Source organism: Anguilla rostrata, chromosome 4 (assembly GCF_018555375.3).
Source record: "Anguilla rostrata isolate EN2019 chromosome 4, ASM1855537v3, whole genome shotgun sequence".
NCBI classification, from domain to species: Eukaryota; Metazoa; Chordata; class Actinopteri; order Anguilliformes; family Anguillidae; genus Anguilla; species Anguilla rostrata.
This window is the reverse complement of record NC_057936.1, coordinates 51,109,670-51,226,378: the sequence shown is the minus strand read 5'-3', so window position 1 is coordinate 51,226,378 and position 116,709 is coordinate 51,109,670. Positions and strand designations below refer to the sequence as shown.

At 40.8% G+C, this 116,709-nt stretch overlaps 1 protein-coding gene across 1 annotated transcript; it reads right to left on the bottom strand.

Moving 5' to 3' along the window:
• Nucleotides 1–3,856: 3,856 nt before the first annotated feature.
• kcnb2b (potassium voltage-gated channel subfamily B member 2b) lies at nucleotides 3,857–85,008 on the bottom strand. The gene is made up of 3 exons (XM_064333084.1): nucleotides 84,498–85,008; nucleotides 82,167–82,875; nucleotides 3,857–10,714 (listed from the first exon to the last, which is right to left on the bottom strand). Exons 2-3 carry the CDS (start codon nucleotides 82,746–82,748, stop codon nucleotides 8,756–8,758), a joined length of 2,541 nt encoding a protein of 846 aa, XP_064189154.1. The 5' UTR covers nucleotides 82,749–82,875; nucleotides 84,498–85,008; the 3' UTR covers nucleotides 3,857–8,755.
• Between the last annotated feature and the right edge of the window lie 31,701 nt (nucleotides 85,009–116,709).

Here is a 116,709-nt window from a genome sequence, read left to right as displayed (position 1 = left end):
TGATAACTCTTTTTAAATTGCTTTAAAGTCTTCCAGCTTGATGATTCCAACAAAGCATGCCGTGTCCAAATATCGTGAGTTAAGGATTAGGCACACAAGCCTGTTATTCCATGAATTAGTAAATTCACCTCTTGAATCACACTGGAACAAACCTGCCTGGCAATGACCTTGTTAGTTCTGTGGACTGTAGAGACACCTGTCTCTTCCATGTTCCTGATATTAACCAGAGGAAACCTATGCATACGCATGACTGTTCCCAGGTTGTTGAGGAAGGCTCCATCATTTTCTTTTTTGAAGCTTGCTGCATAAGCAAAGCTTGTGATCTCTGGCTTCCTGATGGAAAGGGAAGGGTGCCTCTTTAAAAATGCAGTAAGCAAGTCACAACTGGCTTGTTTCAGCTCTGACCAGATTTCAGACATCTTGATGTTATGTGCCACTGCAAGCTGAAAGGCTAGTTTTTAATCTTCCTGGGTGACAGGCCGTAATAATTGTTGGATGACTTGAACAGATACTCGACCATTTTCCAGATCTAATGGAAATACTTGTTCCTGGTGTAACCGACTGCTATGCCTAGCTCCTTCTTGCCTCAGTCTCATCCTGGCTGATCTTGTTGCAGTATCACGTTAGTGTGAAGAAGGGTATGTCGAACTCCTTTGCTGTACTCCTTACACTTTTGTTTTGAATCTTCACTGGTCTGACTGCATCTAACATAATGTGTGCTGATGTTTTGTCTTCCTCTGTCTTCCTTGCAAGTGTTCTGACCATTTTGATCCCTACAAGACTTTTTTCATTTTTAAAAATGTTTCCAAATGCAAAATTCATATTCATCCTTATTTTAAAAAATGTACAGCATAATATATATCCATATAAATGATATAACATTGTAGCAATACGCTCCTGAGGCTGCCAAACTGGTTAATCTTTGGTGCAGTGGTCAGCACATCCGCCTCTCCCCCCTGGAGACCTGACTTAGATCCTTGCCATGACATTGGTGTCGTAAGTGGAGGAATGGGCTTAATGGACAGGGCTGTGCCCCTCGGGTGCAGCGGTCTATAAATGCCATGTGAGTGTGAGTTAACTCCTCTGAGGTTGGCGGGGGAGTAGGGTAGCTAACCGTGAATTCATCTTTAGTGCAGTGGTTAGCGCAGCTGCCTTTCCCCATGTTCGATCCTCGCCAGATTAATGCCGTCCCAGCATATACCATACCATAATTATTGTGTTTTAACATGAGTGTAATGCATTAGTTAACACATTTGTAACTACATGGCTGTACTGGGTTGGTTATCTCATGCCAATCGACCCCAAAATCAGTGTGCCAACCAACCCCACCCACATTAGGACGCACCTGTGTACTAAAACGATGTTAGCCAGCTAGCATCACTTATCACGGGACTTTCAAATCTTATATTGAAACATAGCTGATTCATATCTGTCAACTGAAATTAATATATTTTCTATATCTCTAATGCAGTTCTGTAATAAATTTAGTGGGGAGATCTTTTTTGTCACAGAAAAAGTGAAAAGTTGTCCTCATTCGATGAGAGAAAACATTTTAATGTTATATTTTTGTGACAGGGCCCTGACCAGGCTTCATTTTTTAAGTTCACTTCCTGGTCTTTTTAAGAGGTGTTGCTCTCTAATGCCAGTGAGGTTTGGCCCAGTATAGATCTTTCAGCCACCAGTTTCAGTGTAAGTCAATGGTAACAATGCAGTCAATAATTTTTTCCCACAAGAACGTGTAGTCACAATAGGTGTTTTTTTTCGTTGTCTAATGTCTCCCCATGTGCCAATTTGTTACGTTATTGTGTCATTTGAAAAATATGTGAATATTTTGTCGACAAATCAACAGCTTGCGACAAAAACAGTTTGTGGGGCTGTTTGCATCACTGTCTAGTCGTGATGTGTCACTCAGGAGGGCAGTATCTCAAGCACTTTGTGATGGCCCGGCCCCCGCTCGGACTTCATGACCATATAAGGGTCTTCCCTTTTTCCCTACTGCGCAGTCTCTGGCTCCAATTTGTACAACATTGCAGCACAAAATCACCAAATTCACAATAGCATGATAAGTCAATGGGTGAAGTCACAGTTTTGTCTTTGGAGCCAACCAACCTGTCTGTCAGTCAACCCCACTCTCCCATGCACCATGTTTTCTTTTGGGATTCATAAAAGTACAAATAAATTCATTTACCCATGAAAATCCCCCAAAGTTCATATCCTCGTTATCACAAGTGTTTGTTACTATGACTGTAGGATATTTGTTAATAATAATCCTAATGGTGATTTTTATTTTCATCATTAAATGGTAGAATTTTGTTGAAGGAGTAAGAGGTTCAGATGGAGTACACATTCATAATGGAGAAAACTAGGAAGTTCAATTGTATAATGTTTGGGATTATATTGCTTGTGGTATAACAGAGAACCTAGGGAAAGGATCAGAACAGATCAGATTTGGGTGTTCAGTATATACATCCTGAACACTGTAATTTAGACTTTGGTGGTGCATGAATCAACCCCTTTACCTGCTCATATTGATGCAAGTTATAAATAGAAGCAAGAAATAAATTTTTATGTCTGCTTTTTCTTGGTGTGACAGATAAAGGTGTAGTGTACACTTAATTACAAAAGGAAAAATCACTTGACACAAAGACGTATTCATTACAGGCATTTAGCAGACGCTTATCCAGAGTGACTTACACAACTTTTTTACACAGCATTTGCATTGTTTCCATTTATACAGCTGGATATATACTGAAGCAATGGAGGGTAAGTACCTTGCTCAAGGGTACAACAGCAGTGTACTGGGGAATCAAACCTGTGACCTTCAGGGTACAAGACCAACTCCTTACCCATTATGCTACACTGCTGCCCGTACTTTATTGAAATGGTATAGCCCATGTGATGTTATTCATATCAAAATAAAAACATCATGGGGTACTTGAGTGGCTCAGCTGGTAAAGGGCACTCACCACGGGTGCAGAGTCCTCACTTGCCGGGCCAGGTGAGGGCCATACACCACACTAATGTAGAACAAAGGCTATCGCCAATAGTCGCTTATGGGTGAGTGCAAACACATCTGGGTGCAGTGGGTGTGAGACACAGAACTGGGCATTCAAACATCGGGAAAAACAAAAAGTGCTTAGAAAATAAAGCATAACAATACACAAAAGACGAGCCGTTAGTACTCTTCTTTCATATAATATTCACACCTCTGCAACTTTTGCTAGCAAAGCCATCAATTTCTATTCTGTCATTCCAGTTTTTACTCCATTACCTCTCCCCCTTTATTTGACTTCTCAGACAATTAACTGTCTTCCATTTTTCATTTCTCAGTGTCCACCCCCCACTTGTGTTTGGTAAGTGTTATGAAGTGTTTGGTCTTGTTTCTGATAAGATATCAGTTTGTCACATATTCACAATTCAGGTAAACATTTTTACCTCACTTTTCATTAGCCTTGTACCACATTTTATTCAGCCAAAAATGTATTATTCAATGAGATGACAAGTGGGAATATTTCCCCACATTTAGTTTGTAAATTCCGAAAGAACACAGAATATGATGAGTACTGTCTGTTCATGTGGGCTGTGGGCTACAGTATTTTCGAATTTTCATGACCAATTATAGCCTTTGATAATTATAACAACATTGTTATGATAAATACACCAATTCTTTAATATTGTTCCAATACCAACTTTTACTAAAAATAAACACACTAGCTTCAAACTAAGTATCAAAGGAAAACATTTTCATGCTATTCTGGTAAAATTGCCCCTGTTCACACTATTTAAATAAAATAAACTTTAGTATAATAAAAATGAAGGAGGTATAATTGTACACAGCTTGTGTGCACTGTCAGGATTAAGCAGTCAGGAATGTATGCATTTATTATACTGAATGAATATTTTGCTGTTGGTCATGCCTTAGAATACAACAGATTAACAAAGGTGTTTACACAGCAAATGAAACATGGATGCTCATCAAGAAAATATTTCTCTAAATATCCAGAGTATTGTGCTGGATTCACCAACATATGCTGTGAAGGTTTAATTTATAAAACAGTGGCGATTTTAAAGTAAACATCTATAAAAGATTGATGAAAATCTGCCTTGTTCAACATAATCAGCATTCCCATCTGGACAAAAGAAAACTAACCTGATTCATGGGAAAATTCATATATAATGTAAATTGTGAGAAAACTGACCATCAATTCATATACAGTGCAGTCCAACTTTGCCACAGGGAAATATTTCAAAGTTTTATTTCCATATCTGAATACTTTTTGCATGTCAACAACGGCATAAGGTCTACTGACAAGGAACTACCTGCTTTCTCTAAAATTCAAACAGTGGTGTTGACAGTGTCAGCTGAAATGTGAGCTCTAAAATTAGAATTTTAAACAAACACATAGAGCGCATGGAAACGCATGCATTACTCCACTCTCAAGGCATGCCAAAGTGTCCCCTTTCAACAGGTCCTGAAAAGGGACAAAGTAGGAATGGGAATGGGAGAGCTGTGGAGAAGACACAACACACGGTTCAGATATATACACATTTATTTGCTATCCTGCATATATGCTAATAGACTTAATGGAGAACAATGCCGCTTATCTTTACAGAAATGTTGACATACATGTACCATAACAAAGTCTTCTGTGGTCACATAATCGCACAGACTACTACATGCATAAAAAGATGCTGATTTGTACATAAACAGTCTGCAGCTCAGAAGTTTTTATGGATACCCAGTTATATGATAAAAATCATTCAGACTGAAAAACAAAAGCAAAATGAGACAAAAAAAGGCAGGACGGGGAACACATAGCATATTGTCCGCAAGTATTCACTGGAGGGCTGAGTGTACGCTGACTGACTCTTGGATGACACAAACATGGTGAAGTGAGAATGTTTTAAAAAAAATCAAACAAGCATAACTTAATAATGATTTAGGGCGTAACAAATGCCTTCCAATAACCCTGTGAGATAAGAGCTTGCTGCACAGTCCCGTTGCAGTGAACTCACAGAGATCATTTCAACAACCATTTAACAAAAAAAAACAACCATAAGAAACAATACCATTCATAAGTGCACTCTGTATCCCAGTGATGTAGAGGTAAGCAGAAACTGAATAAAACAGCAGATATTAAACATTTAGAGCACATAAGAGACAATTCCATGTAAAAGAACAGATTTAAAAAACCCTCCACCACTGTCATTTGAAAATCTCATTCTCTGATGCTAACAAATGTCAAAAAGCCAACCCTTTGAACCTAAACTAGTGATAACCTTTTCATCTTCTTGTGTAATGCTCAGCAGAGTGAAACATTGACTTTTCAGGGAATTTTCATTGTCTGACAGGAAAATTGGTGCTCAAAACAAAAGAAAAAAAATGCAATGAGTTGGACGTATATGGTTCGGATGTTGACTGGGGTTGAACTTTTAATGAAAAAACAATACACCTGGCAGGGCTTTTTATCATTCATGGGGGGTGGTAAGCTTATCAGCATATCATGTGATTTATTACCAGTTAAGGTTTTTGTGCCTTCAGACCACAAATTGACAGCCATAGTCGTATGTGGCGTAGAGAGAGAGAAAGGATGTGAAAGCCATCAAGTCCATTTACAGAGCAGCCCTCCACAAATCAAAATCACACATTCCACACTGCCTCACGCTCCCTAATGGCCCGGCTCACGTGGACATGCCCAGTCAAAGTGGAAAAAAGACAGCTGGCTCACCGCTCTGCCTGTAAGTCAGATTCACCCTTCGGCCATGACTGAACTTTCTCAGTTCCCACTCAAACCCAAAGGGCCCACATGCCTGTCTCCCTCGCAGAAAAAAAATAACTTATTTGCCTGTCAGGGTAAAGGAGGGGTGCAATATCCAGGAGTTACACTGTACCTCCACCACCCAGATATCGCCATGGTGCTAGTGTATCGCTGACAGAGAAAAAAAACATGAGCTTGTCGACATTGCCTGTAAACCAAAAAGGAAATTATATCATTTGAACTTCTGTGAGTTATACAAAACCTGAGAACTCAACAATATTACTTGTATCTATTACCTAAAGTCCTGATTTCGTCCTATAAAAAATTAAAATTTTCTGTACAGTGCTATATGAACAAAGCCAAATGACTCCGCCTCCTCATAAATACCTATTTATGAAAAGGCACGCATAATTTCAGCCACCATATGGCAGGAAATTGTGGTCGTGCTTGATTTTGGTTTAGAAAAAATAGAATCATTCTTAGTATTAGTTAATTCACAAAAAGTAAAATACTTAATATTTATGTGTGGCATTATATTAAGTGATGAAGTATTTGATTTTTGAGGATTATAAAAGCTCCTCACAGTCTTATTAGATTCCTAAACAAAAACCAGACTTGAGGTCTTCTGATATCTGATATCTGATATCTGAGCGACGTAATGGTTGCCACACAGTATTTAACAGTAAAATGATTTAATAAATATATTCATTGTGGGTAGGAGGGGGTAACACTGTTAGTTCATATAATATTAAAGATAAATATTCAGAAAAATACATGTGTTGTTCATACCTATACACTTACAAATCCATTGGACTGTAATTAAAGTGCCACGGTTTTTGGCCTGCATAGATTGCAGCATACTGTATTGCACTTTCCACTTCAGTACAACTGGGAGAAAGAATAGAAAAAGAATCCTCTTCATATCAGTCTTAGTCAGGATTTTGCGGCTTTCTTGAACACAACACAGTGTTTTAACACTCTGCCAAGTGTCGTGCCAAAGCAAGATGTATTTTCCAGCAGTTTTGGAAGAAAAGGCAACATAAAACAAGATATTTTCAAAAGAGCTACAAAGTAAAACTTTGGGTTTAAGTTCAAAAATTGGTTTAGTCCACAGAATAACCCTATAATTTACATTCCAAGACAAAAAATCAATACAAAAAACAAACAAACAAACAAACAAAAACAAAGAAAACCCAGCAGGATAGGACAAAATTGAATTGCAGCTACATCACAAACAGCTAATTTGATGTTTATATCTAAGAGCAGCAGGTATGTTGCCATTGCGATCTGAGAATAAAATAAAAGCTAGACACTCATGCCATTTATACAATGATATCAATGTGCTTAAACAGTTATGCTTTTCAGATGAATGCATGTAGATAAGAGCATGATGATGTGCTTCTTTTGGTCCTCTGCCATTACAAAGTATGTAATCATTCTATGTGATACAGTATAACATTGAGTAGTCAACAGGATGAATCATGTGTAAGATTTAATGACCAGACTCATTTGACTAACCAGTAGATTCATCTGTACTGGAATTTCACAGCTCTACTTGCAAGCTTCTATATTTCTAGTTTACATATTCGTGTCTGTGATTAATATAACTGTAAGAAATAATACACATCTGATATCTGTGCGTTTATAGAAATTAATACATTTCTCATGACATTTTTTTTAGAAAATGGAAGCATGTTTTCAAAGGCTTCTGACCTTGACCACAACAGCATTCCACACCTTTTGCACCTGTAGGGTTAACATGTTTTATCCATATTAATATTATTGCATGCTATTTTACAGGTGGTATACCATGATACATTCTGCCCTATTCAACCTTGTTTGTAATTTTCCATCCAGTAAGGTCTGGCTGAGCAGAATGAAATTCCAATATATCTCAGGCCTCGGCTTATCCTCAAAGCGAAAAGGGAGTATGTAGCTGGACATTGGGAAACTAAGTTTTACTTTTCTACCTAATGAGGTGGGTGTCCTTGGTACTGAAACACACACACTTGCACAGCCTCTCTGGGAAGATATAAAGGATGGCTGTAAATAATGCTTCTTTAGTTCAGCGTTGACTCAGACAGCAGGCATACTCTTTCTGCAGTAGTAAAGACCCTTATAATTGGATCTAGCGTGTGGTTTCCTGAACGGATTGCCTCTATTACAAAACACGGGTGGATTTTTCATTGTACCCCCAACACAACTATATTTAAATCGTTTTATGTAATAAAACTGTATATATGTGATATGTGATCTTAATTTATGCTGTTTGGTAACGGTATACTAGAATTTGGGTAGTGGAGTAAGAGTGTCAATATTCTTCATGAAAACATACATTTCTGGTCATTAAGTCTGTTTTATGACGAACCACTTCGAAAGCCTAACCAGTTATAATGCAAACCAAAGATAATATGTTACAGTTCATACATAAATATTAAAATCAACAAAATCATTATATCATATTCAAGGGACAAATTGCATTTCCACAGAGAGTAATGATATGTTTTCATAGGTTGCTACCTTGCAACACTGCAGTTTCTTGCAAAAACCTCTCCCCTAATTCAGTCTTATTCCTTTTGTCATTCTGTGTTGTCATTACCTTTGCTGTAATCATATTTACAGTGAAACGCTTTCAGCCGACTAAGCACCTTAGAATTACATTTTTAAATGCATGCTTTTTAAAAGAGTTGTCCCTCGTTGTGCATTTCTTACAGTAGCTAAAAAAGGTAGAACTGTACAGTTTTGTTAAAAATGTCTTCATTGTGTGATATATATTTATATATGTATATATGTGCTCTTAGCTGAGCTGTCTCTGAACCTGTTTTCATGTCACCCATCTGCATAGTCAGCAGTCTTGCTTTTTTCTCAATAAACAGTGATGAAATCAAAAGGGACTTATCATGCCATGCAAAAATATCTCTCTACATCAGTGCACCATTTTTCCAAGATGCCAAGGCTTTCAGCAGGTCCACAATTTACACCATCGTACTCCAGAGTCACATGCTGGTTTCACATGTGGGGGACAAGCTGCCATCCCCTGGTCTTATATGGATCTCTGGTGTAAACATGTGGTTTTCCACTTTGTGTCCACTTTGGTTACTGTCGGACTTCCCTTCCCCCTGGGTGCAGTTCTGTGAGGAGGGCTTTGGGGAAGACGGGCCAACAGCAGCCCCGGCCTCTTCCATGTGGTTCTTCTCCTTGTGATTTTCATTGGACGTGTTCTGCTCCTCTTGCTCCTCCTCTTCCTCTGCTTGGGCCAGACCCTCTGGAATCCGGGATCTTTCTTCACTTTCTGAAGTGTCGCCATCGGGAGAATGAGGTGGCATTTCCTGAAGATCCTGCTCCTCTTGGGGGCAATCTACTGCTAACAGAATGGTGCCAATGTGCTCAGGGGATGAGGGTGTGGCGTCCGTTGTCAGTGGGCTGGAGGTGCTGGGTGGCGTGGGGGGAGCCTCTTTGAGAGGATCACTGAAGTTGACTTTAAGACTCTTCATCCTCTCAGGGTTGTTGGCTTGCAGAGAGCTCCTGATACTTTCCACAGCCAAGTCAAAATTTTGGGCACCCTCCATTGGTGAGCATGCACCACTTTCCGGACTGTAGGGGACAAACTGGAACAGGCCACCTTGGCCATCCTCATCCGAAGGGCCGGGCTGGCAGAGATCCAGAGAGCAAGGAACCTGCAGATGTCTTACTTTTGCCTCTGCCACTGGTGTCCGCCCGGCCTCGTTGAATTCATTTGCGCAGCTCGAAGAGCTGTCGGTGCTCGATGTGCTTTTAATGTCTGTGACGGCTCTCTCCTTCAGCAGAGGTTCTGAAGAGAGTGGGACCTGCTTCATTTCCAGTTCCACTTCCTGCACTGGTTCGGGCTGCATCCCCACCGATGTGGTGACATTTGTGAAGGACTGAGACTTAGTCATCTGGTTGTACATTTCCTCCAGCTTCCGGGCGTTCAGGTGCTGCGGGCTGGCGCTGCGATTGCCGATGTGTTCTTGAGATCCCAGCTGAACAACTTCTTCATATTTTTTATCAAAGGACCTCAAGCTGGCATCAGACAGAGTGCGTGTAGGCACACCCCACCGGGAGGGCGAAAGGTGGTTATCTAGGGAACGCTTATCTTCACCTTTGTCCACTACGACGTCCATTAGTTCCATGCTCCGAGCAAAGGCGTCTTTCAGATTCATGGACACGATACTCCCGTTCCTCTTTGCACGCTCCAAGGCCTCTCGCCTCTTGATAGCTTTCTCTTGCCGCTTCTGCTCCTTGTAGAACTCGGAGAAGTTGTTCACAATGATGGGGATAGGCAAGGCTATGACCAACACTCCTGCGATGCAGCAAAGTCCCCCAACTATCTTGCCCAGCAGCGTTTGCGGATAAATATCACCATAACCTACTGTTGTCATAGTAATGGTGGCCCACCAGAAAGAAGCGGGAATGCTAGTAAATTTTGTGGCATCTTCATCTTTTTCTGCAAAAAATACCAAGCTTGAAAATATCATGATCCCCATGGCTAGGAACAATATCAGCAGACCTAGTTCATTGTAGCTCCGTCTAAGTGTAAACCCTAGGGACTGCAGTCCAGTGGAATGTCTGGCCAGTTTGAGAATCCTCAATATTCTCATGATTCGGAATATTTGTACCACTCGCCTCACGTTCTGAAACTGCAGAACACTTTTGTTTGACTCAGTCAGAAATATGGTGACATAGTACGGCAATATAGCCAGCAAGTCAATGACATTCAGAGGACCTTTGAAGAACTTCCATTTGTTGGGCGAGGACAGGAAGCGCAGGAGGTACTCCATTGTGAACCAGGCGATGCACACGGCTTCAACGTGCGCTAGCTGGGGATTGTCATTGGCCTGGCCAAACTCATCTATCACTTGTAGTTCAGGCAAAGTATTCAGTGACAATGCAATCGTAGAGAGGACAATGAACAGGATGGATATGATGGCCAACACCTGCAAGAGAAAATGAAAATCATGTCAGCTTCATGTTTTCTTTTTTGTTTCACTCATTGTGTGCTAACAAAATACTGAGATATTCAGGCTGACTACAGTGTACTTTGCAGTTCTAAATTTTTTCCAATGCCAAACTCATGCTATTGTGCTAACATCAAAGATATGGCACTTTCCTGAATTCTTCATTACTGTTAAAAACAGGTTTCTTGTTTATCTGAGTCCTAGTGCACTACTTTACATGCAAATTACAAATCTAAACACAAATGAGTATGCTTGGCTATTGAGTTTATTTTATCGCCTTACAAAAGCAGTAAGTACTCCTTATCTTTTTTTCAATCTTTGAATAGACTTTGTAATACTACATATAATAAATTTACAAGGGAGACCTAGCCAAGAAAACAGCTCAATAAATTACATTATACAATATACATTAAGGGACATCAACAATAGACTGTATGACAAAGCATACCAATGGTAATTCCAATAGCAGTGTATGTAAAATATCTGGGAGTTCATATGCAACCAGTTTTAGCTACAACAAACAAAATGCTGAAAAGCATTTTTTTTCGGAACAGTGTTGCAACACTTTAAATGTCAGATAAACTTTCTAACAATATTTTGATGACGACTGACTAATTCCTGTGACTGTTTACATTACTAACATTTTCATCCAGGGTATGGCAGCCTTTGATACCAGTTTGGGCAATGAGAGATTTGAGATAGCGGAATGTAGATTCACTTTGATGGAACCATGAACAGCAGCTGGCCCAATGATATAAAGTAAGATAAATAAATAAATAAATAAAACCTTGGCCAAGAATGGCATGTACAATTCCTCGCATGGGCTCTGGATGTGAATACAGAAGCACTCGGCCCGCATTACAAGCAAAGGGACAGAATGAAGCGACAGGGAGGGCAGGGGATTAATGGACGACAGCAAATGAACGAGCGAGCGAAACTGGGGGTGGGGGGGGGGGGTTAGTGCCCTTTCAGCACCTATTGACTGGATGCCACTGGTGCTTATCGTCTCTGCGCACTGTGCGGGTCAAAGACAAGATCGGCTGCATCTGTTTACCCGCATCTGAGAGGGGCTTGATTCAGCGGAGCACACACAAGCACCGCCTTCATCACACATAGAAAGCTCTGTCTTGGAGCAGGTAGTAAATTTTGCAAAATAAAAGAATGCACAGTACTTTGACATTGGCTTTTTTTAACCCCCTCCACAGGAAATGGCCATGGTTGTTCACCACTGTGTTAACCACTAAAAAAAGCACTATTCTATTATACCAGGGTCCTTGTGACATGGTCGTTGCATCTGCCCCAGTGCATTATTGCCTCTCCATTATCTGTGCCTTCTGTTGGAGTGTAATCCCTCATAACAATGATTATCACAACTCCTTATTTTCAAGTATGAAAGAAGGTAAGACAGACTGACGGAGGCAAAAGTGAATTACTGACGTTAGACACAGATGAGATATTTACAGAGTACATATAAATGTGCAATTTGGATTAAGGGTGCTTCAAGTACAGGATTACAGGCTTGGTTTATATTCATTTCTACGGGGAATTTATTTGTACTTTTCTGTAAATATAACACACACAGCAAGTGATGCAACATAAATATAGGTGACCTCAGTTGGATTTCAAATATGTGATGAAATTCTAAACAAGCAAAGCCGTGCACGTCATTCATTGTGTAATAATTGTTAATGCTGTTAATCATCACATGGCTGTCACAGACAAAATTATGCTTATCTGAATATCGGCACATTGCACTCACAGCTGGGTCGACACCAAAAAGACCTGTACTGTGAACGATACATATTCAGCAGCTGCCACTTCACTGTAAATTTTACGGCTCAGCTATGAATGATTTTCTAAAATAATTTCAACACCACACACGTGGGCATAAACTGTAATAACATAATTTGCTTGTACTGATGAACAACAAGACAAGCCGCTTCCTGCAACCCACAGCGGAGTCAATGGACATGATCACACGTGCAGCCAGTAACTGATGTAGCCTACTGTAATCGCTGGCTCTAAAGAGTCTTGGCTAGAGAGACATCTCTCTTACATTCACGCTGTTCCCTAAATGACGGGGAACAGAAATCCAATTAATCTGCCGGCGTCAGAAAGTCAGTGTCCGCGTGTGGCCTGGCCCACAATCTTTATGTTGACTAAGCAGGAAAACAATAAAGCAGATTCTTAGGTGAATATTGGCACCAGCAAACTAGGCCTGCAGTGAGAGGACTAGCATTCCGGCTCCCTCAAACCCTCCCCACCAAAACTTTGACCTGGGCTGAAATTTATGCGGTGAAAGCTGCGATCCTCGTTTCACCTCGCCGCGGTAAAGACCGAGCAATTTCAGAGAGCCCGCGGCATGCAGCCGAACCTGAATGCAGAGGGAGAAATGAGCTACAAAACACCTGCTGCTGGTCGGATCCCTCCTCATAGTTACTGCTTCCACGATGCAGAGGTTTCACTGCACAGAAGAACGCAGCACTGCTGCTATATCTGCCATGTTAACAAACCAGTTGGCACAAAAGCTGATGGCTAGAAGTATTTATTTCATGAGAAATTTGGAGACCTGGACTCATTGTAGAAAACAGCATAATGGACGTCAATAAGGTACCATTTTGCATCCTATTATAAACTTATATAATGCAGGTTATAAAAAATAACACATACATAGTGTATAGACCATAGGTATTTTGTGTTAATGCACTGCCAAATGGTGAAGATGTAAGATACTTCATCAGCATATCAAGATACTCCAAAAACATAACTAAAAAAAAGAAAAACACACGCCAAATACTAAACTTTAACAGTACTTAATCTTTTCCGAGTGCAACAGAACGCCCAAGCTCCCCTTAAGAGAGAGTGAGCCGCGAGGTTAGCATAGTAATGTACACTGCTTAGTGCAAACCCATTAGCAGCATTAGCAGGCACTTGCGATGATCTGAGAACACTGTACTGTCACCTATGACCCTCAGTCTCATCCTCCAGCAAACAGGGAACAAAAGTCAAAGGCAGACTATTATGTTATTTCCACTTCTAAATCAGGTTCTCTTTTATATATAATTTTTACAAAGAGGACAATTTCTTCAACACACACATGCACAAATGCAAGGACACACACACACAATACTAACAAGTGATTTCTTTTGTCTTTGACATTCACCTTGTTTCCACGAACCATTTAGACGTGGCTTGCATTAACCTTCCTTAATTAACTGGGATTTGGTAAGAGGATCAATTACAGCGAATGGCTCTCCTTGCACATGATCTGCATCCATGACAGCCACGGATACTGTGAGCTTCCAGTCCACTGTTCCTAATCTCCCAAGAAAGAACTGACCCAACTGACCTGGGATCAGCCTGCCAGGACCTCTGTTCGGATGACTCAATTATGCTAATGGCTCAGAAAAGTGTCTCTTCTGTCACTTCACCGCCCGTCACAGTCTGCATGTCAAAGCCCTTCTCACGATGGCGTCTGCAACACTGGCGCACGACTAGCATGTTTCTAGCCACCAGTGTGAACAGAAACAAAAGAAAATATGGGTTGGTAAATATTACAAACTACCAAGGGAAAAAAAAATTCTGAACTGCGAGAGGGGTAGAAATACCTGCTCACCTGTACAAATGAACAGGTCTCTAAAGTCATCACATTTCCTGTCTTACGCAAATATTTCTTGAGTCACCCACCATCAAATTGACCGTATTAACCTTCTGAGTAGGCCTGGCAGCACTCTGTTCTAATGGCCCAGGGATTTTTTTTTCTTGGCCTGTTTTCATAAAGTCAGAGTCATCGGAGCTGGGTGAGGGAAGACTGGTTCAGGCAGGAAGATAATGACTTGTTAACAGTTGTTCTGATGAGCTGCTACATGCTCTTAAAGTTAAAAGACAGTGCCCATCCTGGCCCTGGTGAAAATGGTGATGTATAGCTTCAGTATGCCTCTTTGTATAGCCTATATATGTGTTATAATTTCTTAAATGAACGCTGTGGTATTATGGAATACATAAAATATATAAGGCATCAGAAGATTTATAATGGGACAGAGGGAGAAGAAATTACAAATGAAAATATTGCCTCAATTCTCTTTTTAAGCGCTGATTCTTTGTTTGCACATTGTAATCACTAAATCTCTTCCGTTCACTGATGAGCAGACAATAAGATGAAACTACAATCTCAATAAGTGGAAAAAATACAGAACAAGAACATCATCAGATAATTTCCAGACAAAAATGGTTATGTGGTGACAAAGTGAAAAACTGCCATTCTCGTGATTACAGTGCTCCGTCCCCAGGGCCAGCCTTAATAGTTTGTCCGATCAACCTTGTAATTGTTTGAGCCTGACTGTATTTTTGACTGCAGCACCTCGGCCACACGGTTTGAATGCAGCTTCTGAGACTTGGCTTGGTTGCCAGTGGGATGCTCACCAGAGTCTTAACAGCTTGTCAGCAGAGACAAGCCCGGAGGCACCGCGGGTTACTCCCCCAATGCACCGGCGTGGCCCCATCCGGAGAAAAATGACTTGTACCACAGCAGCGCCTGTCTATCAGCCTGGGGAGGCTATTGATTGTGTACACATCACATTATGGACACTGCCAGGAGTAAGCACTGCCAAGCACATATTGATCAACCACTTTGTACATTTATGGGCTTGATGCACCTTGAGTTATCCACTTCGCTGCCCCTCCCCACGTCATCAGATCGTGGCTGGATAAATTGAACTATTTCTCAGGTATGGTAATTTTCTGCTGTGGAATCAATTCCCATGATTACAGCTATGCTAATGGGAATTGATCACCTGCTATAGCCTCCGTCTATCCAGCCGAAACAGTCTGTATGTGATGATGCTACCTACATAGGTTTTTGGAAATAATGCTGTGCTAATTTGTATCCTTGGGTTTCCAGATATTTAGCTCCTGTGCAGCTTCCTGTTGTCATAGCGTGACGCTATCGAATCTTATCTTTCTGCACCCGAATATTAAGCACACTGAAATGCACATTCTTAATTCCACATTTATCTCAGCAGCACGTTTTAAGTTTGACTAAAAATGTAGAGTGGTATAAATTAGGGCTTTAAGTCTGCCACTGCAAATTTTATTATTCATGAGCAAATGGCCTCAGAAACACCAGTATGATTCAAGCTAAATTGTTCTGGCAGACAGGAGGGTCAGGATCATACACTTGCATAATGCTGGGGTGGCCACCACTGTCCGCAATTACACTTTCACTATTCTCTTCCATTACTGGAATATTGACCACAAAGTTGTCCTAACATGGCTTTACCGAAACATGTCTATACCATTCATTAACTCTTCCAGCAGAGTCTAGGATGGGATGACTTTTCAAATGAACACAGCTGGCAAAGACTACTGGTCAATTAAACCAAAATGTTTTATCCACATAGCATACATTCTCAGAGTTCCAAAAAGACTAGTTCAATGGCAGATGTGATTACTTCATATGTACATTGTTTTGTATCAATAGGTAATATAAGTAAAATAAAGAAAGATACTATCAAAATGTTAGATATCATGCTAATTACCTTTTCCCTTTTTGTTATACTTAAAAGTATCAAAGGGAGCACTATAAAGTTTTAGCATTTTAGTAATCTTTGCCCAATGATATTTAAAGAGATGGTCAATTATTCTAACAAAGTCAACAAGCTGTTCATTTTACTTTGGCAACACACAATTTAATCAATAATTACTGTGGATCCGTCGCATTAATCTTGGACTTGGCGGGTTTGCATTGTTACCATACGGGGTGGGAAGAGTGACACTTGCAGTGGAATTTGTGACAGCTCTATCAGTCATACTGGCTGTAACATAATGGATGCTAAAGACTTGTGGTCACATCTTTCCTCCTGCAACATAACACTTTTGGATACAGTACTGAAATATTACATTCACCATCTTCTTCTTAAACAGAAATCGCATTGCTAATTGAGAAATAGCACACGTGTGTAGATTCCAACCCAAGTCATGCAGCAATGGCGAAGAGCCTCGAGGTCCTCACTACAATTTAGAGGAATCTAGCTCCATTGCAATCACAAAGCTTAGCGTACAGCATCATTCTCAATAAAAAGAACATTTCTTATGCATACAACAGACTTTGAATACTTGTTCATTAGTTTATGTTGCAGATATGAACAAGTCCTAGAGAGATGTTCAAGTAAGCTATACACGTGCCACTGTGGGTCTATTGACTGTAGTATGAAATTGGGAGAAGGGTGGAGTTTCCTCTTATTCCCAGCATGTTCCCCTCAGCTGCATGTGAGGAGACTACCCACACACACACACACACATGCGCACACACACACATACACACACACACACACACACAGCATTCCTCCTGGACTGTTCAGCTCCCTCTGTACTATTAAAACCAAAACAGCTGTGTCAGCTACTAAAACTTCTCTTCACCTGCTGGCCTATAAAAATCAAAAATACAATAAAGCTTTTTTTTTTGTCTGAAAGGTACACAATTTCTTTAGGTACACAATTACTTGTATGCATAAGTTAACATTAACTTTAACCTTCACAAAGGATAGTTAAAGCTGGGTGATTAGCTAGATAGATGGTACATAACTGATCTTGCCCTTGATCGAGTGTCATATTTAAAGTGTCTCTGAGAAGGAAAACGTAAATGTAAAAAAAACGCTACCACCTAGTCATAGGCTTCAGGAGACTCCAAGAAGCAAAATGTAGATAAGGTAGCAAAATCACACAAGTTTTTCAGCAAAACTACATACATGTACATGTCACATTTTGCTGATATGTTAGGGAAACATTGAAAAGAAAAAAAAAGAAAACACCACAAAAAACCTGGTCTTTTCCATGTCAAGCATAGTACCTACATTACAAGAAAGTGTGTACATTTCACATCCCAATGATGATGTGGTGTTCTGCTGAGCAGAAATTGAGGAGTTCAATTCAAGGTCAAGAGCTGTTAGAGAAATCATCCCGTTGGTAGGATTGATAGGAATTGGTATTACATATTTCTACCAGAAGCTAACTTACTGGACTCTCTTCTGTGCAACGCCAATTCAAGCTCAGCAAGGAAGTTGAAGGGTGATTTTGGAAATGAGCTACACAGAGAATATCACAGGAAATAAATGATTGGCTGGTGTTTTCAATAGGCTGTGAAATTGCACTGCACTATGCACTATGCACTATGTTGCACTGCACGTGATAAAACAGCAGTCTTTACATGTTGCATAATTTGTGCTGGATCCTGCCGGGAAACAATTCAGAACCTCTCAGTTTTGGACTGTTTGTGTGGATCCGGCACCTCTCGACGAGGGAAAAAACGCAATAACAAATGTCAATGATGGCAGAATTTACTGGTCTGCAATTGCTTCCCGCAGGTTCATAATCTCCACCCCCAACCCACCGGTTCATGATGACAGTCTTCAATTTCACCCCCCACGATCACAATATCAACCCCACACTCCCCAGGTCTGCTGTCATAATCTCACCCCCCCGCCACCCACCCCTCCGCCCCGACCATGACCACTATCTCACCTTCAAAATCAAGCACCTCCTCATTTACAAATTAAACACTGGCCTTCACTCTAATTACTAGTGGAACTGCATTAGCATCACATAGAATAAAAATGAACACTAAAGCACAGTTGGATTATTACAGACAAGACCATAAAGTAAAGCGCTTGGAAAGGGGGAGGGGAGCGCCCAGTCCGTGTCATTTTCGTCATCCTCAGTCTGAGGTTTAAATCAATCTCCACCTTGAGACGAGAGGCACGGTTAGCAACATCGTGTCCAGCTGCGTGAGCTCATGGGATATGAAAGGAATCTTAATGAATAACCAATTCACTCCCACTCGCCAGCGTGGCTTCCGCTATAATTTGCACGCATAATTATTCCATCTTATTCCAGCGCCAAGTATCTCAGCTTGTCTCGGTGCTCCATCATTGAAAAGAAAACAGGATTGTGGGGAGGCAGAACGGAACACCATGGGGCCGGTGTACTGACGCAGCGGTGTCTGTGAGTCTGTGAGCGGCCGATGTTTACAGGTCCCTGGGTCCTGGCGAAATCGCAGCCTGAGGTAGGAAACGGAGAACCTCTCGATCACTGACATCTCCTGCTGCCCACTCCGGGTGCTTCCATTTTAAAAGACACGAAAACCTCACAAGTGAAGCGCGATCTGTGCATCGCCCCATCTTCTTTCAGGGCCTATTCGGCCTATTTCAAGCTTGGATTACATTTGAAGAATACCGATTTTTTTTTTGAAGGGAGTGGGGTGAGGAAAGAGAGGCTCTATGAAATATTCACCAAGCGCAGAGTGTGAACGCATTTGCCCAAACACACTCTCACAAACCGGGCGAATGAGCGGTATGCTCTGCCCAGTTCTGCGTTTCAAAGTATTCTGGCCCAGGCAGTACACTCCAGACACCGGAGGGAAAAAAAAAAACTACGAATACTGTTGCTTATTATTTTAAGTATGCCAATGCTAGTCAGCTACATTTTGTAGTAAATCAAAGTAAAATGATATAAAATGTAGCACCTCAGATTCTATGTGATCCAGTGTAGATAACATCAGTGTAGAGCAACACATTTCTGAATGGGCACAATTTCCCGAAGCCAAGCAAATCGACGTCATTCAAGGGCCTTGTGTTGATTATGACCAGCGTGTTAGTCACTGGATCGCCCGGAGCTGCATGCGGCTCTCTGACACAGCTGTGGCTGTAGAGAACGCGACAAAGAAACCTTGAAAAGAAACACCTTCCTGGTATTTTTACCGTGATTTCTGCGTAAGATCCGCACAGCTGGGTGAGTCACACAAAACAAACGGGAGCTGCACAATCTTCAATGTCACGCATGAGCAATTCATTTCGCTCTGTAACTTTAACCTTGATGAAAATTAAATAGCTCCCTCCTTCCAATCAAGAATATTGATGTGGGTTTATTTTTAGGCTCAGCCAGGAGCCCTGACTGTGCGAAGACCAAATTAGAAATCGCGTTGCCTGCGCTATACACTGTAACATATCCTCATATCTGGACAGTAGAGTTCTCTTCAGAGGGAAAATAAACCACGCAAAAGAACAGTCTGTATATTACAAAACAAAAATAACACTTTCTGTTTAACTCTATTAACGCTATTAAATATAAAATATGTGACAGTGCAGACTGGTGAATAGATTCAGCAATTTTTTTCAAGTAGGGAGGCCCTATGATTTGATTTCTTTGTGCATAGTCCAGGCAGAGTCAAATCGGTTGGGCTGCCATTCTCAGCATTAGCCGTGGATGCGCAGTTATGATATGGAAATATCTGGAAATGAAACGATTAGGAGGGAGATCCGATTATGGCCGTTCCACTCCTGCCCCTATGTTTCCAGTACTTCAGACACAGAGGCTGCCCGTCAGCCCCGTCCAATCACTGCTCCCGAAGCCACTTTCTGACGTTTATGACACAGATGTTGCCATGAAGAAAAGGAGCAGGTTTTATCGTGTCCTTCTGATGTGTCCTTTAGCATGCATTAGGGGTCGGGGGAGGCTGCGGGGTGGGGGCGGATCTCCACGGGAACAAAGCAGACTGCTAAAATATGCTGGCCATCAGGAACAAGTGCCTTCCATTTCTCCCAATGTCCGGAAGGGTGTAGGTGTGTCATTTTCTCTGCTTTTGTGCCACCAAGTACCTCAGCGTCAGAGTGCCTCATACATAGAGCTTTGACTGGAATTAGTCTATGCATGGTGACTGCTCATCTTTGACTGTCCACAGACAGCACTCAGCTGATCCCGCATGGCTCACAGTGAACTGTTATTTTGTTAAGGAAACAGTACATTTGTCCAGCCTCATTTGCTCTTTGCTAATATGTTGACGTACAACACTTAGCCTGTGTGCATTACTGAGCTGATTAAAGCTGCAATGCTGCTAAATCTTGAAAAGAGATAGCAGGGCATAACCTGCGCTAATTATAATGCAGGCAGGACTAGTGTAAGTGGAGCCCTTCATTCCCATCAATGCCTTCTTATGTTGATTTCCAACTGCAGTTCCTGTGGTGCAGTTTCCAACACACAAGAAGCTCAATTCATCTGCCTGTGATGAGGCTGCGCTTCCTGACACACACACACACACAAACAGAAGACTAGGTGTTAATATTCATAAGGTATCTAGCATATAACCCTGCAGCCATGCTCTCCTCTGCATGCATTTACACACACACAAGCACACACACACACAAAAACAAAAACAAAAACACACACAAGCACAAGCACACACACGCACATGCACACACACACACACACGCACAAGCACACGCACACACACATACACAGACAACAAAAGGATTCCTCTCCATCGTGACCTGCTAAATTAGATTGTAGAGCGATTGTAGAGAAAGTTGCTTTGAAAAAATGAAGCGATTTAGCATTTTACTTAGGCGGTAGCTAGTCTTGGTTTGAAAAGAGAAAAGCAGCTATCCTCATGATATTTATGCACGCTAAGTGACCTGTTTAATAGGCACATCCTCCAGATGAAGATGCCCTCCCTCCTCACAGCCTCCCCCATTCTCTGCCCTCCTCCTCATCTGAGCACCCTACCATCCAGCCATTTTATGTAACCATGGATGCGATTCACCCCTACCAGGCTAACCGTTTCACAGGGTTCAGATTTTAGCACTGTTTATTAGCGCCAGTGTTTGGCATGTCCTGCAAGTCCTCTATGATCTAGCGAGGGCCATCAGAAAAGCCTTCGTGTTTGTGACCTAAGTGCTGTCATCTCCTTGTGCGGAGGGGAGCTTGTTTTCTCTCTGTCTCGCGTAGAATAAATGGAGGCTTTTTCCGTGAGGCTTGTTGTCTGATTGCTGCATCACAGCCGTCTTTCGACAGTATGAGCCTTCGGTGCACAGAAGGCCAATGCAGAAGGCTTGCTGCTGTCAGTGCTGTAGAGGGGCTGTCCCCCACCCCCCCTTGCAGCCAGAAAATATGATGTGCAAAGCCAAGCCCCCAAGTTCCGGAACACAATATATCATCCAACACCCCCCCCGCCCCCCTCCAACCACCACCACTTTCACCAACCACCATAAAACAAGCACGGTATTTGAAGAATAACCAGCTGAAGTGTGTGCTATGGTATATGACAGCCAACAGCAAAAATTTACTGCACGATCCTGGAAAGGCAAGGATGGAAAAATGAAATACCTGATCTGGAGCACTGCAGAAACTCCACCCAGAGAGCTTACATAAGATGCTTTGTTTTATTGCCCCCCCCGATCCCAGCATCTTACACAAAATGAAAGAATATATCAAATGACACTTGTTTGCTGAATGTTTATGTGAGAACACTTTTGTTGCCTCGTGGTATTCTACAGAAGAATCTTGCATGCAAAAACGCAACATTATCTGTCATCGGTGCTGCTCTAACGTCATTGAGAGAAGAATGTTGGAAAAGTCATTGATAACACATCTCCAAACAGAGTATAAATAATGAATGAAAATGGCGTTCATATTATGTAATTTTGAAGCCTGATGTCAGCATTCTCCTGTGACCCAAGACCTTGAACGCAAGCCCTAGCTGTGTCTCCGCAGAGACCAGAGGATCTTCTCTCTGGTACCTCTGTCCTCAGGAGCAACACCATCTCAAGCTGAGGAAACAGACAGCAGCTTCTCTGAGGGAGAAGTCATCCTGGAACGTCCGTCGACTCGGGGTGGTAACGTTGGTTAATGTGGCGGGGGATGTGGGGGGGGGGTGAGAGGAGGGTGGGGCATAGAGTGTACATAAGAACTGGAAAAGGTAGGAGGGGCCAGGCGGGGAAGCCTAGGAAGTAACTGGAAACAGGAAACAGCCTCTACTGCGCATGCTTGAGAGCAAAAGTGCTTGCTGCCCATTTAATTCAATGATAAAATCCAAGCTGATTTAACAACCAAAGTCCAATTTTTGTGATCATAAATTTCATTATGTGCAGTTTCTGAAACAATGGTTGTTTTGGTCCAGAAGTCTTGGGAAAATATTAATTTAAATGTGCATATTTTATTACATAATGGATATTTTTCAATCTGCTTTTCCTATGAAACGTAACGTCCGTCAATCGATTTAAAAAATACCACCGAGGACGTTTTATTTTGCCTTCAACAGTCTGATATTCCCCATTCACTCTAATGGGAGTTCCAATGTATTGCCCTCAACACGCGCAGTACAGGCTTGCTTCCGGGACTTCACAAGCTTAGGTTAGCTGAAGGTGCGTTTGCCTGTGTAGTTAAATATACACGTATATGGGGTGGGGGTGATGAGAGGAGGAGGGTGGTGGGGAAGGTGGGGGTTGGGGGATGTCGCGAAGGGAAGACACGCTCGGCGTGTTGATTGACTCCCTTTAAAGGCGCTCATTTGAACGCTGCCGATGGGTTTTTCGGAGCGCGTGGGAGGGCGAGATGAACTTGTCTTGGATTCCGTTCCCCTGTAATTTTCTCCGCAGCACGGTGGTGGGAAGTGCCGGGAAGGGAACCACCAGGGCTTTCATTAGCTCCCTATAATACTGCATGTAGAACAGCTCTTCCTCTCAGCAAGCCTCAAGCCTGCCAAGACAACTGGTAGTGATGTGGGAGTTAAGCGACAGTGCCTCTCCTGAAAACACTCACTTTATAAATGCCGGGGGATAATAGCCTATTAAAGGATGGACTGCGTATGCATTAATGCCGGTCAGTTGACTATTTAACACATTAGCGAATGTAGGTAATTGACATTCGGGGAAAGATTTTGATAATGAAAATGCACCGCAGAGTATGGATTCACTGTTTCAGGACGGACGTCCTTGCTGCATGTTTTGAACATTGCCAAGCAACCAACTCTGCACGACTGTGATTGATTTTCCCCTCTAACACAATAGCCCAAATCCCGACCAAAATAAAACAACAACAAAAAAACAGAATTGTAACCATTTTAGGGATGCATTAACATTCCATCAAGACGTGTCTGTGCATGCTCCTCTGACATCCAGGAGAGGGAGCTCTCCCCCTCAAAGGCCCAGGAGCTTAGCCCTGCGTGAGAAAGACTGATATCCCTGTTTCTAGAGCTCATTACATACACAATATCTGCTTTCAGCATAGCATGGGCTTAATCACAGATACAGGTGAAATATAGTTACCTCGGGTTCAAGGACAGAGATCAGATTTTCTTAATCTTCCGTTTCTCTGCAAGACCAGTTAAAAGGGCACTGGGTGAATGATTGCATTTCAGACATTGAATTAGATAAGAGGCACTAATCTTTTTTTCCACAGCCACACGTGGTTCAAGCTAAACACTACTTTTACACATGTGTGAACTAAACGGGAACTGCACTTCAATAGCCAGCCTAGGAATGTATTATATTTGCTAGGCAGAAAACATGCAAGCACATCATGCTAAGAGCAGCATGCAAACAGAGAAGCCCTGCTCTGAAGATCAGTACAGTACAAGAACACAGAGTACAGACAACACTCTGGTTTAGAACCTTGAGCTAAAGACCCCTCTTGAAATCCTCTATTGCGGCTGAAGTTCCTCTTGACTCAGCTTGACATCTCTAGCCGTGAGCTATGAAGGGGAACCCCAGGGACTGCCGCATCCATGCATTGCAATGCTGTTGTGCACGTGGTCTCCATGGAAACCAGTCTGACGGATTCCCCATTCAGTGTGCTGAAGATTGACGTTGCGAGTTCAGAAATTATGGGAGGAGAAGGTGATGGTTTTGAAAAGAAAAAAAAAAAGACTTTTTGTGTGACTGCTGCTTTGAAAGAGGTGCTTGATTGAACCCCTTAATAGTAATCTGAGAAATACAAACCATTGCACTGTAAGTGTGCCAGTCTTTTGTATTTAATGTATTTTATTTAGCATTTTGCCTGAACTACTATTGACAACAATGACTAATGAAACAATCTTGAAACAGTCACTGACTTTAAAACAATCCATAAGCACTAGAGTTCTGCTCACTCACAACGGAGCAGATGATTAAATTTCATTTCGGTATTGTGTTAAGCAGGAATCAATGCCTCGCAAAAAAAAACAGCAAAGGAAATACGACAGGCAGACGTTACAGAAATAAAATGAAAAATGCATGAAGGAGGGAGCAGTCGATGGAGAGGGCAAAAGCTATTGCGCAACCATGGAAAGAAACAGACCCCTCGGTGGGAACTGTAATGGCATTGTTCCTGCAGCGTGCAAAAGTGTGTGAAAGTCAATCCTAGCGGGAGGAGCAGCAGAAGATGGCTGCCGTGGCTTACAGGAGTAGCGGTGTCCTTTTGCTTCATGGGGATTCCCCGTTAATTAACCCAAACGAATATGCCTGCACCAGAGGATTTATGAACCAGAGGACAATATAGGGAAGCTAAGGCATTGATCATGCAGTTAACATTTAAAAAGACAGGGCCAGTCTGCACTCACGTGCATAGGAGCTGTAGCATTAACCCTCATTCATTGTATTTGACGGGGGAATTATCGGCGGACACCAGAGAGCTGCATCGGCATTCCTGAAGAACCTCAGCCCCCGCATGGGGGTTTAGCACCGAAAACGTTCCGCGAAGTAGTACCAGATTATTCGATGATACTTCCTGCGGGGAAAGAATGAGTAACCGCTTATAAACTGTTTATATCCTTACTATAGATAGAAAGCAAATCCTATTAGAATTATCCTGCGCTGTCCTCAGACGGAACGCACAGGGCGAAGGATTCCTGAAGCTCCGCCGTCTGTGCCACTCGACTGGCAACGGGAGCGAAGCGCCAGGCCCTGGCACCCGTGGGCGGCGGGCACTGGGGGAGGGGGGAGCAAATCCAGCAGAGCGGTCTGCCTGAGCGGCACCACGGTGCCGCAGGCCAGCGCGGGCCTGAGCTGGGCGGCGCCGGCTGCCTGGCGGGTCTCCTGGCGCTACAGGCGCTAACAGGAGGAAGCGCCCCGTGAAGGCCGGCGGGCCGAGCAGCTGGCGGCGAGCGGCGTGGGGCAGCGGCGACCGGACGTGTGGGGGGGCTCACAGTGCGCCGTGCCCACTGTCAGCCCCGCGGGAAATCTGTACACCCCCCCCGCCCCCAGACAGATCAGGACTTCATTAATTCTCCAGCAATAATGAGCTGCCACTGAACAAAGAGAGAAGAAAAAACTTACTGCCCCACTGCTTCAAAAAGTACTGCCTTTTGCTCCAAATCAACTTTTGAACATGACTACAGAGGGCTTTTCATTTTGTGTAGTAATCAGGTTTTTCACCCCAAAGGAGAATATAGCAGCCCCCAGAAGCTGTTGACTGTTTTTAACAATACACACAATTCAAATGCATGTCAGCCTCTGAAATGTTCAGATGTTCAGATTTTCGATTGGCAGGGATTTAGTGAAAATGGAGTAAGTAATGCAGTATCGCTACTGTGGAGCTAACATCCTCAGGCAAAGCAAAACACGGGCAGAGTGTAACACAAACTGCCTTGATTTATTAGTGTTATTATACAGGCACGCCGGAACTTAATAGTCCTACCCTCCTTTTGCTGTGTTGCATTTTTCAGATGCTCATAAAAATAAAATGCAAAAAGTAAAGAATAAAAAAAATGAATTTATGTTTTACAAGGAACAGAAAGGAGCGCGCAGGAGTCCCTTCTGGAAGCGCGAACATTAACAGGAAGGAAGGCTGCAGAGAGGGTGTTTCCCCGAATGTGATTAGTGGACTAGCATCTCACTTTCACTGAGCGGAGAGAGAGAGAGAGAGAGAGAGAGGCGGCTGTTATAGGGACGGATTGCCAGGTTCCGTCCCCAGCGCCCGTCCTGGAAAACACAATCAGGCTCGCAAGGCAGCGTTGGGTTTCACCTTTAAGTGCACATTCCTCCGCAAACTATTTTCAGTCGAATTCCCACGGCGCCCCCTTTCATGTTTCCCGGTTATAAAATAGCCCGCACCGCGACTTCTGGGACAGCAGCCTCCGGTACGGCGCTAGTTACACGATACGGCGCTGTCATACCCCGGACTTCTCCGGCCGGCTCCGCGAACATTAACCCGTTAGCCACGGGCTCAAACGGGCTCCTTCTGTTCGCATTCCCTTCCCCAATCGCAGAGGCCGATATTGAAACTGCGGTGGCGTCAAGCGGTGGCAGGCGTCAGCTGCACGCGAGCACAGTCTCCTCCCTACCCCGGCCTTCTCTGCCCACACGCTACAGCTCGCACATGTCGGCGGCCAGGCTAAATCGCTAGTGTCACTGCATGACGACGTGCCTGCAGTCGACCATGCTAAACGAGAAAACAACACAGCCACACTGGCCTGTTATATGCCGAACACGACTGGCATCCTAAAAATAGACCAGCTCAAACTAAATGCTTCTAACTGAACTGGTAAAAAAAAATGGTAATGGTAAATAAATAACTTGTTAGGTAATCCTTATTTTCCAAAATGCTTAATATGAAACGTAACTGAGCTTTTCAATGAATTGAAATTTCAGGTACATTCAGTGTAAGCAGTTTATTAAATCAACTGTCGCATGCTTTTTCTTTTTTTCTTGGGAAAATGGCTGGTGCTTAAGCCCACAATCATTTATCATAATGCTTTTTTGCTAGGACTAAATGCAGGAAGGCTATCTACATAATGTTAATGCACAATTTAATGACTGAATACTATTGACAAATACTGGCTCAGTATTAATCACATAGCTTTTAGATCTGGGCCCATTAGATTGAATTTCTAATGAGCAGGATTAGCGGGCTCTTATATATACTGATGACCTTTCGGGCCTTCTTCACCATCTGCAGTTCGCATCATTATTGCAGGACATACAGCAGCAGGATCATTCTGGAAAGCTCCAAATAAATTCTGCGCATTGATTCTTTTCATTAAGTCTGACATGACCAACAAGACAGCAGCTTTCCCAAAATCACACACTCAGCGCTCCCGGTGTTAATTGAGACGTTCCTTTTGTAGTTGTTGAGAATTCCACGGACGTTTTCTCACAAACGGTTTACAGAAAGAGCGGCGGATGGCGGTCAGGCCCAAACGTCTCATGCCGACGGCGATGCGTCACTGTGTTCATCTCGATGGCGCAGCGCAGCGCACCCTTCGCGCGCTGTAAAAAGATTGGCGCTCTGCCGCGTGCCGTGAGGAGGGCCAGGATTAGCCGCGGTCGGCGCGCGGTACAGGGATTGTCCCAGGCACGCTGGAACGACAGCCCCGTCTGGAGGTGTCAGCGAGCGGGGGGCAGGGGGCAGGGGGCGTGGGGGAGGGCCCCCCGGGGGGCCTGACCTCCAAACACAGGAACAGAATGGGCGTAATGGCCACGCCCGGACCCAAAGGCGAGCCTCCTCGCCCTCCGGCTGGGGCCGCCACGTCTCATCCAATCGCTGACTGATAATTCCATCCCGGGCAGCTGGGAAGCGCCTTCCGGAATATTCACTGGGCGGCACGCTCTCAGCACCTCAGCCAGGATATGGAACCGCAACGGAGAAGTGCACTTTGTTGACAAGAGAAGTCCCACAACAGTTGTCACATGAACAGCAGAGGCTTTAACCTTGGCACACCCGTCAGATTCCGTTCCAGCGCCATTTCCATTCCATCAGACACAACGAAAACAAGAGGCGGTCTGCAGGCTCGCACTGGCCACCCTACACCCAAGACAAACACCCCCGTAGCACAGACTGATGATAGTCACACTTAATGCCACACCTAAATTTAATGTCGCAGCAGAGCAGAGCAGGTATGTCCATTTTTTGAAAAATTCTAAATACTTTTCACCCCTGCAGAGGGAGTAATCACTGTAATAAAGAAAGGGAGTAGCAACAATCTTATTTTGGCAAACATATTTAGAGCACAGTTTACCATAGCCTGCCCCACAAATGGCAAAATGGCCTCCTGGATAGCATAAGCACACACACACACACACACATGCACGCCGACATGCACGCACACACACACACCCACACACGCACTAATGCTTTGCTAAGTACTCTTCCAAGACATCATTGATTAAGTAGCAGTTGTTTTTTCTTTCTGCAGGGTAGGTGCTCCTGCAGAGAGGCCACAGGCACCTTGAGGAATAAATCATCGATTACAGGGAACAAATGACCAATTAAAGAGGAACATGTGACCAAAACTGGGAAGAGTTTATAATAGTCAGATGCTCAATCACTCTCCATTATTTATTCCAGTGGAAACTGTAAGCCCTCCTATACCATGAGCCAACATGCTGCCATGAGCTATGCTGTTAATGTATATACTGTAGGTCTTATTTTATCAAAGCGGGGAGTTGGCAAACCTATGGAACCATCATAACTATGTCCTATATAATTATCCAGAACATCAATATGACTCTAATAATGTTGTATTCAACATCAGAGTTTATCCAGCCTTGCCAAGTCTCAAGTAACTATCTGCTGTTCCATATTATTAAAGGATGCACATAATCCATATACCATCCGAGTAATTCATTTTGCATTCTGTCACTCCCCCACAAAATCTTCATTTTTCATAGGTGGGTAATTTATGCGAAAGGAAAACACGCTCACAGACATCCACTGTTTCCCAGGGGAGGGGAGTACAGTGGGGCTGTTTAGAAAGGCTGGTAGTCAGGTACTTTTTGAAGAGGATGGACAGACAACAGAGCAGATAAATACAGCTCTCTCTCTCACACACACACACACACACACACAGGCCCCTCCCCCCCCTTCATTGATCACAGGGGGGAGAAGTTCCCCCAGCTTGTAGAGTCTGCACAGCAGCCCACATCCACAGGGGCTTTGAACAGTAGAACAGTGACTACATTATCACTCTCCCTGGACACCCCAATCTCCCTCCTGCATACCAGACTACCTGCTCAAACAGGTGCTTCATATCTTCCCTGCATTCACGATCTGCACATCTGCATATTCTAGCTAGTGCCCCCCAACCTACTTGTTTGAAGTTTTTCCAGGGCTTATTCATGACCTGAATTTCGCAGACATAAGAATAAACTGACTAAGCAACAGCCGGCATTCCCAGCCCCTCCCCGCGGGACGTGGTGTGCTGCAGTTTTGTGGCCGCGTTTAAATCTCAGCTAACTTTTAAAAGAGCTCATTTCAGCCTGAGAAACATTTAAAATGGTATCAAATTACCTGAATAATTGAGGCTGAAAGTGTGTATTTAAAGAGCGGAGAGGGTTCTGTAATCCCCCAGAAGAACGAGGCTCACGCAATGACTTATAAAAACAAAGAGCTGGTGCTAAGCAGATACTGTTGACTCAAATTATACTTACATTAGAATGCACTACACATAGCAAAGAGCAGTTGCTAGAATGACACCGCACTTACATGCAAGATTAATTTCAAATGAGAAAAACACAGAAGCAGCAGTAAAATGTGTAGCATAATTGTATAATTTCTGCATATTTTGACCACTACAGTGTCATTGCTCCCTTTAGTGTGCGCCACACTTCCAATACGGAAACACAGTCCTTTCTAAGGGGCAAACACCAGGGATAACTGCCTGTTGTGGCAGTATAAATTTGCTGACGAGATGGATCTAAGTGATCCAGTACACAAGTTGCCATGAAAGGAAGATGAGGGAAGCCATTAATTTGTGCCTCCTAGCGTTCCTCTTGAAACTGTGTCCTCTTTCAGGTATTTTCGCAGAGATAACTGAACCACAAAATGCTTAAAAGGCAAAAAAGAGAACTGTGGGCTTGACCTTTCCTCTTGTGATGGTGCGTGTCGGAACAAAGGATATTTCTGTGTGCGTGGGCAGCAGGGATGTTAAACTGGCAGCGATGGTTTCACTTAAATCTCACTTGAAAAAAAAAAAGTTTAATCCCTGCCCTCTTCAAGATTTTCTACCATATACTTCTTATGAATATACTTTGGGGCTATGTTAAAGAACAGAACCAAAGATATTTGTTCACAACCAGTCAGAACTACCTCTCTTTTCAAAGGTTAAAGACAAAGAGTGGGCGACCATTCAGGGCTATGCTGGCTCTTGGCCGTTACACAGCCTGAAGAGAATGGTGGGATAATATATACCATAAAAACAATATTTTAACAACAACAACAGGCCCCCATAACCCAGGACAGCTGCAGTGACTGACACACATCAGCGAGGTCATATAATTCACAAGCAGTTCAGTGGGTGAAGAGGGAACCTCCTATTTCTTCTTTATGACTGTCATGACGACTGAGCTGGCCAAGTCTGCAACGATTACAACAAGGTTATGACAAGCAGGAAAGGATGAGAAAGAGAGAGAGAATACGTGTGCTGACTGAGGTTGATGGCATCATACAAGCAATATAACAAGAAAGAAAGGGTGGAAGGACAGACGGGGAGAGAGAGAGAGAGAGCGAGAGCAAATGCACAAGACCAAAGAGAGAGAGAGAAGAAATGAGATTGCTATCCTTATCTTCGGATCTGTACAAATGCAGTTACACAAGTAGGGATCTGGATATGGAGATATGCCCTCTGATGACACAGACAGCACAGGCCTCATTATGCGACAACCCTGAGATTATCAGCCTTTCAAGCTATGCTAAAGGAAAGCACAGTTGGTGGAAATTTTAAAGGCTTTACCTCACCTTTGTCCCTGAATGTTCACATTAATTTGAGTTCAGTCACTTGGAGGAAGTAGTTTCCTGGATATTAACTGACTTACCATGATTGAGTAGACAACCATTATAGAATATATTAGTGCTATAGAAGTGGTCCAAGTTGCTTCGTGTTCTGTATCTAGGGAAATATATATCAAACTGTCTGGCTCATGAGCCAAACTTCTTTTACAAGGGCTTGGTCATAATTAGTATATAATACATTGCTACAGTAATAGCTTTGCTCTTGGTCTTAAATGAGCAAGATAATACAGGGATATTTAGTTTATTGCTTCAATAACAAAAACAGACTAAAACACTTGGAGCATAAATATTCTAAATGGGGTATCAGCTTATTAGTTCCACACTGAAAAAATCATGATTAGGCTGTAATACACAACAACTGAGGTAAAGGTGTATTGTGCACAATTCTTATTTTATACACATATTTTTAATAAAAGATAACATAATGTAAAATTTGGTGACAATTGTAATTGTAAAAATTCAATACACTGAAATACAATCGTCGAATGTAAAGGTGAAAAAACAAAAGAATTCATGAGCACTGGTGGGAAAAGTTGGCCCCATTCCAACTTTATTATGAAATATTTACATTCTTCCATTAGAGCTCAGACCGGCTTGCGGAACGACTGGTGCCTGTGTGGGCAGCTGGAGGTCAGTATTCAGGGCCCCAGCAGAGGCATGCAGTCATTACATGGGATGTCTGCCACACAGCTGATGAGGCTGGGCATACCAGGCAGACTGTGTCCCACCCTCCCAGTGGGGTGCTATGCCCCGTTATGCATCGCCCCGTGGGGCTCCCAATCGCAGTCGACACTGACAACATCGGAATCTGAATCCAGACTGTCAGGTGCATCTCTGAAACAAGAACTAGCACTTTAGCTGATGTGTTAGGGAACCAATAATACTTCTTGATTGGCAAGAACTTTGTTCAGTTCTGTCACACAATTATAGTTCCACGGGACACATAATAGCTTACATTTTCAAGAATGGATTTCTCCCCAATAGCAGATTAGTCAGCTCCAAAATGGGCTGAGTAACTGTACGAGTAAGATTTATCAGTGAAATTAAAAGGCTTTACCCAAAAGGCTATTAAACTGTCAAACATGTATGAGAAAACAAATCCTCTGGGAACATCTAGTTGAGTTTGGATGTAATGTGGTATTGACTGTTTTATTCATCCATTCAAAGAACGGAATGTTAAGAGGAGTGAAAAGGAATTTAGCAAACCGGCGTATAATATGCTACCTGGTAATAGCATCACGCAAAATGGAGAAATTCAGCAGGTGGTGGAGAAATGAAGTCATTTCAGCATGACAGCTGTTTTCCGACTGACATGACCCACATGGAGAAGCATTATGCAAAAAGGAAATGGGTCACCATTGCAGTAGGTGGTCTGCAAGTGAGGCTTCCGCATTCATGAACACATAGACGTCTTGCATTTTTTGCACTGCATCCGCTGCGCATTCAGGGACTGCACCCTTACTGCCCTTCACCAATAGCAAACACGGAGCAATCCGATGTCCCCCTGACATGCACCCTTTAACCACACAAGGAGCAATGGGCATTGTCTGCTCTTGCCATAGCTCACATTATGCAATGCTTCTACCATGGCCAGATTGCAGCCTTTCATTTGACTTGCTACATGGTTTCCTGGGAAGAGGTAATTAGTGTCAAGAACAAATTTGTTGTTGCTAACAAGCCTGCAAACCACAGTAGTATAGATGAAAAAAAAAGAGAGAAAACTGCTCGTATTCACTTGCTGGGCAGCACCGAAAACAAGATATTCTACATCTTTTCATCATGAATCAACATACCAGATGCTGGGTCTTTGACAAGGGTATGTCCACACAGTCCATAAGACACCACAAATCCTTCCTTTCAAAATTCAAAATAGTTAAAGATAAACATTTTATCAAGGCAATAAAAAGGACTGCTGCATGGGATTTCAACAAAAGCAAACAGGCTGAGAAGAATAAACAAACAACCTACCATATAAAACCTTTTTAAAAAATACAGCCCAGTATATTAACAAAAGGCATTAGAAAAATATGACATATGATTTACTGTTAGGAAATTACGATGAAATTATTCTGGCTGCAGACCTGACCTCTGACCTTCCTGTACTGTTTAAGAGTATTAGATTAACTCATTTGAATTTTGATTAGGCTACAATATTACACAGCAGTACAGCTTTGCCATTTTTGACAGGGGCTTGCACAATCAGATTTCTCTAATCCACACTGAGATCCCTGAGAAAAATACAGAAATATTTCCTGCTGGTATGGTGCCACTGCAGCATTAATGCTCTGATTTCACCCCCCCCCCCCCCAAACACACACAGTATACATACTTATACTAAAATCTTGAGTTCACTCACTTTATTCGTTCACTCACATTGTGGTGGACAGAAGATGATAATGGACCTTGCTGAAATTCTAAAATCAAAGCCAGAGCTCTGCAAGGTTTTCCTTGCATTAAAAATAATAATTTGCAGGTTCCTCAATGCAGTCATCCCCTGTATCTATTTATATTTGGTGCTATTTGTAGTGCAAATGTGTCATTTTTAAAACACCCTTTCTTCTATTGTCTGAGTAAGAAGCTTTCATTTGGACTTTGTAAACAGAGGTGGACTGGCCTTTGTTGACGGCACCTGTTTGCGATTCAGCAACCTGCTAATTTAAATATTGCTTTAAAGAAATGCCAATAAGCAACATTTAAACTTTTGATATAATGAAAATTAATTTACATTTGAAGCCCCACTAATGCATTAGCACTGAGGCCTGTAATGGTAGACAGAAAAGTAATGACAAAAGAATACAAAATCAGAATTTCTTCAATGGACTTGTGTTAATCAAATTTCATTTTAGCACTCCATACAAGTCAGACAAAGATCTAGAGACCTTTCAGTGAACCCAGAGGGAAGTGAAATGCTCAAAGTGGTGCTGTTTCAAAAAACCAATTGAGATAAAAATGGTCACACAATCCACAAGCTTTTCTGAAATATATGTTGTTCAATGCAAGTACTGTGCAATTTAATAAGCAGCTACTGCATCTTGCTAACAGATTACATGTTGGTGCCCTTCCCTGAGATACGGGCAGCATCGTGTTAAACTTACCAGATCGCAAAGCCTGTTATCTCAGATTAAAGTAACAGAGAGAAATCTTCTTTTTTGGCCAATTACATGCAAATGGTGATTTACCAAAAATAAATCAAAATTAAGGTCAATCTCTTCAACATGAGTCACTGAATTTGGCTCGTCTTCTCGAGACCAGCCAAACAATACACACAAAATTACTGTGCGTTTGTTATGCTGCCTGGCATGATCCACAGACCCGAGTCCCTTATGCTTTCTCATTAGTTGCACTAGAAAATGATTGTAATGGTTGTTGTTTGTTCAAAACCGAAACTGAAAAGTAATGGTGGCCTTGAGTAACCCCTTGGCAATTCGTTTTGGGTTCTCAGTGAAATGTGTGTTATTAGTTTCTTAGTGTACCTCTGTGTAAACTCGCTGTCTAGATTTGCCACTGTTTGGATGACTGGTGGGTGGGGGGGTGTGGAGGGGGTGGGGGTGTGGGGGGGGCTGCTGGTGGAGAGTGTGCCAGACAGCTGTGCCGGCTCGGGTAACCTGTGATCTGTGCAACGACAAAGTCCTTGGAACATCTGGCTGCAGGGAGCTAAGCAGATTAACTGCAAGATCAGGACTCCCCTCAGTTAGCTTTACTGGCTGCTAGGCTCTGCTAGCGTCACTGTGCAGTTCCATGCCGCCGGCTGTGACGAGCAGCCCGACTGATGATGCACGAGTGTTGGCAGACGGCAATACTGTGACACCGGGACCTCGCTTGTGGAATTTTCCCCAAACAGTTTGAATTTACTGTTAGCACTCAGAGGGAAAAATGTTGGAGGAAATTATGGAAACTTTAGCTCGATAAGCCAAACAAAAAACTTCCAGCGGACAAATCACTTTCGATGAACACGGCGAATGGAATGAAAACAAAAACTGCCTAATGGCTTTCCATAGAGGCTTTACCCCAGCCATATCCCTCAGCTACTTTTACAGGTGTAACATTTATACACCATGCAATCATATAACGAGAGAGAAAAATGTAGTTAATGTGCAAGAACAATACATTGCATACATTTTTGCTTAACTGCCTTTCATTTATCCTGGAAAGACTATGCCCTTTTGTTGTTCCTTTTGAAGATACCCTGGCAGCATTAAGGGTGACAGGCTCTTGCAGAAGGCTGCAGGAGAACAGGATAAGGGAGAGATGCTGGGTGACTTGTCTGTGAGGGAAACAAGGGCTAGGGTGAAATCTGAAGGTGAGTACCTGTTTCTGTGGATTTATACTTTTGATCCATCCTGCACATTTCATGGTCACATAATTACCTTTGGACTAAGGAACTCAATACCACCTTCAATGATATATGAATCTACAAAAGTCAATGTCAATCTGATTAAACACAAACTTTTCAAAATTGCAACAAAAAAAGGTCAACCTACACATGGCTGAAACCAAAACTTATAACCAGATATAACTTATAATTTATAACCAACAACATATAACCAGATTAAGAAATGATATGCCCCTGAACCATATTTAATCTAATTTTTGCCAAGAAGTCCTTGTAAGCCAAATTTATAACTGGATATCCATCTACAATCCTGGGAGTAGTGGGTCGGCTCAGTAATTTTGCAGAGGAAAGGCTATGCACTGTTTTTGACTCGGGGGACATAGAAAATGGAATCCATTTTATGTTTTATTGCACATTATATGATGACCTGAGATCAGCACAATTTCAGAACAGGAAACCGGGTCTGGAGATCAGGAGAAAGCTGAATGGCTTTTCAGAAATTATATCTTAGGAGGAGCAAATCCTATTCACAAAGCCTGGTGTAGGAGGTAGAACATGCGCGTTTGCTGAATTGGTAACAATTATGTTTGTTTATTTATGTTTTATTTATGTGTTATGTAATTTATATTCTTTTAACTATCACTATTGCCAGTCTCTATACTGCTGAAAGATATTTATATCTCTTATTATTATTACTTCATTTATCAGACCCTTTCTTCTAATGCAAATGCAATGTCCTAATTTATGTACTGTTAACCTATATAATTATGATACCACTTAATCTACTTAATCTATGCTAATATTAAAAATATTATTTTTGTCTCATTGACGTCTGCTCACAGTCTATGTAATGAACAGTGTACACTGAATGTTTTTCTTTAATGTAGTGTCTGGTAGGTCCTTATGTGTTGAGCATCGTGAGGCGCATGACACATAAAAAATATCAAGCAATTCCAATAAAAATCCCATAGTCCAAATTTGTCCTTGAATTTGACTTGCAAATAAATGCTAATGCTCATATTTTTCTTCACAATCAAAACTTACCAAACAAGAACACTTGCATTTAAATGTAAGTCAAAGTTAAAGACATTGAAGGCTACAGGTTCACATGTAATTCATAAAAAGCACTGACACACGTATGCAATCAACAGGCATTATGAATAAATATAACCATTCATATATAGTTATATTTAGATACACTACGCCTGCACACCATCTTTTGAAGCATGAAATGAAGCTAGAGAGACTGCACCATTGAACCAACAAAAGTCCAGCATCATCTCAGCTAGAGATGTGCACGATGTTGATATGCCGATTGCCAGTGTTCGAATTACGGCGGGGACTGGGGGGGTCTGACCCCCTTAATTAAAACTTGGACCCCCCCAAAAGTGGTAAAAACAACAGGTCAGGGGAGTCGAAACATTTATATATCCTTCTTACCTGTAATCGTAAATGTTACAATATATTTCCCATCAGTGGCGTCACTGATGGGAAATATATTGTAATATTTACGACATATGAGTTTTAATCTAACGATCCACACTGATTCAAGTGGTGGCATGCTTTCATTAGCGGTATTCTACATGAAACGGTAAAAAAGATCAGTCTGTAATTGCTCTTTTCAGACAGCAACTAGTCGAAGGTCAGAAATGAGTGTCGCTCACATCCCTAATCCCCACACACCAGCCAGACCTCTCAGTTCCGCAACCTCTGGGCACCCACGCATCACCCACCCCCCCTCCCCGGGGGTGCCTGCACTTCCCGTCATGTCTCCCATCTATTCTCATCTTCCATTGGTGGACTGAGCTTCCCCCTGAGGTTAGGGCGGAAGAAACCCTAGCCATGTTCCGACACAGACTGAACTATGCCTCTATCCTCTTTCTTCCTTTTAGGACTTCCTTTGGGCATAATAATGTCAAAGGTATAAAGGTGTAGTGCTATTTACCTTTGCTTACAATACTAATTGTTGGTTTGTTCTCAAAGCTTTACACTTGCTGATTATAAGTGTGCCTTCTGTGCCTTTTTGGACACACAGCACTTCTGTATTCCTGAAACATTCCTCTCCGCTTCTGTAAGCCACAGTAAGTGATTGTAATGTAATGTAAAATAATAGCTTTTAATGAACGCATTACATCTGCTCAGGGGACATCATCAATGCAGATGTCTTACACAGCGAACCCATTACTCTACACAAAGATATAACCTATAATAATCTTTAACCAATTTACCTTGGGATTGATTTTTAATTGCAATGCATTCACACTCTTTGATATTGTATTAACGTTACTACAGTCAAACAATCACACAATCCAGAAGTCATTATTCATTTAAATTCCAGATCCACTAAGTAGACTCACAAAGGAGTGATCACAAATGAGTGATAATCAACGTAAGAGTAATTATGTTAGCAACAGTTTAAGAGACTGGAATGGAACTTGGAATTTCCTGAAATGATCACACTGGGAAAACATTCCTCAATTATTGTATGTAGTTTATTATGGAAGGTTTCTAGATTCAGTGCGTACTAAAACAAATTCAAGCTAGTGCATTTTGGTAAAAATACACATGCACTCAATCCCCCCTCCCCTTACCCCACCCCCTCACACACACATAAACACACACACACACCCCCACACACACAAAGCAATGAGATTGGGAGATCTATTGATCAGGTGTAGGCTGCTGAAAGCCCTATGGGGGAGCACAGCATCACATAAAAGAGAACATTAAAGCTTATCAGTCCCACAGAATACACAAGGTCACCTTAGCTTTATGGTGTTTTACGCTGGCCGGATACAATTAGGCCGATTGGCCGCGGGATGGGGGTTCTGGCGTGTCAGGCACACAGTCCGCAGTCTCCTGATCCAGCTCATCAACGGCCGGATTTGCAGAGACGTGAGCTCGTCCCCGAGCCCGGAGACTGCAGGGCCTCCCGAAAGTGTCACCGCGGTTACGACGCGGCATGTAAAAGGAGCGACATATGTTTCGCAACCCGAGCGCTCGACCCCTCCTCCCTCCCTGTTTACCGCGGTACGGCGTGCGCAGCGTGAGCCTGGCGCACGGCACCCCGGGGGTCTCAAACAGAGCCGCGCAGGGCTGCTTCATGTCTAATGCGGAGACATTTGCGGTTCAGCAGGCCAGAAAATGCCTCAGTGCCTCTTCTTCTGCTGCTTTAGCCGACCGCGAGCCACAGTTCAGTTAATAAGATCGATGACATGCTGTACAGTAACTGTCACTGACCAGAATGCCATTCAACCAAGAAGCCATACCCACTGACATAGAATGTTATGTGCCAGTGGACATTAATGTGAAATCAAGCTCCACCAAGGTATTTTGTGGACTGCGTTGCAGCACTACCGACATCAACGATAGCACTACAGCAGTTACCATTCCCACTCTTCTTCCAGTTTACTCTTTCCATTTCCTTATTTGTAAAAGGGACATTACCGTATCCGCTTTGATGTCTGGTCAATGGCAAGTTGTTAAAAACCAAACTATATTACCATTCCATGCTAGACGGGATCATGAAATGAGCTTCCGTGCGTAGCCTTGTATGCGCTTGTGTATGATTTCTACAGCCAATTCCATCATTGCTTTCCAAGGAAGGCTCTATTCAGTTGCTTTTTTTTTTTTTGGGAGAACTAGGGAGTGAAGGACACGAAGAGAATTAATTCACTGTTTTCAATATATAGGCTGCTTCAATATTACCTTCCTTCTTTTCTTACTGACTGCCAAATAGAACCCTCTCATCCACTCTTCTGCTTTATTTTTGCCGTTGGCAACAGAAATAAAAACAACTACTGGCACCCAGGAAGGAGAGGAAGGGGTTAAAAACGAGTGACTGACGGTGTTTTAAATTTTTTATTTCCGTATACATTTTTATCTGTCAAAGTCTATCAGCGTCTGGAAAATACATATGCATCAAACTCCCACACAGCAACCTCATACCGCATAAGTGACCTACTGGGTTATCGGACACACTCATGTAAATGTAATGTCAATTTCCGATCGAGACTGACAGCCTGGCGAGGTGCCAACTTTTATGAAAGTGTAGTACGCCAACAGCACATCCATACAACATGGGCCTCCCTCACCATACGCGACTGATATGTCTATGTTCACCACGGTTTGAAAATAAGAAAGAAACAAAATGATTCGCTGAATAGACTCCATTTTGCATATTTACATGTTGAAATTGCATCAGCTATAAGGCCTTTCATGTATCTGCCTCCCCTCTGGTCTCATTGAGGTCAGCTACGTGGGAGTTTTCATCCATCCATCCATTATCTATTATCTGACTTATTGCTTGTCAGGGGTGTGGGGGGGCTGGAGCCCATCCCAGCATGCACTGGGTGAGAGGCAAGAATACGCCCTGGACAGGTTCGTCAAATCCGGAGCACACACACCATTCACCATTTAGACTCTCTTATTAGCCTAACGTGCACGTCTTTGGACTCCGGGAGGAAATCAAGATTACCAGGAGAAAACCCACACAGACACGGACTCCACACAGAAAGCCTCAGGCCAGGATTCAAACCCGGGGACCTTCTTGCTGTGAAACGACAGTGCTATCCACTGCACCACCGAGCCGCCAATATAATGTATCAATATATAGCCTCCAGTTGCATGCAGCAAAGCAATGATTTGCTAAATCACGTTCTGCTCTTCAAAATGAGCTGTCAACATTACAGACCGTGTCCCACACAATGGCACATACCAGCCTGCTGATTCATCATTGACCCAGTCACATTTGCTGGCACGTGGTGCATTCCTTGATGTGAAATGATGTGACATGAAAGTGCAGCCAGCCTGTACACATCAAATGGTGTCTGAGCATCCATTAAAATGACATTTCTGTTGGCCTCCCCTGTGTTAATTTCTGAGAGTTATGACATTTTGGTTTGTGTGAATGAATCAAAGATTCCCATTATTTTTCACCGCCAGGGTCAGTGCATTGGAAACACATGGCGGCTTCAGTGAAGGGCTATAAAAAGAGAAGGCTGCATTATCGTTTCCAGCGATCACATGATGCGGGAGGGTCAGAGGGACACAATGAATAAAACATGCATTTCAAATACTGTTAGCTTACATAAGTATATTTCTTTGAACAGTCTGGCTCAGATAAATTCACACAGCATTAACAGCTTGCGCATAGCTCCAATTTCTGAGCGCGCAATTCAGGGAAAAATTAGACTTAATAAAAACCTCTTTTGTTGGAATGGAAGCTCACAAAACCGCGCTTCACCAACAAAACACATTTCCACGCGTAAAAAATCAATCCGATCCAGGCAAAAAGGGTTAAAAAAAACTACCCAATTAGAAAGATGAAAAAAAAAGGATAAAGCGTTAACCCAATGGACGACAACCAGCAGGAGAGCAGGAGAGTAGGGAACCTATAAGCAAGCCCGTCAATATGCCGCACAGTGGAGGCGCGCACGGGGATACGCGGCGTTGGCGCTGCGGAAAGAGAGCAGAGCCCATCCGTCATCTAATTGAGCGGCGAGCTGATAGCCTTTATCAGACCCGACCCGGGCCTCGCGCTCACAGGCTTTATAATTAGACGATCAAATGGGCAAGACGAAGGTTAAATTATTTCTGGAAAATGCCATTTTCGCTTCGCCCTCAGAGGAAGAGCGGGGCCCGGGTCCAGAAACTGAAGAGTGTCGTGATCGATACTCAGAGGATATTTATAGATCAATGACACGGGAGATATTGGATTTTCCAGCGGGTTTTATGGGGATGACTTATCTAGAAGGAAACCCACTACATTCCTCCAGGAGTGCTTTGCTGAGTAAGGGACACTCGATGCCGAGTGTAATAGCACTATCGCAAAACAACGAGTTTTTTCATCCAAACAAACAAACGGATTACTGCCTTTTAAAAAAGCTCCCTTCCCTTTTTCCACGGCAGGGGAACTGCAGATTAAGTATTTATATCTTCATGAATCGAATAAGATTGACCTTTGATGTTGTTTTAATGGCCAGTACAACATGAGAAAGTTATTCAAAATAGACCTCTGCATGTCAGCGTCGAAGGGAAGGACTCATTAATTCTGCGGTGGAGATCTCGGTTTGTCTTGAGGTCCTTGAGTTGAGAAATGAATACCTCAATACAAGTGCTGGCTTGAAATGGTGCCATCTCTCATCATTGATTATACAGCACACGCAGTACAGCCAAAGATAGTCTCCGAGCTAAGATGACAGCTTCCTCTCCCAGGCAGAACCACGAAGGCCAAGTCTTTAAGAATGATACAGAGGCAGACAAACAGTAATTTACCCCTCTCTCACACGAGGCATAATACATTACTGCTTAATTTGTGCGCAACGGAACAATAACCATGACAAATTGTTCAAAAATAACGACACGCTTGCCAGCGTCAATATGTATTTTTGGATTAAACACAGCTCAGAAGACCTCTAAGTCAAGTGTGCGAACTCCGTCCTGCCTAATTAAATACCTTGGCAACATCTGCCTTACCCGGGAGGGCTCTTAAGAACCTTGGGTGGAGGACAGCGTGCACTCCATCAGAAACCAGGAAGGGCGGACGGACCCCGAGTCTAATATAGACCGAAACCCCAGAGGCCATTGCTGCGGTGGTCACGGTAACCCTCGCCGAGAGTCACCTGGGCGCTGGGACGGACCAAAATAGACGCCCAGACCGAACTTCAGTAGCAGCAGGAAAGGGTGGGGCGAGGTGGGGGGGGAGCTAGTACATGACATACCGAGGCTGTGAGAGTAGACCCTGGCCTACTTGCCGGGGGGGAAGGCGAGGAACGCGGTGAGTGAGAAATTGAGGTGAAAGAGGAAGAGGAGGAGGAAGAGAAGACAGGCTCCCCCACCCCCCTGTTTCAGTCCTCTAAGACCCACTCAGGGCCCGAGCCTAGTGTGTGCAGCTGTGTGTGGGTGGAATCACCTAAAGCCCCTGAAAGAGCCGGAGGGCCTCCCACAATGCTCCACTACCATACGCCTGCAGTTACCGCACAGCGACCACGCTCTGCTGTTGCTATGGACCCCACTGCTACAGCAACACGGTTTCTTTTTTCTACATCATCCATCCATGTATTTTCAAAAAAATAATTTTTATTTGTTCTCCTTCTCTGAAATGGTCAGTCGTACTCTTGGCCGGTCCCTTCTCAGGCACGTCATCTTCTGGGAGGCCGCAGCCAAACACGCGTCCTCTACAGAGCGTGCCCACTCCCCTCCCCCCACCTCCCCCCTCGCCCCTCTTCACTCTGCAGTGACACAGCTGAGCTGTGAAGTCACTGGGCTGGGGGAACACACCTCATTACACAAGCCATCTGCAGGTGGCTGATGGACCAGAGGAGTCATGCTGGCCTGATGACACTGAGCCAACCCGCTGTCTGATACGCTCTCGCTCCAGGTGATGCTACAGCCAATTACAGCACCCTGTAGGGCTGCTGGCCACAGTTGGCCTGGAATGGTCAGGAAGTGACACAACACAGAAAGCCAGCCTTTAACCAATACGAACCACCCGATAGGCCTGTATGCATTTATTTTTAATCATTTATCTAGGAAGGTTCATTTAGTTCTTATTTGCATTTGGTGGCCCGGACAAGAGGGTTATACCATTACAGAAAGTAATCATGCAAAGACTCAATTACCGGATTAACAAAAGGATCAATATCACTGGCCATCGGAACCAAACACAAGCTCCACAATTGATGGAGATTTAGCAAAGGAAATTAGAATTAGAGTGTTTAACAGTGTTTGTTAAAAACTGGTGGGAGGCCGGTTCGAGCTGGGAACAATATGTATCCTCAGTATGTTGCTATACAATGCATAAAATGAGTTAATGGGTGAAGAATGACAGAAAAGATTAGTGTTTATTGACATTAATATGTAATAATATAGGTGGAACTGAAATCATGACAATTGAAAACTAGACCTACGAAATGTATGCCATTGCTGTTTTGTTAACAGAAAACTACATCTTATTTTGCTTTCACACGCTCATGTCCCTCCCCCCCCACCCCCTCCCCCTCCCCACCCCCATGCCATAACACAACAAAATATCTCCAAGGGGAATACGGGACACGCAGCAGTGTGATAGCTCTGTGGTTCATTCTGGATTCCACCCGGCTTCTCTGCCTCTGCACTGGTGATGAAGCCTCCTTATGTTCAAGTGAACAGGAAAATCACTATAATTATGGTGCTTAGTCAATAATATGCAGCAGCTCACTGAGTATGCTTATCAGTTAGGCCCAAGCCTGGTAGTTAAGGCGACGAGTCTAAGAGCAATATATCCCAGTGTCACTGCTGGGGCAGCTGAGCCTGAATACTGGGTGGGGGAAACTCCTATTCAAACGCAGCACGTGGGCCAACATTAAAACTGCCCCATCCAGCACTATTTATAACCACCATAAAGAAAAATCTGGGAGAATAAAGCAACCCGTTAAGGTGTCAATGAAATGACTCCTGTTCCAATCAAGACTTGGATCAATAAAACCACTGCCTTTGAAATTCAGTTAGTGCCATGGGCCTTAATAAACAGGAAACCAGTTAAAATACACTCTGTAAAAATGTCAGAATGCCTTATAAATGAACGCTTGTTTTCCCCCTAAAAGTCGTATTAATGAGAAATTAACCACCATGGATATTGCCTATCGAGTAAGGGATCAAAGCAAACCTCAGGTTGTTTGCCATTGAGAGGGAGTCATAAAAAGGTATAAACAATAGTTAAAATGACAAGCAACAGTTAAACAGATCACGGGAGCGAGCCTTAAATATGACTGCTAATCATTTGAGCGCATAATCCTGGCATAACATACACCGGGTGTAATAATTGTTTCAAATATAATATTACAAGTTGGCTATGTAAGTGTAATTCTAAAATCAGCTGAAGACAGATACCCCTTAATTAGAGCAGGAGTGGCGTGATTTGGATATCCTTTAAAATAAACTAAAAAAACAAACACCAGAAGCCCATTGTAATTATCTTCCTCTGGGGAACTTGAGCATAGCAGGACGTGGAGGTCAGAGGTGCCCATTTGTAGCATGGTTCCTCCTGTCGAGTTAACATACATCTTGTGAGAGAGGCACTTCCCCATCTAAAGGTGCTAAATCACAACAGAGATGTTTCACCCCGTCAGTGGTGCTGCCAGGAGGTGGAGGGTGGGGGGTGTGGGCGGTGGGGGCTTGTCAAAACCTGTGAGCAGAATGACCATGAGTCCTTTCTACTGCAGATGTCACTACTGCTGACAGATTATGTTCCAAAATTGACACTTGAAGGCTGGGGCTCTAATTCATCTATTTTCCTTTCCACAAAAACACCACCCTTTGCCCCCACCTACCTCTACCTCACACACACTTACACACACGCAAGTGAGCACACACACTTTTCTATCCTCCCTGGTTTAGAGCGATCGTCTTAAGGAGAGACTGCACCACATCTGCAGCCAATCCAAAAGAAGGCCACACAAGACCACACCCAAAGGGGGTGAAGTCACAAACAAAGCTGTATTGATTGCTCACCTTATTAATGGAATTACTATAAATTACTGAAAGCAAATTAAATATGCATTCTCAGGAACTGCTGGAATAGCTTCTAATTCCAGGTTTCCATGTTTTTATTGTAAACTTTGTCTTCTGGAACCATACTGAAGGCACTGTCCACTACAAATATATCGGATCTTCAAATGTTTTATGTACATGTACAGTAACCTGCTGTTACGGATCTATTTTCACTTGCCACTTTACAAATTAAAATAAGAAATCATTGCGACAGAACATTATGCTCTCTGTATTTCATTGTGCCAATATCAGTACAGCCTAGAGACACACTTAGTGCTCTTCAATCCTATTTTTTTTGTTCTTCAGTGATTTTTATGTGGATTATCTTCCAAATAAAAAGCCATTCCCCTCTGTTGGTCAACTTTTACATGCATCTACAGTATCTCTAATAGTCTCACAGTGCACACAATTTCTATTTTGATTTGGTATTATAATCCCATGATTCTTAGCTAGGGTTGAGCTCCTCATTGGCTAATCATGTTACAGTAGTTGACAACATGGAAATGCATTCAATAAATATTCAAGTTACAAGTTAATGTGGATATTGGTGCATACAAAAGGTAGTCGTTCAAGACTAGACATGAAAACATGTAAACGAATCATTTTAAAGTAAAAGAAAAATCTATCCACATATTGCAGTCAATACATAACGCTGTATGAGTATATTCCTGGCATAATTTAGCGAATCCCTTTTATGCAGTTAAATAAAAACAAAGAAAAATGAAAAAGCTGTTTGCCAGATTACGCTTAACATTGCTCCAGTAGGCCACAATTACCAAAATCCTTCTAATCTCTTCTCCAAGGTCTTACAAACACAGACATCAGAGGATCGTCATTTGGCGTTACCCAACCATAAAATCACAGAATAGGTTCTGCGTAGAGGAGTTCTTCTGTATGTCGTGTGTGTGATTCTGCCAATAGCCCCAGGATCATTTACTGCACAGTCTGAATTTATATGGGCAATGCTCCGTGAAGAGGACAGAAAACACGCACCCAACTACAGGGCTATTTAAAAGGTACTGGCTTCAGATACGTCCCATTCCCAAGAAGGGCACATCAACCTCCTTTGTGTGTTTTTATCCGAATGTTTTAGGGAACGACAACAAGAAAACGGGAGAACATATCTAATTAGGACTCGGCCTGTACTCCATACAGAACACTGAGAGTCTGACACACACAGACAAAACGACACAGAACAGCCAGGTACAGAATAAGCAATTGTGCTAAAAGAAATCATTATTGTGATTAAACTGTCAGTGAAACTGAAAGAACAAACTTTTTAACAAATTTATAACATGAAAGGTACTGAAATGTATTTTAATATAATGTATCTTGATGGTGTTCACTTTTGTAACACAATCCAAAATGTGAATTATGATATCTGTTACTCTGGCAGAATGGGTTCCTATCTCAGACAGTCCAAGCCCACAAGTGGGCTCTTGAAAGGCATATCGGACTTCTCTACTTCCTTTGCTGGCTGGATCAAAGGCAAACATATCGCCAAGTTTCCCCTAAATGTGAGAATTTTTTTCCCAGCGAATATTACGGTGAGGAACAATCAAGCATCTGACAACATGGGTCTGATCACCAATGGTTTAGCATCTCATTATTGACCAACAGAGGAACAACAAATGCTGCAGCAAATGAACTGGTATCAATGCGCTAAACTATAACAGACATACACACTGTCAAAAAATGGGTGTGCCTAGCAATGAGCATGGATAAAACACATTTAATGTGAAAACCTGAGAACGGAGTGTGGTGGTCTTACGGGTGTATCATGTTGTTAAGAGTCAACAGAAGTAAATCAATACACATTTGCAAGTGTGATGGCGTTAGCAGGGAGGGGTAGCTACTGTGGGGGCTGCATCCACATCCCCAGTGGCTGGAGTTGATTAGACAGAGCAATATCTTTTTCAGCCCAGGATTCGGACACAAAATACATGTTACAGAAAAAAATAAGAAACAAAGCGTGTTCAGAATTCAATTTCCCATTACTCATGAATGCAGTGTTCGCCTACAGATGTTGGAGACTATGATAAGCAAATCTATTCTAGTGTAGTTTAGAAATAGCTAGAACCAGAATGTAGGATCAGTTTCTTGATATACAGTACATACCTTTGTGATTTGGTTTCAGGCATTCAGTAAGAGCAAAATTAATTCAGTAACTATTAAAATAGTAAAAAAACTAAATATCCTCAGTTAAAATGCATCTAATACCACAAATATTGTAACTTGTGGATACTCTAATATAGAATATGAATAAATCAATGTGATCAATACCTTATAATTAATACAAAAAGTCAAATGGCAATTCCATATAATTTACAGGTACTACATTTTAGTTTTTTTGTGAATGATTTGTGTTACTCCTAGATAGCATCTAGGCTCCAGAAGGCAATTTGCCTTCAAGAGCCATCATTAAAATAAATGAATACAAGGACAGAGTAGAATGCCCTCCCTACCTGGTAATCATCCAATAAGCACTCACAGATATTGGCAGCTGTGAGTTTTAGAACAAGACATTCTGTTGCCGTTAACTGAATGTGCCAACTGATATCTAGGGTGCAGCTTCGAAAATGAGCCTTCCACATCATCCAAACTTCACTGGGCGTTGATAAATATTCCTTTAGAAATGCAGGGTTTCACACACATTCAAACATGCAAGAAAATATGTATAATTCAACATATAATTATACACAAATGGATTCTTTTAAATAGATATTTCTGAATGTGACCCATACTGCTTAGCAAATTACAAAGAAATATGCAGACTGAAAATTCCTGTGAATATAATCAAAACTGTAAGAAGCTTATGGTATTGTTCCATTGATGTCATGATATAGCTATCTCCTCACTCCAGGATACTGACATGCTTTTCTAAGCCTACTAAGTCTCAGCTAAACATCTGCCCATACCGCAGCTCACATATACAGCCTGCTCCGACTATATTCTATACTCTAAAATCCTGTGCATACGCATGTGCACATACACACACATGCACATGTTAATGAACACGTGAGCAAACATGCACACATGCGCACAAACACAAGCACGTGAACACACAGGCACAAACACAAGCCTATTATTACACACAAGGTTGATTCAAAGGAAAGGCACATCTTTCATTAGACTATTGAGGGAAGATCAAACAGGTGTTAGCTCATGCTTTGAATTTTTAAAAAAAGTAACATGTTCTTGAAGGGACTACAAAACTGTCAGCACAGACATATGATTTGTACAGTGCAGTTTGTTCTTTGGTTATAAATTAATCATCTATCCTGCGATTTTCTGTAATCCTTTTCAGTGTTCCAGTGTGAAACGCTTGCCCACCAAAGATGCATCATGCCACAGAGCGTATCTATGGATATGTATGCATGGCAACTGTTGCCTGGAGCTACCATGGCTAAGAATAACTGCGTAGAGCAGAGGGCACAGAAAATCATTCATAAGAATCTTTCCAGTACAGTTAATGACTTTTCTGTCATAGGACTTGTATTAAATTACATGGAACCTTCCCAATTTGCATAATGATTACATTATGAAACAATTCATAAGAGTATTCCAGTGCATTGAATTAATAACAATTCATTTTATTACTAGACAACAGTTAGCTTTACCATAATTAATGTGTCTATTTATGTTTTTCCTAAAATAATAATCTGCATCACTAATACATGGGGAAATTAGATACATAACATGTATCCCTCCTATCGCTCCTCTCCTTTCCCTATATATATATAGATATGTATATATATATACACAGTATATATATATATATTCTTCTTAGTCCATCAATCAAAGCTCCTTCTCGGAGAAAAACAATTCACAAAAAAGAAATAAATTTAAAAAAAGCACTATGCAGTTCAAGCAAGGCCAAGAATACAAACAATTATAGCAATGTCTAAATGCCAACGAACAAGCATAACAAACTTTACACAGTCGGGCCTTAAAATAATGACAATATAACATTTATACCAGGACTTATACAAAAAAAAGCTATTTCAAAAGAGGAACTTTGAAAAAAACAAACACAGTATATATAAACCTAAAGGAGAATCTTGACTTAGATGTGTCATTAGTCCACCAAGGCACAAGCGCTTCATATGTGATGAAAAATGAAAGGGGGTTTTCTTTGCCATCATACTGGTGTAAGCATGTAGCCATTATTCAGATATGGAGTCCATGCATAAGAACACTGACAGTGCCACAGTGACAGCCTGACGAGGCCTATAGATTGTGAAACTTTATATTGGTCCTCTCAATACATATATTATTCTGATAATTATTAGTATTATGGGTAATGTAACTGCATTTCATACTGCAAACCCATGTTAATTTGAGTGCCAGATTGTGTATTCCATGTCAGGCAACATGAGGAAACATGTTTATTTTGCAGCCTGCGGACATGTTTTCTGGGACAGCAACATGATAATGCAGACACATAAACACACGCATGCGCACGCACACACACAAACACACACACACACAAACACACACATACACACACACACACACACACACACACGTATACAAATGTTTAGTACTCTCGTACACTGCCCTCCAGTGTTCTGGACACTTGCAGGTGAGTGCTCACCACATGTGCACACTAGTGTTCAGCCTTGGCCACACAGCCTGCTCTGCTGGTACCGGGAGGTCTCCGCTATTGTTGCCCAGTTAATTTCACCGACCTGTCCTAGGGGGATGAAAAGTTTGGTCCACTTGACCGAGTTGCCTTTGGAACCCCGTTACTTTAAGCACCTCATTCCTCAAACAGCAGGTACAGCCGGCTGGGGCCTCCTAGGGCACCCGGGATGCTATCAATAGGCGCTACCCTCACAGTATAATTGAAATGGCTTCTCCCACTGCTAACTCACCTGGGTGCTGCAATTACAGGTATATTAGTTGAACTAGGTGATCCTGACACTCCAGCCAGCAGGGACATATTGCGTGTCCTTTGATGCATCGAGCGTCAAACAATGATAAACAGTTGCAGAGCATGCAGGCCCACCGTGGTCGAGCAGCGTTTTTAACACCGACCTCAAACATATGTCAGACCCAGTCTTGCACAATGCTGCAAATGTATCATGCTATTGATTTTGGCCATGAGTTATGTTATTTGGAAAATATCCTCTGATATTTACTTACTTAATTGAATGGCTTGTTCTTTCGCCACAGCTATAAATCTAAACAGGAAAAAAAGTAAAATAATTACCCTGAAAGCTTCCTGTGAGCTTCACTTGTGTTATTTATAAGGGGCAGGACCAAGAATGGATCTAGATAGCAATGTTTGAAGTGTCAAAAGGCTGTAAGTTACAACAGCACATTAAAGGACGGCTGTAAGTGAAACTGCCGTTTATTGAAAAGCTTACACGAACCTAGGTGAAGAAAGTCATCGACTTCAAATTAGAGTGCCATTATTTAGCAGACTTCAGTTTATTTGGAGGTCCTTGGGCTTTGTACCAAAGCGATTTGGGCAGGATGTACTGGTAAGCTTATCAAAAGATAATTAAAAGCAGATACCGTGATACATGGCTGTCCTCTTTGCCTTTGAAGACAGCTTTCGGGCCTACACTGCCAATCAATTTCCGCAGCCATTATTGCTGCTTCAAATCATGACTATGAATACTACCATTACATACCTTGACCCCCCCTCCCCTTCCTCTGCAATACCACGAGTTCCCAAGGGATGCACTGCCTGCCAGTTTTATTAATGGTCTCATATATAAAGTCATCTTGATTAAGATTCTATCAAGGCTTTATTATGGCATCTAGCAGTTTCAAAATGTGCTTACCTATGCTATTTACGCAATACACACAGCCATACATCACGATACTTTACTAACCATACATTAAGTAGACGGGTACTTGTTTACCTACAGAGGAGGACTGTTTGTTATACTTCATCGAGTCTGGACAGTTATGTTACGTGCAAGAATCCCCCCCCCCCCCACACCCCACTTGCAGGGGGAAGAGAACTCATATCCATCATTCCTCTGCTCCAAACACCACCAATGTCACAGAGGGTGTCCTACATACAACGTGGCTATCTGGAGTGGAGTGCCATGGCAGAAATCATAAGCACGCATTTTAACATCCTTAATGTCCCAGGTTGGGGGCATGCCATTTTGCCACCCCCTGACTGGGGTTAATTGTGTGGCATTAAGAGGAGATTCTCTTCTGCTGGAGTTCTGCGAGAGGAATGCATAGAGGAACCACTGGCTGCTCCACACCCACTTTTCCTCCTCTTCATTTGGATCCACATTATCCACATTAAGCACTCAAATTACACATTGAATCCACAAAAACCAAGCTTTATGTAACTGTTGTGCTGCCTGCTTTCGGCTAAATGTTGCTGTAGAAAGAAAAAAAATAAAATAAAAAGTTCCAGAAAAACGTTTTGTTTTTTCACTTTCAAATGTCATTTATCTTTTGCCTCGCTTCACAACACATATTTTACCCGATGTCTGACGCAGGCCCTTGGGTCTGTAATCACCTCCCATATTGTCTTACAGCATTTCTATGCTGGCAATACTCAGCCTTCCTGAAGGACATCTCACACTGGATGGCAGACCATCATCTCAAGCTAAAACTAGCTAACACAGAGGTGCTGTACATTCTCTCCAAGTGCTCGCTGCTAGACTTCTCCATTAATCAAGATGCTACAGCAGAGCTCAATGAGCTCTTCCACTTCAAGAAGTCTAGAGGGACCCCAAATCCCAGTTTACCAGTTCGCTTCCCCTTCAGTCTCCATAAAGCGGCAGTTGAGCTGGGCGTGTAGATTCTTCCTTAGCAACATCTGAAAAATACCACCGCCACACTGCACAAGCTCCTAGTCCAGACCCTGAAACTCTCACGCCTGGACCATTGCGATCCCCGGTCTCCTTGTTTGTGCGGCTGCCCCCGTAAGTGATAAAGTTTGCAACCACACAACTTCTCTTATACGGTTTAACGGGTTCATGTTTCTCTTCTTAGGATTTCTTATGGATGTAGCCTGGGTGTATTTAGAATGGTTAGCAGTGACCTGCTATGGCACCAGTGAGCTAATGATGTCGGCTTTTTACTCACTGATCTGGGAATGATGTTAACCAGTTCTGGCACAATTGTTCACATTAATCAGGTGAATGCACTTCTGTCACTGCTATAATGTAAGTTAATTTGGATATGAGCATCTGCCATATGAATGAAGTGTAATATTATTTTATACAAATAAGTATTAGTACTACCATTATTATATGGCAACATTTATTCATTTGACCTAGTGTTGAAAATTCAAATATAGTGAAATGAGGGGGAAAAGTTAAATGAACCAGCACCTTCAATCCACCAATTACTGTGAATCTCTTTATACATTTGCAAAGCATATTCCCCCCCCCCCCAACTGTTTCATAATAGATATGATATTTAAATTAATACGAATGCAAGAAGTTATTATGGCTTGGGAGGGGGGGGGGGGTTCCTGCTATACACATTGGAATCATCTTCATTCTAGCCTTTGGGCTTGTTATTATCTCCGCACACACCACACCACACAAAAGGTATAATCTTACAGCCCCTAATATGAGGCATTATAGGGCATCACCATGGTAACTACTTTTATCTGCTTCTGTGTTCTCCCATTATTGCGTGATTGACCCCCACTCCCTCAAGTTGCATTGTGCTCTGTGGAAATGCCACACTGCAAAGAAATGCCTACATTTAACCAGTGCTCATTCTAACGTTATAAAACCGAATTGATTCGATTGCGCAAGGCCTTTGTGTGGTGGTAATCCACACTATTCCACGAAGACAACCAACAAATGCGCCGAAAATAATGACTACTACCAACAGACATGTTTCCCGGGCTCCTGTGCTGTTCAGAGGGCTTCAGAGAAGATTGCTTGTGTTATGCTTCATTACTGTGCCGACCGTGGTGAGATCTCAAGGCCCCATGCAGTCTGATTCTTACAACGTGTCAGTTATCTTTGTGTTGTTGACAGTGGCCCAGAGGCTCTTGCTTTTAATGCCACTGTCACCGCATAAATGCTCTACTGACTGACATGTCTCAGCCTCATTCACGCTGTTTTTTTTTCTTTTACTCAATCTGTCATCACTTTACAGGGGGGGAAATGTTCAATCTTCTTTGAAGGTAATTATTTAAGACAGAGATATTTCCAGAGATTTGATTCAGCTCCAAAGCAATAACAGAAATCCCATCATTCTTTCAAAATAAACCTCAAGCAAGATCAGACTCTTATAAATTCCCTCTAACACATTTTTTTTCTTGTGTTGATTTAATGCTCCAATAATTGTATTACTCATATGTATTTCATTGCTGTCAGTTTGGGTGGGGGTGGAATGAAGTACTGTATACTCTTGATTTTTAAAAATACCTAGTTTTGTGCAACCAGATGATCGGTCAATTCTCACGTTATAAAGCTTAATTAGGCTAATTTAATTGGGTTGCAGAAGGTGTTTGTGCAGTGATAATCCACACTGTTCATTAACACAACCTACAAAGGTGCAGAAAATAATGACTACTACCAGCTACTCACAATGGTACAACAAGCTAAAATAATCCACGACTTTGATTCAAGTAAGTTTTACAGAATGGGATTACATGTAGGATTAATTTTCATTTGCAATGCAGTAAATACCATGACCGCATTACTGGAAAGCAGAGATGCGATTTAAGGGGAAACACAATTCAGCATTTCAGCTGATCCCCAGTGGAACACTAGATTATCGCTTTTAAGAAAAGAATGAAAGACCCAAATGCTTAATTCTTTTCAGTAAGGAAATGGGAGTATTCTCCATGCTCTTTTCCTGTTCCCATCCCCATTAAAGCCCACGTTCGCGAGCACAAATCACATTTCAGAAACATCCGCAGCACTGCTGTCCTTCCGTCTGAGCTTATGTTGGCCCGTGACTGTTCCATTCCCTCCTTCTATGCATCACAAAGCACAATGCAACAAACAGTCTTTCAGCACGACTCTGATTGCACTGCGACTGAACGTTTCTCTTCTCTGACAGTAAACACAGCAAATCAGACAAGGATGTCCTCAGCCCAATCTACAGTACAAGAAAATCTATTTTCACCCTCCTCACACACGACCCACCTAGTCTGGGAGATTACGGGCAGGACTTCTTGTTCCGCTGTGAAGTACTGAACTTTTCCACACCCCCCAGTCCTGACACCAATCAAAGGGAAAGATACTCAACATGTAATGATGTCATGAATTATGTATGTATTGCAGCAGTCTAACTAATGGCAGAGGTGCAGAGTGGGTAATGCAGCAGGAGCAGATTGATATTATTCTGGTGTGGTCTCTTTGCACCCACTCTGGGGACTAGGGAACAAGCTACATACTTCTCTTGTGGAGGAAGAAACTCTTGTCCCCTTACTCTACCTTAAGAGCACCTCTTAAAATTTATAGCAGGGCAGGAAGACAGAAGATTTACAGTTAACTACTGCCTCCACTTGTTTTCACCGTTTCTGAGAGTTTATTGCACCTCTGACAAAACAGAGAATGGGAAGAATGGAGTTGAAGAAGCAGCTTTCGTCATTTCATAAAAATATAGCCATTCTGGAGCTATAAAAAACAAGCAAACTGTCCAATGGCCAAGATTTCAAAACATTGAAAATAAGAGGAGTAAAAGAAACAACGTGAAGAAATGTGAGGATGCATCCTTACACTGCAAACTGACAAATATATATGTGCCCTTCGATTTTGGCAAAAATGAAAATGGAGAGAAATGCAAAGATGAGAGAGGCAAGCTGCTGGATTATGTACCCGGAGGAAAAACATTTTACTCTCAAAAAGAGTGTTCTTCGGCCCTCTGGGTAGTGTAGAGGTATAAGCACTTGCCTACCACCGCAGAGACCCAGGTTCAATGCCCGGCAGCGGTACTTCCGTCTTGGTCAGACGTTCCTACGAACACAATTGGCAGTGTTTGCGGGACCAACAGAGGACAGCACTTCGACCAAGACCATGATTCATATGGGGAATTGGTATAACGACTAAATTGGGGAGAAAATGGGAGAAAAATGGCAACAAAAAAAAGAGTCTTCTTCGATTATTTGGAATAACTGATTAGTTATTCCTGGGCAGTCTATAAAATAATTTGATGAAAACAAGCCTGACAATAAGTGAATTTTGTGACACTATTCCCAGTCCACAATGTGCTTTCATTTATAAAGTACATTTTGTTTGTTCATATTGCCTGGTTTTCTTAAATGAACATGTGACAGTGTTAACTGGGTCCATGGGTGGCTAGCTAGCTACCTAGCTTTAAAGCTAGCCCTCATGATCATAGTTTTGTTCAATTCCCACATTTTGCTTGAATATTCATGTAAATATTTTTACAATAAGACGGTCCAGTCAATTAACTTCCCCAACAGACTACAATCCAGTTACAGCTTTCATACACAGTTCTCTATTGATGTTCACTGCAACGTGTATCTTGAAAATCAAATTTCATTATAAGAAGTAACTTCGGTTCTGATGGAGACATCTTAATCTAAAAATGTGTCTTACCCTGAAAAAAGTAAATATAAATACTGTACTAGCCAAACTGACCTTTATACAATATCCTGATCAAACTGTGTGTGTAATTTGAAATGTCACATTATTCATGTCAATTACAATTCTTTGAAACTGCTTTGTGCATTTTAATGAAGCTTTGATTGGCCATAGATGCTTTCTCTCATAAGTATTAATCGCAAATGATTTCAAAAGATTTCGGGTAAAAATAGGTTATTCATTCCACAAAATTCAAAAAACGTATTTTCAACATAAACAGCATGTTCGTCATCACTGAATATCTGTAACTACAACAGACAAATGCTACCCCAGGAGGAATTTCTGGACACTAGAATAAAATAATATAATAAACAAAACGCTGTACTGACAGATGTTACTGAATTAATTGCAATTTCCATAAAGTTTTACAGTGACTGGATAAACTGGAGACCACAGCGAAATGTACATTTAACATCTAAGTGCGTGTTTGAGAAATTATTACCACAGCTACAGGTACAGAAGAATGTAAAATGGAAATGGTACTGTAGTTTGATTTATGGAGCAAAATGAGACCACTCAGCAAAACGATAAGCATGTTATATAGATAGGCCTGCTGAGTGATAAAATCTCCAATCTATCATTTCCTTAAAGAGCAAAAGCGATGTCACAAGCAGTTCATTGGAAATCATGCTTACATTGCATAATGTTTTAAACTGGCCCGTTTGTTACTTGGGCTCTGCGCTGTTGGAAAATGAAATTGTTATGTTGTGAAATAATACGTTTTTGTTGTTTTTTTAAACTCCAACATGGAAAGAAAATGGCACAATTTTATTCTGAAAACCGAAACAAATTTCACCACTAAATAAATAATGCTTCACAGAAGATGTATATTTAAGACAAACGCATACACATTTGAAGCACACACATCAGTTCAAAATCTGAAGATGCCCCCCGATTTGAAAAACGTAGGTCGGACCTCAGAATTTTCAAGCAGTTCAGCCAGTGAAGATATTCTAGTTATTCTAACCAGAAAAATATACAATATGATGTGAAAATGAAGATTCCAGGAGACAACAGGATCAGTTGGGTGTAACGCTTGATTATATAAACTGTACCTTTGAAATTTTATGGCGTCTGGTTCGTTGTCTCTAAATGCCGTTGTAATTTTCTGTCACGGGCCTCCTCAGTGGGCACTGTACTGGCTGCAAATGCTTTTACATGTCCTCTCATGATTTAGAGAGCGTGTCAGAAGCCACCGTTTCCAGGAGCCTGCGAAAAATTCACCAAAAGTTTGCAATGCGTTTTCGCTCTCCCTCCCTCTCTCTGCCCTCGAAATGCGATTTTACGCACTTGGCTTCAAATGTAATCTGACAATCAAAATGCAGACATCTCTCAGCTCCAGAGGTTGTTTGAGATCAGCCAGCCAAAGTGACGCCATCTCCCTCGCGCCCACAATCAGTGGCATAAATCAGACGAACCGGGGTATTATGTGTCATTGGGAAGGAGAGAAAAAAAAACACATAACTCACGCAGGACACAGGTGTCCGTGTCAAATGCTGGGGAGGGGAGTGAGATACTGGAAAAATGGAACACGTGTGCTTGACACAAAGTGCCCGTTAATCACTGCCGGTCTTCCACAGCTCTTTTGATGAATGAAACATGAAAAATGATTGTTCCCAGGAAAAGAAAGTCAGGTCAGCCGACGTCGAGTTCCCATCTTCATTCAACGATGCAAAATTAATATGGGTTAAGGTTTGAGCGCACAGAGGTAATTACTTACAATGCCCGGTGCGGCTAATCTCAGAGGTTATTTTTAAACGATGGGATCGTGCACTGCATGCTTGTTGCACTGTCAGTATATACCCTTGCAGCTTCGCAGATTCATTAGTGTACTTTAAACAAATGTTTTAGTTAAACAGCGATTGCATTCACACCAAAGTGAAAATAATTGGCTGGGATTATTGATTAGACAGAAGTGTGTGTGACAGCAAGCAACTGTTTTAAAACCAGAGTCCTTGATCATTTCTGGTGAAAATCCTCAATCTTCATCCCCTGGCAATTACAGAGGTCTAATTTCGTCTTTGGGGAAAAAAAGAGGGTGTACTCTCTGACATTCAGAGACTGGGGAAAAGCTGATGGCCAAAAAATGAGGCATGTGTGCGAGTGTGTATATTCAGGGAAATGATCGTACCTTTGCTAATTTACCTTTACAGGGCAAATTGCTGTCACTCATATTCAGCTTCGACACAGCTCGTAAATCATTTACTGATATACATTCACCAGAAATGGAGAAGAAAGGCCACGGCTGACATGCTTTAAATTTGACTCTTTGTCCCACTGGTGCTTGTTTAGTATCCCACCCTTGCAACTTACATGGAGCTTATGTGGACTCCAACCGTACAAACTTCCACTCTTTGTAATTTCAGGCTTGTTATTTGTGTTGCCCTAACTGGACCTGTGATGTCATTACATTGGCCGCATTTACCATAGCTTGCATTGCAGGGTTTGCAATGGGATCGCCTGCAGTAAGCGAGAACACTTCAGCCCAGCCCACAGATGAGCAGAAGTGCTGTCCTGCAAGGTTAAAAAATAAACACTTAAATGGCAGCAAGCTTCTGAAGGGAAAGGCTGGAGAGACACAGAGAAGTATCTCCTGTCATTTATATTCACTGGCAATGGGGTATTACACTGACACTAAGTTCATGCTTGTTGCTTGCCAGGACTTTAAAAGGAAATGTCAGGGAGATATGAAATCCAAACCTCACAATGTGGTATTATACAGCATGGGAAAAGAGAGCAGGGAGACGGGACAGCAGGTGAGATTCTGCTGAGGTCAGGTCACAACAATATAAAACTGTACTCTTCTCTGTACCGAGGATAAAGGAGAAGAATGCCATCTCTAAGGCTGCTCACATCTCGAGTGCACCAAATCATCCTGACTATATGAGCGCCAGCATAAACAAAGCTTTCATGGTTTCTTTTCAAAAACAAGATGTGAACCCCTGGGATTCTATACACACAGGGTGTTGGGTGGTGCAGCTGGGCCACACACATTTATACATTTCAGTTTCACCATGTAGAAATTATAGCACTTTTTATACATAGTCTGTGCATTTCAGGGCACCATACCGTACTTGTGACTGCCTGACTAATATGACTGCAGCTATTGCTGTATTATTTATAAAGAGACGTGATTCCAGAAGTCTGCAATTAACGGTTTGGAACATCATTAAGAAGAAAGATCATTGGTGAACTCAGGAATCATAAAGGGCCGGGTAGGTTAAGAAAGACCTCTACAGTTGATGACCAAAGAATTCTCACCATAATGAAGAAGAACCCCAAACGCCTGTCCGACAGATTAGAAACACTCTTCAGGAGGAAGGTGTGGATGTGTCAGTGACTACTGTCTGCAGAATACTTCACAAACAGAACTACAGACACTAGTTAGCAGCAAAAACAGCATGGCTAGGTTACAGTTCGCTAAGAAGTACCTAAAAGAGCCTCCAGAGTCCTGGAAAAAGATCTTCTAGATAGATGAGATCTAGATTCACTTGTATCAAGAGTGAAGGCAAGGGAAAAGTGTGGAAGCCAAAAGGAGCTGCCCAAGATCCAAAGCACCCACCATCATCTGTTGGGTGGTGGGAGTGTTATGGGTTGGGCATGTATGGCTGCCACTGATACTGGCTCACATGTCTTCACCGATGATGCTGATACCTGCTGATAGCAGCAGGACTAATTCTGAAGTGTAGAGAAGCATCTTATCAATTTAAGTTCAACCAAATGCCTCCAAATGTATAAAATGAGCTGCAATTTCTAATTTGTGATATGAAAGTGTATATGCACCTCCATTATGAAGCACACTATATATGTATATGCTGTCACAAAAAACATTTTGAATGCCAGCATTCAGTTTAACATTTTAAAAGCTTAAGTGAAGATGTCTGAAGTCAGAAAAATGAGCTAGTATGCAGGATTGGCAAAGAACTGAGATTTAAAATGAACTTCCCTGACTAACACCTAAAAGAAGCTGGTCTCATTTAAATAAACAGACATGCCAGACTAAATTCAAGCCTTCAGCACTGTCATAGACCGGCTTCAGCTGAATGCCTTGATGAAGGGGATAGTCAATGTAGATGTACAAAGCGGTGTCCGAGACATCTGATTTCCGACATGAGACATGATAAGTAGAGGGAGCGGGGGAAGGCCCTCAAACCCTCCTGATCAAACAGTCCTCTTCCTCTCACTCACATTATTCAGGCTCTCAGTTCTTCTGCAATGCAAGCACAACTATTAAACCTTATTGTGCAGAAATGTCTTTCGTCTCACCTTTTTTTTCCCTCTGTGAAGGGAAGCGTGTGACCCTGAGATAATAATTTAATTGCATTGCATTGATTGAGTACCTCATGCTAAATGATGGAGAGCGGGGTGCAGACTGACAGAGGTCTTTGTGATATCAGGAACTGAAGGGTATGGGGATGTTATTGTCCATCCATCCTTCCATTATCTAGATCCGTTTATTCCTGGTCAGGGCTTGCGATGCTGGAATCTATCCCAGCTTGCATTAGGCGAGAAGCAGGAATGCACCCTGGGCAGCAGCATGTATTGGGCGAGACAGGTCACCAGTCCGTTCAGGGCACACACACATACTGTACCTAGGGGCAATTTAGACTCTCCAATTAACCTAACCTGAATGTTGGCCAAGATCAAAAAATGAATGTGGTTAAATGAACTTGAATCACAATATTTGGTACCTACCTTACCAATAGAATGAGTCTTAATGAATATTATTACTAATACTGCTCCCACAATATCAGCAACAACACGATCTACTTCTGCTAGTTCTATGATTATGATCCCAGACTACATAAAACCAGTAATACATAGAATCATAATGCTTGTTCAGCTTCTGCTACTGCTCCAAGTTATAATTCTGGCAACCTGAGAAGACACATTAACTAGCATGTGCCTTAACCAACCCTGGAAAATGTCCCAGTTAGCAAATTGCCTTTATTAAGGTGAAAAGGTAATTCCACTGGCATATTAAGCAGGATTCTCCTTGAAAATATTATAAAGCAACCATGCTCAGTCATTACTATGATGAACTGACAATCTGTGTCTGTGTGCCCTTCTACCCAGTCTTTGCTTATCTGCCTGTATTTGTTATTCTAAAAAGTGTAATGAAGTAGCAACTTAAGGCTGGAGTAAGATTCCAATCCACTTCTCTTGGCTCATATGTGCTACCTAGCGTTCGTTAGCTTGGTAATGGGGTGAGTCTACCAGTCGGAAAATCCTACTATCACGTATATAGGTATTTTTTTTCTAGATACGACAGCGCTTCGACTACTACAGACCAATATCTGTGGTCGGAGAGACACATTGGATTTTTCACTAAATTCATAGGTGAATGTGTTGGCCTTTTTTGCCACAGGATTGGCAGGTAGTGGGGAAGACGGCCACCCATCAAGCTGTGGTGGGAGAAGCATACAACTTTACTGCAATAGATACACGATGCTGTAAAGATGCAAAAAGAAATAAATACAAATACAAGTGACAATGAATTGATGTGTTTGTAAAAAAGCGTGCTTATGTTGCACAATTTTGTCATGCTTCCAGGCAGGCTAGAGCAAACTGAAACCCACTGGTGCTGTGGGTAGCGTAGGCCTGCTCCATCACCACTAAGATAAAGCTAGCTACCTCATAACTTTTGCCTCGTAACTTTGCTGCAACTTTGCAGCAATTAGGGAATCTTTGCTATCGGATATGTCGGTTGAGGATTTTAGCGGACTTGTGACTGCCTGACTAATATGAATGCAGATATCGCTGTATTTTTGAAAAAGAAGTGATTCCAGCGGACTGCAATACAATGTTATAAAGATACCAACATAGCTACCCAGAACAAAATATCTACTTTTGTTGGTGCGTGAGCTTTGTCATCTTGGGGTGTAGGCGGGGTTGACAACGAAGGAGGAGATATTTTAAATTGTAAACACAGGAGCGAACAAAGAAAGAAATCCTGCATAGTAGTATGCCTTTAACAAGTAACAGATGGAAAGCTGGTGCAAAGACTGAAATATGTTTTAGGGGATGAGCATGAGGGCAATTGGGAGTTATATGAGTATTCATAATCACCGCTGCTCTTTCATTATAGAAAACAAAAACTGTTTTCAGTACAAAAAAGGCACAAGCAGAAAAGATCCACAAAACTTATCTAAATGAATGTGTTGATATGCTGGGGCTACATAACATGCTTGAATAAAATGAGGCAGGCTGTTTCGTTCAGAGTCAAATTAACTATTCTAAATTTTCACAGACAACAGGTTGGAATCAGTTATGCTAAAATATGCCTGGAGACCTCTAATAAAAGCGGTGAAAATTGATCGGGAAAATCGATAAAAAGTAACACGTGTAAACCGCAACTGGGCTTGGGGCCAATGCACAGCTGTACATTTGCTGCAACTTATTTGGGACCAGCGCTTTCCATATTGCACTCTCCAAGGCACAGACAGTCTGCCAAGTTCTGCTTGAATTAACTACGTACTCCTTGGTTGTAATGACTTTTTCTCTTTCCTAAATTTCTCCAGTAGGTTACCCAATGGTCCAAATACTAGCCCCTCCCCCCACCATTCGCTGGTTTGTTGGCCGGGTGCCTCAATAATCTTTTATCCACAGTACAGCAGACAGATTTTTCAATGTCATTCCAACATTTTAGAGACCAACCAATGGCATCCCAGGAATCCAAAGAGCATGAAAAGGAAGTTGGTAGTTAGTCTCAGTTCATTATTTCATACATCACGGAAGAGCTATATATACCTTCCCCTTAACAGAGTAATTATGCTGCATGACTCCATCTAGCTCAATGACAACCTAAGTGATAGAACCCACAGGGGAGTCTGCTTCTGCTCTTCCTGGACATAGACAGGAGAGGGAAAGAGGTTCAGCACAGGTCCTAAACCCTGTTGCTGGATTTACATGTACTGTGCCAGACACAATGCAGAATTCCCCAATCTACAGATTTATTATCACTGTTTATGTCTTGTTTGGCAATGTTTCTCCTTTGCTTATATGGACATATGTGTGTTAAATTTTAATATGCATTTGTGCAAGAACTTGATATGGACTGTTTCACTGGAAACGTAAGGCTTATGCAGAAGTGTGCCAAAAATACAAAAATAAAACCAGACCAGTGTTGGCTCTGTTAAAACAGTTAAAGCACACTGGCCACGGCAGTGACACCACTGCAACATGAGGGATAAGGGTTTGGAAATGCTGTGCGGTGTATAAAACTTTGACTACATTTCATATTTAAATGACTATACACATGGCTGACAACTTAAAGAAAAACCTGAATAAATGAGTGGAGAGACGTAACGAATGCAGATGCTTCCATACAGCCAGGTGTACTGCATTATACAATTAAGCAATTAACATCCTATCATGCTCTGTGGCATGTATAAAAATGCTGAGCAGGCCCAATTGCCCTAGATTTGGGATCAGAATGGTGAGAGTAAAAGATCTAACTATGAAAGAGTGTTCATTACTGGGGCACAGATTGTAGGAGCTTCAGTCATGCAGACTACTCAAATGGCTAGTGGCTAGTTTCAATTAGGAACAGTGACTAAAGTCACATCTGCATTTAGATATATGGGAAAGACACCAGTAAATAGGGTCAGAAAATTGTGGTTGAAAGCCCACATTTGATGACCGTGATGCTTATGCATTAGTGCGATATGTAAGGAAAAACAGAAGAGCAACTCTTCCTCAGGTAACTGAGAATGTCAATGCAGGATGCGATCAGACTGTGTCACCAAGAACAGTCTGTCGACAACTACATAGACAGGGATATTATAGTAGGGTTACAGTGCATAAGCCCCTCATTACAAAGATAACTGCACATTTGAGAGTTCAGTGGTGCAAAAACCATGGTCAACAGAGATGTGAAAAAAAGTGATATGGTCAGATGAGTCATCCTTCACCATATTCTCAACAAATGGGCAAGTGCAGGTGTGGCATCCACCAAGAGAACAGTACAGGCCTGAATGCTTGACCTCTAGAGTGAGGGGGTCCAGTGGCTCTGTTATGCTGTGGGGGGCATTTTCCTGGCATGGTTTGGGTCCACGTGTACCCTTAGAGGGAAGGGTCACTGCAAATCAGTACAAAGTTATTTTGAGTGATCACATTTATCCTATGAAGAAACATTTCTATCCGGATGGGAGTGGTCTCTTCCAGGATGACAATGCCCCCATCCACAAGGCACGAGGGGTCACTGGTTTGGGCTTCGCAGTCACCAGATCTCAACCTAATTGAAAACCTATGTGAGTCTGGCAAACACGCCTGCCACAGGCCACCGAAGTGGCTTTCCTAGGGGCCCTCCAGAACAGAGACACAGGGAGAAGATGTTCAAATAGTCCACGTTTATTTATGAGGTTGGCAAGATGTTACCGCCAAGGAGCAGATGTAAAACTGTCATGACAGAGGCTCCTTTGTGTGGGTGGGGATGGCAGATTTAACCTGTGCGCAATGATTGCCTCACTACGCACAGGTGCAGCCACCCCTGTTCCTGGGTCCAATCAGCCTGACCAATTATCCAATTCCTAACCAATTAGATAACTAGCCAGGTCTAATTAGCTTGACCCAGGACAGGAGTGGCTGCTTAAACCAGCCATCCCCACACCACAGTGAGATTTTGAACTGCCATGTTAGACAGCGCTCTCCACCACCATCATTAAAACACCAAATGAGGGAATATCCTTTGGAAGAATGGTGGTCCATGCCTCCTGTAGAGTTCCAGAGACTTGCCAAGGTGCACTGAAGCTGTTCTGGCAGCTTGTGGTGGCCCAACACCTTTCTAAGACACTTTATGTTGGTTTTTCCCATTAATTTGTCACCTGTCTGTACATATTACATATATAAAACACCGTGAAAAAAATGTGTGATATTTTTGCAGATTAAAACCCACTGACATTGGCGCCATTTTGGTATGGTGTACAGATCGTAGCGATTTATGACTCATCCGGCATGTATGCTAATGAAGGCTTATTTGACATCATGGGGATAAATGTTCAGCTGTGTTCCTTTCCAGCAGGGTGCTGTGAATTCTGCGTGGAGCTCCACATTATGTAAGGATCCACAACCTGTTCTTTTCAAAAACTGATTCAATTAGTCTGAAAAAATAATAATAAAAAAGTATATGCAAATTCATGGTCTAAATGGTGGACTGCAGAATGAAAAACACAATCCCAAATGAAGCAATCAGGACTGATCCACATAGATGTGATTTATACAGCTGACACATTATGGATTTTCACATCCACCAACAGGCTGTGCATAAATATGCCACCGTTGGAGAGATCAGTCTTCCTAAAATGCAACACTGACTGTACCACAGCTGGGATGGCAGGACCCTGCCTGAACCAGTGCTACCCAAGCAGGCGGACAGTCCAGCAATTGAGATTCACTGGAAAACACGGATATGGTTTTATAAGCATGCTTAAGCAAACTCAGTCAACATAAGATACACTCTACATGAAAATGAACTTCATTACACTATTGTGATATACTGTATATATCATGTTAGAGATGCCTCCATTGCTTGCCCCCCCCCCCCCCCAAACCTGAGAAATGAATAATTAGAGTTTTGAAGTCCCTGCGCATAAATTTTATTTGGAGTATTGAACTGTGGGTTGCAACAAGGTGATCTCATTTGCAAGATGAACGCATAAAAAACTCTGAAATATGACCTGTAATCCTGCCAGTCTGAAACACAGGCTTGATGTGGGCGTTGTCATCCTCACAGTACTGAGTACTCCTCTGTAACACTGGGTTTGTGGGTGGGTTGTGGGAATGTCCAACACACTGATTCCTCCTCTTTTGCAAATAGATATGGTGTTATGTAAGTTGAGGGGAAATGTCTGCACCACTGAAGTCAAATTTAGAGAAGAATGTCATCCTTCCGGAGACTAACACCTACCTAACACTACCAAGGCTTTTTGAGAGGTTAGTGACATCTCATTTTTATTCATACTTTAATGTACTAGTTTTTCCCTGGTTACTGTGGGTAATTAACATAAACTCTTGATTAAAAGAAACGTTATATCACGTCCTACAACTGCAACAGCCTTTCAGCATGGTTGTACGAGACTAGAATGCAAAATACTTTTGAGAGAAATACACTGAAATTTATAGGCTATGTGGTTACGTAACCTTTATGCAAGATTCATGATATATTGTAGACATTCACATTCATTATGATACATCATTTTCTTTAGTGTTACAGCGAGTGGTAACATATTAAAATAATAGGCATTTTATGGTTTTTCTGGGCAAGTATTAATATTCTTGAAGAGCAGGTGCAGTGATAATGGAGTTCCTGCAGGATTTTTACGGCTTACCTCCCAGCACTGAACAGTTCCATCGCATTAAACAGTGCATTTGACCACGCGCCCCGATTAGACACGTGTGCAGGCGCAGCGTGTGTTTGTTCGCCCTCCGCTTCTAAACAGACGATTTGAGTCAATCTTATCTCCGATCCACCCGCTTGCCCAGATGTCACCGTCTCTGACTTTTTAATTGAATTCACATGACTGATACAGGGCGACTTTCCTTCACAAAAGACAGATAGTGGCCCGATAGCGGTCTGATTAAGCAACACATTGTCACTAAAATCCTTCAATGACCTGCCTGCTATTTTTCACTCTTAAGCCATTTGCAAAAGGCTCTGAGCAGTCACAGCAGGTGCCATTCCAGCTGACGCACACAATTCGACATGGAGCAGGGCCGGCACATTCCTGTCCTCACAATGGGCTCGCAGGTTGCCATGTCCTGGTTTCTACAGCCCCTCTATAACCTCCTAAGTCCTAAGCAATTCATTTCTGTCCCCTATAGGGGATATGAGTATCTGGTCTTTAACTCAAGAACCATACATTCCACTAACCTACACTGCAGGGGACATTCAATATTCAAAATATTTTCACTGAAAATATTTTCATTGTCATCCAAGAAAAATATTATGTCAAAATTTTTTAAATACTTTCATTTTTTTCTGCCAGGCCCCGGGAGGATATAAATGGCAGCACTGACAGCGGGTGTAGTAACCGAACATGAGCAGGGTTTAGGAGGGAAAGGGACCTCGTGGATCACCTCCATCTGTGCTCCTTACATGATGACACCTCCCTCCCCATTGCATGATGTCACCGGAAGGATACGCTGCACCAGGCAAATAATAGAGTAGGCTCATAGATACAGTGTATCCAGGCAATTCCACATGGCATCACACCTTGAAGGACACGTTAAATGTCACTCTCCCAGAACTATCACCACTCATTCGCTTCAGTCCTCTTTTTTCCTAGTGTTAAACTGTGCTGTCTCAAATCACAGAGCTCTCTGTATTACTGTACATACCATACAAGTACGCTAGGCTTCATATAAATCCAGCCATATATGATAGTCATAGGTGTAGTAAGAAAAAAATGATCCTATATCTATATAATTGCAGTCGTCATAAGCCGAAGCCAAACAGTTCTTCTGAAGACAAGATATATCTTCAGACTAAACACTGGGGAAATACTGTTTCGATGTTGGAGCCAAGAGAGTAGGCATCCCGCAGATTCCTTTGATTCAAGCTCACCCTTGACATCAGTGCTGTCTTACAGAACTCCGACATTCTCTAAGCTCCATCACAGACCTTTTTCCAGCCCGGAGGAGACGCTCAGAGATAAACCCATAAATGCAATCAGCGTACACTCCACATCCGGTTTTGATGTGATTATGCAGAGAGGGCTTAAGGTATCAGGATGATAAAGCGATAGCGATATCCTATATCATTCATACCTTGACGTGTTTCAGTGGAAACAGAACTTAAAATAGCCCGCCATGTTCATGAGGGATCATGGCGGGCGCACCGCTCGCGCGCTAATTTCTCTAAGGCGTCTCAAGCGCGGCGTCAAACGGAGCGCGTCGACACTGCAGCCTCCATTCACAGTTCACTGAGGTACGGAGGGAAACAAAGCAGAGAGCGTCCCAGACAAAGCAAACAGGAGAAAAGGAGAGAGAGAAAGAGAGAGAGAGAGAGAGAGCAAGAAGATATGAGGGTGAGGGACAGAAGAAGACGGGGAGAGGAGGGACAGAGAGAGACAGGCAGCAAGGTGGAGGAAAGCAATAGCATCCCAGTGGCAACAGCATGACCTTTCAGCCAGGCACATTAGCACCATTAAGCACTGTCACCAGTGATACAATACCCAATATGGCTACCTGCGTAATTTAAAAGAACACATTAAGGAGGTATTTCAAACTAATATGTCGGCTGTGACGGAAAAGTATAGAGAGAATAAAATGTATATAGGAATCCAATGGAAAATTCTGGTAAATTCTGCAACATGCTGTTCTTTTTACTGGTTCGGCTTCACTGTGAAAATAATCATTCAGTAAACTCTCCCAATGGCCATTTTTATACATCGTATGTATCCCTAGCCCTACAAAGTCACCTTGTCATACTTTGAAGGGGAAAGAAACATATAGCCTTGTCAGTGCATTTTTCCTAGCAGGACGTCTCCCTCAGCCAATCTCTGGAAAACCTGGAGGAGGCTTCTGAAAAGTGTCCCATCTGAGTGGGATGCCTGACAAGAGGGCTATCCTGCCCAGTCAGCTGAATATGGGAGCTCAGCCGAAAAGTTCTGTGGTCCTCGCGGTCACACGGCAGATGCTAATGCCTACCTTGCACTGTGTGCCAGGTTTTTTAGCGTTGCCGTCGGAGACTTGCGGAAGTGGGGAAGCGGTAAGAGAGGCCAGATGGGGTGTGCAAACTCGATGCCGCAACTCATGAAATCTCGTTCAAACAAAATTGATCCACGTCTTTCATTTGCTAAAAGAGCCTCTCCCTTATGCTCCCATTTCCCATTTTTTTATTTACAAAAATTTAATGAAAGGAGCAGGGTAGACTATACAACACTGACAGTGGTACTTACCATAAAATCAGACAGATTTGTGAAGAACTGGTATTTGTGTCTTTCGCTTGCACTGAGGACAATGCACCAGCCAGCTGTCATCTGAGCGACCATTTTACAGCTATGTTCCCACAGAAGACTCTCTCCCCCGTGCCCTTCCTTTATTTGAGGTACCTTTGTTGTACTTCATTTCGAGCTGCCCTTTCCATTTTTACCCAGAACTCCCGTCTGGGAGAAAACACTTTGTTGTGATTCAGGAGAATGTCCCAGCTATCAATATTTCATGAGAGTACTTCTCTCTTTTTTCAGACCCTTCCTCAGGAAAAGCCCTAAGCTGGCAAGCCGTGACATCAATGACGTTTTTCTGGCAGGAGAACAGATTTAATGCTTGCGATATGAAATTAATTATTCTAACTGTCACGCTGATTTAAAGAGCTACAATAAGTGTTGAAATGCGAGTTAAGAAATTAATTCAAATATGTCTGAAAGGAGAGCACAGCTCTAAAAGAATTGGATTGTGTGTTTTGAAACCATTGGAGAACATTGAGAAAAAAATATGTGGCTGAATGATGATTTAAGATAATCTGAAAGCTGTTTCTGATTAAATTGGATATTGAACTATATAATAACACTATGAACCTAAAGGGAAATTAGTAAAAAGCACTAAAGGAAAATATGGAGATATCTGAGTTTGGAATCAAGATGAAGAGTAACAACGGAATGGCCTTATGCAGTAAAAAATGCAGCATATCACTAAACAGCCTAAATAACTTTTATACTGCTCATCTCTCCATCTCACTCTTTGCACAGCCTCATGGGAAAATGGAGGATGAGCTCTAAAATGCGAAAAACGACTGCAGCGCTTTTTCCCCTGAAGAAAGCATTGACTGAAATTGCATTGGCCATCCATTAAGCTTTTGCATGAAAAGGATGGGTGGGGAGGAGGTATAAAAAAAACCGGATAATACCCTTTTTGGTATCAAACGGCAGCTCTTACTTTCACTTTTCTCTGCTTCAAGAAAGAAGCCACTTGTTCCAGATGAAAACGCTTCATCTATCAGCAATATCACTGTGTGTGTCAACCAAATGAAGCCTCATTTGGCCTCTGATGCTGTGTCTTTGCTAAGGAATACAGTGGTAACTAATCAGATAGGCAACATTAGTGCTAATCCCACGCGCGGAAATGCACTAATTGATTAACTGCCTTTCCTGACACGTGACACTGGAGGATCTATCAAGCACAGCAGACCAGACGAGCCGGGCTAGTGGCCACAACTCTGTCTATTTGTGGCACCAGACTTGATAACACCATCAAAGGAGATTAAGTGTCACTTAGAAGGTGTCTCTGTCCAGGAGGAACAGCTCAGCATGAGCAATGTGTGATTTTCCTGAAAACATTGAAGAATCATGCTCTGCCCGGAAAAGCCCACCCTTCTGTTGCCATGTTCTCTCACAGCCTGGTGACATTCCAACACACTCCCCGCCATTTTAAGTACAAATTACTCATTGTTGAACAAGCCGAGCACTTGCTTTCCTTTGAATCGCTTCTCCAGAATGATGTGAGAGACTACTAAAATCTTGCGTGCTAAAACTTTCAGCAACAAGATGCTTGCAAAACATTGCAGCAATGTCTGTTGATATAAGTGCATCATCACATCAAAGGAAAGAACTTAAAAAGCAAAAATATGAATAAATATGAATAAACACAAATATGATATTGCTGTAACTGCCTGTCGTACAATGCACCACTACTTCATCACAGTATGACACAAATCCAACATGAATACCTAACAATATAAACACGTGTGATCTGTTATTGCAGAAACTAACAGTTGCAATGCACTGTTTATGGTCTGGGATGACACGGGAGTCTAATAATCAAAATGTCAGCAGTGAAAAAAAGCAGAGAGATACGTGTTGTTTTGCTTGGCTTTCATCTACTCAATGAAACAGTGCGTAGACCACAGGCTGCGTAACTGAAGGAAAGTCACTGATGAAATCGCCATTTCCCCTAGTGAGACAAGAGAACAGACCACACACGAGGTCACCTCTGAATCAGCGTCACTCCAGAAAATCCACATTCTCCAGGCTTGGTTCACTGCAGATTAAACAGGAATGCTTTATTGGACAGGCCAGGAAAGTGAATGAATACAAAATGGACAAATGATAATGAAAGAATAAAGAAAAGGCATGACTGCTACATTTTAATGCCCCCAAAATAAAACCCTTATTAGATAGTTGTTATTCAGTGAGAATGCATTTGATTTTTGAACTATATTCTGCAGAAAATTGTTTAACTTTAGAGAGATCTTAAATTTCTAAAATTAAGGACATTTTAGTACCTGTCACATGGTGTATATGTTTAAGGACAAGTATTACAATGCAGCATTTTTTCATTTTAAGGTGAATAAAGTAGAATTTATAGATGAGAAGCAGTACAGGACAATTTTGTTGGTATACAATGCATATAAAAAAGAAGGGCAAAAATAAAGCCATTGCAAAAGACCAGAACCCCTGAGAGCCATTTATAAATGCAGCACAGTGTATTCATTATTATTGCAGCTATTACTTTTAATATGATTTATTCACCTGCCAAGAGAACCTTATAAACATCTTTAAAGATTGTATTAGTTAAAAAATAATCTCAAACTACTTAAAAGGAAATTTAATGCTAGTTCAGTATACTTTAAAAATCTTTACCAGGACAAAAGCCAGCAACAATTGCCAATACCACTATGTCAATGTGACAGCTGAAGCAATATCTGGGCATCCGCTGAGCTTAGATTCACCTTATGGCATCACACACGGTAAATTAGCTGAAAAATTAGGTGGAAAGCTCCCATAAATGTTCATTAGCTGCACATGAGTGGCCCCGGGTCTTCCACGGGGAGGGAATGGCCTACAGTATATAGGGGCAATGGGGAAGAGCAAGGAAACAAGGATCAAACCCCGAGTGACCTTGTTCTGGCAGATAATGGAAACCCTGACAGCGATTGTGTGAACTGTCAACTGTCCATCGCATCCTGACCCGGCGATGTTCAAACTGGACAAGAAAAGCTGCCGGTGACACACGTCACGACGTGTCGCCACGGTGACCTTTAACTGAGAATAAAAAAACATGCAAATTCACTTATTTCAGTTATCTCCAAATACAACGAGAACGCGAGAAACCTAACTGACCTACAGCCGTGACCTCCGTGTTACTTACGCACAGACGCAATTAACAAAACCTTCTTCTTCTTCTCATGATACGTTGGCCTCGGATGTGACCTTCTAATCTGATTAGCCCAACTTACGGGCCACGCCAGCTGCCCCCGCACGACGCGTGCTCGCATGCGTGAGATGCCGCCGCTCGCTCGCTCGCTCGCACGGCCACTGGCGGCACTGGCGGCGCCGGCGCCCTGCGCGGACGACGCGGCACAAAGGAGAGGGCGATGTTTTCGCCCGTTTCCTGTGGCGCGCGGGGGCCGCAAACAGCTGCCGGTGAAGCCGGGGCAGGTGCCAGCAGCACAGCTGGAGGGAGGCCGCTCGTAGAACCAACACCACGGTCGGGAAGCTCAGGGCGGGAATGGCTTCGGCTGGTCGTGTCCGACGCCATTTGCTTTCTCTCTCTATCTCCCTCCTATAAATTTCCCCCAAGCCTTTTTGACTCCGCTCCATTTAATCAGCTCCCTCTGTCACATCTCACACTTCCATTCTGCTCTTTTACGGGAGCTGCAAATTGGGGTGGGAGATCTCATAATCATTCGGTTACCCTCCGTACAGTTATCTACAACCAAGCTTTGCCAACGTTATCTACGACCCAGCTTTGCCAAAAAGGCAGGAGGATGGATTACTCCGGGTGGGGAATTATGGTGGCACTGTGGTGCCAACCTGACAGAAAGCTAGGAGGGCCAACAGTTACATTTTCTCCCTTCTGTGTAGCTTTAAGGATATGCCACCTTACACAAAAATAACCGAAAAAAAGATCCATCTTTGTCCAAAAAGGGAGCGCTTCATTTACAACTGACCTGGGAATGGTCTGATTTAATTAATCATACCAGTGTAGTCATGAAAAAGCTGGCCCTCGGTTCCTGGCTTCCCTTGGCCCCTGTGCATTCTCCACAAAATGCAGGTTCATTTCAGCTGCATCTCCATCTTATGGCCTCCTCTGAAGAGAGACTCCAGCAGCCTATGGTGAACATGGAGGTTTGCCTTGTTTAGCAGGAACTAAATAAAATAAGAAGGCGGGGAAGGCTCTGAGAAATGGATTATGTGCCAAGGAACGTGTGAGGTTTATGAGCTAATGAACTAATGAACAGGAAGAAAAAATTGGCAGTTCTATCACCGTCTGCTATATAAATCTCTCAAGAATTCAGAGGGGAAAGGGAAAAAAAAAAGCTGAAAGCAGTGGCATTTCACCTCAGTTTGACGATATTGATGGTGTAAATTATATGGGGTTATGACACAAACCAAGATCAAGGTGTGCGGTTTTCTGGTTGAAATGTACGTGGCATTTCCCCCATCTTAATTTTACAGCATTATTCCAAAATTAGAGCTATCCAGTTTTTTAGCCAGTCGCCATGGTAACGTTGCAAACACAGTATCTCTCAGATGAAGGCAAGTACTAAGAAAATAAAAGGAAAAGAGAATATTTTTTTCTGTATGACCAACAGTAGTGGTTAATGGCTTAATACTACTAAAGCGGTAAACCAATGTTGTTCATCAGTACAAACAACTGTATCGTTTTAACCAGGCAATCTGAAGCAATCACTTATTTACTTATGTTTTAGTAAGTAAAGTCTCAATTGTGTTGCAGAACAAAGATCAACCTGGAGTCATCCCACCTTCTCCCATAATTTCTCTCAGTGTCAGATAATGGCAGGGCATAAAAGGGACACCTGAAAAAATAAGGTTGCATTGTACTGAATCACAAACATGATTGACTGTTGGCCAAATATAGCAGCGTCACTCCTAGTGCCAATATAACGCTATGTCACAGCCTGACAAATGGGACTGAGACTGTGGGGGTTCTCAGGTCATTCTTCACATCGGAGATATAGAGGTAGCTAGTGGACCCGTTTTCCTTCTGGCAATATTGTCCTACGCACGGACGCATAACCACAACGGTGAGAAATTGTTTGTGGCATTTCATTAAAAATGTGTACAAGGCCACGCTGGCAAAAAAGGTCTCCTTTGTTTTCCAGGGCCCAGTGGCAGGTTAGTGAAGCAGGTAATGGGCGCCTGACGTTGGGAGAGCTGAGCCAGGCCCCTTCTGCCTCTCCACACCTTCCTTCCACACCAGCCTCTAGAGGGCACACAGTTAGCTCTTAGCTCAGCCTCTTTGCTGACTGCCTTCACAATGTCTCTGTCTTTCCTGCCCACTGATGTTTACTATAACACAGGCTAACAAGGCCCACTTGTCTATATAGGGCACAGCTCAGACTATCCATAATGCCACATTCACATTTGAAAAAAGAAGAAAATTTTCACAGCGTAGTGCAGACACATTCTTAGAAAGAAAAAAAAAAGTTAGCTAGCAAACTCACCTGAAAATAAAGAATATGATCAACACTGGCTGAGGAAGCCCAAACTGTATGCCGCATCATTGCCACTAAACACAAGTACCTCAATGGCATGCACTACTCAGGAGGCCCAAGGACAGTATAACTACAAAGCAACAGTCACCATTTCACATAAATATCCAATGAGTCATTTGAAATGTCTCAACTAGATTTTGTTATGCAGGGCCAACATGAGCGCCTGATGCAGGGGCTTTTGTAGCAGGGTGCTCTGGAGCTGCTGTAACTAAACATATAGCTATGCCTCATGAAATATTGACCAAATGTTCCTTTAATATATCCGTCTCCCTGATAGCTTTGATGCCATGCAATTACACAGTTCACTAAGCCAGGCCTTGGCCTGCTTGTACCCTGACCAGCAGCAGACAGGTTGTCAAAACCCCACTGTGTCTGTTCACTCTTGCCCTTGCTAGCCAAAAACACAAAGTGGGCTGAACAGTACCCTTGGCTAGCAAGCCTCATTCTTAGGTATCGAAGGAAAAATATTCATGATCAGCTCAAATAATGTTTGATATCAAAAGGGTCCTCAGTCTGCTCATGTTCTATACTGACTGTTTGATCTAAATGGAGATTGAGAATAACTTTCTTAAGATGGAGTATAAAGAGTGACATGGCTCTTGGTTTGGGCTTGAGAGTGAACACACCTTATGATCTACAAGCAGTCTCCCTAATCCTTATCACCAGAAATTATGCTACAGTCACGACTGAATTTCCAACCTGAACTTTTCTCTCCTGCTCAGTGGTGCTTGTACTAGAGATTGTTGAGATTCTTGACAAAATATTGTATAGGACAGGAAATTAGTCATTCCTGACTGCCTTTCCACATATGGCTTCATCTACATAAGGAGGGTACCTCATCACTGTCACCTCTAATATTGAGGTGTGAAAGCATTAGTCCTAGGAGGATCACTGCACTTCAATGGTGAGTAAATTTAATTAAATATTGTGGACCACCTGAATCCACCAATTCAGTGTCCCTCTATGATTTCATCCTTGCTGTAATTTCAAGAGAAGCAAAAAGTCATTTTGCAATGACTTCTCTTTTTAAAAAAAAATCATTTTGTTGATGATTTTGTTTGTGTCATTCCATGTTATCATTGACTATTCACTCTGGGAAACATTTGTGTTGTCATCTCTGCCCTTACCTAGCTTGTTGTCCTTGTCATCTTTTATAATATAATTGTGGCTTCACAACCCAATTTTGAATTATTGGTTGACAGCATATTTGCATTAGCCTGGAGGGCTGGCATACAGGATGAGATTTTCATTAAATCTTTTCAGTTCTCACAGGAAAATAAAATGCATATAATTACATATGGGAATGAAATGCATAAAATCAGCCCCAAATCCCAACCTGCTGAAATAGACCACAAAAATAAATAAACAGCCATATATAATGGATATCTTCCCTGTCTACTTCAGGAATGGATGTCGTGCATCATTTGGAATTTGGACCTAGCGTTCCAATTTGTCTGTGTATTACAGAGTATTATATACTGTGAAAAAGCTCTCTGTCATTATGCCTTATATAATGAGAGAAATATGAGTATATCCATAAGCAGACGGTGGCCTGCAGTACATATACTTCCAAATCCTCTCATGTACCAATCCTTAGTTCACTCTCTAATTAAACTATTTGGCTTGTTTGTTTCTCATAGATGCATGCAGTTAATTGAAAATGCCCAACACTGACATTGGTTAACATATACGTTCCATAAATAGACGCAAACAAGCATGTAGTAGAGTGCACTCTAAAATCTATAATCATTAGCAATACTACTTCAATACTACTAGTTCAAAATGATTTTCCTTTTCCAAATGCCAGTTAATTCAGAGCAACTTAAGCTGGTGACTTTAAAATCTTGAGCGTTATAAAATATAAACAACACTCAAGGTCATCTAAAATGGTTCCGAGCACAATGATTTGGATTTCTGTGAGGTATAATTAAGGCTGGGTGTTTGTAACAGAAGTCACAGGTGTCATGGATTCAATTAATTTTTAGATTTTGATGGTAACTGTCAACCTTGACATACCCTGCAGTGTTATTTGTATAAGTCTACACAATATTGCCAAATGCTGGGAGAAACGAAGTGTGACAGTGTAGGCCTATACCAATGAGGTATACAGATTCTTGAGTGTGCTGGGATCGAGATTCTTGTCCTTGTCAGTTGTCTGATGGCCCCTGTAAACAGTGTTGATGCCCAGCACTCCTGCCCCCTTTACAGTAACTTTGACAGTGACAGGTGCTCTACCAAAGACACAAACCTCGCAATGTACAACATGTTGTACCAAAACCAACTTTAAAGAAATAAAGATTATTATTAGTAATGCTATTTGAGCATGCTGTTTCTAACAATGCTAATGTGTTCAATTAAAAGCAAAAAGCATGCTCTTTCTTTCTGCAAAGGACCAAATTAAGCAAGTAAATACACAAGCCTGTCAATGTATTTTATAGTTACACTACATGGGTTTTTCACATCTTCGCTCTTCAATGTAGTTCTATAGACACACCATAAGAACCTGTATTGCCCATACTATTCCAAATCTGATTAAGAGGGCAGGGTAGATCGTATTTGGAAGGTAGGGCCTAAATGCTAGACTGCACTGATAATGTCTCTGTGGAAAGTATTATGTAACTGGAATATTGTGGCAGGGGAAAAGACAGTTAACTCTTAATTGACATATAATATCATTCATGAACAGATGCAGGTTGTTCAAATCCTAGTCAATATATTTGCATACCCTACTCAATTCCCATGTCAAATTAAACAATGTCATTTACAACAAAATTGGATATCCGACAATAGCAACACAAGTCGTATACTGTAAACATATACATGAGCAGAATGCTCCTGTACTTATTCATGTAATTGTATGCCATGATGCTGTCCTGTTGTTTTTGCAAAATAAACTGAAAAGGCAAAAAATCCATTATATAAACTAGCCAAGAGCATTCGCTCAAAAAATGCCAATGCCTATTGATTACATTTTCTGAGAAAAGATCACAATTTGTGCAGAGATGAAAGGAGAAGGTCTGTGAAAATTTGGCAGCACTTTCTGTCTGTTGCCAGTGACAGAGCCATAATGGTGCTGCATTGACTTTCTGACTGAAACACAGACCCGTTTACCACAACACATATCTGTTACCAATCAGAGCAGGTGCTTGCAGGCTGTAGGAATGCAATGGTCTCTGTCTAATTCAAATCCAATGCAGAAATATGTTTGAATAAATTATTTGAAGAAGTTCTATGGCTTTTTGTGTCCCTAGGGAAGTTACAACTAAGAGTCCCACATATGAATTTATGTGAAACTATGAATATGCTCAATATTTGTAAGAGACTATTTCTGCTCATTTTTATGTTTTTTATTGGGCAATATTTCATGATCGACAGATTAAATAGGTATCTGTCCTGCAAGAGCGCTGAAACCCAAATATGATGGGCTGGGTAAGTGGCGTTGACATTCGCTTCTGTTGTTTCTTGGCTGAGGACAGGAAAGGAGAACACTGTGTTGAACTGCACACAAGTCCTGGCATAACCACTTAGCAAACTTATTTACTGGAGAAAGCAGAAAAGAACTGCTCCGCCCAGCTGTTCAGCACAGCCACAGCCAAAATATGCCACCGCCAGTTTTACCTTGCACAAATTTCCTGTGTGAGGACAGAAGCCTCCTTTCTGATGAAGGATTCCTCATTGAATAAAATCCCTGAATACCATGCTGTCTGATCGGGGATTATTATATGGTTGGCGAGAAAATACAGATCTGGTAGGAGGGAAAGTGAAAATGGCAGGTTAACACGATTAGCCTTTGTGATACACAAAATAATGCAGCATTTACATTACAAGCTAAATGTCAACACCATAAATTTTCCTCTGTGAAATACAAGTTTTTCAGGTCAAGTCAAAACGATTAACGACATCAATAATTTCAATCAGGTTTGGCAAGGATGTCTGTTTGATGGTTTAATTGTCGATATTTTAAGATGCAGACCAAATGACAAAGGCCGTGCTGAATTCTGTAGATATGGCATTAAAAAGAGTTTGTATTCACCACTACTTGCTGAATTAAACAGTATATGATGGATTCTGTGGTGTGCTATACTGTATTATACTGTGTTTCTGCTTCATACAGGATTTCACATAGCAACAACTAAGAAAGTGCAACACACATTGTATACACAGTGAGTTCATAGTACATAAAAAGGTAAAAAGTGACATATTGATAAACTTTGTTACACAAAGTTAAGGACAAATCTCTTTGTGGGTAGACTGAAGACTAAATTTCTTGTTTATTAATACGTTCCCTCTTAAGTGCTACAAGACTTAAATATCAAGCAGGCCCAAAGATAATAGCGCACACTGTGAGCTAATGTTTTGGTTACGGTGCACAAACCATAGTGCATCATCACTGTCAGATTCACAGCACACAGACAAATGAGACCCTGACACCCAGGCTAGTTCCTATATGAGTACACAATGAAGCAATGATCAGGACAAGCCCTGGAAACATAACGTCTACCTTATCAATAAGCCTAAACAAATGCCGTCCATTTTTTTTGTCATGGAATAACCCATATACAATTTTTGACAGAATACCCAAACATGTCACAATGGCACTGCATATAAACTGTACCATATAAAACAGTCTTCAGAACTAAATATAGCTTGCTTATGACCCCATACAGAAGCAAGTGTCCTCTACTGTATAATAAAGTTGAAAAGGCAAAGCCATCCAAAATGACTTATAGTACAAAGAAAGAACAACAACAGCTTTTACAGTATGGGTCTCCTTAGAATCCTGTGAATGTTTTGTTCAATAATACATTCTATCATATATCACATAAAAATGATGATTTCATATATGTATACATAAAAATCATACAACAAATCAATTATGACTGATTTTCTGGTAATCCTGTAATATTTTATAACGCATGGCTTTACTTACTTATCTATTGCATTAACCAGTATCTTAATTGTTATGGTAATCCTAATAAGAAATACATTATACACTACATTATAAACTGTGAAGATATGGTTTTGCTTTAATATTCCTAAAGGATGATTCAGAATTGCCTGCTGACACAGACTAAAGCCTTTCAAGTCTGGCTGTAATTGCGGTTGTGGAAAGGCATTCTGTAACAAAATATTTTAGGTTTTGACATATGAGATGACACTGAGATGGCTCTCAGTGTGAATTAAGTCTTCATATAATAAACCTCAGATATGTTTTATCATCTTTAAAACCCATGCATTATACCGATCCACATTCATGTGTCCTTTCCTTTTTTCAGGTTTGAAGTTTGATTACAATTAAGTGTAATTTACACACAATTTGTAGCTTTTAAATTCGAAATCATTTACATTTCCCTGTGTAGTGTCATTCAATCACGCTGAGTGCTACTGCCGCCTGTTATTTTACTGTTCTGTAAGTTATGTCAGCAACATGCTGGTTGTTGTCATGACATCAATGTTACGGATTACAATGCATTTAAAATGTCACAGCACGTCAGGCAATCTACTAACTTTATTCACATGGGTGTAAAAAAGCTTCTGGAGTTTTCCTCCAGAAAATATCTGTCCTGCTTCACAGCCCTGTTTTACCTGTACCTACAGCTAACGTTTTATTAAGAGGTTAACTATTTATAGAGAATCACAGTGTGCCAAGGCACAGCATTCTCCAATGATTCACTCTCCTCTGTGAATGTTAACTATGTACAGTGCAACAAAGTACAGCACGAAAAGCAGAGAATTTCTCTTCTGGTGACCATTACATCTATTATTCATAATCAATGTTTGAGGAAAGGGCCAGTGCACTGTTAGCACGCATCACTTAGACTACTCTGTCATTTGTTGTCAAGACTAGTCCCACCCCCCCCCCCCAAACCCCCACAACCCCCCACGCTCTCTCTGTCTGTTTGTCTGTCTCTCTTTCTCTCTCTCTGTTTCTCTCTCTCTCTCTTTCCCTGAATAAGCCTGGAATTCTACTCTTGTTGAACATGCTGTGTGCAAATGTCAGCCACCCCAAATTTAACCTCAGTTCAAGGCAGGAGGTGTCATAAACCTGGATTCAATGTCGTCATGTTTGGATACATTCGCAGAAAGCTCCTATGAGGTAATACGATAGGCTGTTTGAGTGGCTTTGACAAAGGCCCAGCTTGCATCGTAAACACTGCTTAAAACAACCCACAAACGTCTGCAGCCAGAGGTGGTGGCATTCTCCTGGGTAGGGCATCCTAAAAAAGGCCTTCTCAAGTTCTGATTGTCCTTTCAGGCACTGGTCCTCAATGCAATTTATCAGATGACGGAAGTTTTTGAATATTCTTGATTATACATTCCTAGCAGGAAAGACTAAATCACCAGAAATACTGATATATGTACAAAATAATGTACACTGCTTTAATTTAATTGATCAAAGTATGATACATACAGCTTTGCTATATGAAATTTACAGATACAATTATAGGACAGGAGAAGTCTGAACTGATAGATGCAAATTGCTGCTTCACATGAAGAAAGAGTAGAATGTTGCCAACAAAGCAGAATTCATCAAGCAAAGTGACACCTCTCAAGGAGTACAGAACGCCGGAGGTGTTGACAACAAAGCCTTTTAAATTATTGCCCACTATGCAGTGCATATTCCTGAAATGCAATATATGCAGCATGATTACAACGGTTTTGATATTTTGACTTCCAACCCCAGGGTCATAAATTAAGTGGGAAATGGAGCTGAAATCGAATCACATGTGAGCCCTGCAGCAATTGTGAAACTGTGCCGTGAAAACAGATGACGAGGCATTTCAGGAAAATGCATCCCAACTTCCCATTCTACAGTGCCTATAATGTAAATACAGCCATCTAGTCCAACAGCGGTAGTTCTTCACGTGTTAAGAAAGGCTTACCCATCTGTCAAAAGAAGATGGTTTCAGGATACAGTCCCGAGACACGAAATATAACCCCCCTGGTGTTCAAAGAACCATTCAAGGGGCTCCTAATGAATTATTGCTGATCGAATTTCAAGGATGACATGGTATGTGGAGCAAAATTTAGGAACCTCGAAAAGACTAAGGCCTAGATACTCAAGTCTGGTCCTTTTCTACCTCAGAATTAATTGATTGATCAATGTCACTGATTGGCTAGATATTCCATTTACCTGGTGTCACAGGTATAAATCAGATCCCTTAAAGGGAAAGAATGAACACCAGCAGCAGAATAGCCTCAAAGGCTTGCTATGAGATATTCTTGCACAGTGGGTAATGGCGAGAAGTCATCAATGGGTCCTCTTTAAGCTGTAGTAATACAGCTACAAATATTGGCTACAAATAATTGAAAATAAAATACAGACCCCGTACTGCAAACCTCTTGCATGCGGCTGTTATTTAAATGAGAAAACTAACGCTTTTGATGGATTATCCCTAATAAATTCAAAAAATGTGTTCAAGGATTAAGTGCCGCCAAGTGTACACAATTTAAGTCCTAATCCATATGCTAAGGTACCGAGGTCCCCTCAAATAGATCATAACCCAGGAAGACTATTACTGTTAAGAGCACTCATCCATTTTCACTTCCTCAGAGTACAATTCCTCATAACGTCAATCTGTCTTTCTTTTTTCTTTTTTCATCTAATGCTTTCTTTCTTTCTTCCTTTCTTTCTTATCAGCACCTACTGTATGTGAGCTGTGTTTACTCCTCTTGTTGTCATATTTCATAGGAGAATTCAACCATCAATTCTGTACTTTACTTCTGTGTGCCTTTTAGCTCTTTTTTTTAGTCAGACTCAGTTTGCCGGGTGAGCAAGAAGAATACCACAAGGAATTCCTTTGGAACAAAACATGCTGTCTTTCCTCTCATTAACACCAGCCTAAAATAATCTGTAGCTTTGTTTTCAAACACTAATTTAGTTCAATTGACTCCCTTCTAAGTCTGGGCAGCAAGTCCTTCCAGGAAAACCTCTTGTTACAGCAGGGTGTAAAGTTGCATGATGAGAAGACCAATCAAAAAGAACATCTGAGGTGTGGCAACCTTTCACCTTACCTTGGCAGCGACAGAGGAGCTGGGCTTCTCCAGCAGGTCCCAGAGCTTTTTCCTTTTGTCTGGGCAGCAGGTGTTATCAAATTCCCCCTCCCCCTCCCTCTCTCTCAGAGTCTCTGCCTCCCTCCTCAGCTCCTCATTCATCTGCTCCTTCTTCTGGTGGTACCGGGCCTGGCAGCACGACTCCAGGTAGATCTCATCTATGCCCCAGTAGTCAAGCTCCTGACCAAAAGAGAGGGCACACATCTCCTCCATCATGTGCAGCTTCCCCGTTCGGTAAAAATTCAAGATGGAGGTGAACGCCCCCGGGTGCCTGTCGAAGAAGTACTCGTTCTCGTTCAGGCTGTAGTCATCACAGACCTCCATTAAGGATTCATGGGTGTTGCAGTCTCTGAGTTTCCCCAGCCTGGTCCGTGGGAGCCTGTCTAGAGTCCTCCACAGCACCTCATGGTTCAGCCCGCCCACGTTGATGCGGACCCTTCTGGAGCGGGCTTTGGTCCGGATGATCTCGATGGGTTCTGGTGGAAGGGAGCCTGGGGCCCGGGGGCCGCTCTTCGGTGCACCAGAACCAGCCTTTTCGGCCATGACTGCTTGATGAAAGTACAACACTTACCAGGGAATTTTTTAATAAATAAAACAACCCACCAAAAAGACCGTGGAAAAAAACCGTAATAGCTTATGTTGGATCCTCTTCAGACAAGACCCTCCATGGCTGAAATGAGAAAGAAAATAAGGAAGGTCATTTTAGATTAGTTGTGGAAATTAAGATGATGAAAATAGCCTTCTGTTCTTAATTTTGCATGGGACTGGTTGTGAATAAGACATATCTGATAAAATTTTAAGACTATTTATTATGGGTCCAAGCAGCAAAGAACCCCATTGTTTTTGTTCAGATTTGAATTGTTATTTCTGTTTATAATTTGGTAAAATAAATAAATAATAATTTGCATAAATCTTTAAAAACAACCTGATATCACTCCAAATACCCCACCTCACAAACATACACCAAACCTACACAATTGGCTTCTTTTGTATGCAAAATACGTTTTTATCATTGTCCACTCAAAAGATGGGAGGCTTACATTTGACTTTATATTTAGCAGTCCGTCGAGTAAATCCCAACGCGGAGTATTTAGCTGGTTTATATTTACTGCACTTACGGGACTTTGTAATAGCTGTGCTATTTAAAACTTCCACCAAGAAGTTACGGCCAACGTTTGATAGTAAGACAGCGCTCAAAGTGCAGACCCCATTTAATTAAAACAATTCCTCATTCCACCCCACGCGCATTTACCTTTACCTGCAATTTATACAGCCATTATCTCCCTGCCACATTCAATAGGCTATAAATTATGCGCGTAACGTTTTATCTTCTCATGATTACGGTTAATGTGTCATGACGGATATAGATGAACCAAACTAGTTTTTCAAAAAGTTGAAATGATCGGCATTTAACTGTTCCTCATTTAAAAGGCTAAATAGAGGAAAGCGCATGCGGTGGCTTTACTGACCGTATCCACGCAAACAGGAAGCCAAAAATGATGCATTCCCTTTCTTCTTTGTGCAATTACTTTTGTTCTGAAAGCCGTATTAGTGTTTTATTTACGAAAATATACTCATAGATAAGTAGCCTATAAAGCGTTTTATTCATTAATGTGGCCATTCCTTCTGTGCAGTGCAGTTTGCTGGCACCGTACGATGGCTGGAACTGTGAAGATGCAACAGTTTTTATAGCCCCTGCTGTGGCATGTTTCAGCAATGAAATATAGAGCCTGAGGTAAATGGATGCTTTCTGAATGTCATACGGTCCATTCAAGTAAAGATGTATTGTTTTAGTTTAGTCATGTTAGTTGAGATATCATTCAGTTTTTTTATTAATTATTATATTTAGGGGAAGCTTTAAAAAAAAAAATAATATATAAAAAATCGAATCTCGGGGCCGTTTATTAAGTACTATTCAGTCATAGTAATTAATATAATTCAAACACTGTAAAACTTATCAAAGCTTCTTTTCCAGGCTAGGCGTTTAGGCTTGTAGACTATAGGTTTCCATCATCCCCGAATATATTTTTTTCGAGGAAAATACATTTTGTGTAACCCATGCTCAATAATACACCCACCTTTGTATTTTAAATCCAACATTTCAAATACTGTAATACGTGCCTATAAACCAATGGCCAATATAGCGTATAGGCTACATGCATTTTGTACAGCCGTGTAACAGAGTAAAACATTTAGTTCTACTCCTCTACAAAGTAACGAGAAAGGGTGAGTACAACGCAGTCGTACTGCATTTTCTAGTCTTCTGAATGAACTCAAATAAAGGCATCTTACCTTGTCGAAATAAACCACCTTTTGCATAAAAACACCTCTTTCAACAACGAGAGGGGAAAAGAACGGGTTCGGGATTCCCTTCGCCAGCCGGCTACGATTCCAAGCCTTCAGTGGAAGCTTCGCTCACTGGATATGTGTCCCACATTGTGCTTTTAAGAATAAAAAATAAAATAAAAAAGAAACAATTAGGCGCCTTAAAATACAGAACTACGAAGAACCGCCGTTCTTGTCTTGAGAAAAAACTGATGGGCAGAGAATTATCTCCATCGGTTGTTGATATGGTAAAATGGGATGTCTGCGGATGTCGAGCGTGGGATATACACACCGTGGAGTGAACTGCAGAGAGGCACACAGCATAGAGAACGGCGAAGCTAGTGCCACATGAGCTGCATCACAACCTAGAGGTGAAACCTAATTGGATTGGACTGTACACCTCAAAGGGCAATAGCAGCACTTCAACGAAATCAAGAAGAGTTTTCCACATACAAAAGGGAATCATTATCTGCGCGATACCGTCATGTTAATTTGGGTAATTTTATTTTGATTTATTAAAATGTAAATAATTAGCATCGATTTCATTCACCACATCCAACATCCAACGCGCGATATAACAATCCCGATACTGGTTGAAAAGTTCTGAATATATTCCTAGGCTATTTTTATCCTGTAAATGTGTCTGTCATACACTGTATCGCAGACAATATAGCCTACAATACTTGACGGTAAGTGGAAACTACCACTGTTTCAGTCAATGAAATACACCTTGTCGTAGCCTACAGGCGGTGCATGACAATTTCTTTTAAATTATTTCTCACCGTGAATGTAATAATGATTGCATGATTACGTATGGTTGCTATGGAGCTTTTACTTGTTAAGTGTCTCCGAATAGTTATATTTCAATGTGTACGTTGACCTGTCAACTTTAAAAATCGCATATAGTCTACATAGCCAGTGCATATGGTCACTGGGTGGAATGTAAGGCGCAGTGTCTACCAACCTAAATGAAACATTAATGTCAAGGGCCCAAATGAATGAGAATGTTGAACTCAAGTATTTCTTTGGTGTAAAGGAATGTAAGGCAACCAGGAAGCTTTGTAATACAAACTGCTTAGTGCTTAGTTTTTTAACAGAAACTTATAAGCCTGTTAAACCAGAGCTGGCAAGGCAATTAATGTTTAGTAATAAAGGTGCATGCCATTGGAAGTATAATGTGTAGTACCCTACAGTGAATATGAGAGGCATAATATATGAGGGACAGTGAGTATTGCAAGGCATGCAGAGCTTGACTAACCATGAGTCATGAAAATCATCAAAAGGCTATTACTTGTGTAACCACATTTAATTATACTGTTCTTACTTATTCAATTTGATTGCTTTTGGCCCACTGACTTAAGAGATGTGTGAACAATTTTACATTTTGATATTACAACAGTTTATTGCAGAGTATTCATGTTTAACAAATTGATGAGGGCTTTCTTTTTAAGTGTAATGACTGGTGAAATTTGAACCAGTTTGGTAAAAGATCTGTTTGGCGGAGTGGGAACAAGCCTGTGCTGTCTTCCAGTGCATGTGCTGTTGGCTTTTTGTCACACCACAGGCCACTAGTGACCTGCATAGTTTTCTGAGGAGTACACTTGTGCACAAGCAACTTCAGCAGACAGACTCCTGGTGCCCAAATGATTAGTAGCATCCCACTTAAGTGATGAGATTACCACAATCCCAACAATTTAAATACTCCCTCCCCTGCTTCAGTCAAATAACATAACTATGATCCAAAACCGGAGTACACATCCATATACTGGAACCAAATGTATCACCAGAATCAACCATCCAGCAGCCTTCTATTGAAAAAAAATGTTTAAAATGGAATTACTGTATGTAAGTCAGTTCACATGTCAATTACATTAAAACAGCATTACAACATTACTGAAACTCAGACACGCATCTAGAATATACCTGTGCTTGCTCAAGGTTTCCTTCACAAACATTTAGTATGCTCAGATTACAATTTCTTTGTCTTATGTGACTAAAGACCTTTTCCAGCAGTGACTGTATGAGGGGCTTCAGGGCAGCATTAATTAGCAAATCAACCATCCGTGTACTTATTGTGTCACATTAAAATAACAAGAAGAATATGCTCTGTGTGGTAGCTCGCTTTTCGAAAGGTCACACAGGCCATGGCGTTGCAAACATTTGCTTCTCTTGATTAAAATACAGTAGTGCCTAAGATGTATCTTTATGGTTAAAGGTCCAGGAAACTGGATTCAATTTGTGGTTATATTCCCCAGAAGTGACAATTGATTGTCTTCTTAATATTTCTTTCAAGTTTTTAACCAAATTATAACTAATAAATTGTAATGAACACTTAGATTTTTGTGACTTGCTCAGCAGACAAAGACAGAGGGGGCGTGTATGTTGCGCTCATTAACATCATATTTGTAAGACATATCATATGTCTTACAACGGAGTGTGGCACAGTGGGTAAGGAACTGCGCTTGTAACCGAAAGGTCGTAGGTTCGAATCCCGGGTAAGGACACTGCCGTTGTACCCTTGAGCAAGGTACTTAACCTGCATTGCTTCAGTATATATCCAGCTGTATAAATGGATACAATGTAAAGTGCTATGTAAAAAGTTGTGTAAGTCGCTCTGGATAAGAGCGTCTGCTAAATGCCTATAATGTAATGTAATGTAATATGTAAACCATTCCTTATGGCTAGCTAGGTTAGAGTTGGTTTGAGCAGTAATCTTACACTACCAAACAAAACGAAAGAAAGAAACATAAACTAGGCTTTAACATCATTTAGTTAAACCTCAAGATCATTCATTGTGTAATAACGTTGTAACACTGAGCTAATGTGCACACTATTGCAGCCTCAAACTCTGGACATTACATCCAAATAAAGAAAGTCTTTGATACCACATGTCTAAGCTTGAAAGCTATTTAATCGTCCCTAGCTAATGGTAGGCCTACTTACCGATCCACAACGTTCTGTGACCACCACCATCCATCAAATTCCGGGTGATAATAGGCACTGCAAATACTAACTCTACGTGTTATTGTAATATCGCTGTGCCCATAGGCTCCAGAAATAATACCTATGTCTTGTACTTTAGGTCTCTTCATTTTTGTGAAATGAAAAAAAAAGTATATTGCTTTCTCCACAATTTCACTGGACTTTGGTTATGTAACTAACACCCAGTTAACTCTGCCCACTGAAAACCTGATGTTTAGCCAGGGGGGAAAGCAAGCTATTTTCAGTGAAAAAAAAAAATTCAACATTTTAATTAAAGGCCTGATTCAATCTCCACAGAAAGAATATATGTCCTTAGCCTCCAAAAAGTGAAGGATGTAATTTAGTATTGAAGGCCTATCATTTTCTTCACCTTTGTTGGAAGACGGCTGAATGGCTGTGTGTCTGGTCATTCATAAAAACACCAGCGAAAACACAAAATAAATAGTTTTACAAAGGGAATACTGAGTGGCATACAGTATCTGCCTAAGACAGTTGTGTAGCGTGAAATGTTGAGCTCTACATGATAACATCGTAAGTGTGACAATGCACACTGATAACTTAGACTAGGCTCAAATAGAATACTGGTGTTTTCACCTCCACTGTCATCATGTGGTGCAGATATGGGTAATGTTCTACAAACTTTTCAGCAAATCATTTGTTCACAGGCTACACTCTTCCACTGTTAGGTTTTTGTTAGGCAGAGTAAGAAGATAAATGTCACAACTGACAGTTTTCCATCTGATAATGTACTCTACACTAGCTACAGGCTGCTGTTTGTGTATCCCATCGCCTCATGCCTAGTGCACTCATTACACATTTAGCCCAGATTTTCCTCTGTTCATTGACAAGTTTTCTACAATTACTGTTGAATATTGCTGCATTCATACAGTGATGTTGTCCCTTGGCCTAACACCTTTAACCCTTTCATGTATCAGTGCAAATAGATGAAATGACTCATGTGAACACTTATAAAGCAAGACACACAATTATTGAATCCTAGGTGAGTGAGCTTGTTATTTGCCTATCAGACTGTAAAGCCTGGGCAGTGGGTATCATAAGGGGCTCCACATCCACAGCACATTGTTTTGCAAAAATAAGTTTAGAGACTCGGGGGCAGTTTAGTAAATTACATCTGTGCCATCCAAAAACAGTCAAATTGGCATTTCATTTTAGTGCAATATTAGAATGCAACCACAAATGCAACCAACCTTGTTGATCTCTCGCCAGAAACCCTTCCTGCCACCTTCAGGAGGAGATGACATATGTGAGTCCTCCGATTCACGTGACGCCTATTCTCGCTATTTTTCCACACGCTGCAATTCACTGCTAATCAATGAGGTCACTATATTCTCACTTTGTGCATCCGCAGGCACCTGGTCTAACCAGCAGTGGCTGCTAGAGAGCAAGGAGCGCCATGGATGTAGCTGGCTTACCCCCAGTTGATGCCTCACCAATGTGGACCTCCGGCCATCGCCGGCAGTGGCGCACCTGGGACGCAACCACCCTGTTGCAGGGCCCACACTTTGCTTTAAATGGAGTGTCTTTACAGCGTGTTCATGGGGGTTGGGTATTTGACTAGAACTTCAATCAATGGAGCTCAGTCAATGTATTAGTAAACTTTATAGCAAATGTACTTTATTTTCTTCTAGACCTGCTGCTAGAGGTGGCAAGGGGGAAGCAAGGAGAGGGATGTAGAGAGAGAGGGGGAGAGGGAGACGGAAAGGGAGGGGGAGGGTGACAGGCAGGCGGAAAAGGAGCAAATTTCTGCACACTTTTTCCACCTCTAAAGACCCATAATATCATTTGGTTATCAAGTATTTTTTTGGAGTCTCTAAATGGCCTTTTTGGAAACCCGCCTAGACATAGTTCAGATGGTGGTACTGTCATCGGATTTGAACCAGGATTTCTTTGGTGTTGTGGCTGTGGCTCAATTGCAACTGACAAGGCACAGCGACAGGCATCTGTATCCACTAAAAAAAAAAAACATTTTAGGTGAGGAGAAACTTTTGCTTTGACTGTGTTTGAGCTTCTGTTGCTTTGTTTCAGTAATATTTTGAGTAATTCTGACCCTGGGAAAACAAGCTCCCAAGGGTTGCCTACTGTAGTAGTCAAAAGCGTTCAAGGATAGTACCAATTTTATTTTGGTATGTCATTTTCAGGCTTGTGATAAAAAGAGTGGGGCTGCTGCTATAGAAGGGGTTACAAACTGAACAGGTTATTGGGTGCAGCATTGTGTGTGAGATGGTGTCAAGGGAATTCAAGATGTTTTAGCACTGCTGTTAAAGTTTGATGAGGAGAAGGGTCTACGGATGATTCTTATGGGGCATCTATAAAAACAACACAGGCCTGAAAGAGTAGATGACCAAATTCAAGCATACTGTAACATAATTTTCACACCAGGAAATTAAATAAGAACTGAAACTAATAGCATGAGTTATTTCAATAATCCTTTTGATTAAAACAATAAACATTTTATTTAAGGAACCACATAAAAATATCCAGTGTCAATTCATCTCACACAGTGTTAATTCAACTCTTAACAGTTAACGTGTTCCGTCTCTGTACTCTGTGGGACGTGTAAACAGCTCCAAATGCACTTCATGTAAACCTATGCGACAAGTACATGAAAATAAAAGGGAAATGTAACAAAAATCAATCCTAAAATGTATTTAATAAATGTATTGTCTGCCAACTATATTTATGACTATTCTGAGAAGGATGTTTACAATCTAATAAAAGGAGGAAGCTTAATTTTAACTAATGTAAGAATTTAAAAACTATTTTAACCATTCATTAGGTGCCTGAAAATGGTTTTATGATGGTATTAGCAAGAAATTCATCATGATAATGACAGCCAGTTCTTTCCTCCATGCATTGTTGTGACTTATTCCAATCAAGCCAGAAAAAAGTCAATACATTTCAACATGTCAACTATTTTTTCCTCTGCTTGATAAATACTGTACAAAATGTTGCCTGCAGTAAGGTTGAAATGATGAATTATTAATTTCTGAAGCTATTTAAATATCTATTGAATATATATTCAAACAATACTCAAAGGAGTTATTCATATTTCATATAGATTATTTTTCATTATTAAAATATTTCCCCTTAGGCAAGCGTTTTTTGAAACCTAATAATGAAAATGTGTATATAATTGCTTCACCTGCCATGTTCTTTCCTCGAATGACAAGCGATCAATAATGGTGTTCTGATTGACTGAATGGCTGGGCATAACTGTGTAACCCTTGATGTGCAGGCAATGCAAACAGTGATAAACAAATTAAACTTCAACTGAAATACACCTTAAACTAACGAGGAACTATAACATCGTCATGAAATAGTTTACAAAAAGTGACCTATGGGAACCCCTACAGCTGTACAAAAATATATTTAGATGACATTAATTCCAAAGAATCTGTTTAGAAAACAATCTGCCTAAAGTGGAATGTCTGTGTTCTGTTGTTACTGTTAAAAAAGCAGGCCATGACCAAGACATAGTTCTTTCTAGAGGGTTTCCGTCTGTACTGTCCTCATTGAAATCTTCACTGATGATGCCCCATCATTGCTCCATATAAGCTTTAAACTGAATCTAACTACACTAATGAAATCCATACAGGCTTTCCAAATTAATTTGCATTACGCTGCCATAAACGTGAATTAATTTAACGTGACCGATTAAATGTGCTAGGCATAGATTTTCTGTGTTGCAACTGCTTTTGAATTTTACTTAATATTAAATGTGTTCTCTCATGCTATTGAAGACATACTGCAGAATTTCCACCATGAAAATATAAAATAACCATGTTAAAGCATTATCTACGTTGCTCTGGCAATCTCTGTCTTTACGCACTTTGGCCGAATTTGCGTAGCCTACCTTTACTTGAACTTTTTATATTCTAAAATGTGTTCGGGGTGTTTCTGGGAGTGGCGCTATTTTCTGCGTGGGCAGGGGTGGGTATGGCTACAAAGCTTGTGGTCTGGGATGAGATTTCAGCGCAAGCAACAACGATACAGGTCGTTCAAGAACTAGAGTTAACCTTGGAATTGTTTTTCCTCGGTGGCGTCAGTTGAAGATCGCCAAGGGGATGAAGTGACGCGGAGTTGGCCTGTTTTCGGTTGGACCTGTAAGTAAAGTTATAGCTGCAGTGTGAAGCTAGCGACAGTAAGGACTTTCTCGAGAGTCTTAAATTTTCAAAATAAAAGTCCCCGCGATAAAACTACAAATGGGTTCAAAATCATGAAATTAATTAAGCTATGCATTCGGCATAATGGAATACAGTAATCTACAATTGAATCTGCGTTCTTACTGTCGCTCATTTCACAGTACTAACGTTATCTCTAGCTATACAGCTAGCCACATTATGTTGGGCCGTGTGGGTGGGGTTGAAGAGGGAAGTGACTTCTTTGATTGTAAACACTGAACCACAACAAGGCTAAAAACACATGAATTCAGAATTCAAGGCTGTCACTGTTGTCAGATTTTACTGGTCCTGATGACCCCAAGCCACTCTTGACCTTGGTCTTAACAACACCTGACCTTAAGTTGGAGTTTTATGGATGTAAAACATATAGTACTCAATTAGGTTGTGACATCAAGTAAATTTAATGATTGATTACGCATTGTATTGTGCCTTAGTCAATTTTGTGATGTTGTGCACTTTGTCAAGCGTGTTGTAGCTAGGAGCACAGAGCTTTTTAAATGTGCCAGATCGATTGGCTTTATTGTGATCAAGTGTTCAACTTTTTAGTTTAGTATCTCACATGAAATGTCTAGTGAAACAATGTCCAGCACATTATTTGAATCTTTGATACCAGTTTTAACCAGTGCTTCCAGCTTCACTATCCATTAAGACCACTCTTGTGAATCGCAGTGGATGATTTTTTCCCCCCGAGCACTCCACTGCACTTTGTCAGAACAAGGATGCAAATTACACAAGGTAGACAGTAGACTTCTGTAAGAAGATTAAGTGGCAGGCATCCTAGTCACAGTGACCTGAATAACAATGGGAATCATTTAACATGCAAGCATTTTCTGCAGCATTTGAGAATGTTAGGAGAAAAGAGATTGCATTTAGCTTTAGTAGAAAAAAAAGAATTTACAGAATTTGAGTTATTTTTTGCAGAGCTGGAAAGAATTTTGGCCAATGTTCTCTGATCTTCTTTATGTAAAGCCTGATCCAGTTGGATTAAAATGCAAAAACAGTTTGGAGGCTTACTTCATTAGCCTTATGTCAAATTGGGCATGGTTCATAGTTGCTGACTAAAACGTAACTTTTGTTTTATACTGCGTTCGTGAAAGGACAGTAAATGATTTTCTCATTAATTAAAACGGATTTGCATAAATACCTAACTAAAACAGCGGTACCTTATTCTTCCATGAGTGCAAGATTACGAAATCTGAGTAGAGAAAAATGGGAGATTGATGATTTATGTAATGCCTGGGATTTCAACCAGGCCCCACCCTCCTCATGTTCACGATCACAATTTGGGTGGGGCTCCCATCGTAATGGGAAACAGATTCTCTTTTTAGAGCAGATCCCCCTTATAGTGTGCATTATGAAAGGTCACAGCTGCTATGTTCGTCATTCTGACCACTTGCACGTGTGAATGGATATATCTAAAACATGTTCTGCAATTATTTGAAGTACATATGATTCTAAATCTATAGCAAGACCAACAGCACTGATCATCTTGTCTCCATATCACTATAACCTGTAACTCTTTTACTGTTAATTGAGATGTAGGCTAATTTATGCCACCACCAGTTAAGTACAGTAAATGGGAATTTATGTCATACATTTACAGTATTTATTTATTTTCACCATTGTGATATTAAATTGTGCTTTGGTGCTCATTTTGAACATTTGTGGCTACAATTGCTTTTGCTCTTCAAAGTTCAATAAATCCTTCAAAAAATAACTCTTTTTTGTGGCAATGTGCTTGCAGTTTCTGTTCAGTTATTCCGTTTTTTCTTTTGTCTCTTTGGAATGCATAGTGTCAAATATAATGTATTAGAGTAAAATAAATATTGTTTCTGATTGTAGATGATATAAATGGATTTCAATAACTTTTTGTGAGCACTAGCTCAATGTGGCATCTGTGCCAAAGCCAGCATTATTCTTCAAATGAAAATGTCACTGAAACCACAGTCCATGGTGCTAACAATAGGATAACAGGTGTATGGTCAAAAGAGCTAGCCAGGTGCAACTTTGAACTGCAGGCTCGGTTTACACGTTTACTGGATGACCATATTACCACCAGACATGGTTACAGTAACACAGATAATTAACAGCTTTGATTTTTGACTGTGTTTAAAGGGAATGTGGTCACCTGTTGAAACCGCTTCTCTACATCTCTCTATCACTGAAGTTCCCAAGGACATACACTGTACTGTATATCAGGTGGGTAATACTAATAAAGCATTATATGTGCTGTTAAATGAATGAATGGATAAATAAATAATCAGCACCATAGTGTTATAATATTACAAGCACTGACATGATCAGTTCATACATAGATTTCTGTAACCAATAATCTAAAAACAAAAAACAAACATAAAAAATATATGGTGCATCTGCATTCACTTCATAGCGTATCAGTTATATTTGCACACGAGCACAAGGTGGGTGTAACACTGCAGACACATCCTAAGCTGTCTGAGTTACCAAGACTACGAAATATTATTTTTGGAGGATAATGCATGCTAAATACTCAGTCATCATGTAGGCTTGTATCTGTGTAGGCAGTTGCCATAGAAACCCCAATTGTTGCACCATGCAGAAGTAACACTCTGGCATAATAAACTGGATCTTTTGAGAAAAACATGAAATACGCATTTGAAAACCAGTTGCCTGTTACGAATTTTCGATATCGGTAACGGCGAGATATCTTCAGTTATATCTTTTATCTAGCTGCCAATTGGGGCCAATCTTTGCTCTGAATATTCTCCTCACAGCCCATGATTGACTCTGCTGGCACACTCTTCCCCTCTTGCCCAGAGCTGTAACTGTTCCGTTATTTAATTTGCAGTAATTTGTATCTGTTGAAGAGTCTATACATCTTCCTCCCTTGTCGAGCATAAATAAATAAATCACTAAGTTGACACTTGCGAGATTTTGATGGAAGGCTTTCCTGATTCAGAAGTTAGGTAACGTTTTGACATTACAAACAAGTGTCAATTTTGCGACGATTTATTTGTATCATACCGCAATGACTAAATCCCCCTTACTTCATCTCGTGCCACCATAAGATTTTAAGATAACATAATATATTCATTTGCATGTTAATGACCTTTGGCCAATATAATAAAGTAATCAGCTTGCTAGGGCACAGGAGCGGACGACAGCCATAATTTAGCTGAGCTTGAGCTGGAGGGTGAAGCGGGCAGAACCGGTCTGTTAAATTATTATAATAAGCATCCAATCGATGCCTGATGCCTTTCTAAAAATAGCCGCCACATCAGGAATTAAATCTCGGGAAAGGAAGGTGGGAGCAGGAGTCCTGCAGCAGGACGGGGAATAAACGATGAACTCCCTATCACGTTTGGATCTGTGGCTTCCTCCCCGTTGGCCCTTGGAACGTGGAGCTGGCGGCGCAGCTCAATCGCATAGTGAGTCCCGCCTCTCTCTGCGATGTGCGTGCCTCACCATTACAACACTAGTGCGTCGGCCCCAAGAACGTAATACATTAAGTAGGAAATCCACTGAGGTACTTTTCAAAGGTGTGATTTATGGGTCTTTCAACCGCAAGGCTGAAGGAATACATTAGCGCAGCAGCCATCGGGGTTATCGCCCCAGACTAGTTAGAGAGGTGGAGGGCTATTGTCAATCGCGTGGAGGGAAAGAGACAGAGCACCTTTTCTTCTATTTCCAGTTATGGCCATGTCAAGGTTCTAGTCATCTCAACACACACCAGTGTCCTTCAATAAACTGTATTGACTTGCTGTTTCATACGCTCATCAACACTTGCTCTCCTTTGTCATAACTGTCAACAGCACACAGAGAACACATAATAAATGTATGTGTCTGTCTATATCTATGATAGCCACAAAATGCGTGATCTAGTTGTACTGGTCTTTTCTACAGAAGGTCTTGCACCAAACAACAATTAATCAGAGAGCCTTGAATTCAAAGTTGATTGAATTCAGCTGAGTTATCAGGCATGTACACCAGTGAGAGAAAACTGGTTCTCTCTTTCAAAATGATGGCATTAAAATACCTTGTATATCGCAAAATAGTAATGCTTTTTTTAATGTATACATGGTGCTCTGTTGGAATTCAGGCTTTCATTTGTGGTTATCATAAATGAGTGTTGCTTATTTCTAAAAGAAAATGCAATGATTTCAGCCAAATCCCCTTTCTCTAAAAATAAATAACAGCTTTTTACTGTTATTTGAGAGAAGTACAATAGTGTAATAACACTGTTATGTAACTTAAATGTGGAAGTGCTGATGTAAAGGGTTTGACCTTGACCCCCTCTGAATTCTCACCTCTCATGAGAGATAATTTCTATAGTCTCCACGAACCTGATTTGATCCCATCAGTATGCTTGTAGCAACTTCTTTGTGTGATGTCCAACACATGACTGTTGAATACTAATAAGAACTGTAGCTTGCAAGACTGTTGAGACATGATTCTATTGGCCTACATTTAAATAAACACTCACACAGTGTGATTACAAAACTTTATAAATTTGCATGCAAGCTGTGAAGAACATGAAACTCTTTTTTCCCAGCAAAAGTCTGTGATTAAGTTGCACCAGTATCCCAGTCATAATACAAGGGGAAGATGACAGCATTCAAATTCAGTTGTGCATTTTTTCATCTTAGGACATCATGCCTCTCTCATGTAATCAACAGACAATCATTTTGCTTTCTTTGACCTTGTAATGAAGTGTTTCCCCATTCAAATTTCCTTGGAATTTTCTTGGAATGTTTTGTCATAACTGGTTTGCTTATGACTCAAATATTTTTTCCTGCTACCAAATGATATTACTAATCAAAAATGAACATGCTGTCATTTCATAAAGACAATTTTTCTTTTGGTACAATGTATGGGCAAGTTGGTCCTTATAGCTAGTTGCTAGCCAATTGGCAGTCCCTACACAACCAATGCACACAACATGTGTACAGTACATTTTCCCATCCCTAGCAACATTGTTTTTCAATTTTACGGATATTGATTGTACATAGTGTCAGTTGGTTTATTTTGTGCTCTGAAACATAAGTGTATAATTTGAAAGGGCAATCTATTCTGGTTAGCCTGTGGTAAGTGTTTACTTGTATTTTTATTCCATTGCATTTTTTCTTTGGAAAAGGTCATCATAACATTGTTTCATGGTATGTGCAATCTGTGCCAACATGTGACCATCGGTAGCAATGAAAGCCTGTTTTTATGAATTCACTGTGCATCATTGATACTGTATAATTATTGGATTTTTAATGCTAACAAATAATGAATATATTAAACATGAAATATGCATAAAATGTAAAAACAAAAATCATTTGTTTCCATAAAGTTTGAGACCTTCGCAATATGGGTGATTGTAATATGACTTACATCTTTTGCTAACAACTGCTTATTGATTTTCCATAAATTTATATACAAAAAAGACAGCATTACAGTGAACATACCTGTGCTAGGATATTGGAAGGAATGATTGGAATGATGTCACATTCAGAGGCCAAAAATATATTTTAAAAAAATAAATAAATGGAACAGGAATGTAATACTACTACTACTACTACTGCTAGTATTACTACTACTACTACTACTACTACTAATAATAATAATAATAATTTCATTATTTTGTCGTACAATGATCTGACAGTACATTAATTTTAAAGGACATTAATGCAAGAGTTGGGAAAAGTTCTTGGAAGATGAGAACATGTTAGCCCATAGAGTATCCCAGTCCAAATTATTTTTAAACATATGAAGTCCCTTAATCCAAACAGTAACAACCCCCGGGGTCAGCTTCTTTTCAGATATGAATTAGCCCTGGAGAGATGGTACAAGGCCTCGTGTTATGTTGGAAGAGGTAAGTGCTTGAGCCAGTGGGTGGTCTTCTGTTTTCCAAGGGCTATTCCAAGGAACCCTGCATGTTTTAAGAGCTGAGCAGAATCTGAGATAGTGGAACATGGATGTACCAGGAAGGGAATGGGTTTCTTTAAGATTGTGAAATGAACAGAAGCCATTTTTGTCAAATATATCCCCCAAAGTGTAAACATTATTATTAAACCACTGAGAAAAAACAAATGATTTAGAACTTCTCAATAAAAACAATTTCTAATAAAAAATTTACTTCGAGGCTCAGATATGTGTTTTCTGGCTTCCATACGCTAAGTGAATGATTGAAAATTGGTCTCAGTTGTAATGAGGACAATTATAATGGCTAAAAAGGCAGATCCTGTAATCTAAATGGTGCAGCTATAGCTTCTGAAAAGACCAATGGTATGCCAAGCACAATTTGTACAGGTTTTATCAAGTTCCTTAAAAACGTTGAGCAGATGCACAATAGAAAGCATTGCAAATAAAAAGTTAATACAGGGGAGGGTTTTAACCATATATTATGCCATGCAAAGAGATATGCAAGAGACACTGCCTAAGCCTTTCTTCATTTTTAGAATAATTAGATTTGCCAATGGAGCTAAAAAAGGTTTTGAAAAAGGTTTTTATTCCAAGTTACTGTATGTAAAATTGGTGAAACATATCTGAATTGGAAAGGAAGATGGTAGGGTCAAGGGTGTGAAAGGGGAAGCCAAGGGGCATTAATGGATTTAGAACAGCTAATTTTATTACCAGAAAATGAGCCAAATTGAATATAAAGCATGAAGGACCAAATTTGAAAAATCTGACAAATCTGAGCAGAATGTAATTTGCATATAATAATGTGTAGTGGGAGGAACCCTTAATGCATATTGGTTTGATTTATTAATTCTTTCTACAGTAACTGCTTGGTCTAAAGGTTACATGGAGAGGGCAAATAATATTGGGGGAATTGGGCAACCTTGTCTGGCGCCTCTTTCCAAGACTAACTGGTGCGGATTATGAGTGACCTGTTAAAACAGCATCGGCAGGTTTGTTGTAGAGAAATTAAATCATATAGATAAAGGACTCTCCAAAACCAAAACGCTTTAACACTTCCCAGAGATTGCCCCACTCAAGAAGATGAAAGCTTCCTCTGCATCTCAAGAAAGGACAGTGCAGGAAGATTTCTGAGTGGATGTGGCATCAATAACATCAATAACATGCAAATGTTGTCACAAATTGTTGGCCACTGATCAACATTGCATGCACCTTGTCTGATCATTATGTATCAATTTAGGAACAACTTTCTCAAGTCTCATAGCCAGAGCCTCTGCATAGATCTTTAGATCAGAATTTAGCAACAAAATGAGTCTGTAGCTAGAACATTGCAGAGGACTTCTGGTCCTGGTGTAAGGTGCGGACATGTCTTACAATATCAATGTTACTGTTTCTTTTTGTGACAACAAGTTCTTCTGACCTACCATTTCTTGTGGAAATAAATCAGATAGGAATTGGACACCTGCCAATGTGACTGTCATCTAAACACACTGATCATAATTTCCTAATTTTTCTGATTTGCGTGTCATTCAGAATGTGATATTCTTATACTTCTTTTTCATTTGAATGACGCATAACATAACATATATCACATGCGCAATCACTTTCTGCTGGCAATGGCAAATGTTAAAAGGAGTTAAATGTTGGACAAAGGCTCGGTCCGGTGGCAAAAACCAAGGTTACATCCTTTTAATATGTATGTGTTGGGCGAAGAGTCGGTATAGGCCGAAATACAGGGGATTTTCCTTATGGACCTAAGGTGCTTTGAGAGAGGAATAATAATTCAAGCTGTTGCTTTTCGTTTTGTGTCCATTGGAGATGGCAATATGGTCGTGGCAGTGTGGTTGCTTACTGTTATATCAATTACCAAACACCTGGCGACATAGCTCAGGAGGTAAGACCGATTGTCTGGCAGTCGGAGGGTTGCCGATTCAAACCCTGCCCTGGGCGTGTCGAAGTGTCCTTGAGCAAGACACCTAACCCCTAACTGCTCTGGCGAATGAGAGGCATCAATTGTAAAGCGCTTTAGATAAAAGCGCTATATAAATGCAGTTGATTTACTATTTACCAAACACCTGTGTACGCATGCAGGTTGTTTCAAGTATAAACCATGTGAGTACAGGTATCGAATATGGGCTACTTTAAAAAGTAGATGTAAACAGGCGGTCAAAAAAATTGGATACAGGCAAAAAATCCAAATCTGCGGGCATCAAGACCTGCGGTGTAATCGTAGCCTTAGATATACCCATCTTGTGACACTTTATGTAAACTACATTGCTGGGTTTTATTTTATTTTCCAATATCATTTTCCAGTTTGCTCTTTATGCAAACTGTCATGATTCTAGGTTTATTCAATTTGGAGCTCACATAGGAACCAAGCTAATATCTGCCTAATTAAATCAAGTGCTCAGAAAAAAATCAATTTTTTCAATGCTGGAAAAAGGTTGTACAGCTCATTATAACAACACTCCCAATCAAATGAAATGATCAGAGATTGTTCATATGCTAATTAGTTGGCACAGGCCATTAGGTAATTAAACAAAACAATTACTACACAAATAATTTCCCCAAAGAGCAAGACATTTGGTATTTACAAGACCTCCCACACTTCTAACACATTGCCATGTTTAAGAGGCCTCTGTAACTTTTGCTAGACTCATCGATGATGAATGCATTTCAGGGGATGTACAGTACCTCTAATGGCTTTCCTGGCATAGAACAAGAAGTAACGGAATCAAAGTATCCACTCAGAAGCCTTGAGTGTCTGATGCATCTGTACCGAAGTTAATGAGAAAGACCAAACAGCAATATCAAGGTTCCAGCTCTTGAGTTTGCTGTTAGCTCTTGTGTTTATTAACTGACTTTAGTTGCACAAAGATGGCCTATTTTATTGTTAGTGGGGCAGTTCAGTCATTTGTATTATGATGATTGTTCTAGAATTTATTGTGTAGATAAAATTAATTCTCTAAAATGTAATTCAAATTAACTTTACATTTGTGTTGATGCAATATATTTTGTTTCTGTGAATTTGGTGGAATGTCTAAGAGGGTGGGAAGCATGGCAAAAAAACCAACAAAAAAAAAACCTTGAAGATGTAGGGTATCCGCATAGTCTTACAGAATTACCTTTCTAAGAGCTACTTGTCTTGTCAGGTCGTGTCAGGTCAGGTGAATGTCATGTCTGGCATGGGTGTTGGCTGGTTTCTCTTACCAAGGTCTTGTTAATTACCTGATTATTTTGGATCAGTGTCAGACTAAAGTATACTGATACACCCAAGCCAGTTGTCACAGGGTGGCATTACAGATCGCCTTTTTTTGTCACCCAATACTCGGGCTTGTAGCCTTCTCAAAAGGTCGAACAGGGACTTGCCTGGTTAACACTGCCTCTGTGCTGGTGACAGAACTGTTTTAAGGTTCACAAACTGCGCTTGGAGAATAACAAAAACCTTGCTGTTCTCATGTGCTCATTAAAATGTGTGGCCACAGGCAGCACCTACTGTACTGTTTTGATGAGACTTGAATTTAGGAGATGACTTTAACAGTGTATAAAAGAAACCAAATATTTTCTGAGGAGACTTTACAGCTTTATATCAAACTGTCCAAGGGAGACAGGGAAGTGCATTTAAATGTCTTTTCTAGTTGGAGAAGTGTTCTGAAGTCAGGAGGTGGGGTGGAGGTAGGAGGAAGATGGGAGATTGGGGGGGGGGGGGGGGGGCTCAAAATTTATTTTAAGTGGCTGCTTTATCCTGTTATCTCAGCAAGTGGCCTCATCACTTATTAAAGCCAAGGCGCTATTTTTTTCTTAAATTCAGGACTGACAGAGTAACTGAAGTCAACAATAAGGAATAGGCTGAAATGACCCCTGGGAAGAATAGAAGCATTAGCGTGTAACCTTCAAACTAAAATATTACATGGAACCAAAATATGACAAACAATGTCAAATTAAAATCATAAATGTCTGTAAAAATGAAACCATTATATTATGAACTGGTTTAAAGTAAATACTCATATCTGTTTTAATTCCATTATTTCTGATATAATTTATGAGTAAAATAGATGTGTGTCTTGATGGGCACACGTGCTGAATGAGTACTCAAATACAATTTTGGGTTGTGTAATATTTTCAAGAACTGCACATGATAATTAATTTTGATAATACCAATATCTTTGGGATGTATTTGGGTGGGAGATGTCACGTGTCTAGTTTTTAGATTACCACCTGTGAGAACAGACAATATAATTTGACCTGCCAGACTTCTATCTGTCTGCTTCTCCCTTACAGGCATTGAAATGAATGTCTTTGGCAATTGGAGCCTTGCTGGAGGTTGTTTAAATGTAAACAAACCTGGGGTGTCCTGGAGAGTTTTCTCCTTTGAAAGTTTTATGACTTTATCACCTTCTGAAAGAGACACAGGGCACCCAAACTATGGACACATACAAATCCAGTTTCAAGCATAAACCAAGGTGGTGCTTGTTGTAATGTGCCTGATGGTAACAATTTCAACTGGCCTGATTTAACAGTTATTTGTCTACAAAAAATCACCTCTTGTTGTCAAAGGCAGCAGTAAACCTCCATGTTTAGTAGCCAGCTGGATTACTTCCTAACATATTCCTGTTTTATCTTATTATAAAGGCAATACATATTTTGATAATAATATAATCATGCTTCCAGCAACATAAGGCAACTTTAATATGTACATTTCTCAGCTTTCAGATAAGATAGTCCTCCACTGATCCTGCTATCATAGCTGTGCTCTTCCACACCTCAGCCAATCAGCACAGCCATGTTGAACCAAACTCTCTCTGGACCATTCCCCCTCATAGAACAACTTAGAACTGCAGACTTTTCTGTGCTATGGAGAGTTTTGTTGCTTAACATTAGCCAGTTAAGATCAGTCGTGGTGATCATTCGGGTTTTAGTTGCTGTTGCCATCTGAGGAATCTGATCTTTGCATCTGGGCCTTGTGTTCCTTTTTTTTGGTACGTGCATTTTCATCCCTGCCTTTTTAAAATATTTTGCTGTCTTTTGGTCTTTTAAATTTGATCTTGGTGTCCTTGCAGCTATTTTGGGAGGAACAGTCCGTGGTTGGTATATTCATTCCTTTTTGTGACTATAACCTGTCCATGTCTATAAAATTTGTAGTTTAAGGTAGTTAAACGTCCTTTTTAGATTAGATGTTGTATTGTTGCAACTCAATAAATTTCATAATTTTTATCTGGTTGTGAGTTGTACATTTTGATAAAGGTTGACCCAACAGGTTGCCCTACCTATCAACAAATGTGGAAATTTAATTGATAATTAATATCTGTAATAATAATTGCTAAATTAAATCAAATTAACATAATTTCTGTGTCGAATAAGTAGGAAGTCTTAAGTGTTGATACACTTATGTTCGGTATTCGGAGTGCCGGGGTTAACTGTTAAAATTGCCGGAGATACATACATACATACATAAGAACACTTTACTCAGTCATCACTGTGATGGCAGGGAGTATCAGTCATGCATGTCTATGGGTTTACACAATATCAAATTCAGGGTCAGTGCTTTTTGGAGAGTGTTCAGAAGTCGGTAAAAGGTCAGGTGACACAAATAATTCATATAATGTGTTGGTGGCATACTTCTTCACACTGTGTATCAGAGGTTTACTTCTAATGTACTGCAAAAATTAGATAGTGATTCTGAATTCTTGCTGATTCATGCCTGGCCTGTCCTTTCATAAAAGTGACTGGCAACTGGCAAGTCATTTTTTGCATTTTTCTGATTCACATCTCAGCATTTTCAAACTGAGATGCATGAAGAGATGAGATTGGAGCTATTTTCAATGCTGTGAAGGCGAGTTGTTTCCTATAGCTGCGTGCAAACCAGTAGAAAAAAAATCATTCTATGTCCACGGTTGAACCAAAGGAAGCAAAGGTCCCTACTGGGTATCTGGGTTTTCATTTCATAGAGAATAGGGGAGGAGATGGACAGAACGTATGGTTTTATGAGTAGTTTAATGCTGATGAACTGATCTCTCCTGTTTCATTCTGGCCTTAATTGGAACAGGCTCTCAGGTATGTAACCCACACCTCCTTTGCGTGATGTCAACCTTAGTCCTGTTTTTACTTAAAGAGAAAAAGAGGTAATTAATGTAATGCACTTTAATCATGGTACATTTCCTTGAATGTTTAATTGCATGTTTATTGTTGTACTCAGTACTGTTTGCGCGATACTGTATGTCAGCATATCACATTTCTCTGATTAGTAATTAAAGAAAAAAGATTATTGAGAAAATTATGAATTTTTTGCAGCATAAATTGATACATTATGCTATACACAAAATACTAATGAACCCCCCCCCCCTTTAAAAAAAATCATACTGTACATTCATTATCAAACTCAAAACCATACATTTGTATCATGTCTTTTTAATCATTAGGCTGTAGCCTAAATCATCCCTTATCTCATGGCTTGATGTTGCAATGAACACCACATTAAACAAAGTGCACTTGTACATTTGATGTGATCGCTTCTATCCTGATGCCCATAAATGGAGTTTCACAGGCAGTGTATACAGCATGGCTACTAAAACTGCCTGCAGCACATAAAAGCTGCAGATACAGTGGATTGATTGCTATATCACATCCCTGCCGGATCTCTGATTCTACAGACGTGAAGTGGAATGTAGTATTTTTTAATGTAGAAGTTGTAGGCTGTGTGTATTTCTCCTGCCCGATTGGCTCACGCGTGGTGACTTGGTGAGTATGCAAGATTCTGTTGGAGTGGTATTTGTGAGCCAAGCGAGGGGAGATGTTCCCTCAGGGCCAGGCAGAAAAACCACTATCCGTGACATTAATTTGTCAGTATGCGAGGTCTTGATGAAAGTTGCTTTGCTGTGCCATGTTAGTGAATGATAAAAAATGATTCTGGCAGCTAATAATGTCAATTTTTTCTCTGAAAAACTTTGCTGTACCATATTAGATTAGTAAACTAGATAGCTAATGTGTTTATTTTCCATAATCTTTCAGACCTGCTGCTGCTAGAGGTTGCAAGGCAACAGCAAGGAGAGGGCGGTGGAGAGGGGAGGGGGAGAAGGAGAGGGAGGGGGAGGGTGGCAACCAAGCCCTGATTATATCATATAAAGGATATGGAATTTTATACCTCTAATATCCGATAATATCACTTGGTTACCAAGTGTCCTTTTGGAGTCTGGAGTCAAATGACTTTTTTGGAAACAAGCCTAGACATAGCTAAGAAAAAACAATGCAGAATGCTCAGTTTGGTGGTATTGGCATACGATTTTAACCAGCATTGTAGTTCTGGCTAAGCATTGTGTTTCTTAGCCCACCATGTACAGCCTCAAGCATCTGTATCCACTGAAAAAAAAAAAAAACTTTCATTTCCACTGAATTTGAGCTTCTGTTACTTTGTTAGTAATATTTAGAGTAACTCTTGGAATCAAACTCCTAAGGGCTACCTCTCATAAGAGACCATTCATATGCCTGTAGTCAAAAAAGTTAAAAAATAGTAACCATTTTATTTTAGGTGTGTCATTTTCAGGCTTGTGTTAAAAAAGGGGGGGTGATACGTAAGCAGTTAAACATATATGAATTGTTTAATTACTAATCAAAAATTGTGAAGTACAAAAAAATAAGTCTGTCATGTTTTAAGTGAAATGTTTGCATTTGCCGAAAGTCTCAAAAGGCAGAAAACCATAATGCTAATGCTAACATCTGCCTGCTCTCCATCAAAGTGAATCAGCACAAAGCTTTGATAGCTGCTACAGCCCTGTATATGTCTACTGTACTTCAAACAACATGAACTCACCACTGGGCAGAACACAAAGAGATAAAGCCTCCATAAGGTTAATTGTCACAAACAATAATGTTCATGTTTATTATTGTTGTTTATGGTCACAACTCTGCAGATGATGGCCTTTCAGTTAGTCAAATGAATATTTTCAACATTGAAGGGGGAAGTTTTATTTTATTTTTTATGTGGACTATCGATTTAATAATTTCCTCCTACACCTCAGTCGATGTGCGGTGGACATTCTGGTGAAAAGTGATTGCTGTACATTCTCCAGGAGGGTGATGCACATTAGTGGTGGTTGAGATGAGCTCCCCCCAATTACTGTAAAGTGCTTTGAAAGATTCGAATGATTGACTGCAAAGTATTATTATTATTATTATTATTATTATTATTATTATTATTATTAGTTGCTCACATTGTTTCCCACACAGCATCATGCTGAAGGAGGGAGATCCAGCTAGACTTGGAGCTGTTGCTGTAAATGCACCTTGTTTCAAATGTGATTTGGGATGAAGGGGGTGGTTGTGATGCTTACGCAAGTTTGTTGAATTAGTTTGTACATTTAATGTCCTTGCTTATTTATGATTAGGCTATTTTAGAGGGGAAAAAAATATTTCTCTCTTACATTATTAATGTGAAAGGCTGGTATTGGCTTCCCAGGAAAAACGTGTGTTGATTTCTGAAGACCTTAAGCTTTTGGGACCTCAAGGGAGGGTAATGCTGGTGCAGTCTTAATTGTCAGAAACACAGCTGCAGCAAGAAGGAAAACAAATAAAGGAGAGGCAAGAACTGTGATAGTATATACGAAAATAAATCTGTAATACTGTCGATCGTCTTTTAAAAAAAAATTATTTAAATACAGTGAAGTTATTGCCACACCCTTAAGTTTTCATAAGTGCGTTAGCATTGTATGTGTAGATTAACACTGCCATTATTATTTTTGTATAATTCTGTCACTGGAAGCTTTATACTACAATTTCTGTAATACTAATTTAGAATTTTGGAACAAAGTCTTCAAATAAAAATGACTGTGGTTTGTGAGGTTGAGAAAGGAAAGGTAGAAGATAATTAAGCTGAATAGACATCTAAACTAAGGTGGATGGATGCTTATTGATTGCAAATATTTTTTACTGTGATTTGGATGGGTTTTTCTAAAAATAAAAAAGGTGCATGGAAAAATCAATAGGTCACAAAGGGGCAGAACAATAATGAAAGGAAACCCAGTTACAGGCCCTATATGTTTCCTTTTTCCTCACTACTTAAACAATTTGTCTGTGGTAATAAATGAATAAATTATCACCAGATTCACAGCCAGGTTAGCTAGGTGCAGTGCCATCTCCCATGACATGCACACCCACACACTCTAGCTGTTTTCCACACACAGGTCAACACGTTTCACTGTAATCCACTCGCAGACACGCTGCCTGGGTATACAGCGATGTAACTTTTTAATACAGCTATAAATGTTGTGCTCACAGAGGCTCCTGGTTGACAACACCAGTGTTCTTGCATAAACCCACGTGCACACATGCCCGCACATGCACACACACACACACACATACTGAACTCACATTTAGTTGTTTCAAAGTCTGGTATTTGTTTACAGATGAAGAGGTAAAATGAGGTAATGTTCTTCAAGAATGCTAAGGTGGAGCTACTGGTGTATTGGTGAACATAAATGTGTAAAAAGATAAATGCAAAAACTGATGAAAATTTTTAGTATTATTTATAGCATGCTGTGCTCGCATTTGTGGGGTTATTCATCTCTGAGCAGTCTCAAACATTTATGAGTCTGTTTCTGCTTCTTACTCTAAACAAGTCTTAATAAATCCACAGATATATACAGTCACTACAGACCTTCCAGCCAGGATTACTTTTTAATTTCTTCAACCGTCACCTTTCACTGCTAATGGTATCATTGCCTTTAATCACTTTTATCAGTGCAGAAGTATGTACCCATAACAACCTGTCATCAATTACTTATTCGTACCCTGTGATTGCTGTGGGGGAGGCAAACATTTATATGTGGTGCCGGTCAATGCATCATAAAAGATTTTAATGAGAACAAAATGTGTGGTCACAAATGGGAATTATTATTATTATTATTATTATTATTATTATTATTATTATTATTATTATTATTATTATTATTATTATTATTATTGTTAGTAGTAGTAGTAGTAGTATTGTTAATTGCAAAAAGGAAAACATTCTAAAGCATATAAAATTTGTGATTTACCTTTACACAAGCACACTTGTAAGAACAGTGCACTCTTGTAAGGACTGTTCCATATAATGGAGATAAAGAGTAACTTTGCCATATGCTATGTTATCAAGAGATATGCTTTAATCAGTGACCAGGACATTAATATCCATGTCATCTCCACAAGGTGGAGGCCTGTGATTATTGCCTTCTTTGTGCTACACCCTCTGTCCAGTTCCATTGTTTCAAACAAATTGTGTAGAAGAACTCCAGCAGAAAAAGCTTTAGCGCTAGGATGCCAACCGCCGCTAATTGATTCTGGAGAGTGCACATGAGTGCATGGTGTAGTCTGAAGCATGTGATGTCAGCTGCCACTTCTTATCACACTGAAGTTTGTAATTCTGGCTTGCACAGACATGGGCTGGAGGAAGACATTTCACATGCGGGTTAACAGGCAGACTTGTTGGCGCCTGACCGACCAACAGAGTTAGCTGGTGCACAGTGACGTGCTTTCACCCTGGCTGACTAATGCCCTCCCATCTCTGGGAAACACTAAAGCCGATTCTGCTTGGCCTGCAGGGCTGCTCCACATTCAGTTTTGGCATGTTTGGGTTGCATACCAGAACGTGGACCCCGTCCATGCACTGGAACAGTGCCGTCTCCCTGGTAGGCTACTCTTGTCCAAATGAAAGTGTTAATGTGCACTATTCAACTAATTTGCTTTTGCTTTTTATGTAATGACGAATGTAGTTTATATTACGTTATGATTTATTTTTTTATTCCATACATATTTTTATATGATTCATTTAATATTGTTATTAGAAATTTTTCTATTCTTTCTGTATTTTTGTATATTTCAGTTGCGTATGTCTCTCCCTGCTGGTGATTCTCTGTATGTTCAGCTGTTTCCCTTTGTTCACATGACCTGACCTTTTTTGTGCCACTTCACTAATAAGGAATTTCATGCTGTTTAATGGAGAGTGTCCTATTTTTATTTAATTTTTTCAGGCAGTGCCACACAAGCTTTATATTAGTATGTGCTTTGTATTTTTGTTTGTTTTAGCAGAAGTGGCATTTTCCATGCATTTCACACTCCTCTTCATTCAGTAATGTCTATGGATATTACATTAGAGTGAAGCTTCTGTGACCATATCTTCCTTTTGGACCTTTGGTCTGTGTTGATTTACCTGTCTTCTAAACAAACACGTGTATGGCTTTTAGACTACTTAAGGGATTGTCTCATTGTCTGAGATGCACCATCTCGTATTCAATAAACCTGAAGGCAAATGGATACCTTCCTCCAGGGTATTTTTTTTGTTTTTTGTTGTCTGTCAAATTATTTGATTTGTCTGTCAAATTATACCCAGCAAAAAGAGCAGCAAATGTTTTATTGTTGTTACTTGGTCATGCCACTACAGACCCGTCTGTTGTACAATGAATATATAAACAGGAAGATATAATATATGGACACATTTAGCCATTGTAATTCACTTGTAAGGCTAAACAAATGATCATAACTACACTGTGCCAGTACTGAATTTTTAAAGCTTTTCAGTGTGGACTGCCATTTTAAATACACTGCCATAACTAGATATTTGAATTGTAAAAGCCCTGGTGACAAATGATGTATCAGAATTTCCTTGTTTGAAGCAAGTGAGATGAAGCCTTGTGCTGAAATATGTAATGTATCACGGTCTCTCTGTATCAAATCAATCTTCCCAGCAACTGCAAGGCCTTTGGTCTTATAAATGCTTTGTACTGTAACACTCGCCTAAAGACAGGATGCGGCTTAGGGTGACTGCCAAGTAACTGCCCTCCACATGGGGCATGGCATTCAGTCAGTGGCCTGCTTTATAAGGCCGAGGCACCAGGAGTGGAATTCTCAGTTATAACGCAGTTCCTGTTGCTGGTCATTCAAAGTTCCTGAGTATTACAGTACTAAGCATTTATAAGCTTTTGCTGTGAATGAATGTCTTAAGCCCGGCATACAAATGAGTGTCCCCCAGCCCCCAGATAAACCATTTGTTGGCGATAGTAAGCGATATAGTCAGTGGATTATTATTAACTGTAGTTCTGTGAAAACAACACATAGGCTGTTCCAAGGACTGTTGCATGTGCGGGCATCCTGACAATAGCTACAGGAGTGACTGCAATCTTTCTTTTTTTTTTTTTTTGGCTGACAGTAAGCAGCCCATGAAATGACACCATGCCTGACTGACTGACTGACTGACTAATTGCGCAAAAATAAAGACAGTACCTTTGTTTCACCACTGGATGGCAAAATGGAATTAAGGAGGACCTAACAAAATAATGACATAAATTAGAAATGCTCTGATACTAAGTGCTGTCAAAATGTAGCAAGTAATGATTCCTATGTTTTTTAAAAATAGGATACACATGCTTAATGCATAATGTAGTGCTATGCTGTCCCTCTTTATACCACCATCAGCTCCTCATGTGCGGATTTCATCCTATAGGAAGCCATTTTGTATTTCTAAATCTGTCCACCAGCTGTCTGAGCTGATAAAGGTATACAAATGGAAAAAAAAGTAATAGTAAAAGGGGGAAAACACCAACCCACAAACACACACCTAATGCTGGCAGAAAATAAATGAATAGTCTTACTCACATCTTTTGGTGAACAATACCAAAACAAGTGAGTAAGAGATTATGTCTGAAAGATAAGGAGCTTAATTCTGATAGTCCTGATCAAAATCAAAAGCGTTGTCTCCTAAAGCTTTTTGATTTGGAGGACGCCTGGGCCTTATCTACACTTCAGCAAATAAACTACTGTTCACAGAGCAAAACATTGCTGTGTGATTGCTTAAAATCGAAAAGGCTCAACATTTTCAAAATCTGGGGAAAATCACAACTGTCTTTTTTTTTTTTGCGTTTACCCCTGGGTACTTTGTGTGGGTATATAAACTGTTATTGAAATGTTCTGGAACCAGGTGAATAAATTGGATCAGTACCAGCTCATACATGGTGGCATATCTGAAGATAAGACCATGAAGTCCAGTGGGAGGTGATCTGAGCATTTGGGAGTGACTGGTTACAGACGGGACTTTAAGTGTTATTGTCTTGATACAGTTTCGTGGTTTAGATGGAAACAAGAAAAGACAAATTAAGCGAAACGCTACATAAATAAATGGCTACATAAATGACACGTAAATAATTCTCCATAAATAAGACTACTGAGCATGGATGCAGATGAACCACAATGAGTGATGAAAAGGCATGCAGATGGCTGAGTGACAGTAGTGACACTGTGATGGACATCTCACATTTGACCTGGACAGCATCTTCATTGGTTCTTCAGCCCTACCGTGTCTGTTTCTGCATCTTAGAAAATAATCAGGAAGGAGTGTGGGTGGTTTTAACCTCTAAGGTGCATCACGCATAATGAAACGTCCTCTCACAGTTTAAACAGAGTGCCGTGTGTTTGAGCAAGAATGGAACTTTTCAAGACATGGGGAAGATGAGTGTCGACCAAAGTAGGGAGCACTGGGGTTTTCTAATCAGAGCAAAATCTCCACAGACAGGAATGATACACTGTGTGGCATGTGTGGTGGTGGTGGTGGGGTGGTGGGGTCAGTTGACTGAATTTATGCGTTTAATTAAATAATAAACATACCTAATTATCCATAGCTAAATAACCACCTCCAGCATAAACAGAAGATGTATACAGCTACTGCTTTGTTTCTCGTCGGGTAAAATTAACCCACATCAATGGGATAGAAATCTAAGAGGGCCCTATTATTTAATCCCCATTTTGAAACAATGAGACCTTGGATAAAAGAAATGTCACAAGAGAGAGCAATACAGACAGAGTCCACATCATCCCCCTGTGAATAATGGTAATGGTGATTAGACTGAAGCAAATGCTACCACTTAAACAAAGACTCAATTAGCCATAGTCTCATTAATAATCAGAGGGAACAAAATGACTAGTAGACCAAGAATGAATTGCTAAATAAGAAAAATATATAAAATGTTGCCACCTTTTAAGGAAAATCTATTTAGCCTGAGCTTTTATCTGAGTGACCACTTATATTCTCAGGCCCAACCCATATATGGATATGCTGCCACATCCTCCATCAATTCGGGAGAGTGCAGACCTACCAGCTGAGATGTCCTGTCACTTTATGCTGGATGGCTGCATTCATTAACCAACCAGTTGTGGTATGGCTGATTATGTGGTGACCTGCAGGCTCCTGGCCACAGTCAATGCTGGAACAGGCAGGGTATACACTGTAGCATTCTTAGAACAAATTCTTAAGGTGCATACACCAGTTAGTGATGCACAACACTTTTTTTCAATTATGACTATAGAAGAAGTGCTGTCTAATGCCAAATTCACAAAGCTTGTACAGTAAGACTCCAAAGCTATTAATTCTACCAAGCTAATAACACTCCAAAGAACAGACTTCATCTAAACTTTCCCGAGCAATTACAAACAGAGATCTATGTCCATGCGATCAATGGTTAAGGGCAAAATAAGGGCAGAATTAATTACCCTAAGTGGGTTCTAGGCAGTGCCATATGCATTCTATGGTTTTTTCCTCACTAATATAACTTTATGAACCATCCTGTGTGAGTTTAGAGTAGACTAACCCTGCAAGTCCCACAGCAAGGAGTACTCAGCAACAATAATATTATTTAGGTTGGTGCAATGGGAACTTACTCTTATGCAGCAGTGCTCACATAAACGGCTGGTAATAATGTTGGATGGCCAGCTGGCAAATAGCTGAATAAAGATATTGACTACAAAACGATAAAGAGAAGTTACCAAAGTTAAATTTTTGTGCCCTGTCACAATATCATACAAACCACCATTAAGCTGAGGTGTATTATGATCACTGAACAATGTGTGTGTGTCCATGATTGATAGACTAATTATAAAAGCATGATTTTTAAAGCTTTAATACTCTGTGCTTTGTCACTAATTGAGATAGTGGAAGTTGATGATGAAATATCTTATATAATAATAATATAGCCAATTATTGTAGTTTGTTAGCCAACTAGCAAAAATAAATGTGGTACTGTAAATTCACATTTGCTTATTATCACTAAACAAAAATGACATGTAACATGACTACTGATGCCTGCCTGATCTCAGCTGCCCTTTGAAAAAATGCATGACATTTACCCTTGGCCTTTGACTCCAAGTACAATAATTTCTGACTGTATTTGACCGTGTATTTGCATTTATGCAAAAGACGGCCAGCTGCGCATCATGGTTGTAATTTGGACTGGCTGGTAATGATAGTTTCACCTGGAAGTTGTCCTGTGCAATTACACAGCTGAGAATCGCTCAAGAGGACATGGAGCAATATTTCACAAGGAGGTTGCCTGAACCACAAGCACAACAAAATTTCCAAATATGCAATCAGAATTGTGATTACAGCTGCATATCTTGTCAGTTGTCACTGAAAAACATTTTATATTCCTGTTGGGAGGAGAGAGTCCTGTATTTCTATGAGCTTGAAACAGGGCTGTCTTTTCACATAAATTGTGATAGCAAAACTGTGATATTCTGTACAACCCATCAAGGGACTGATATGTGAAATGAACTCTGATTCATATGACAACATAGGGTCATACACTGGAAATGTTTAGAATTGCATTTTCCCTGTGAACAATGAATTAATGAAAAAAAAACAAATTTACTTTTGTGCAGGTAGCTTTCTCTTTCACTGTTTTACCCATCTACAGTTTGCTTTCTTTTTCAGCATATTCTGCCCTGATGAAGACCAAATTGTGCCAAAATGTACAGGGTCTATTACTAATCATCAGTCACCTAAGGGACAAACTAATCAATATTTAATCTTTCTGAACTGAGGTCTGAAAAAGCGAAACACCTTTTCCATATAATAATAATAATAATAATAATAATAATAATAATAATAATAATAATTTCTACATATCTTTCACATGCCACATACAAATTACAAATACTTACTTATTTGTAAGTAATGGTTTGTGTGTGAAGTGATCCTGTTTACAAATAGGCTGTTTAAATAACTGTTACACTATTGGATTTACAATTGCTGTAGACATAAAACAACCTGTTTTGTAATTCAGATTAATGCATGGCATAAAGCCAATCATAAAGTGTAGTTTTTATTTTTGATTTTTTAAATCATGGACTAAGTTATATGGTTCAAAAACTGGGATTTTGTTCATACTGAAATTCAAACTTTTAAAAACACATTAGCTAAGCATTTGAGGGGAAAAACTGACAATCCTGTCCTTGAGCCCTTCAACTACAGGGGCTTTGATAAAGTGATATTTTTCATAACTATAGAGATTTGCAATGTATGCAACAGTTAAAGTAAATTAAAGTTGCTTCAGTATGGTAAATGGAATTGACCTTCCCTTTCAGGCAGGGAGGGTGCAATTTTTCAGAATACTGCATGAAAAATATTCAGATGGTGTTAAATCTGAATTTGTTGATTGTTTTAATGTGAAAACAAATACCATTAAAATAATCAGCCATCAAGTTTTGATTGCAAGTTTCTACATGGTGAAACCAGAAAATATAAAAATACCCCCAATTAAAAGCTGAGAACCTGCACTGTAACCACATGTGAATTGTTTGATTACAAATCTAAAACTGTGGAGTACAGAGCCAAATCAAGATGTGTTTCTGTGCCTAACATTATGAAAGGCACTGTATGTATAATAAATGCTCTTCAGGCCTGGTTTTTTTATGGCTACCACAGCTATAAGATGAAACCTTGATGGCTTTGAATAAGGGGTGATTGTTGGGACATGTTTTACAGGAGCACTAGTGATGAAGACAGCTCAATCTGTGAATGTCTCACAGGGAACAATGTCTAAGATGGTGTTGGCAGAACTCTTAGAGTAAGATACTATCTTCAAAGATGAGTACCATCGAAGTGCATTCCGCTGGATGGTGTTGCCTGTGCAGTAGTTTTAGGTGCAAGGCTAAACAGGCAATCAACTCTACATCAGTTGAGTACAAACTTCAGTTTAGGATGTGAGCAGGCAGTTTAAAACCAGTGTGCAGAGAACTTTTCACAGCAGGATACCATAGTCAGGTTTCAGTGCACGAATCACGCATTGCAGCTGGCAGTGCACATTTGCATATATGTGAGGAGCAAAGTGGAGAAATATGATATGGTGAAGTCTTATGGTTTGATAAGTACGAAAACAATGTTACCCATAGCCTTTTCTGTCAGCACATTTAGACACAATCGAGAATTTTAAGAAGACACCAGAACAAAGTCCAGTGTATTGAACCTCCATCAACAAGGCATTTTGTATGTCGATTGGATTTCTTGTGGAAGAATGCAGAATGCAGCAGAATGTTTAATGTGCTCTGTTTCTCATTTGAATCTGTTTTACAAAAGACATTTCTCTTTAGGCAGCAGGAAGCTGTCAGAAGTCTCTGTTTTGCGTTGCCCATAATGAAATTTCTTATATCCCTTGCAAGTGATTTAATGGTATTGACAACTGCTTGTAATAGCGTGTGATTGAATGCAATACAGTATGTTGCATGACTCCAGCTGTGTTTGGGAAACTGTAAGCTTTGATTTTAATTTACATTCTCAGGCAACACAGGGCTGTTCTGGAGTCATAAAAAATAAAATGAGTACTTTGATGGTAGTGGAAACAAAACGAGTACTATTGGTACATAAATGCTACTTCAATAGATTATTTGAGGAGTAGTAAAATTTAACCTAGGTTTGATTAAGGCTTTGAAACTCACATGAAAATGAACATTTTTACAGATATAATTATGGCTGTGCACAACAAGTATAATGACCAAGAATACATCATTCAGAACTTTGTAGTACCTTCCATAACCAGTGATAAACTGGATGGACTAACAAGTAGGAAATAAGTGGGATTCATTCAGAATTTCCTCATTTCATTCCATAATTACCTTAAAGCTTATTATACGATTGGCTATCTCCACTTTCGGATACGTGTGAATTTCAAGCCTGGGGTAACTCTGAATTTCAGCTTGGCAAGGGCTTTAAGTGCCATGCTTATAACAGCTATGGTCTACTGAGCAGAGTATAGTACAATATGACCTGAGGATGTAGTAACCTATTAACAGTTCTGCTTAAAAGACCTGTTCATTTCTCAAGGTACTGCCACAATTAATTTGTCTGCTTTAATTGCACGGGTTCAGAAAAACACCCAAAGGGTGTATGTGTGAGTAAGTATTAATCCAGTGGGAGGCTCCATGTCATGTTTTACTTGGACTACTTTGTAAAAAGACTCACAGAATAGATATATTCTCTCAACGAATGTGTGGCCCATTGGCAGGAAAGACTTATCACAGAGAAGTAAAGGGCCTTTAGAAAATCCTTTAAGCTTGTAGCTTTTTCATCAAAACCACCTTGTCAGATGGTTTATTTTAGATCAATGAAACGAGCACCTCCACCACCACCATCAGCTTGAGATATTTGTAAAAAAAAAAAAAAAAAAAAAGACCTACTGTAAAGTCACACTCAGGACACATGTTTAAAAACTATTGTCATAGATCTAACTGAGTGGTTTAACCAGATTTTTCAGAGGAGCATTTGAAAAATGAAAGGATGGTAGAGATAATGACAAAAGGTCTGTTTCCATGGCTGTACTTATCAATAAAATGCAACGCTGATAGCCTCATGCAGTAAACCAGTACAAATGAAAAGTAAATAAGTTCTATTTTTAATATAGTTTTATACAGTTTTATTATATTTGCTAGTATAATTATACAATTGACAAAATATTTGCTTGTTTAGTAGCAGGATCAGAAAACCTCCACGCAGATGCCTTATATAAAGTTCCATATTGAGCATATTGATGTCACATGCAAAGTCAAGCATAGAATGACTAAGCAACAGGTGCATAAGGAGGATAGGAGAGCTCAGCAGATTGGCAAATGTTTGTTTATGGGGGCTGGGGACAGGGGAACAGGTGCATATGCGAGGAGATTAGCTAAAACAACAGGTGACATATCTGTCCACCGAGGATGATTCACAAATTACAAAATGTGTAAACCAACCACATATCATTGATTTAATCTTTTGCCTCAAACATGGTGCCAATAAGTATTTATATGTACAAGCCACTTAATTTTAGCATTTTTAATTAGTT

Coding starts and splice junctions, on each gene's coding strand:
- kcnb2b (XM_064333084.1), bottom strand. CDS start 82,748: ATGGCCGAAAAGGCTGGTTCTGGTGCACCGAAGAGCGGCCCCCGGGCC. Junction 10,715..82,166: donor GCTCCTCTGTCGCTGCCAAG/GTAAGGTGAAAG, acceptor TTTCTCTTGCAG/GTGTTGGCCATCATATCCAT.